This window comes from Eleutherodactylus coqui, chromosome 2 (assembly GCF_035609145.1).
Source record: "Eleutherodactylus coqui strain aEleCoq1 chromosome 2, aEleCoq1.hap1, whole genome shotgun sequence".
Classification (NCBI taxonomy): domain Eukaryota; kingdom Metazoa; phylum Chordata; class Amphibia; order Anura; family Eleutherodactylidae; genus Eleutherodactylus; species Eleutherodactylus coqui.
Genome location: NC_089838.1, coordinates 127,327,007 through 127,471,185, shown reverse-complemented (window position 1 = coordinate 127,471,185; position 144,179 = coordinate 127,327,007). Strand labels below are relative to the sequence as shown.

Below are 144,179 nucleotides of genomic sequence, written 5' to 3'. Positions count from 1 at the left end.
CCATGTGTGCCAGGGTACCTGTACGCAACACATGGCTGTCCTCACTAGGAAGATCACTTTCAGGATCCTCCTTCTCCTCCTCCTCCTCTGGCCATACACGCTGAAAGGATGACAGGCAAGCTGTATCTGTACCCTCAGTAGTGGGCCGAGCTGTCTCTTCCCCCTCCTCCTCATGCTCCTCCCCCTCCTCCTCCTCCTCCTCCTCCTTTGGCCATACACGCTGAAAGGATGACAGGCAAGCAGCATCTGTCCCCTCAGCAGTGGGCCAAGCTGTCTCTTCCCCCTCCTCCTCATGCTCCTCCCCCTCCTCCTCAACGCGCTGAGATATAGACATGAGGTTGCTCTGACTATCCAGCGACATACTGTCTTCCCCCGCCTCCATTTCTGATTACAAAGCGTCTGCCTTTATGCTTTGCAGGGAACTTCTCAAGAGGCATAGCAGAGGAATGGTGACGCTAATGATTGCAGCATCCCCGCTCAGCATCTGGGTAGACTCCTCAAAGTTTCCAAGGACCTGGCAGATGGCTGCCAACCAGGCCCACTCTTCTGTAAATAATTGAGGAGGCTGACTCCCACTACGCCGCCCATGTTGGAGTTGGTATTCCGCAATAGCTCTACGCTGCTCATAGAGCCTGGCCAACATGTGGAGCGTAGAGTTCCACTGTGTGGGCACGTCGCACAGCGGTCGGTGCACTGGCAGATTAAACCGATGTTGCAGTGTCCGCAGGGTGGCAGCATGCGTGTGGGACTTGCGGAAATGTGCGCAGAGCTGGCGCACCTTTCCGAGCAGGTATGAGAAGTGTGGGTAGCTTTTCAGAAAGCGCTGAACCACCAAATTAAAGACATGGGCCAGGCATGGCACGTGCGTGAGGCTGCCGAGCTGCAGAGCCGCCACCAGGTTACGGCCGTTGTCACACACGACCATGCCCGGTTGGAGGCTTAGCGGCGCAAGCCAGCGGTCGGTCTGCTCTGTCAGACCCTGCAGCAGTTCGTGGGCCGTGTGCCTCTTCTCTCCTAAGCTGAGTAGCTTCAGCACAGCCTGCTGACGCTTGCCCACCGCTGTGCTGCCACGCCGCGTGACACCGACTGCTGGTGACGTGCTGCTGCTGACGCATCTTGATTGCGAGACAGAGGTTGCGTAGGAGGAGGAGGAGGGTGGTTTAGTGGAGGAAGCATACACCGCCGCAGATACCACCACCGAGCTGGGGCACGCAATTCGGGGGGTGGGTAGGACGTGAGCGGTCCCAGGCTCTGACTCTGTCCCAGCCTCCACTAAATTCACCCAATGTGCCGTCAGGGAGATATAGTGGCCCTGCCCGCCTGTGCTTGTCCACGTGTCTGTTGTTAAGTGGACATTGGCAGTAACCGCGTTGGTGAGGGCGCGTACAATGTTGCGGGAGACGTGGTCGTGTAGGCCTGGGACGGCACATCGGGAAAAGTAGTGGCGACTGGGAACCGAGTAGTGCTGGGCCGCCGCCGCCATCATGCTTTTGAAAGCCTCCGTTTCCACAAGCCTATACGGCAGCATCTCCAGGCTGATCAATTTGGCAATGTGCACATTTAACGCTTGAGCGTGCGGGTGCGTGGCGGCGTACTTGAGCTTGCGCTCAAACAGTGGCGCTAGCGACGTCTGGACGCTGCGCTGAGAGACATTGCTGGATGGGGCCGAGGACAGCGGAGGTGAGGGTGTGGGTGCAGGCCAGGAGACGGTAGTGCCTGTGTCCTCAGAGGGGGGTTGGATCTCAGTGGCAGGTTGGGGCACAGGGGGAGAGGCATTGGTGCAAACCGGAGGCGGTGAGCGGGCATCGTCCCACCTTGTGGGGTGCTTGGCCATCATATGCCTGCGCATGCTGGTGGTGGTGCCTCCCCAGCTGATCTTGACGCGACAAAGGTTGCACACCACTGTTCGTCGGTCGTCAGGCGTCTCTGTGAAAAACTGCCACACCGTTGAGCACCTTGGCCTCTGCAGGGTGGCATGGCGCGAGGGGGCGCTTTGGGAAACAGTTGGTGGATTATTCGGTCTGGCCCTGCCTCTACCCCTGGCCACCGCACTGGCTCGGCCTGTGCCCACACCCTGACTTGGGCCTCCGCGTCCTCGCCCGCGTCCACGTCCTATAGGCCTACCCCTACCCCTCAGCATGGTGTATTACCAGTAGTGCAGAAACAGAACGCTGTAATTAAATGTGCCGCTTATTGGCCTGTGATTGGAGGCTGACTTCGTTTACGAAAAGCCAGGAAATAATTTGGCGCAAGCCTGCTGTAACACTTAGCTGGCTGCGTATGATTTTGTAGAACTACTACACCCAGCACACACAGACCCAGAACACTGAGCACAGTGACAGGCAGGCCAAATAAATTTTTTGCCCAATATTTTTTAGAAAAGGCCCACACTGCCTATATTCAATCAATAATATGTCTTCTGTCCCTGCCTCCACACTTCTGTCCCTGGAGTGTGTCACAGAACTGCAGAGTGTTGCACTCTCAACTGCAACACAGCGGTGATTTCAGAGCCCAGACAGAGCCAGGAAATAATTTGGCGCAAGCCTGCTGTAACACTTAGCTGGCTGCGTATGATTTTGTAGAACTACTACACCCAGCACACACAGACCCAGAACACTGAGCACAGTGACAGGCAGGCCAAATAAATTTTTTGCCCAATATTTTTTAGCAAAGGCCCACTGCCTATATTCAATCAATAATATGTCTTCTGTCCCTGCCTCCACACTTCTGTCCCTGGAGTATTACTGCAGGGCGCAATGCTCTGCACGGCCGATATACAAAAAAAAAAAAAAAGTGCAACACTGCAAAAAGCAGCCTCCACACTACTGCACACGGTCAGATGTGGCCCTAAGAAGGACCATTGGGGTTCTTGAAGCCTACAATAACTCCTAACACTCTCCCTATAGCAGCTCCAACACGATACCACTTTCCCTCAGCTATGTCAGAACGCATCTGTGGCGAGCCGCGGGAGGGGCCGATATTTATACTCGGGTGACACCTGATCTCGCCAGCCACTCACTGCAGGGGGGTGGTATAGGGCTTGAACGTCACAGGGGGAAGTTGTAATGCCTTCCCTGTCTTTCAATTGGCCAGAAAAGCGCGCTAACGTCTCAGAGATGAAAGTGAAAGTAACCAGAACACCGCGTGGTAACGAGCATCTCGAACACGCTAATACTCGAACGAGTATCAAGCTCGGACGAGTACGTTCGCTCATCTCTAACTACCTTCTAACATACCATAAAATAATGAAAAAAACTATTTTTTCCTGATCTGATTTTTCCCTAAGTAAGACCACTAAATTAGTTGATACCCACCCCAACTTAAAAAAAAATAAGAAAGCCCTTAAAAGAAATAATAATAATAATCTTTATTTGTATAGCGCCAACTTATTCTGCAGCGCTTGTCTGGTCTAAGAAAAAAAGAAATCAGCTTTCCAGCATGCCAAACAGTGAACTTTTTTTCTGGATATCAAACACCCCTGATCACGAAAGAGTTAATACATATTTAGAAATTAATTACTAGAGAAGGCTTTTTAGAAGTGTGTCTATTATCTGTGACTAGTCATGGAGAATTCTCTAACTGCAAACACTGAATGTGTACTGTAGCTAAGAAAACAAATAACTTGTATTTACAATGAAGGAGAATATAGGGACAAAACTAATATGAATGCACTCAGGAAGGTGATGCAATTATAAGATTACAACTGACACAGCAGATATATGAATGGCATATCACACCTTTGACCCTTAGCTCCCACCAGTTGTTTAATCTCACAATGCAGGTCAGACCAGCAGTTAAAAGACTATAATTCTGAAAAACAGACTTTAATGAATGCTTAGGTACAAGGAACAGGGGTAGAGAAAGCAGAAGCATGACTAAAAGCATGTATGAGTACTTACTTATTTGGCTTTAGCATGCACACTTTGGTTTAGGAATCAGAATCTATAACCCATGTCCTATTGTATGTAACAAATGCATTTGTCTTGCTCTCCCAAGATTGTGAAAACTTCTGATAGGACCCCGGTGTACATAGCACAGATTTCCACATGCAAGTCACTGTGTACTCTACCTATGAGGGCAAGCTGTACATTTTGGAACTTAAGCGCATGGAAATGTATATATCTATATATATAAAGCTGAAAGCCCTCACTGACTCACTCACTTACTCACTCACTCACTCACTGACTGACTGACTCGCCAAAAGTTCTCCAACTTCCCGATGTCGTAGAAACATGAAATTTGGCGGAAGCATAGATTATCTCCAAAATAGGAAAATAAATTGGGTCCCAACTCGATTATTCAATTCTAGCGCAAAAGAATTGGCGTCGAAATTTAACGTACATAATCTAAATCACTCACTTCCCAATGTCATAGAAACGTGAAATTTGGCACGAGCATTGATTATGTCATAAATAGGAAAAGTTAATAGGTCCCAACTCGATTATTCAATTCTATGCGCCAAAGAATTAGCGTCCAAATTTTACGTGCGGAATGTAATTTTCTCACTTTCCGGTGTCATAGAAATGGGAAATTTGGCACGAGCATTGGTTATGTCATAAGTAGGAAAAGCTAATGGGTCCCAACTCGATTATTCAATTCTATGCGCAAAAGAATTAGCGTCCAAATTTTACGTACAGAATCTAATTTTCTCACTTTCTGGTGTCATAGAAACATGAAATTTGGCACGAGCATTGATTATGTCATAAATAGGAAAAGTTAATAGGTCCCAACTCGATTATTCAATTCTAGCGCAAAAGAATTGGCGTCAAAATTTTACGTGCGGAATGTAATTTTCTCACATTGCGGTGTCATAGAAACGGGAAATTTGGCACGAGCATTGATTATGTCATAAATAGGAAAAGCTAATGGGTCCCAACTCGATTATTCAATTCTATGCGCAAAAGAATTAGCGTCCTAATTTTACGTGCGGAATGTAATTTTCTCACTTGCCGGTGTTATAGAAACGGGAAATTTGGCATGAGCATTGATTATGTCATAAATAGGAAAAGCGAATGGGTCCCAACTCGATTATTCAATTCTAGCGCAAAAGCATTGGCGTCGAAATTTTACGTGCGGAATGTAATTTTCTCACTTTCCGGTGTCATAGAAACGGGAAATTTGGCACGAGCATTGATTATGTCATAAATAGGAAAAGTTAATAGGTCCCAATTCCATTATTCAATTCTAGCGCAAAAGAATTGGCGTCGTAATTTTCCGTGCGGAATGTAATTTTTTCACTTTCCGGTGTCATGGAAACAGGAAATTTGGCACGAGCATTGATTATGTCATAAGTAGTAAAAGCTAATGGGTCCCAACTCGATTATTCAATTATATGCGCAAAAGAATTAGCGTCCAAATTTTACGTACGGAATCCAAATCTCTCACTTCCCAATGTCATAGAAACATGAAATTTGGCACAAGCATTGATTGTGTCATAAATATGAAAAGTTAATAGGTCCCAACTCGATTATTCAATTCTAAGCGCAAAAGAATTAGTGTCCAAATTTTATGTACGTAATCTAATTCTCTCACTTCCTGATTTCATTTTATATGAAGGAAACGTCGCATGGTTACCTCCACGTGGTGTTTCCTGGGTAACGCAGAGAACTATGTAAAATGGTGAACATATGTTTTTCCTCAGTATCTCTAAAGTAACCACGACTTCATAAGATTTTCCGTGTGAACACCAGATAAACACGAGTACCAAATGAACTCGGGCGAAGCCGGGTATATCAGCTAGTATATATATATATATATATATATATATATATATATAAATTTTATTTATTTGTTTCTGATTCGGTGCTTTTTAGCTACCTCTAAGCACTCAGTACTGGACGAAAAGTATAACAGAAGTAAATTTTGGATAATGAAGGTAAATTGGGAACACTGCTGATATTTTAAAGCTTTCCTTTCCATTTTAAATGAGGACAAAAAAAAAATCTACTTGTTGGTTTTACCCTGGAGATATAAATGGAATTGGATTTATTTCATCTAGCAAAACCTGCTTCTTTTTGCCACTTTCAGGGTGGACACCCACTGGCGTTTTTTTTTTTTCTATCTTGCGCTGCAAAAGCAAGTGAAAACACTCGCCTCGCAGCGCAAGGAAAACACTGGGAAACAGCTGGAACATCACCAGTGTTTTCAGTGGGGCCAGCGGCAGCAGCACTGGCCCCATTGAAAACATAGGGGTAATACCACGGACTTCTGCCACAGCTGTCACAGCAGTGACAGCTGTGGCAGGAGTTTCCTTCATCCCCGCAGGGACCACGGGGATGAAAGAATCCTCTGCCACCGCTGTCACAGCTGTGACAGCTATGGCAGAAGTGCAGCATGCTATCCCGTTGAAAGCAGTGGTTTCTGACAAGCCCTGCAGTATGATTTTCGGGGAAGGGCTTGAAATATAAGCCCTTTCCTGAAAAGCATCAATAAGTGGTAAAAAAGTAAAAATAAAAATTACTTACCTCTCCGCCGCTCAGACGCGTCCTCTGGCTGGCTCCCAGTCACTGCTGTCCAGCACTTTCAGCAAGGGGGGATTTAAAAATCCCCGCCTCCTGAAAGGGCTGTGCTGATTGGCTGAGCGCTCAGCCAATAGCAGCTAGTGCTTAGCTATTGGCTGAGCGTTCAGCCAATGACAGATAGTGCTTAGCTATTCATTCATAAATAGCACTATCTTAGCTATTCAGCACAACTCTTTCAGGAGGCGGGAATTTTTAAATCCCCGCCTGCTGAAAGTGCTGGACAGCAGTGTCGGGGAGCTAGCCGGAGGATGCGTCTGAGCGGCGGAGAGGTGAGTAATTCTTTTTAACAAATTTTTACCACTTATTGATGCTTTTAGGGGAAGGGCTTATATTTCAAGCCCTTCCCTGAAAATCATACTGCGGGGCTTGTCAGAAACCACTGCTTTCAATGGGATCGGCAGCAGTGCCGATCCCATTGAAAGCAATGGGATAGCATGCTGCACTTCTGCCACAGCTGTCACAGCTGTGACAGCTGTGGCAGAGGATTTTTTCATCCCTGCGGTCCCCGCTGATGGAATGGAGTTCTCCAGCCAGCCAATCACCATCTGTCTGCTGCATATAAATACCAGGCCCTCTTGCTGGAGGGTGCTGGTCATTTAGTCATTCTTCAACCTTATAGCGTGACAGTGGCAAATGAAGGTATAGATATATCAGGGGACAATACAGAGATCTCTTCCATCAGCTATTTATACTCAGGACTGCAACTGTAACAAGGGGGTATCCTCTACGTCTAGAGGAAAAAAGGTTAACACACCGACATAGAAGGGGGATTCTCTACTGTAAGAGCAGTGAGACTATGAAAGTCTCTGCTGAGAATGTGGTGATGGCAAATTCGATAAAAGAGTTTAAGAGTAACCTGGACACCTTTCTTGAGCGCTACAATATTCCATGTTATAGTCACTAATTACTTGAGAAGGGTTGTTGATCCAGGGATGGTTCCAATTACCAGATTTAGAGTCAGGAAGGAATTGTTTTCCCTTAAAGGAAGAAAATTGGCTTTTACATCATTGGGGTTTTTTGCTTTCCTCTGGATAAATATTGTGGGTGAGGGTAGTAATAGGCTAAACTAGATGGACATATGTCTTTTTTAAGCCAAATATACTATGTTACTATGGTGACTCACCAATGCAAAGCAATAAAAGGAAACAAAAATAGGCATAAATTATAGCATTTCAATTTAGTTCACCTATTCTTTAAATAAACGTATGAAGTGTCATAGAGATATGTCTACAGAACAAAGACAAATAGACAGTTCTTCATAACCTAACCCTGATGAGAATAAGAATAGTAGTGTGGAAAAAAAACAGTCAGTCTCTGAAGATCCCCCTAATAAGGATGTGCTCACCTGTTGGTGTTGTGCTGAGAGCATAACACCTGTGGAAGTAGGGGAATGTATCGAGCAGCTGCGGACAGGTTTTCTTGATCCAAAGGCTGTATAATAAGTAACTGGTAAATTTTCAATAAAAAAGCGCATACACGACTACATTGCCTAGTAAGAATTCCACAGATGGCTCTAAGTAATGGAGAAAAAACAGATCTATTGGTGGGGACATCAACAGGTTTCAAAACTGTACTAGTTATTTTTTTCTTCAGAACAAAACAGAAAGTTTGGTTTTCTCCAGAAGAAAAACTGTGCGGTTTTGAAGTGTTGAAGTCCTCACCAATAAATCTGTGTTCTCCATTACTTAGAGCCATATGTGGAATTCTTACCAGGCAGTGCAGTCATGTATGAACTTCACTCTCTGGAGAAATCATCTGCCCCTAAGAGGCATATTTGAAATTTATAGCTGTACTGGTCCAGTGCTAAGAGCCCCACCAGAGCTATATCTCTGAAATTCCCGGCCTTGTTTTACTCAGATGGTCATGTGATCGCAATTCTGACTAGCTCAGATTTACCTGTGGTTATGCTTTCTGAAACTAATTTCTCAGTCTGTGTAATGCTGTTACATGGATCATACCACAGAAACTATTCAAAGGGGAACACAGACACTCCTGTTATGAGTACAGATGATTATTACACAGCTCCTGACACACAGTTATAATAGAGGAGATGACAGCTCATCCGCCTGACTGTATACTTATGGTCTGAAGCTTTTTAGAAGAATATAGAAGGCAATAATAATTAAACTGGTACCCCAGCAGGCACATTGGTATTAACTGTAGTCAATACTGTGCCGATTCATCACAGGATAGGTTTCATAGTTAAAGCAAAAGATCTCACTCTCAAGACAGTAGCTGATAAGCATCAGACAGGTGGCTGCACTCCATGGAAATGGCTGAAATTGACATAGAAGACCTCCAGAGTGTGAAAGACATTCATGTGAAGGGGGCAGAAATGGAAAAATGCCCTTTAAGAAGTGTCAAGTGAGTACATGTTGCTAAAATTAGTATCTCTATCATTATTTTTCACAAAAGGATATACAATGTTTGAGCTATTGACACTGGAATACTACAGCTACTGGGTTCATTCATTGATATAAAGACGGTTATACAGTACATTTCCTGGAAAATGCTAAATTTATACCATCTACAATTACAAGAATTAAAATAGATATCACACCTGTGTAAGAAAAAAAAGCTAATGAAACATAAGCATCTTTAGTCTAAGTGCAATTACAAGCTGTCAGGCTCTTGCAAATGCCAAAATAGAACTGTGTGATAATTGCGCACTAACAGGCTCTGAGGAACGATGAATACATTTGCTGTAGTTGAACTAAAGATTTTTTTGTAACTTTCATATCAAGTTAACGTGACATACTAGTTAGTGTGTATGTGACATACAGCACATGGCCAGCGAGATTGTGCCAAAAATGTATGCTCTACAATGAGCTTCCTGTCATACAATGAAATACTTGTTTCTTTGAATCTTGCCAATGATACATTTGATCTGTCAATAAATATAAAACAGCTGTCATTGAGAGATTATTATTTCCTATAGGAAAAACGTGCAGATTATTCACCATTGGATCAGAGAAATGGTTAGAGCAAATTGCTGATGCACTGTGTTACATGAGGGTCTTAAAGAGGCACAGAACACGTTTAATATAGTCTTGCCTTTTCCATGTTCACATTGCTTATGACTCCTTACAGAGGCGTAACATGAAGCTCCTGGGCCCCAATGCAAAACCTTGAACGAGGCCCCCAACTATAATGCTTTATTCATAGTACTGGGCTCCCTATATGGAGAAGAGAGGACTTATGGGCCCCCTAAGGCTACTGGGCCCGGGTGCAACCGCATCCCCTGCATCCACTATAGTTACGCCCCTGACTCCTTATATATAGACCCTGGTTTGGAGTATAACCACATTCCTGACTAGTGCTAATTTAGCACTCAACAAGAAGCACAATAAGAACACTTGGTAACAATACCACATTTGTTGATTGTCAACAGCTCCAAAAGCTTTTTAACTTGAAGCCACCTTTTCCTATGCAGTGGTTATTTGAGCTCCGAGCAGCTTTTCCCATGACTCCTTACAAATATAAAGCCATTAATCTTTGAAGTCCTTGCCATTCTTGTTGTAGCTCATGGATACTGTAATGCAGTATGTATTTGATTTGTGTTAACTCTTTCGTATTCAGAAGAATGACTGTATATGTCTTTATCTATAGAAACACAATACATTAGGGTCTATAACCGTAAAAGTGAAGCACTTCTTTGAAGATAATGAAATAAATGACTAATGTTTCCTGAGACGAATGTTGCATAATACAATATGGCTGTGAAGGAATATCTATATGACAGTCATTCTATATAGTAACAAAACAGGAGTGTTTACAAACCCAAATAAAAGGGAAATAAAGGCACTCTACATACAAAGGCTAAAGCAAATGTGGATGTCCCAATCCATGGGTTTGCACATATCATTATGCGTTATCATGTAGTTAGATCTGAATGTGAGCAGGTGACACTGTATGCAATGAGTAACTCTTAAAGTGAAAGTGATACCTTTAGTGCCTCTTTGAATAAGATATTGGGAAATTGCATTTTGTGTATTTTTATAAACCAAGTAGCTCTTTTCACAACCATAATATTGATACACAGGGTGGACAAAAATATGGAAACCCCTGACCAGAGGAACCTTGTTGCTCAGGCAGATATTCACTTCTCCCCAGGAGCATCTGTGTCATATTATCTCCATTTAAAATTGGTCTCTACATGTCTTATTGATATAGTTATTATTTACTGGTAGTATTTTGAAATATGCTTTATAATCCCATGTAACGTAAGGCTGCATTTTGTACGGTATTTCCATATTTTTGTCCACCCCCTGAAGTTCTATCATCAGAAAATAGGTATAATATATTACATTCTACATTAAGAGAATACAAGAACAATCACTGGCACCTGTATTCACTTGTCTGAAGTAATAGAGTAATAGTGCCCCCAGAAATGCACCTATAGTAATACCTACACCGTTAATGGTGCCAATAGTTAGAGTGACTGCATTAGTAGCCTCAGCAGCAATGGTGACCTTGTTGGTGGCCCCAGTAGTAATAATGACCCCCCCCCCCATAGTGGACTCCATAGTAATAATGACCCTGTTAGTGGCCCCAGTAGTAATAGCACCTCTAGAATCATAGAATGGTGAAGTTGGAAGGGATCTCCAGGGTTATCGGGTCCAACACCTTGCTCAATGCAATATCCACTAAATATTCCTAGACATATGTTTCTCCAGTCTTTGTTTGAAGACCTCCATTGAAGGAGAACTAACCACCTCCCATGGCAACGTGTTCCATTCATTGACCACCATCACTGTGAGAAAGTTTTTACTAATAACTAATCTGTATCTTGTCCCTTTCAGTTTCATCCCATTGCTTCTAGTCTTTCCTTGTGTAAAGAGAATAGGGTTAGTCCCGACTATGACAGCCCTTCAGATATTTGTAGGCAGCTATCAAGTCTCCTCTCATCCTTCTTTTTTGCAAGCTTAAAGGGGTTCTGTCATAAAAGAAACTCTATACTTAACTATTCTTCCCCAGGCAGCCTTCTTACCAGATCTTCATCTCACCGATCTTCTCCTGGCTCCTGCAGTCCCCGGGTCACCTCACCTCCAGGAGGCCAGATCCTCTTCTTCCTGTAATGAAACGTACATTACTGGCATTCGGCTTGCTGCAGGGCAATGTGTGTTATGTCACTAGTGACGTTGCGTTCACTGCCTAGCACGGAATGCTGAATCCTCGGCAGCCTGCTTTACTGTGAATGAGCATGCGTGATGTCTTGCCGCTAGTATTTCATATACCATAGCATGCATGCTAAAGCAGGCTGCCAAGGATTAGGCAACCACTGCCCTGTAGGAAGTGAACTGCAGCTAACAGACACTGCAAAACAGGAAGAAGAGGAACCGGCTGGCTGGAGGTGACTTGACCCGGGGACTAAAGGAGCCAGGAGAAGATAGGTGAGTAGACGATGTGGTAAGATGACTGCCTGGGGAGAAATAGGTAAGTTTTGACATTTTTTTTTCTAATGACAAAACCCAGATCCTTTAACTGTTCCTCATAGGACATGGTTTGTAGACCGCTCACCATCCTGGTAACTCTTCTCTCAACTTGCTCCAGTTTGTCTATGTATTTTTTAAATTGCGGTACCCAGAAGTGGACATAGTATTCCAGATGAGGTCTGACTAAGGATGAGTAGAGGGGAATAATTACCTCACATGATCTATGCTTCTCTTAATACATTCCAGAATTCTGTATGTCTTTTTTGCTGCTACCACACAGGTTGACTCATGGTCAGTTTGTAATATATTAGTATACCCAAGTCATTTTCACATGTGCTGCTAATCAGCTTAGTTCCTCTGATTCTGTATGTGTTTTTTCATTTTTCTTACTCAGATGTAGCACCTTGCATTTCTCCTTGTTAAATACCATTCTGTTAGTCGCCACCCACCATTCAAGCTTGTGTAGATCTTTTTGAATCCTCTTTTTCTCTTCTCTAGTGTTAGCTATCCCTTCTAGCTTTGTGTGGCCTGCAAATTTGATCAGTTTACCCTTAATTCCCTCCTCCAGATCATTTATAAAAATGCTGGACACTGGACCCAGGACAGAGTCTTGTGGTACCCAACTTGAGAAATTCTTCTGATTGGATGTTCCCATATTTGGCTTTTTTCAATAAGAATAGTATGGGATACTTTGTCAAATAATTTACTAAAGTCAAGATATACTATATCTACCACATTTTCCGATCAACCCAGTTGGTGATTCTGTCATAGAAAGAAATTAGATTTGTCTGGCATGCCTTGTGTGTTACAAACCCATGCTGGCTCTAGTTAATTACTCCATTCTTATTCAAGTACTTGCATGTATGCTGTTTAATAATTTGTTCAAAGATCTTTCCAGGTGTAAAAGTCAGGCTCACAGGCCTGTAATTTCCTGGATCCACCTACTGGTTCCTGGTTCCCTCATTATATCTCTGCTTATAAATAGCCTTCATTCTTTTATTCCTTCAATAGCACAGGGAAGATAGTTCATGTTGCATTATCTTTCTGAGAGAAAACAGATACAAAATAAGAATTTGCAAGTTCAGCCTTCTCAGTATCATTTTTAATCAATTCCCCGTTTTCATCCTGTAAACATCCTATAGCATTGTTTGACTTTTCTTTTGCTTTTGATATATCAACAGAATCCTTTTTATTGCTTTTGGCCTCTCTTGCAAGCCTCAATTCATTATTAACTTTTATGACACTTGCCCTGCAGTTTCTGCAGACAGCATTATGTTCTTTTTTAGATATTCCCCCTTTGTCCATTTGATAAACATATTTTTCTTTCTTTTTAGAAGGCCATATAAGTTCTGTGTTCATCCATCCTTCTTTTAGAGATTGTTAACGATTGTACTTTGAAAATTCTCATTTTTCAGTATTTCCCAAGATCTTTGGACATTTCTGTTTTTAAGAACATACAGCTGTTGGATTTTTCCTACTTTCTGAGTCTTCTCAGTTCTTGCTCCCCTTGTTATCCAAAATTCAAGGATAGCATGATCGCTACCTCATAAGCTTCCAGCTACCCGTAGTTCCTTAACTATTTCCTTCCTGTTCATAAGAATTATGTTCAATTTAGAAGATCCACTTATTTTCTCTTCTACTTTTTGGAAGATAAGGTTGTCAGCAAGAGCGGATAAGAATTCGTTGTATCATATTGTATCATACTTTTTAAAGAACTTGGTCATCTGATGTAGTGTGAAACCACTGTGTTGGCCTTTCGGGCAGGTGCAAGACACCCGACAAGAGCGACAGCTGACCCAGAGGACAGATGCTCACTTCTCAGTGCATGGCTTGGTACGAGACAGAAACTAGGACTGAGCTAGCCCTGGGCTGGTGAGGAATAGGAAGTCCCTGCCTAATGTAAGCAGAGCAATCATCCGGACGAGGATGGCTCCGAGCAGGAGCCTGGGTGCTGAATAACCCTGTCAAAGCCCCACAATAGGAACAGGTCATACCAAGCAGGAACTGGAACTGAGGATGTGAGCAGGTACAGACCGGAGAAATGTTGCCATAAAGGAAACTGCAGGAGCAGCAGCCATGAGCTGTCATAGGAAAACAACAACCCGGAAGCACAGGATACCAGAACTGGAGAAGCTATATAGTGGAGTGATTGACAATCAGCCTCCAGCTGGGTGGAGGAGTCAGGAAGTATTAACTCTGGAGATGCTGGAGCAAAATAAATGCAAGCTCAGATAACAGACAGGGCAGAGCAGCAGACCTGTCTGCTATACCTAACATATAGAAAGAATTCATCCATATCTTCTGCCTGTCCAGGCAGCCTATACTGAATGGCTACAATCCTGTCATTTGTTTTGTTCTCTTCTTGTATTCTTACTCAAACTGTTTCTACAGAACTACCATTCTCTGAAGCCTGAATCTCTGAGGAGATGTATGCTTTCCTAACATACAGGGCAATACCTTCTCCTCTTTTATTAGGTCTGTTTCATGTAAAAAGGTTGTATCCTTCAAGCCTTTTATACCAATCATGTGTATCATCCCACCAAGTTTTCGTGATGCCTATGACATCATATTTCACTTCCTGTGTTAGAAGCTCAAATTCTCCTTGTTTGTTTCACATGCTTTGTGCATTTTTGTAGAAACATTTTTGTTTGTGATCAGTGTCTCTTGCTCTTGTCAATAGGGAGTCACCCATAACTACCACTCTCCTTTCCTTCTTCACAACAACACTTCTTTTTCTCAAGAGGATTCTGAGTGCTTACTAGACTTTTCTTTGTGGGCAGAGTTATTTCTTGATGTACCTCTTCATTGTTCTTATGCATAAGAGCCTGGAATTGATTCCTGAAAAGTATGGGTGCTGACAGATTCCTGATGCTCATGCTTCTTTGGATCCCATGCTTCCATTCCTCTGCTTCTGCAGGTACTCTGCAAATTTCTTTTCCTTCAACATTTTGAAGACCTAAGGGCCATTTACATGTACGATTATTTCACAAAATTCATTCAAATGAACAAATTAATAATCATTGCGTTTAAATGTACAGCCATCATGCACTATTTGTTTGAAGTTCGCTGGTTGCTTACTTTCAACTAGCATAAAAATCATTGCTGGATCTCTGGCTTCTCACTGAGTGTAAACGTTCCCCACTCAGGGTTTCACATAGAATTTGAAGCACTGAGCTAGATGCCAGCCAAAACCCAGCAGTGATCTGCTTGTCTACATGTGCACTAACAACCTAGAGGTGACGTCAACACTCGTGCAGTCATTTAGCCGAATGTAATTCTGTCTAAATGGGACATTACTTTTGCTTTGTTAAGGAAATCCTCCTCTTCCTTAATTAGTTTCAATGTAGCTATTGTCTTGTGAAGACTCTGCACCTTTTCCTCTAATAGAGACACAAGCTTGCATTTCTGGCAGGTGAAGTTTGGCTTTTCTTCTGGTAGGTCTGTAGGCCTCACCACATGACTACTCTCCCTTTTCATGTTGTCAGTTGATGTCGACTTCAAAAACTTCTAAAATTCAAGATTTTTAGTGATGATATATAAGCTATAATATGCTACTAAGTGTAAAACTTTGCAAACCATCAGGTGTGTGGTCTGGCTATGTCTTCTAAACCCAGCAATTATCGCACTCATAGCAACTCATCCCAGAATGCATTGTAGTGATTGTAGTGGTTTAAGGCACTGGGTTAGAGCTTCAGGTGTAATAGCCACAGGTCTGCAGAGTAGTCAAGGAAGAGCCTGGAGTAAGCAATGGGAGGTCTCAGTTTGCAGTACAGATGGATGAGGCAGGTAGTGTAGTCAGAAGGGAAACCAGAAGTCATCAACGGGAGGTCTTGGTTTGCAATACAGATGAATGGGGCAGGTAGCATAGTCAGGAGGGAAGCCAGAAGTCAGTATCAGGAGGTCTTATAGAAATGGTGGAGGAACAAGCAAATATAGTTTGATGAAACAGTGCTGTGGAGCAGAATAATCCCACACTGAGGGAGTGGCAGAGGCAGGCTTTTATAGGAAGTGCAATCAAGACAAAGGTGAGGTCATGACCAGGAGACAGGAACTAGGTAACTTGGATGAAGAAACATGGCTGAGAATTATACAGAAAAACTCCACAGGCTGGATAGCTGAGTAGTGAGAGCTGCTGACGGGGGAACAGGAGATCCCAGGTTCAACCCCTGACAGTGATCTTTCTGTTTGTTATATTTGTGTGGTTTTTATCTGGTCAATCAATTTTTTTCTATACTTTTTAAAAAGTGTGGTAATCTCTCTTTTATGGTTTTACATAATAAAATATGTTATTTATCCTGCACAGTAAACACTGGAAAAAAAGACCAGAATGCCAGAATTGTGGGATTTTTTATGTCCTCCACGCCTAAAATTATGGAATAAAAAATGATCAAAAAGTTGTATGCACGCCACAAAAAACATCAATAAAACTACAGCTTACCCCAGAAAAACATAAGCCCGCACAAAGCTCCATCCATGGAAATAAAAAAAAGTGTGTCTTTGTTATGGAAGCTGGCAGCAATGGAAAAAGGCATCACTGTTTTTTTAACTATTCCTGGACGACGATTTCTTAATGATTTAACTGTGTTGTAACATATTGGGGTGTATCCACAATCTATTGATGTTAAAGGTATAAATAAGGTTCAGGAGGGAAGTGTTTTATTAGGAAGCTGAAGACAAGAACAAGGGGGCACAATCTGAGATTAGTTGGGGTAAAACTCAGAAGCGACGTAGGGAAATATTTTTTCACTGCAAGAGTAGTAAATGCTTGGAACAATCTTCCAACAGACAAGGCTGGAAAAAACAATAAATTAATTCAGGCTGCCTGGGATAAGCATAGATCTATCCTATGAGAGAGAAATAAAAAGTAACTAATATAAGGGCAAACTAGATGGACTTCATGGACTTTTTCTGCCATCAATTTTCTATTTCTATCATAGAGCTGAAAGAGAATTACTATTATTTTATCATTTTCTACATATCTTTGCATTTTCATCAGGAACATATTTACCCATTGCGCATTTCCTGTTGCTTAGTAACCTGTAAGCCTTATATCTAGGTACTGATTAAATGACTATGTAGACAGGTCTATGAAACTCTTGTAATCCATCTCTCCATTTATTCATATTACACTGTGCTAATAGTACTGCAAAAGCAGACTTGTCACTGGAGGGCTCAGGTAAACTAGGTTTCTTGGAATATAATATTACCAAATGCAATTTGCTGTAGCTAATGTGATATCCATCTGGAAAAGCTTAAGAGAATGATGCACTCCTCAAAATAAATTCATAACTAATGAATGGTGTGGGCCAACTTCCTGTGAGTGTACTGTATGCTGTGAACAGTGATCAAAATACTAAACTGCTTATCCCGTTTTATGAAGAAGAACCTACATACGTGGGAGAGAGGCTTAAAAGGTTAAAGGGCCTTCTACAATTTTACAAGCGCAGTCCAGTGGAATGATGGGTGATCTTCCTGTTAACGTTCATAAAATTATATGAGCTGTTGATTAAGTATAATGATAGATGGATAGATAGATGGATAGATAGATGGATAGATAGATAGATAGATAGATAGATAGATAGATAGATAGATAGATAGATAGATAGATAGATAGATAAAGAGAGAGGGCCCAGGTTGATTCGATCACCTTTTTTTATTAGGCTGCAGAACTTGTTCCTGACGCTTTTCCCCCAGAGAGACTGCATTATTAGAAAGTCAGGTCATGAGAAATTTGCCCAAGGGTTCTGGAAAAGCCATGGTGAGGGAAACAAACTATAGGTCCTTCTGTCCTGAGTGGCTAAATAGGGGAACAAAAAACATATTTTATCTAGTCATATTCTATAAAAAGTACAAAGGTGTTAAATCCCTAAAGGCTATATTTAGGAGACTAGTGTGTCTTCTCTATATCATCTCTTAAATATTAGTTTCTTTTTCTTGTATTTCTCAAATTAAGTCCTGAAAAATCATCACTCTACACATCAGCAGCAGAGGTATCACTTAACTAACGGAGACAGGACTAGAACTTTTCCCCTCCCCCCCCCCCCCCCCCATAAACAGATAAGCTGAATGCACATCTTCATTTAAATAAGAATATGCTTTGACTTCATGAACACCCATTCATCATAACAACGTCATGATACAAATGATCTTTGAGCGATTATCTGCTCGTGTAAATGGGCCTTTAGTGTGCTTAACAGAGATTGTAACTGACAAGTTGTGTGTCAAACCCATAACTGCCAAAGCTTAGGCCATTATTATAACTGCCAAGCTTTGTGCCTTATAAAGGAACTGTCACTGGATGAAGTCAGAGCAGCTGGCTAAATGCTTTGCAGCCACAGCCTTGCTGCCTCAAATTTTTTTTTTCATACTTGCCATTTTTCATCTGGATGGTCTCTTCTTAGGTCCAGCTCCCAGCACTCTCAATGTCTTAACTGCTCACTCCTAATGGTTCACATCAGACAGTCAAGTTTGATGTCATCTATTAAGAGTAAGCGGCGGACACTGCCCATGTGTCACATTGAGAGCATTGGGAGCTGGACCTAATAAGAGAACGTTCGGACAAAGGAAAGGGACTATTAAAAATAAAAAATGGTGATAGAGTTAGTAGGACCTTTATCCAGTGACAGGTCCTCTTTAGCAGAACTGTAAAACCATCAAGGTTATACATATTATGACTGTAACTGCTAAGCTTTATGCCTCCTGTGCAGCAAAGGTGCTGCTGATGTTTACCTCTGTTCTGTTCTATTCTCGAGTAGTGCCTCACAAGTGTGTCAAAGGCCACACAAAAGAGTTGATCTGTCATGTTGAATTTTTTCGTACATTTTCGGGTGTTATTGACAAATCATTCAAACCTGGTAGGGATACATCGGTTATTTATCATTTTAAATTGTGCTGTTTTTGTCCAAAACGACATGCTTCTGGCCATAAATACAGGCTTCATAGGCCAACCATAGATAATAAGTCATTTATAAAAGGCCTTTTAATTTCACTTATCTGTGGCCAATTTTAGATTATATGCCACACTAGTGAAAAGTTTCATTCCCCAACTCTATTATTGATATATTTGTTCATTTTAGCCAAGAATGCATAGTATTTCTTTAGGACAGGTTATGGTACAGAAACATATTCGGCACCACATATACATAGAAATACAAATCATGAAACAGAGTAAAATCAAAACTGTCATAGCATTGTTTCATCTAGCATGTGACATTGGGAGATAGTCTGTCTTCATGCACATTACATTGCCAATGGATCAGCATACACATATTTAACATGCATAGTCAGCTAAATTCCCAAAGAAAAGCTCCCTAAAAGATTATCAATTTCCTTACTACCACACTACAGTAATGCCAAAGTTAATTGAAGACACTGAAAAAATCTTCAGATATTATGATGTCTCAGCAAAAACAGAAGATCAGGTAACGATTATAGCATTTTCTTTAAAAACTGGACACTAAAAAATAGATAGGTGAAGTATTCTTGCGTTCGAACTTTCTGTTAGTGAAAACTTTTCAGAATGGAATTGGTAAAAAAAAGCAAGAACTTTGACTAGAGACAGACATACCTCCCACTCAAGCATAAATTAGGAAAATTGAAGTGCTTATACATATTGATTAAAGCTAATAGAACGCACTAATTTTGGCGGGATTGGCAGACCATCAAATAGGAATATCTCACATCTCTCCACACAGCAGATGCTATGGGTAAAAATGATCTGCATTTTTTCTCCCCCCACAGTGAAAACACATGTGCAATTCACTAAGCAGACCGAGCTTGTGTATAGGGAAGTCGGAAAGAATGGCCGTCTAGTGAACAACCTGGTGAAGGTGTATGGAAACTTCTAAATTAATGTTTTTAGATAAATATTATTATGAGACGCCACAGTGTTTAGGGCAAAATAACTATACTTATAAAAGTTAATAGTCAAAGAGAAATACAATAACCATCAAGAAGGTTGGTGGATTAGATATGACCTCATAAATCAGGAAGATACCATTAAAAACACTGAAGAGCCAAGCCAGAAAGAAAAAATGTTCATCTAGTTACCTAATTCGAAAAATAATAATAATTAGAGATGAGCTAACGTACTCGTCCGAGCTTGATACTCGTTCGAGTATTAGCGTGTTCGAGATGCTCGTTACTCGAGGCGAGCACCACGCGATGTTCGAGTTACTTTCACTTTCATCTCTGAGACATTAGCGCGCTTTTCTGGCCAATAGAAAGACAGGGAAGGCATTACAACTTCCCCCTGCGACGTTCAAGCCCTATACCACCCCCCTGCAGTGAGTGGCTGGCGAGATCAGGTGTCACCCGAGTATTTAAATCGGCCCCTCTCGCGGCTCGCCACAGATGCATTCTGACATAGTTCAGGGAAAGTGCTGTCTTGCTGGAGTTGCTATAGGGAGAGTGTTAGGAGTTATTTTAGGCTTCAAGAACACCAACGGTCCTTCTTAGGGCCACATCTGACCTTGTGCAATACTGTTGAGGCTGCTTTTAGCAGTGTTGCACATTTTTTTTTTGTATATCGGCCGTGCAGAGCATTGCGTCCAGAGCATTGTGTGCTGCAGTAATTTTACATAGTCCAGGGCCACTAGTGGTGGTGAGGCAGGGACAGTGAAAGACATATCCAGTCTATATAGGCAGTGGGCTTTTCCAAAAAAATTTGGGAAAAAAAATCTATTTGGGCTGCCTGTGACCGTCCTGACTGTATTACGTCTCTGCTGGGGGTAGTTGTCCTAATTCATACGCAGCCAGCTAAGTGTTACAGCAGGCTTGCGCAAAATTCTTTCCTGGCTCTGCTGTGTGTTCCGTAAGCGAAGTCAGCCTCCAACCACAGGCCAATAAGCGGCACATTTAATTACAGCATTCTGTTTCTGCACTACTGGTAATACAGCATGCTGATGGGTAGGGGTAGGCCTAGAGGACGTGGACGCGGGCGAGGACGCGTAGGCCCAAATCAGGGTGTGGGCATAGGCCGAGCTCCTGATCCAGGTGTATCACAGCCGACTGCTGCGGGATTAGGAGAGAGGCACGTTTCCGGCGTCCCAAGATTAATCTCACAATTAATGGGTCCACGCGGTAGACCTTTATTAGAAAATGAGCAGTGTGAGCAGGTCCTGTCGTGGATGGCAGAAAGTGCATCCAGCAATCTATCGACCACCCAGAGTTCTGCGCCGTCCACTGCTGCAACTCTGAATCCTCTGGCTGCTGCTCCTCCTTCCTCCCAGCCTCCTCACTCCATTACAATGACACATTCTGAGGAGCAGGCAGACACCCAGGAACTGTTCTCGGGCCCCTGCCTAGAATGGGCAGCAACGGTTCCTATCCCACCAGAGGAGTTTGTCGTGATCGATGCCCAACCTTTGGAAAGTTCCCGGGGTCCGGGGCATGAGGCTGGGTACTTCCGGCAATTGTCTCAAGAGCTTTCAGTGGGTGAGGAGGACGACGACGATGAGACACAGTTGTCTATCACTCAGGTAGTAGTAATTGCAGTAAGTAATTGCGCACAGAGGATTCGGAGGAAGAGCAGCAGGACGATGAGGTGACTGACCCCACCTGGTTTGCTAAGCCTACTGAGGACAGGTCTTCAGAGGGGGAGGCAAGTGCAGCAGCAGGGCAGGTTGGAAGAGGCAGTGCGGTGGCCAGGGGTAGAGGCAGGGCCAGACCGAATAATCCACCAACTGTTTCCCGAAGCGCCCCCTCGCGCCATGCCACCCTGCAGAGGCCGAGGTGCTCAAAGGTCTGGCAGTTTTTCACTGAGAGTGCAGACGACCGACGAACAGTGGTGTGCAACCTTTGTCGCGCCAAGATCAGCCGGGGAGCCACCACCACCAGCCTCACCACCACCAGCATGCGCAGGCATATGATGGCCAAGCACCCCACACGGTGGGACGAAGGCCATTCACCGCCTCCGGTTTGCACCACTGCCTCTCCCCCTGTGCCCCAACCTGCCACTGAGATCCAACCCCCCTCTCAGGACACAGACACGACCGTCTCCCGGCCTGCACCCACACCCTCACCTCCGCTGTCCTCGGCCCCATCCACCAATGTCTCTCAGCGCACCGTCCAGCCGTCGCTAGCGCAAGTGTTTGAGCGCAAGAGCAAGTACGCTGCCACACACCCGCACGCTCAAGCGTTAAACGTGCACATAGCCAAATTGATCAGCCTGGAGATGCTGCCGTATAGGCTTGTGGAAACGGAGGCTTTCAAAAACATGATGGCGGTGGCGGCCCCGCGCTATTTGGTTCCCAGTTGCCACTACTTTTCCCGATGTGCCGTCCCAGCCCTGCATGACCACGTCTCCCGCAACATTGTACGCGCCCTCACCAACGCGGTTACTGCCAAGGTCCACTTAACAACGGACACGTGGACAAGCACAGGCGGGCAGGGCCACTATATCTCCCTGACGGCACATTGGGTGAATTTAGTGGAGGCTGGGACCGAGTCAGAGCCTGGGACCGCTCACGTCCTACCCACCCCCAGAATTGCGGGCCCCAACTCGGTGCTGGTATCTGCGGCGGTGTATGCTTCCTCCACTAAATCACCCTCCTCCTCCTCCTCCTCCTCCTACGCAACCTCTGTCTCGCAATCAAGATGTGTCAGCAGCAGCACGTCGCCAGCAGTCGGTGTCGCGCGGTGTGGCAGCACAGCCGTGCTGAAACTACTCAGCTTAGGAGAGAAGAGGCACACGGCCCAGGAACTGCTGCAGGGTCTGACAGAGCAGACCGACCGCTGGCTTTCGCCGCTGAGCCTCCAACCGGGCATGGTCGTGTGTGACAACGGCCGTAACCTGGTGGCGGCTCTGCAGCTCAGCAGCCTCAGGCACGTGCCATGCCTGGCCCACGTCTTTAATTTGGTGGTTCAGCGCTTTCTGAAAAGCTACCCACGCTTGTCAGATCTGCTTGGAAAGGTGCACTGGCTCAGCGCACATTTCCGCAAGTCCAACACGGACGCTGCCACCCTGCGCACCCTGCAACATCGGTTTAATCTGCCAGTGCACCGACTGCTGTGCGACGTGCCCACACGGTGGAACTCTACGCTCCATATGTTGGCCAGGCTCTATGAGCAGCGTAGAGCTATAGTGGAATACCAACTCCAACATGGGCGGCGTAGTGGGAGTCAGCCTCCTCAATTCTTTACAGAAGAGTGGGCCTGGTTGGCAGATATCTGCCAGGTCCTTGGAAACTTTGAGGAGTCTACCCAGATGGTGAGCGGCGATGCTGCAATCATTAGCATCACCATTCCTCTGCTATGCCTCTTGAGAAGTTCCCTGCGAAGCATAAAGGCAGACGCTTTGCGCTCGGAAACGGAGGCGGGGTAAGACAGTATGTCGCTGGATAGTCAGAGCACCCTCCTGTCTATATCTCAGCGCGTTGAGGAGGAGGAGGTGGAGGAGCATGAGGAGGAGGGGGAAGAGACAGCTTGGCCCACTGCTGAGGGTACCCATGCTGCTTGCCTGTCATCCTTTCAGCGTGTATGGCCTGAGGAGGAGAAGGAGGATCCTGAAAGTGATCTTCCTAGTGAGGACAGCCATGTGTTGCGTACAGGTACCCTGGCACACATGGCTGACTTCATGTTAGGATGCCTTTCTCGTGACCTTCGCGTTACACGCATTCTGGCCATTACGGATTACTGGGTGTACACACTGCTTGACCCACGGTTATAAGGAGAACCTTTCCACTCTCATACCCGAAGAGGAAAGGGGTTCGAGAGTGATGCTATACCACAGGACCCTGGCGGACAAACTGATGGTAAAATTCCCATCCGGCAGCGCTAGTGGCAGAAGACGTAGTTCCGAGGGCCAGGTAGCAGGGGAGGCGCGGAGATCAGGCAGCATGTACAGCACAGGCAGGGGAACACTGTCCAAGGCCTTTGACAGCTTTATGGCTCCCCAGCAAGACTGCGTCACCGCTCGCCAGTCAAGGCTGAGTCGGCAGGAGCACTGTAAAAGGATGGTGAGGGAGTACGTAGCCGATCGCACGGTCGTCCTCCGTGACGCCTCTGCCCCCTACAACTACTGGGTGTCGAAGCTGGACACGTGGCCTGAACTCGCGCTGTATGCCCTGGAGGTGCTTGCTTGTCCTGCGGCTAGCGTCTTGTCAGAGAGGGTGTTTAGTGCGGCTGGGGGAATCATCACGGATAAGCGTACCCGCCTGTCAACCGACAGTGCCGACAGGCTTACAATCATAAAGATGAACAAAGCCTGGATTTCCCCAGACTTCTCTTCTCCACCAGCGGACAGCAGCGGTACCTAAACAATACGTAGGCTGCACCCGCGGATGGAAGCATCATTCTCTATCACCATAAAAAACGTGGACCTTTTAGCTTCATCAATCTGTGTATAATATTCATCCTCCTCCTCCTGCTCCTCCTCCTGAAACCTGACGTAATCACGCCGAACGGGCAATTTTTCTGAGGCCCACAAGGCTCAGTCATATAACTTTTGTAAATAATGTTTATACGTTTCAATTCTCAATTCAACAAAGCATTGAAACTTGCACCTGAACCAATTTTTATTTTAACTGGGCCGCCTACAGGCCTAGTTACAAATTAAGCCACATTAACCAAAGCGATTAATGGGTTTCACCTGCCCTCTTGGTTGGGCATGGGCAATTTTTCTGAAGTACATTAGTACTGTTGGTACACCAATTGTTTTGGGCCCTCGCCTACATTGTAATCCTAGTAATTTTTAGCCCACCTGCATTAAAGCTGACGTTACCTCAGCTGTGCTGGGCACTGCAATGGGATATATTTATGTACCGCCGGTGGGTCCAGGGAGCCACCCATGCTGTCGGTCCACACGGAGTTGTAACTGCATGTGTCCACTTCTAAAGAACCCCAGTCTGACTGGGGCATGCAGTGTGGACCGAAGACCACCTGCATTAAACCTGACGTTACCTCAGCTGTGATGGGCAATGCAATGGGATATATTTATGTACCGCCGGTGGCTTCCTGGGACCCACCCATGCTGTCGGTCCACACGGAGTTGTAACTGCATGTGTCCACTTCTAAAGAACCCCAGTCTGACTGGGGAATGCAGTGTGGGCCGACGACCACCTGCATTTAATCGGACGTTACCTCAGCTGTGCTGGGCAATGCAATGGGATATATTTATGTACAGCCGGTGGCTTCCTGGGACCCACCCATGCTGTCGGTCCACACGGAATTGTAACTGCATGTGTCCACTTCTAAAGAACCCCAGTCTGACTGGGGCATGCAGTGTGGGCCGAAGCCCACCTGCATTAAACCTGAAATTACCTCAGCTGCGATGGGCAATGCAATGGGATATATTTATGTACAGCCGGTGGGTTTCAGGGAGCCACCCATGCTGTGGGTGCACACGGAATTCCCATTGCGGAGTTGTACCTGCCTGTGACTATTTAAAAAAAAACCCGGTCTGACTGGGGCATGCAGACACCTTGACAGAATGAATAGTGTGTGGCACATCGGTTCCCCATTGCTATGCCCACGTGTGCAGCTCCTGATGGAGGTGGCACAGGATTGGATTTCTCATTGTTTCTGTACAGCATTATGGGCTATCGCCCTGCCCCTTTTAAAGAGGGTCGCTGCCTAGCCATGCCAACCCTCTGCAGTGTGTGCCTGCGGTTCCTCCTCATGGCAGACGCGCTTATAAATAGACATGAGGGTGGTGTGGCATGAGGGCAGCTGAAGGCTGCGCAGGGACACTTTGGTGTGCGCTGTGGACACTGGGTCATGCGGGGGGGGGGGGGTTGGGCAGCATGTAACCCAGGAGAAGTGGCAGCGGAGTGTCATGCAGGCAGTGATTGTGCTTTGTTGTAGGTAGTGTGGTGCTTAGTTAAGGTATGCATTGCTAATGAGGGTTTTTCAGAAGTAAAAATTGTTGGGAGGGGGGGGCCCACTCTTGCCGCTATTGTGGCTTAATAGTGGGACCTGGGAACTTGAGATGCAGCCCAACATGTAGCCCCTCGCCTGCCCTATCCGTTGCTGTGTCGTTCCCATCACTTTCTTGAATTGCCCAGATTTTCACAAATGGAAACCTTAGCGAGCATCGGCGATATACAAAAATGCTCGAGTCGCCCATTGACTTCAATGGGGTTCGTTACTCGAAACGAACCCTCGAGCATCGCGAAAATTTCGTCTCGAGTAACGAGCACCCGAGCATTTTGGTGCTCGCTCATCTCTAATAATAATCCATGATTGATAATTTAATCACATTTAAGGACTAGAGATGAGCGAGTATACTCGCTAAGGCACATTACTCGAGCGAGTAGTGCCTTAGCCGAGTATCTCCCCACTCGTCTCTAAAGATTCAAGGACAGGCGGGGGAGTGCGGGGAGGAACGGAGGGGAGATCTCTCTCTCCCTCTCTCCCCCCCCGCTCTCCCCCGCTCCCCGCCGCAACTCACCTGTCACCCGCGCCGGCCCTTGAATCTTTAGAGACGAGCGGGGAGATACTCGGCTAAGGCACTACTCGCTCGAGTAATGTGCCTTAGCGAGTATATTCGATCATCTCTATTAAGGACTCATACAAATGGGCCTATTGAAGCTCCGTCCAATCTATATGTAGCACTATAGAGGTAGAAATATTTTCATAATACGCTGTCGCATGAGAGCACCATATAGCAGCACCAGAAGTGCTTACAGATTCATAATACATTACCATAGGGACTCTGTGTTCTGCAATACCACATTTGTGCACACACCATACATGGTATAGGTAGAACCTAAAAACAATAATATTCATCTATGGTGTATGCAGAAGAACACTAAACTACTATGTTTCTCTAACCGGTTGGCTACAAAAAAGAACTGACAAAGAAAGCCCAATCCTGAGATTACAGACAGCGGTGTCTGTGTTTATTTCCCTGACACCTCTAGGAGACATATATTTCCTAGAATGTAAACCTGCAGACTTCTCGAAGATTAAGCGAGCATACAAAAGTAAATGACACCCATAACTTCCCCTGTGTAATTTATGCAAAAGGAACTAGATATATGTAGAAGCACTTTCTGAAATATTGATTATTTATGCTAGGAATTAACCTGCTTCCATAAATTAGCTGGACTGAAAATGGTTACTTGGCATTTAGATAATGAATCTGTAAATATAGCTAAGAACTTTATGGTAAAAGGCATTAAAGAAGATACGATAAAATACTGCACAATATACGTTTTGTGCATTTTGATAAGAAATGCTTAGACCACCCTGAAGTCTTCCCATGTCAGAAACTATTTCTTTTCCTTACTTTAAAGGGGTATTGTTATAAGAGACATGTATGGCTGCAGCTTGCTGTTGCTCTAAGAAAGTGAATTTATCACTTTAACATCATAGATTGGAACCTAAAAAAAGCAGGACACTAAGAAGCGCTGCCGAAGGATTGAGGAGTCACAAGGATATGACGCAAGGTACTGTTTATTAAGGCAACAAGAGCCCTTTTACATGGCAAGATAAATCCAAACGAGCATGCAACCAGCGGTGACGTAGTGATCATATATAGTTCACTTGGCATGCATTTACACTTAATAATTGGGTAGTTTTGATCATTTATTGGATCATAACCTCGGCTTTTCACAACCCTTCTGCCTCTGCTTTCTGTTCAGCAAATTGTTGCATCGCCTGTTTACACCAAAGATTTGCAGCAGACAAACAGTGATTTTTGAGTCCGCATGAAAAATCCAATCAGCGATAATCTAATGATTTATCACTGATCGTTCGCTTAACGCACGCATCCACACTCAATAATTATTGTGCAAATCACTTGATCTAATGATTATTATTAACACAATAATCGTGCCGTGTAAAAGGGCCCTAACTTATCTTTGCTTCTCCTGGATAAATATGGCACTATATACAGCTGCTCATTTTACTTATCTCATTGAAAGAACATGCTTCTTCAAGCTGAATGGGCAAATAATGGGGGAATTGGAAAAGGCAGCTGTAATCTGATAAGTATTGAGCCTTACCCAGAAAAATTGAGCTAGGAAACTGAAATTGCCACACTATTCTACATATTCCCCCAGGATGCACCTGCGACATCTCTCTTGCAGCTTTTTAAGTCCCTGCAAATAGGCTTCTTCCACCTCCTGGGCAAACCACTGATTTGCAGCATTAGTAGCCTCCAAAACACTCCCAAACCATTGTCCCTTTAGGTGTTTTTTGAGGATTGGGGAGCAGATGGTAGTCAGACGGAGCGAGGTCGGGCGAATAGGACGGATGGGGCATCAGTTGAAAGCCTAGGGTCATTTTTGCAATACTGGCACCTGCAGTATGTGACGGGACATTGCCATGCAACAGGAAGACACTTTTAGGGAGCTTTCCTCGATGTTTTTGCTTAATATTTTGCCTCAGCTTTGTCAATAACGAAGAATAATATGTTGCATTGATGGTTGAACCCTTTGGAAGGTAGACCATGAGCAGAACTCCCTTGTTATCCCAATAAATGGTTGCAATTTGCTTCTGTGCTGACCTTTGCACATAGAACTTCTTTGGCCTGGGGGAACCACTGTGCTTCCATTCCTTAGACTGTTCCTTTGTCTCTGGATCATAACAGTAGATCCATGTCTCATCACCAGTTACCAATTTGTCCAGGAAATCTGAATCATTTCTTGCAAAGTGCCTCAAAACAGCCACTGATGTCTCCACATGTCTCCTTTTCTGTTCAGTTGTCAAACGTTTTGGGATCCACTTGGCTGTAAGTTTTCTCATTCCCAAGTCATTGTGGATAATGGCACCAACTCTCTCACGTGATATCCCAGGATATGTAGCAGTACTTTTGGCTGATATTTGGCAGTCCTCCATGATCACGTCATGGATGGCTTTCACATTTCCAGGCAAGGAGATGGAGACAGGCCTTCCACTGAGTTTCTCACTTTCAACACCAAAATGGTCAGTTTTAAAATTTACAACCCAACGTGTAACTGTTGCCTATGAAGGGCCACCGTCACCCAAAGTTTGTGACTTTTCATCATGGATCTGCTTTGCACCTTTCCCTTGGAGAAACAGGAACTTGATTACGGTCCTATGCTCTTCCACACTGAACGTCTTTGGAGATACTGCCATGTTCACTTTGCACCGCGAAAAAAAAGATAAGTTAAAACCATAGGTAGTTGATTTTTGCATCAATGAATATAGACAAATAGACAAGTACACCCTGCAATTGACAGCTTCCTAGCTCATTTTTTCTGGGTAAGGCTCAATACCTATCAGCGACTCCCCGTAAGTAAACCTATGTTCACATCTGTGATCAAGGCCACATCAGGAAAATGCAGTATAAAGAACTATTCTTCCTGTTAAAATTATATACACCATGACAGAATCCAAAGTCAATGGAGATCCTTAAAGTGGTATTGTGGCAATTCAAAGTGAAACTTATATGCTTCATAAGGTGATAACATGTCATTTTGCAATATAATGTTATAACTTTCTTTTTAAAAGCAGCAGAGATATTGCTTTACCTGTGGTCTCCCCTTGCTTTAGTTATCCATTGGTACCCAATGGTTATGACCTGTATGCTCAGCTGTTTTACTGGTCAGGCATGCTTAGTGCCTTCAAATTCAGTAATTTGTACAGTTGTGAAAGCACACTGGTCAGTAACTGGCAATGAGGCATTGTGGTAGATGTTGTTTTTGCACTCAGCTATCTCAAGTGATCCCACTGAAGTAAATGTAGTCGAGGTGCACATACTTGACCTATGCTGCCAGAGTCTCAGCGGTCAGACCCCCACCAATCAGCAAATTAGCTCCAATCCTGTAGATAGGGGATATCTTGCTTTGATGGCAATACGCCTATAAAAATTATTTAAACATGCCGATCAGTGATCAATAATTGCAAGGCATTTCATTAAAAAGGTTCCACATTATTTTCAAACTTTTTGTGATCCAAAAAATATCTATTGTATCCTTTAACATGAATATTGTTACACCAATGGACATCATTAGAACTGCCCGCAGTAGACAAATGCTGCACACAATGCTACTTAAACTTTTGCAACTTTTACTCTCCCAGAGAATCACATTAGGATCTCTTATGCATTAACTGGGATGAAATCTCATCAAGTAATGGAGACAAATTATGTTATTTTGTGTATTAGTATAATAGATTTAAATTATTCCAACTTCCTGAATTAGATGAAATTCATTCATAATGTAAGTAATTTCCTTTATGGACAGGAACAACAATTAGTTGGTAAAAGTAGCATACATAGTCTGTTACAAAACACATTCACAAACTTAAAGCCAAAATTAACTAATTACACTTACCACTTCTGCAAAAAAAACATCTGGTTTACATATTTTTTAGTAAGGATGCTACTATGTGAGTCACAATGTTCCCCAGGCACTGCATATGAAAATATACATGCACGCTCTGTGGGAACATTTCTTTTTCTCAGGATACCTTTCAGGAACATCCCTCTAAAATGCTATTTGAATAGCTAATTTAGTGATGAATATGTGACTGAGAGTAATTGTCATCGTAGGATGGATGCAAAGCTTAATTGTGAGTCCCCATAATAACCAATAGAAAAACAGTTATGGCAAATTATTAGTAAATAATGGTCTTTATAGCTATAGATTCATTGTTAGTAATTAAACATAATTGTATTATGATGGGACACAATTGTAACGTAAAAGCTAATAGCACTTTAATCATTCCAGGAAAGCAAATATACAATTTTATATATATATATATATATATATATATATATATATATATATATATATATATATATATATATATATATATATATATATATATATATATGTATATATATATATATATATATATATATATATATATATATATATATATATATATATATATATATATATATATATATATAAAATCAACCACTTGTAAGCTCTTCTGAGCATGGTATGTTATTTTCTGTTTCAGCTTATACATCTGCTATATACATCTCATGCTACTCTAAGTTGATAACGGAACATATTAGATTTAACCTTAAGATCAGTAGGGGTCAGACCACTTCAATCCCCAATGATCCACAAAACGGGACTCCAGTATATCATGAAGTGAGGACAACAGTGGTCACCACCAATCCATTCATTTCAGTTGGACTCCCAGAAATAACAGGTGCTTGAACTATGGCTGTCCCATTGAAATGGATAGAACAGCGGTGTACATAAGTGATTACTGCTGCCCTCACTTAAGGATGTGTTGGAGCCCTGTTCTCAAGATTGATGGGGTCCCAGCATTCTGATCTTCTTTGAATCAAGAATAACTTTTAAGCATGGTGCAGCCCCTTCAATAATAATTATCATTGTCTATTGTGTTGAGAATGTTGAATACAATACAATACAATCACTGGATATGTTTGGTGAAGCAATATGTCTTGAATAATTGCCAGAATTGGCATTCTTTTGAATGGCATCCACCTAAAAATATAACTTACAGTATATTAAATGAAAAAAAAAATTTGCTTTCGTATAATTACACATTTTACATTTATAAATTAATAACCAGTTTTTATTTATTTTATTTAACCCCTTGAGTGGCACGCCCGGAAAAGTTCCGTGACGAGCTCCACTGCTCATAGCAACATAGCCCGGAAGATTTCCGGGCTATGTATCACTGTGGGAGCTGCAGAGCACAATGCCACAAGCTGTGACAGTGTGCTCTGCCTGCACAGACCCACACAGAGCAGTGCAAGGGCTTTGAAAAACCAGCAGAAGATATTGCCGACATGTCGGCAATGTCCTGCTTTGTTTACAGGTTGCCATAGAGACCATCGGCTTGTCAGAAGCAAGCCGATGGTCTCTGTGGCAGGGAGAGCTGGTTGTTAGCTGTCAGGGGACAGCTAGGTACCTGCTCTTACAGCAGAGATCAGAGAAAACCTCCGATCTCTGCTGTGTTAACCCTTTACATGCTGCAGTCTATGTGACTGCAGCATGTAAAGGGCTGTCACTGCAGCATGTAAAGGGCTGTCACCATCGGACCCCTGGAATGTGATCAGGGGTCCTGATGGGTCCCTGTGGAAGTCCCCTAAAGGGACAAAAAAAAAAAAAAAAATTTAAAAAAATTTAAAAAAAAAAAAGTAAAAAAATTATTAAAAAAATAAAAAAAACACTTGTCTCCCTTTACTTTGTAAAAAATCAAAAATACAATCACACATGTGGTATCCATGTGCGTCGTAATGACCCAGAGAAGGAAGTTAATACATTATTTAACCCCTTAATGACATGGCCCCTTTTTTCTTTTTTCCCCATTTCTTTTTTTCCTCCCCCCTGTTTAAAAAATCACAACTTGTCCCGCAAAAAACAAGCCCTCATATGGCCATGTCAATGGAAAAATGAAAAAGTTATGGCTCTTGAGACGCAACTGCAAAACTAGTTGAAATTCAATGATTAGACCATTTTAAAAAACCTGCCCTGGTGGGCACGACAGGGTGGTAGGAAACCTGCCACTCAAGGGGTTAATAATGATATCTGACTGCTGTTCGGATAATCTCATACTATTTGGATAGTCTTGTACTGTTTGCATAGTCTCATACTATTTGGATAGTCTCGTACTGTTCGGATAGTCTCATACTATTTGCATAGTCTTGTACTGTTCGGATAGTCTTGTACTGTTCGGATAGTCTCATACTATTTGGATAGTCTCGTACTGTTCGGATAGTCTCATACTATTTGGATAGTCTTGTACTGTTCGGATAGTCTCATACTATTTGGATAGTCTCATACTATTCGGATAGTCTCATACTATTTGCATAGTCTTGTACTGTTTGGATAGTCTCATACTATTTGCATAGTCTTGTACTGTTCGGATAGTCTTGTACTGTTCGGATAGTCTCATACTATTTGGATAGTCTCGTACTGTTCGAATAGTCTTGTACTATTTGGTTAGTCTTGTACTGTTCGGATAGTCTCATACTATTTGCATAGTCTTGTACTGTTCGGATAGTCTTGTACTATTTGGATAGTCTTGTACTGTTCGGATAGTCTCATACTATTTGCATAGTCTTGTACTGTTCGGATAGTCTCATACTATTTGCATAGTCTTGTACTGTTCGGATAGTCTCATACTATTTGCATAGTCTTGTACTGCTCGGATAGCCTCATACTATTTGCATAGTCTTGTACTGTTCGGATAGTCTTGTACTATTTGCATAGTCTTGTACTGCTCGGATAGTCTCATACTATTTGGATAGTCTTGTACTGTTTGGATAGTCTTGTACTATTTGGATAGTCTCGTACTGTTCGGATAGTCTCATACTATTTGCATAGTCTTGTACTGTTCGGATAGTCTCATACTATTTGCATAGTCTTGTACTGCTCGGATAGTCTCATACTATTTGGATAGTCTTGTACTGTTTGGATAGTCTTGTACTATTTGGATAGTCTCGTACTGTTCGGATAGTCTCATACTATTTGCATAGTCTTGTACTGTTCGGATAGTCTCATAGTATTTGGATAGTCTTGTACTGTTCTGATAGTATCATACTATTTGGATAGTCTCGTATTATTTGGATAGTCTTGTACTGTTCAGATAGTATTGCCTTTTCTTATAACTATTTTTATTTAAATTTCTTTTGCCAATTTTGTAAATCTGATATCACCTGGAAGTCTAAAACAGACTATGGTCACACTTGGCTGATATAACAATTTCTGTGACTGATGACTGATCTAACATGTGTGAATATGCCTTGATAGGGTATCAGCTTCCTTTATAGAATTACAGATTCTTTGCTAGTAGTGCTAGAAAGAAGTTTGAAGATTTCTGTGGTGAATTATCAAATTACAATAAATGCAGTAAAACATTTTCAGATAAACACATAAAGCTTTTGGAACTTTGAGACATTAAAGTCCTAGATTACAAAAATATGTCAGATTCTTTTTGGAAACAGCGTCGGTATTAGTGTATCTTGATGCCACCACAAGTAGAGGTGGCGTCAAGATACAAGGAGTTTGACAGGGGGTTGACGCCCCCCCGTTACGGATTTGCTGTCCAGCATTGTAACCTTACAGGTCCAGTAGCCACCGCTGGGCGCCATGGAGGAAGGTGACAGGTGACGCTCGGGACTTATGAGCGATGGTGGTCAGCGGACGAGACTGTGGAGGAAGAGGAGAACAGTCGCCATGCAGCGCTGCTGCGCCAGGGAGCGTTGAACGGCAGCCGGCGAGGACAGTCACAGGGGCCTTGCAAAGGGGAGGGCAGAGTCTGTGCAGCGCTGCTGCTGGGAGGCCAGTCCCGCTGCGGGGACAGTCACAGCGGGAACAGGGACAGGGAGAAGCCGTCAGGGACACTGCCGCTGGGGAGACTGCCGCCAGTGCCGTGCTGCTACCGGTAGGCCTGTAGACGCAGACACCGCAGGGAACACTCACAGTAATAAGCCACTGCCATTGCTGCACTGCCCACTGTCAGTGCAGCGCTGCTGCTGGTAGGCCGCAAGCGCCGGCGGCTACAGTGCCGGCAGGAAGAGTCACAGGAACAAGCCGATGACGGGGGTCACTGCCAGAGCTGCAGCACTGCTGCAGGGCGCTGCCGCCGACAATCACAGCAAGCCCAGCAGCACACGCGGTATACTCACTTCAGGAGACCACTGTGCATTGCTCAGTTCCAGGACCTGCTGTGAGGGTGAGTAATAAGAGCCTATCAGGGATAGGGGGCGTCAACCTCCTGTCAAGCACCTAGTATCTTGACACCACCTACACTTCTGGTGGCGTCAAGATACACTAATACCACTAGCGTCATTCTTTTCCACAGGCTATGTCTAGTACTACAGCTCATCAGAAAAAAAACGTAGCTTAAAAGGTCATAAATCATTTAAAGTGAAAATAAATGCCAAAGGCATCAACCCCACAGCCAAGTTCCGTGAAACATAACTTTTATTAGATAGGAATTTATATTTATTTGCTAAAGGTTAAAAATTAGAGATGAGCGAACGTGTTCTTAACGAACACTTACGCACCCGGACACCGGCTTTTCCGAGGACTTCCGTGTTCGCGCGTAAGTATTCGGGGGGCGCCGGGGGGCGGGGAGAGGCGCGGCGGCGCGGGCGGCAGCAGCGGGGAACAGGGGGGAGCCCTCTCTCTCTCCCTCTCCCCCCCACTCCCCGCCGCAACCCCCCGCGCTGCCACGGCGACCCCCGAACTTTTTTCGCCCGAACACGGAATTCCTCGCGAAGTTCGGTGTCCGGGCGAAAAGGGGCGGAGCCGAACACGTTCGCTCATCTCTATTAAAAATCCAAATTGCACGCTGCCTGAAACAATGAAACACTCATTAGGTAAATCACCATTATGAGAGTATAGATTTGCCCTTTCTCCCAGGGACATGAGTGGAAGACTCAAACTCCCTCCTCAGTGTAGAAAACTGCTTGAAGTATATGATCACAGTCAGGGGCAAAGGACCACATATAAGAAAAAGTGGGAAATTCATCAGGAGATACACCCAAGTGTAGGTGAAAAAAATGTCCTAAGCTCCCTATGAACCAAGTGGAAGACTCAAACTCCCTCCTTAGTACTAAGGGGAATCATTAAACAAGCATTCATGGTGGAGGGTAAATTGCAGCCAAACAAACTGTGCAAAAAACGCTGCTGTTAGCCTCCCAACTTGTTTGCTGGCTCCCTGGTGTCCTCAGGGAATATCAAGGCTAATACTGTGCCGGCTGGCTTGTCAGCACATTTATCACACAAAAAGGCAGGACCCCAGTATATTCAACCACCAATACCAACCCTATGCTACAATCCCCAGTCAATCATTGGATCGAACCCCCTACCCAGTCATACATCTTGATACCCAATCAAATGAAAGGAAGGCGGGACCCAGTTTACATCAAAGCTAGGAACTCCCAGTAAATTAAAGCCAATAGAGGAGCATGCTCAGTAACAAAAAGGATACACTTAGTATCCAGAAATGTCTGGTTGATATTTTGCAAGTAAACTAAAGCCATTAGACAAGCAAAAGGAGACAGTGTGGCACAGGGTTGCTATTGGTGGTTGAATATACTGGGATCGTGTCTTTTTGTGTGCTAAATGTACCGGCACAGTATTAGCCTTGATATCCCCTGGGGATTGCAGGGAGCACGCTTGTCTATCGATTTTAGTTTACTTGCAAAGTATCAGCTAGACATCACTGGAGACTGTGTGTGTCCTTTTTGTTACTGAGCATGCTTGTCTATTGGCTTTCGTTTATTTGTAAAGTATCAGCTAGACATCTCTGGAGACTATGTGTCTCCTTTTTGATACTAAGTATGGTCGTCCATCGGCTTTAGTTTATTTGCAAAGTATCAGCTTGACATCTTTGGAGACTATTTCCTTGTGTTACCGAGCATGCTCGTCTATCGGCTTTAGTTTATTTGCAAAGTATCAGCTTGACATCTTTGGAGACTATTTCCTTTTGTTACCGAGCATGCTCGTCTATCGGCTTTAGTTTACTTGCAAAGTATCAGCTAGACATTTCTGCAGACCAAGTATCTCCTTTTTTTTACTGAGCATGCTCGTCTATCGGCTTTTGTTTTTCTTGCATACTATTAGCTAGACATCTCTAGAGAGTAAAAAGCCATTTACGATCATCGCTCAAAATTCATTCAAACAAATTCAATTGATCGATAATTGTCCCATGTAAATGCAAAAACATTGTTTACTATTCATTCACTTCTCATTATCACTGACTTTCAATCAGCAGAAAAATCATCGCTGGATTGCTGTTTCTCGCGGCATAGAGAGGGGTGAAAAGGAAGGGGTTAGGCTGCCTGTCCACGGGCGATGATCCGCTTCTGATAAATCGCCCGTGGATAACGCTATGAAAAGCTTTCTATAGGCTAATTATGGAAGGTGCAGCCTTCTCCACTCACGGGATTCAAATCGCGGCATGCTGCGATTTGTCACAATTGTCTGCAGTGAGCCTATCTATTAGATAGGCTTATTGCAGAGACCTGTCAGTGCTCCCCCCTCCTCCCCCGCAACAGAATATCGTTAATGATATTCTGTCCCGGCCGTTGACAGGCAGCCTTAAAGTGCTGCTGTCAGTGGGGAAGGGGTGGAAAGGAAGGGGTTAAGGTGCTGCTGCCAGTGGGGGAAGGGGTGGTGTAAAATGCTGCAGCTATCTGAGCTACATTGTCCTGTTTAGTGCAACTGGAAGGATAGTACGGGCTGTACTATGGTATTTATATTGCATTGAGGCAATAGTTTAATGGGTTATTCCCATCTGGGGTTTTCATAGATAAGATTAGAAAGCATTGCTATAGTTACCAGCCATCTGCCCAGAGCCTATGAAAACAGGCAAATGCTTCACCCCTGGTTAGTTTGAGGTGAATAGGAGATACAGAAACAGCGATGCAAAGTGTGCTACACTGTTTCCGTAACTCAGGGAGTTGGGGCTGAAGAGCTTGGCTGTTTCCAGCAGGTGTTCGGAAACAGAGAGCTGGGTTTTCCCATCTTGGCATGAAATAGTGCAGATTTTGGTGTAGATCTGCTTTAGATTTTTTCTACTGCAGAAAATCTGCTGTAAATCCGCCACAGTGTTTTGTGCTCACCCCCCTCCTGCCCCCAATGCTAAAATTTGCCAGCCAGCTACACTCAGCTGGTACAGCTGCAACTCGCCTCTGATGCCTGATGTGACATCCCAATACTGTTTTACCTAGTTTTACTTACTATGATGGGGGGGAGGGTGGGTTCCAAAAAAAATTTGTCTAGGGTGCCATTTAACCTAAGGTTGCCCCTGATCACTAGCAAAATACAATAAGTAACATCAAAGTAATAATACTTTTGTCAACCCCTTTACACAAGAATTAAAGGGGTTGTCCCGAGGCAGCAAGTGGGTCTGTACACTTCTGCATGGCCATAATAATGCACTTTGTAATGTACATTGTGCATTAATTATGAGCCATGCAGAAGTTATAAAAAGTTTTATACTTACCTGTTCCGTTGCTGGCGTCCTCGTCTCCATGGTGCCGACTAATTTTCGCCCTCCGATGGCCAAATTAGCCGCGCTTGCGCAGTCCGGGTCTTCTGCAGTCTTCTATGGGGCTCCGTGTAGCTCCGTGTAGCTCCGCCCCGTCACGTGCCGATTCCAGCCAATCAGGAGGCTGGAATCGGCAATGGACCGCACAGAAGAGCTGCGGTCCACGGAGGAAGAGGCCATCTTCAGCGGTGAGTAGAGAAGTCACCGGAGCGCGGGGATTCAGGTAAGCGCTCCGGTGAGCTTTCTTTACCTCCCTGCATCGGGGTTGTCTCGCGCCGAACGGGGGGGGGGGTTGAAAAAAAAAAAATCCCGTTTCGGCGCGGGACAACCCCTTTAAACATAGTCATGTGTATGTTAGCTATATGCAAATAACTGCACTTTAACAACTACCTGTCAGTAATGATTATAAGTGTGAGACATCAGGCTGTAAATTCGTTAACCTTTTATTTCACAATAGTATCATGCATATGGTCACATTTGTGTTCTCAGCTCCATGGCCAGGAAGACATGTTTGGACACTGGAAATAAAGTTTATTCCAAGGCAAGCAGAAAGGGTCAGAGAGAGGATGACTAGTTTCCACTCCAACCTTTCTCATTTTTTAATGTTGACCTACAAACTTGAGCCAAAAGAAAAGCCAACAAGTTCCACTTAAAAAAAATAAATGAATATGATACATAACTAGTCATTTTCATTAGTCATGGAATTTTGTTACAATTTCTCACAATTTGTAGGTTCTTTGCTTGTTTTTAGTGAATTGAAGCATTCTTGTTTAGATCCGAAGACTAAAAACGTGTCCTCCTCATGTGGACTGTCAGAGATTTTTGAGAAATCTGAAAGTTTATGATGCGGTGAGAATATTTTTACAGCTTCACTTAAAGTCCCATAGTTTTATTCCTGAACATCAAAAAATGGACATAGTCATGCGATAATAGCAACTCATCTTCACTGACTACTGTAGGAAGGAAAATATATCCAACCTCATTGCTGATACTTCTCAATGAGTCTGCATACATGACGTAGGTTAGAGGTTTTTGCGAATCCAACTCAAAACAGTGGGATCCAACCATAAAGTATATAACAAAGCCGAAATACAAAAGTTATTTCTAGGATCAGCACTAAGCCGTGTGCACGGGCCGACAGCCACCCATAATTGCTTGCTTGAGTAATTATTCAGGCGACTATCTGTCCCTGTAAAGGTACCTTTAGCCTCCCACGGATCCTGATATGGCTTGTATGTCACTGCAACCTCTAAATCCTCTCTGTTACTCCACTTTATCCATGAACAGCAATGTGTGTGAGAAGATGAAGTCTGTCTCTAATTTGGCATGTAACATACTAAGAGTACTACCCACAGGCCGGGGCTGGGCTTAAAAAGAGGAAGGACATGAGCCCCAGGGCCAGACCCTCAGTAGATGTTTAAGGTCACTTGGCTAGTTGGTGATTTACTACTTGATAACTGTGAATTGGATAATTAGTAGCATAATGTTGGCTGGTGGTTGCAAAAGGTGAACTATCATCAGGCCTCGAGAGGAAGCGGTTCACCTAGATCTCCAGGCAAGCACTGCTGTTTATTTGTATTTAGTTGAAAACTATGTCAGAGTGAGGAGCATTTGTCTCCTGGCCTGGCTACGTACTCTGGTAAACCATATGTTGCTTTAGGAATATCACCCATAAGAGGTGGGGAACATATTGAAGCCAACAGACAGTGCTTTATATCACGTATGCCGGCCATGGTTGGAAGGTAGAAGGAAGAGGACCCAGGTGCCCATCCTGGAAACAAGGCTAGGTGAATTTCAGTTTTATTGGTGCAAATAAAGCACTATGGCAAAGGTAAAGTCCCCTGGTGCAAGCACCGATTCATGACTGACTCCCAGGGTGACGTCACATCCTGACATTTTCTTGGCAGACTAGTTTGCCATTGCCTTCCCCAGTCATCTTTCCCCCCCCCCCCCCCCCCCAGCAAGCTGGGTACTCATTTTACCGACTTCAGAAGGATGGAAGGCTGAGTCAACCTTGAGCTGGCTACCTGAACCACGCGAGGATTGAACCTGCAACCTTCTGGTCGTAAGTGAGAGCACTATGAGTAGGGGGAAATCTTAGACTGCTTCTTCTTTTCCTCTGGTACATGCATGACTAAGAAGGAATGCATATGTTACTAACACTGTAGTATGGAGGCAAAAAAAGGACTGCTGCTGTCTACCATTTCTCAAATGAAGAGATGACTAGAATCTCATCCATACTAGTATCTGAAAACTCAATTTTTCAACAAAAATGGGAATAGGACTCAGCAGAAGGATAGAGTAAAACAAGTCTTCCTTGATCTCTCATCTGGAATCTGTTTCTACTTTTGGTGAAAAAAAATGAAAGGGCAAACAGAGGACTCAGAAGTTAGTTTGATTGAGAAGCAAATTATATATTTTTTTCTCCCAATACATGCTAAAGGCTCCCGCACAAAATCAGACAGGAGTTTTTTGGGCCCACCACAGGAAGTGATTCTGAGGGTTTCTAAGGGCTCTTACCAAATGTACCCATGCAACTTTTGATACTAACTTCGGCAGTGACAAATTCTGCTGCATCCTGGTGGAATAATTCTGCCTGGGTGACAACACCCTTAGGTGCTTCTCCCCTGACTCTGGCTATGATTTGGGCAATATTTATTGCCTGCAGTTTATTTCACTGTGTAACGTGATTTTTTTATTGGCCCTAAAATCATGTTGTTGATAGCAATCTAGGTGGCCCTCTGCAAGGAAGGCTCTGTGACTTCTAGAAGCCTTGTAGTATGATGCCATGATGTTGAGCATAGTCAGGGGTCACCCTAGCCTTTCCACTATCTGAGGCGAATAGTGAAATGGCACCCCCTCCCAAGAAAAAGCATTACTTCACTGATAACAAAAAAGACAGTGTAAGTGTGTGTGTGATATATACATCTGCACACACAAACATACAAAGTATTAAGAACAGAGGATGGCTAGGCCTATAATGGAGGGAGCACTCACTGGATTTCAGGGCACAGCTGAATAAAATTCAGACTCCATTGCCCACTTGTGCAGAAAAAAAATTGACACTCTAAAAATAACCCCCGTTCCCCTCCAACTAAATTTTTGGCATTCCCTAAATCTTGCATAAAAGTAATACTGTAAACTGTGTGGTATGTCTGAAGGCAGGGATAAATATGGAGGCCTGGTTGGGATGGGCACATGGGACAATAAAACCAGGTATCCCTCCTCCTACCTTGCTTGCTGCTAACCTGGCACTTTTTGGGGGTATTTCCTGACCTCAGTGACAGGGATGGGGTGCAAAAAGTGGCGCTCTATGAGGCTTCATAAGCTGGCAGAGGTTCAGCAGTCTCACACAGAAGGCATTCAACAAGCTGCTCCTGGAACTGCAGGAAGGCGAGCGTTCCCAGGGCTTCTTGTAAATTATGTATTACAGGTAGCGATCTGAATAACGCCGGGCTTACACGGCCGGATGTGGAATCTGCTTGCGGAGGCCCGCAGCGTATCCTAGCTGTGAGCCCAGCCGTGGCCATGTACTGCACATAACTGCGTGCTCACACAGGCGGTCATACGCTGTACACATTTTTTGTTTATATTTCCCATGCCGCTGCTTAGTGATGACACGGGGTCCCGCAGCCCATACCCAATGTAGTTGCGTATGGGCTGCAGGTATATCAGTGGCCATGAAGCACAATGGGCTCTATGTTGCATATATCCATGGTAAAATAGAACATGCTGCAATCTGTTGTCTGCCAGTGGATTACGTAATTCTGACCCGCTAATGTGAGCGGAATTGTGTAATCCAGTGCATTTGATTGAGCTGTGTATTACCACGGATCAAACGCATGCGGAATCCGCAATTTCTATTCGGTTTTTATCACATGACTAAGGAACACTCAACCAGGCCTCCGGTCACTGCTCCAGGCTCTCGTCATCCTTGCAAGGTGATTTTAAATTTTTCGGCCCTCTCAGGCTTCTGCGCACTCACAGAAGCCAGGGAAGGTCCGTGGAGGAGGATTGCATCGGGGTTCAAATGTGGAGGCCTCCAGTAAGAAGTTTCATCTTCCCTCACTGATCGCATCGGTAAGGGGAGATTAAAAATCAACTTTTTTTAAACTTTTACGTGATCGCCATTATCCATTGGATAATGGCGATCACGTGACCAGGAACAACATACTGTGGCCACACGTGACATCTCCAGGCTCTCAGCTACCTTTAGTAGCCAGGAGCAGAGAGATTTTAAATTTCCCAGGCAATCTTCGACTTTGGCGCATGCCTTCGCCATCCGCGGACCTTGGTCACTGCTCCAGGTTTTCACCTACCTTTAGTAGCCAAGAGCAAGGAGATATTAAATTTCCCGGGTACTGCCCAGCTTCTGTTTTTGCGTACGCCGTTCTGCCAACTGGCGCATGAGCAGAAGCTGTGAAAAGGTCCGCGGATAAACATCCCATCGGGGATATTGTTGGTGGCCTTAGGTAAGTAATTTCACCTCCCCTCACAGATCGGATCTGTGACGGGAGGTGAAATTGTAACTTTTTTTTACTCTTAGGGCTTTTACCCACTAGCATTTTTTTAACCCTGCGATATCGCTGCATTTTTTTTTTACTGCAAATGTCAATGAAACTTTCTAATCTTAAAATCGCATCGCACAAAAATCGCAGGAGCACAAACTTGCGATTTTTGTGCGATGCGATTTTACCATTAGAAAGTCCCATTGACATTTGCAGTAAAAAAAACATTAGTGGGTAAAAGACCTGGCGATCAAGTGACCAGGAACCACGTACTGCAGCCCCCCGTGAAATGTCCAGGCTCTCGGCTACATTTAGTAGCCGGGAGCAAGAAGATTTTAAATTACCCTGGCAATTTGCGGCTTTTGCACATGCGTCCACCATTTTGCCGACGGGCACATACGCAGAAGCTGGGGACTTATGCAGAAGCTGGGGTAAAGTCCGCAGATAAATCTGAGGGCCTTAGGCATGTAATTTCATCTCCCCTCACAGATATGATCCTTGAGGGAAGATGAAAAAAACTTTTTAAACTTTTTTGTAAAACTTTTTTTACACTTTTTTTTGAACTTTACGTGATCACTATTATCCATTGGATAACAGCAATCATGTGACCGGGGCCGCATACCGTGGTCGCTGGTGACATATCCCTGCTCACGGCTACTCATTTTGGTCAGCGGGCGCAGGTGCAGACAGGACGCCAGAAAGGCAGATGGTGGCAGTGGAGTGCTTCAGGCTGCAGGTAAGCGATCCAATCGCTATGGGGAGCTGAAACAGTCAACCTTCGTGCTCCCCCATTTATTTTCATTCGGTCGCCAATATCTGTTAGATATCAGCGATCGGATGACTGGAGAGTGAAAAACGCAGCCCTTAGTGTGTGCTCCAGACTCTCACCTATCTTCGTGTGGGAATGTTCAGATGTTTTTTGCGCATCTAAAATTCCTTTATCTGAACGTTCCGATAGAAAACCATTGGTTCTAATAGCCGCAGGATTTTTTACGCATGGGATTTTTGCATGTGTAGGTCCCAGTGTGAAAGAGGCCTTAGGCCTTAGTCAGACGGGCGTTTTTTCGCGCGATTTGCGCATGCGCATGCGATTCGCGCATATATAGAACCAATGGTTCGTTATGGTATCGGTCACATGTCCGCTTTTTATGCGGATATGCGATAAATTATAGGACACGACGATTCGCAGATCGCGCCTATCTGCGTTCGGCGTTTTATGTGCGCACCAAAATCATTTTTTTCGCCGGTCAGTCTAAGTTTCATGCGCATTTTGAAGCGCACGGCGATTTTTCTCCGGTCAGACGGGCGTTTTGCTGCGATGATTAACGCGGCTAGGTGCAGATTTTTCCCGTGATTTTTCGCCGCCGGTCACGCGATTTGCGCATGCGCATGCGACATGCGATGCGCAAATCGCGCGAAAAAACGCCCGCCTGACTAAGGCCTAAGTGTACACTTCCTGCTAACGACTATGTTGTTAAAAAAAGATGTTTTGGCAGCAAAAGGCAGTTGTATTGAGTATTTGTACTTTTGAGGAGTTCCTAGCAATATGCTGTCACTTTATAAGATCAAAATACCATTCGACAGTGATATTGAAAGGGGCAATATTATACTTTTCTCTCATTTTTATGCATCCCAGTATTTGGTTTGCTTTAGCACTTGCTACTTAGCTTTGACTACTGCTTAGCTTGAGGTTAACCACCTGGTGGTTTTATACCAACTATATATCAATACTTTTATTGCCCAGGTTTCTGTAGCTGTAATGCACAGGCAGACTACTGGGCCGAACTATTACAATAATATTTATGGCAATATCATTTTGTAGGTCAGATTAACAATAGAAATTATATTATCTAGTCTTCAGCAAAAAAATAATTACTGTAGTCTATAAATAATATTATTAAATAAAAACATATCCTGTAATATAGATTTTAATATTTATTCTCTATTGTTGAAGTACGTTCTGTTCTCCTATATCTGTTCCATTTCCATTTAGGGGCTCGTTTACATCAGTGTTAGGGAGTTCCCTTTTCCTTCTCTGTTTGGGGAGCAGGAAAACGGCATCCCCTGGCCGAATGGTTCCGTCTTATGACGGAATTGAATGCAGCCCTATTGACTATAATGGGGTCCATTCAATTTTGGCCAGCAGTCCGGCACTTTTCCAGAATCTACATGATGAAATAGCAGAGCCTGCTGTACTATTTCATCCTCTTTTCTAATGGAAATCAGCAATGGAAGTTCCGAACACAGCCTGCGATGCTGATATGAATGAACACTAATACAGCTGCCATTAATGCCCCCTGCACACGGGCGGAAATTCCGCAATGGGATTTCAAGCAGAATTTTCACCCATGCCCACTGCCATAGGATTGCATTAGATAATGCAATTCTATGCAACCAGCCACAATTTGACTTCGTGAAAACTCGCGCAGTAAACAAATTGCAGCATTTCTGTGCGAGCATCGCACAGGCCCGCACCGTAACGTCACTAGTGACACGCCGGCTCTGCACTGCGCATGTGTCGGCTGGACAGTAGCCGGCACATAGCAGAGCGGAGCGAGACGCCAGGAGCAGGTAAGCCGCCGGAATTCTCGCAGGAGGCCTAGGGCTCCAATTGGGACAAGACTCCTTACTATGTACTGATAAAAGAATAGAGGTAGTATCACTAGGTAGCAGGGAAGCTTTATCTTGCAGAAGTCTGGAAAACGCCATCTCCCCACACTTGATCAGTAAAAAAATTGATAAATGAGTAGCTTTATCACAATCCTTAGCAGTAGTACTAGCGGCAGTACTGTTAAGCTCCGTTCACATTTAATTTCTGTTTTCATGTGATGTCATAGAGCACAAACACAAAATAAAGGCGCACCATATCTGTCAAATGACGGACGCCAGTGGCAGCCTGCAGAGCCCATTGACTATAATGGGTTACATTATAAGCGTTGCGGAATATGTTGGTGCTATGTATATAAAGATTATTATTATTACATTGGGTTTCCATCATTGTGTCTATCATTTTACCAAAAAAGAAATGTGAGCAGAGCCTAAGTAATAAAGTTTATTTTTCAGAATGTCCTGTTATTTTGCTGCTACTATTACATTACAGCAGTCTAAGGCGCTTTCAGAAGAGCGTATTTTTACTCCATATTTGATCCGTGTTTTGCGGATTGTAATACAAAGCCAATGTAAATCTATGTATCTATTCACACAGCCATATTTTCACAGCCCTATTTTAAAAATGTAGCATGATCTACTTTTGTCCGTTTTTTGCATTCATTGGTATTTTTTTCTTTTGAGCAAATATGATTCCATATTTACCCTGTAGAAAATAAAACCGATAACAGCAAATACAGAGGCAAATATAGCCCAGCAGTGATGAAATTCCTATGACATGTGGGTGCAATGTTTATCTTTAACACATATTATGGATTCGTATTATAGACGAATAATAATAATAACAACAACATAAGCATAAACACAAATTTATTATTATATGCATTAGGCCGGTCTAACACGAGTGGATTTTGATTGCTAATTCTGTGGTTGCCATCCGCACCAGGGGCGTAACTATAGGGGATGCGGTTGCACCCGGACCCAGGAGCCTTAGGGGGCCCATAAGGCCTCTCTTCTCCATATAGGGAGCCCAGTACTATGAATAAAGCATTATAGTTGGGGGCCCTGTTACAGGTTTTGCATTGGGGCCCGGGAGCATCAAGTTACGCCTCTGATCTGCACGTATGATATGTGGTAATACGTGGTCTATCAAATGCATTGTCTTTCACTGTTTCGCTCACATCTGTGAGTAGGAATTGCAAATTCTGCAAGCAGAAGAAAAATGGCATGTTCTTTTTTATTGTGGATTCATTCTTGTATGGGCTCCATTGATCTCTATGGATATGTTCGATCTGCAGTTAAGGCATAATTTACATTGCAAATGGACGCGGATTTGTACGCACTTTGCTAGACCAACAGAAAACAAATGATATAACGAAAGCAGACAATGAAGCACAGAGTCTGGAGAGCAACACACCTATCCAGACTGCTGTCTGCAACCTCCGCTTATTCTTCTGGGCTCTTCCTCCACAAAAATAAGGCTGGAGTCACACGGGACGGAAATACCACGGAAATCTTGCGGAATGATCGCACCGAAAAAACGCGAAATTTCCACGGGATAAGCGCAGCTTTAAAATCCGCGGCCTTCAGCCGCAGGTTTTGGAGTGGTTTCGCCATCGGCATTCCGCTGTCGCTTTCTTTCCCCATAGAGATGAGAGAGGCCGCTGCGGAAACGAGAAAAGAATTGACATGCTGCAGAATTGAATTCCGCGCTGCATGTCGCTTTTCGTGCAGCTTGGCCACAGTGTGTTCACAAGATTTATGCAAAACCTTATCCACTTTGCTGGCTAATTCCAGGATTAGGAGCCATGGGTGGAATTGCTGTGCGGACTTTCTGCACGGAAATTCCGCAGCAATTCCGCCCCGTGTGAACCCAGCCTATGGTTTATACTACTTTTAAAAAAAAAGGATTATAAAACCAGCCAAGCCAAGAGAGTAGTTTTCCGTTCTGAAGGCTCTCAGAGCATCTCTCACCATGGTCGCCTGAGCGATAGAAGGATGTTTCCAGGGGCTGGGCTGCTTTCTGATGTCATTCTCTGCTTGCGTTCGTTCTTTCGCGTGGATGATATGCTGCTATACATTGTACATCCGTGTGGAAAACCGCACAGATACACGACTATATGCAATTCGCTTCCGCGGTCAAATGCAGGTCTACCGCTGCGGATATCCTCTTGCGCAGTGCGACCTCTTCATGTATGCCTGGCCTTAGACTCTCTATAGATTGCACCTCAGCCTACCATTAGCATATAAGTTCAGGAAGCATATATCTGAGGGAGGCTTGTGACGAATGTAATACAGTAGCATCCATCACCTGTGGGGACCTAGTGTAAAAAAGTGTAAATCACGTGATATACATATTTTTACAGTGGTCCTCTAAACAGGTTGTAGTCAAAAAGACTGATCCAGCACTATATCTCAATACTTGTGTCATATATAGAAATAACAATAGCATACTTGAATAGGAAGGCCTGGATGAGCTACACAATGGTATGGCTAGTGGGCCCCGGAATATGGATTTGAACTTAGTGTTGTGGCCCCTGTAAGAGACAGAGAGTAAAATCGAATTGCAAAGTTGAAGAGTAGCATGTAAGAAGCAGAAATCCATATTCTGCGTCTCTAAGTCCTGTGGGACCGCTGCTATGACTGAAGTAAGGGAAGTGTACTCGAACTGGCCTACTTCTACTATGATAGGGAAAGATTATCCAGGAAGTCATCCACAGTCGTCTGCAGAAGATTCAGGCACCAATCCACGTTGAGAGTCCCTAGAGTGAACACAGGTCCAACGACAGCTCGATGCATGCATCATAGCAGGAGGCCACTTTGAGTACACTTTCCTAACTTCAGTCATTGTAGCGGTCCCATGGGACTGAAGAGAGGTGCAGAAAGCAGCTTCCTGCTTCTCACATGCTACTCTTCAACTTTGCACACAACACAAAACTGAAACCCATGTTCCAGGGCCCCCAGGGGCCTGTGCATTATACGATCATGTAGTACATCCATTCCTTCCTATTCAAGTACATATTATTTCTATACAGGACAACAGTATTGAGATATAGTGCTGGATCAGTCTTTTGTATACAGGAGAACACTAAGTGTAACTCGTGTTCCTTTATGTAACACCAACATATTCCATAGCACTGTACACAGATTGTGAGACACACTCAATTACATTGAATGTTCCTTGTTTGTTTTTGCACATAGTGACAGGTCATTGCATGCCTTTGAAATATCCTAAAATGCACTCCTCTACAATAATCAACACTGCTTATATAGTATGTGCGCTGCAAATTATTTCCATGCGGATCAATAGGCTGCACTTGTCCTATGTTCTACAGATCAATTATCTCTATGCCTAGGGTTGTAATGTGTTAACAAGTCCCAATGAGCAGGCAGCAGGCGTGGCCAGCAGGCTGTATGAGCAGGAGGGGGAAGGCTGCTATATAACTAGTGATTGGGATCAGAGTGCACAATCCCACAAAGTGACTATGAGAGAGGATTACTGCAAAGTGATTCAGTGCTTATCATCACTACTGTACAGGGAAAGCCAATGCAGGGATTAGCTCAAATATGCTGGGGCTCCACAACAGCTAAACGGATCTTATACAAGCTACCTGAACTGGAGAGCTCCATCCTTTCCTTATGAAGAAGACAAAAGTAAGTAGCTGCCAATTGACATATAGCAGCAGCGCAGACATACTGACAATAAATGTGACTTACTGTACATAGCCAGGTGGTAATGTAACACTAGTGTGAACATAGCCTTAATAGGAAAAGACCTGCTATAGCCTGGATGTCCAGGGTTAAAGGGCTTCTGCGTGTCAGGGCAGTAGAGCCTCCTGGAGGAGCAGCTGGATCTGTCCAAGAAGCACCTGGAGTTAGGTGTCCAGCCATAGAGCACTGCTTGCTCTGGATCACTGGCATCTGGATATCTCAACATGCAAATGTTTCCTTGTCTTCAAGGAAGAACTGTCCCGTTGCTATTTGCATTCGGTTGTGCTCCTGCGATGTATCAGGCTAGGCTGAGAATTCTTCTTGCACTTTTAGAATGTCAGTGCAAAGTCAGTAGTAACATGTGGTCTGCAAATATTTACTATGTATATTGATTGACCCCCTAGTCACTGGATATGTACTGTGAACAAACCGCAATGTAACAATATGTTGTGTGACATGACAAGCTCAGCTCTGCAGCACCTGACATAGTGAGCACCGTAACATCTGTATGTCTTGATCTTTAGCTGGATGAAGGTGTCATGAAATTGCATTTGCCTTTTGGCTCTAACTGGAGATATTCATTATTATGTAACAAATTTTTAGGAATGTTTTAAGATTGTGAGATTGTAAATAAATAAGAACTTCCAGAGTGTTTGTGTAAACTTGTGATCTATAGTAAAGATATGAATGCACAGCAGGCTTTAAAGGCAAATCCATATTTATTGGTCATCATAGGCAAGAATATAGTAGTTGTGGATCTGCATTTTAGCCATTGAGTGACATTAAGCTAGTAATGGCACGTTTTATTCAGCGTTTTGTGCTATGATGGGTGTTTATTAAGTGTGAAGTGGCCATAAATCTAAAAGCACAGAAGTTTGATTTAGTTTATACCCCAGTGTAACAACCTTCAGATTGCACATTGAGATTATATTAATACTGTAGTAAATCATTATGTTTATAGTAAAACTAAGTTCTTGCACCATTAAAACTTTACTTCAGCAATATAAAATGTCAAGTAGGGTAGAATTGTATCTGACAGTTACTTTATATGCAGGAGTGCTGCTTCCACTTACATGGTGCACAAGGCTGTCACTGGCACTGATTTAGTGCAGTGCCTGATGTTTACTGTAATATCTTTCAATAGGAAGCTGACAGCCCTGTCTGATGTCTGTGTGTACTCTGAAGAAAACTGCCAGCAAGGCCATCCTTGTAAACCAGTCTAGGGTACAGGTATTCTACTGAATAAACACTGGCATGCCAGTCTTTTATAGGTCCACAGCGTGTTTGAGCACCATTTACGTTTCCTGGCTGATAGCATTGCTGAACAGGAAATCTTATCTGAATTCTATGAGTTCCAAATTCAAGAATGACTCGCATACACCCAGGATTTATAGACCTGGTTAGTAATAAGTTACAAGATTTTATAATACTCGAACAAGCATTAGCACAGAATGACTTTGAAGTAGAATAAGATTAAAGGTTGCATCTACGTATGAAACTTTGCAACTTTGCTAGGGCTACCATCAAAGCAGGAATGTGGAGAGGTGAGAGGTGCAATTTACCTCCGGTCTATAATGACCCAAAATATCTTCTGTCCCACATCTGGTGGGTGACCTTGTGTTCACAAGGAGTTAAACTCCTTTGGTTGCACCCAAAGAAGTTATCAGTTATGAAGGTCATAGGTTCTTTTCATCTCCTCACTGGAAAACTGCCCTTTATAAAACTTCATAATGGAATGGAGATGGGTACTAAAATGGTGCATCAACTAAGCATATTTAAAGAATTATTAAGCTTAGAATGGCCTAAGGAACTAATAATACCAGAACAGTGTATCAAATAATCTTATGTAATGGACTAGAATAGTGTAACACCTAAGCTGGTGGTTCTAGAATTGTATATTAGCTACAGTAAGTTTTTGTGAGAAGTTACTAGTACAGTGTTATGTCACTGTATGCCCCATTATTGTGATGTGAGTATCATAGATGATATATTGACGACTTTGGATTTATCCTGCGAATGAAAAGCAGTTTAAGTAACATTTCCTGATAATAATCGTCATATTGGAGAGATGGTCAAGCTCTCGACTTCTGCAGAAAACCGTGCAAAGCACTTGGGTGTGGTATTATACAGGGAAATGATTCTCAATGACACTTTACATACAGTACCTAATTACAAAACAGCAAAAGTTATTGTCTATACCAATTATCTTCTAGGATGTGTTCAATAAACATGCCCATCCCATAGCTTTTCCACTTACGTGCTGTTTTAGATAGATCGTGGAATAACACCAGCAAAGGCAAAACACACGTCAGCTTGTGGCATATAAATCTTGTTTTTACTCGCTAAAGAACTTGTAAATCGGCTCTGTTCAATAATGTAATAAGCACATGTAGTGTCTCACATAGTCAACTTAACATTGCTCAGGTTGTGATCAATTGTCACATTTAGGTACTATTCTATTCTAGATAATTTATTCCCACAGTGAACACCTCTTTTCCCAGAGAACCAGGGATATTTTCCATCAACATGGTTTTTGGCTTGCAACCATCTAGCACATTTGACCTTTGCTATGAGCTTACATTAGGTATGTAAAATATTAGTCGCACTGTCATCCTTTGACACAGGTATCTACTACGTCCAGCTCAGTATTGTGCAAAATCTTCAAACTTGTAGGACAGCCCAGAGACATCATTCTTCCGCAGAGGTTTACAATTATGTCCTGCAGCCTGTGACTACTGTTCTAAGTGAGCACTGTCGTAGACTATCCACTGATATAAAGCATCATTCCCAGTAGATTGCAACATGATTCACTGAAGTCAGCTAAGGAAAGCATGGATCTCTGCTGTCTTGTCAAACGATAGAGGGGGCTCTTTCAATAGGAAATATCTTAAGCAGGAATAGAGGTTATACTGGTTGAGCAAAATACAGTGCAGGAAAAACTCAGTGAAATACCTCTTGTTTAGTTGGAATGTGATAATCTGGCAGACATTACTTTAGATGTGTGGGTGGGCAGTGCTTTAGTACATGACAGAAGAGCCTGTTTATGTGCCTTAGGGTGGTCCTCCAGATTAGATGTGCATCCACTAAACCAAACCTGATGATCATCTAAGGTGTATGGTGCCTCCCAACACTCTTCCTATAGGAGATGTTGGCTGAGATAATTACCAGGTAGTTGGATTCAACTGCACAATCCTTTTGTTCTCGGGGGTCTATACCACTTTTAAAGACGTCTGGCAGTGACTTTTTCTCATCTTACATTCAGACCACATGCATGTTTGAGTGTGTATGTCTATAACTGTGTCGGGCAAAATAGCTGTCAGTAGACTAAGCATTCGGCAGACCGCTATCTAATGTATATGGCCACTCTTATTGCAATCTCCTAATGAGCATCACCTATATATATATATTAGGCTGTGTGCACATCAGCATGTTGCTTTCTGGCCTTCTGTTCCGTTATAGGAATAATAATAAACTTTATTTGTATAGCGCCAACATATTCCGCAGCGCTTACATAGACAAGGGGGATACAGAAAGACAAAAAATACAAAAATTACAGAACCACAGTTACATAGTAATCAGTCGATGGAAACAATAGGGGTGAGGGTCCTGCTCCAACGAGCTTACATACTACAAGTAATGGGGTGATACAGAAGGTAAAGGGCTGAAAATGTGCATGGTATGGCGAGGTGGAGAGTGAGGGATTCTATACACATAGACAATGGTCAGACATTTGGCCATGTGACGGCAGAATCGGTATGACTGCAGGAGCGGTTTATGATGGCTACCAGGGATTGCAGTCAGTAGGTCAGGGAGCATGTTATCAGGCGGAGTACAGAGTGGTTTGTTTAGGGAATACGGTATGCCTAGGAACAGAAAAATGGAAACCCAGATCTGTCTCATGACAGAACCGATGGATGCCAAACTGATCTATTGACTATGGGGCCCATCCAGCTTCCTTCATGCCCTCCACATTTTCCGGGATGAAATAGTGCGTCACGCTGTTCTATTTCATCTGGGATTTTTGAATTGTTCTACACCAGAGACTCCGTACATAGTTCTGCTGCAGATGTGAACAGAGCTTTAAATCAAAGTCAATAATTGAATTAATGTTCAGCCTGTCTCCCTTCACCCCTTTCTTCTTATGCATTTGCTAATATATTTTATTGCAATGTTGCAGTCACCATCATGCATCTGTGGACAATTATCCCATATTATAATAGACTAGGTTTCTGGCTAAACTGCTTTATGTTTTCAAAATTGAGGTAGACGGGAAACGTTGCTATCTGTGCTGAGAGCGTTCTACAATATGCTGTGGTTATTTATGAAGTATTGGCCAAGCTAAGTGTTCCACATTGCATGTTTGCTACTAGAACAAAGGGGCGAGGAGCTTTTCTTGGCCTAATGTTGTTTACAAAACCTTCCATGTTTTGTAAATTCAGCACTTCCTAATGATTGTGACATCATCCTGGTACACATATGTAATATACAATTTACTCATAGTTTTTTGTTTGTTTTTTTTTAGATATAGGTGTCATTATACTAGGCATATCTTTCAAGCAAACATTATATAATTGAAGCCTTTTATCTGCTGACCTATTAATGGCTGCCCCAGGGCTTGATTCATCAAGGCTTTTATTGTGTTGATACTCCCATATCTGTCTGGAGCTACTTTTGAGCTCCTAGTTCATCTGCATAAGGTTCTTAACAAATGTCTAAATACAAGATAATTAACAGTGAATGTTTATTGAATGGCACATACTTTTAGGAAGGTAGGGATTTTTGCTGTCAATGGTTCTAGATCGCCTTCTAAAGAAATACCTAAAAAACCTGATTTTCAATGGTCATTTGACCTGTTTTTTGAACTAGTACTGGGTTGTTAAACCTGCCAGATTCCCACCCTCGATTTTTCCCTTGTTGCTGTTATCCACATGTATTACTTTCTCATACATGAGATTAGAGTCCTTGAGGTCATATAAATGATGATCTTTATTTTTTTTTCTTTCATTTTTATAATAACATTGTATACAAAAGAAGGAATGTAGATCATTAAGGTGAAATGTAAAACTCACTTGTAAATATAAATCCTTTAACCCACATTTATTGTTCAAGCGGCATTGTTTAAGGGACATGAATGATGAGGATATATTAATGGGGCTCAACCCAACCAAGTGGTATCAAATATCTTTACCCGATGGAAAAAATATAGCTTTCCATGTACTACTTCTAGGCAATTTTAGGGAAAGTATCCAGAGACTTGTTACAGAAAATTACTCTTTTTAGCTATAATGGGCCACACTGCGATACACAGGAGACAATACATTTTAATGTGTAGGTTAACGCAGAGGTGTAACTTGACACTCCTGGGCCCCAATGCAAAACCTGTAACAGGGCCCCCAACTATAATGCTTTATTTATAGTACTGGGCTCCCTATATGGAGGAGAGAGGCCTTATGGGCCCCCTAGGGCTCCTGGGCCGGGGTGCAACCGCATCCCCTATAGTTACACCAGTGGGTTAACGTGTGAATATGAGTTGCTTCAGGTACTAGAGGCTGATCATTTCTATGATTGTCAAAATATTTTATGAAGTGTAGCTTCTAAGTGAAGTCCACACTTTTCAGAATGCTAGGTGAGCTCTCTCCCATTCAGCGGGTAAATGAAGTGCTTGTTGGGCATGCGCAGTCAATGCTCTATTCATTTCAATGGGGTTGACGGAAATACCCGAGCAGGTGCCGCTCTGGTATTTCCAGAGTCTCCTTGAAAGTGAATGGAATGCTAGTGAGGGTGCATGACCAGTGCTTCATTCAGTCTCCTCCTCCCTGAGGTGGGTGCAGTAACGCTGTAGTGAGAATAGGGGGCACGGAAACAGCAGGGATCTCAGCAGTGAGATCCACACCAATCAGCAAGTTATCCCTGATCCTGTGCATACGGGATAACTCGTAATTGTAGTACAGAAGGGCCTTAGGTCCTTACAAGACAACTTCCTCTTCTCTGTGGTTATTGTTAGAGACGGTAGCAAATTGGAGTGATTCTATTAAAATATGCAGCTGTAGCCGCCAACTCACACTCAGTTCTTTCTTCCTGCAAATGCCAGTCCCTGGTGTCTACATTGGCTATAGATGCAGCCTGAAAGCTTAGCCATGCTCTTAAAGGACCAGAACACAATATTCAAAAGTGCCCCCTTGCCAATCCCAGTGTTTCCTTGCTATATTAGGGATCTTCCCACTATGAGGTCCTTTAGGTCTACTCAAGGCTCTAGAAAATTATCTTCTGTCCACTGGTTTCTTGACATTGGTTTGTTATCCTGACCATGTTCCTGTCTGTGCTCCTATCAAGCATAAACACAAGATTAGCAGCACACAACGAACAGCAACTGCTGTTCTCCTGACCTCAGCTTGTTCTACTGACCATGATTGTTTGCCCTAACCCCTGGCCCGATTATCCATATTGGACCTCTTCTCCTTGACCTCATATCTGACTTTGTTTCTCATTCTGAAGTGTACCACTTGCCTGGTCCTGTACTGTCTAACTATGCTCCTGTACACATCCTCAGGTACCATGCCTAAGCCTTAAGTAGCATCAGCCTCCACAGCACTTGGATCACTTCCCACGTAATGGCCTAAGGACTGTGAAGCGATGCCCACATCCTGAATGGTGGGGTTAAAGGCTGAAAACCAGGATACCTCAAGTGTGCCTCAGAATTTTGCCCAAAACCAAACCAGTCTGTGGCTCAGTAGATCCATGTTCCCTGATCCTTACAAATTCTCCTTGTGGAATGAATTAAGTAGAGAATTTTTGAAGACTTGTTCATTGGTAGTGTAGGTCTGACACGTAGAAGCCTTACCACTAGTCAGCATGTAAGGCATGTAGAAGACCAGATTTGTTAATAATCTCCTTATAAACGCACACGGTTTATCCCCTATGCATACTTCTAAGCAGCCATTTTGGAGATATAACCATCACTCTCTAAAGGGGTTTTCCAGCACTACACCATTGATAAGCTGTCCTTTAGGATAGTAACATATAGTAGCATAGTATGTAAGGCTGAAAAAAGACATATGACCATCCAGTTCAGCCTGATACCCCACAATGTTGATCTAGAAGAAGGCAAAAGAACCCCAATGAGGTAGAAAACATTTTTTTCCTTTAAGAGGATCACCAATAGTTGATTGGCAGGGGTCCATAGCTCAGGATCCCCACTGATTAGTTAATTGTAGAGATGAGCGAGCACCGAAATGCTCGGGTCCTTGTTATTCGAGTCGAGCTTTTCATAAAATTTGAGAGCTCTATTCGAGTAACGAACCCCATTGACTTCAATGGGAGACTCGAGTATTTTTGTATGAGACCCGCTGGTTGCCGAGCTTTTTTTTTGTTTTTTTCCTGTTCTCTCTCTCTCCGCCAAGCCAGCCACAAACTACCGTTGATGTGCGCAGCATCGCAGCGGGGAGGGGTCAAATCTGACATGTCAGCGGCGGGGAGGGGCCAAAACTGGTGCGGGGTCGAACACTGCGTGATGCTCGCTCGAGCACCATTGAGCATGCTAATACTGGAACGAGCATAAAGCTCGGAAGAGTACGTTCGCTCAACTCTGGTTAATTGAAGTGACAGTTGTACTTGGGTGAACACCACTGTCGTTACCAGGCAAAGTGTTGTACATTGTATAGTGGCTGTGCCTGGTATTGCAGCTTAGTCCCATTCACTTGACTGATTGTAAGTGATGTACAGGCCTGAGAAGAGGCTGCAGTGCTCACTATAGCACCACAACCTCTTCAATCAGCTGATTGTCAGGGAACTCAAACAGTGGACCATACCAATCAACAGTTGATCCTGAAGATGGGTCGATAATAGTGAAGCACCAGAAAACCAGTTTAAATTCTACATATTGATTTGCTTGGCTATTAATGGCTGAGGTATGAGTCACATTATCATTCACTACTAGTTCATTGACCTGCTTTATTCTCCGCCCACCTTTTGTAGAAACAGGCTCACTCTTTATTCAGGTCACTGATATTTTTTAATTAGCAAGCCTTCCTATTGTTGCCACTCAGATTAGAAGGTGTTCCTGTTTACATAGTACCAGCACACTTCAACAAGTCAAACAAAAAAATGGAATTAACAAACAGTTCTATAACAGTCGTCTGCTTTAAAATGCTAGTTGTAATGTTCCCATTAATTTCCTTAAAGTTAATAGGAAGATAGCTGCATTGTTCCCATTAACTTTCCCTTCTACATTCAGATATATGGCAAAGAGATGCTCCACAAAGCTGCAAGTGGGGTGGAAAATGCATTAAGTACTTTATTGAGTATTTACAATCTGGTTAATACTTCATGTGAATAAAAGCTTTTGCTCCCTGACCATAGAATTGTCACCGAATGTTGGTGCTTACTTAATAATATACTAGTAATATCAGATTGGTTTGTATTAGGAATGAGCGAGTATACTCGCTAAGACACATTACTCGAGCGAGTAGTGCCTTAGCCGAGTATCTCCCCGCTCGTCTCTAAAGATTCGGCTGCCGGCGCGGGTGACAGGTGAGTTGTGGCGGTGAGCAGGGGGGAGTGGGGGGGGGGAGAGAGGGAGAGAGAGATCTCCCCTCCGTTCCTCCCCGCTCTCCCCTGCAGCTCCCCGCCCCCCACCGGCCCCCCAAATCTTTAGAGAAGAGCGGGGAGATACTCGGCTAAGGCACTACTTGCCCGAGTAATGTGCCTTAGCGAGTATACTCGCTCATCTCTAGTCTGTATAGGTCAATCATTTTGTCACTGAATAAAAGTAGAGAGTAAATAGTTTAGGTAGAAAGTAAACAGAGTTTATATGGTAGAAGAGGCTAAAGCTTTTCAGTATTGATATACTGTTTGTAAAAGCCGGAGCCGGGAGAACTACTGTAAGAATAGAGAAAAGCACTTGTGGCACACATAGGAAGATGTTAAAGCAATTTTTTCTTCTGCCAGCCCCTTTTTTCACATGTGCGGAATCCGCCATGATGGCGAAAACAAAAATGTATTTCTATTGCTCCATGTCATTGTTTTTTTTTTAACATGACTGTCCGACATGTTCCCGTAGCCCTGTTCTGGCTATAGCAAATATTTGCAATCAGGATGAACATGAGACCCACACCACCTAATGGCATTGGTCAAGACTGACAAGTCTGAATATAAACCAACAATTGGCTTTCACTAGAAAAGGCTGGTGGTTCTGGGCAAGCACACTGGAATATGCAATTCTCCCACCTAAATGTAAAAGTCAGTCATAAAACTACCTTCTGGCCTAATATTGAGTTTGACTGGATCAGCTCTAAGGTCTACCATGGTAGTAGACTGTCCTCTTTTATTTGACCACCACTGTTTGTCAAATGGACGTATGTGTCTTACCTTCCTGTGTAAAATCCTCTATGTTCCATACATGTTTATTTTGGACAAATCTTCAGCCTTGGCATCCTGAGAATACATTCAAGCTTCTTTCTTTTTTTTTTTTTTTACTTCAATTGTGCATTTATTTATATTTTAAAGTATGTTTTTATGTTAGGACCTACAAGCTTCTAACTATGTTATAACTTGGAAAAAGCTTTTTTGGAATTGTAGACTATATGCCTGAAAGGGAGTTGAGTCTCTTGCTTGTCTGGCATGTTGTACCAGTTTGATTGCTACTGAATGGTTGTGTAGTATTAGTTTGTTTTATGACTGATGGACTGCTGAGCTCTCACTGTCGTGCAGTGTACACAGCTGGGAAGCATGTTTTGCCATGCCCAAGTTGAAAGTTAAGATCGTATCAATTCTTACATTAGAGCCAAGGATAAGGGTAAGCAATTGCATTCTTTTGTAAGCTGAATTGGCAGCAGCACTGCTCGCACTCCCACACACAGATTTCAACTGGTATAAAGCAAATGCTTCTCCCTAGAGTCATTCTCTACTTTGTAGTTGAAAAGGAAGCATCTGAAATCCATAGAGACGAATTTGACAGATATTACTCTACTTTTTCTGATAATCTAAACCAAGCTGAATAAATTATAGAACGGCTGCATTCTTTAGCTAAGCACAATTTTATTACTGTATAAATGGCAATTCTAAAGTAATTTTAATATCTACAGCAGAATATAGTAATTCATTCACTTACTGTTGATGCTTGATTGGCACTTTTTTCTGCTATTCTTGTAAAGGAATGTTAAGCCTTAAATTACCAATTGTATGAGACAGTGATGGTTTATATAAGAACCCTTATAATATGCACAGTTCCTCATATACAACCCACTGGGAAAGAAGTTGAGGCTACTGAATGCAGGTTCCAGGGTCCTTCTGAAGCCAATGGGTGGATAGGGCTGCAAGCGAAGAGCCCTGTTCCTCAGCTATTTTAACCCTTTATTGGCATCCTGTTATGTCCTTATTATGAAAGGTTGACTCACCAGAGACAGTCTCTCCAGCATTCCGCTGTTCTTGCTGGATGAAACTGTGGGTAGACATTTTTTTTAATTCTGCAGGAAAAACATTTTATTACATTAGGTCCATTCAATCCATAAGTGATCATGTTGGAGACACACAGTTCTGCAGAACAAAGGCCATTTTTAACAAAGGCTTTCCATTTTTGACTAATCGAGGACAAGAAAAGCCAAGCCTGTCACTATTCAATGAGGTTCTCGTATGTCCAAATAAGGCATATGAAAATGGGACTCTGATTAGGGGTTTCCCAGCTTCTATCCTCAAAAGTTACAAGCATGTGCTACAGCATTCATACACACTTTATATCATTGCTGAAGAATGTGTTTGTTACTGTATTTTGTTGCAGCCATGGCTTACTTTGCACCTTCACACTTAATATATTTGTTGGACGTGCAAACTTTAGTTTTTTTGTATACTTTCATCCTTAAAAGTTGCATGAAGCACAGGACTCTTTGTCAAATGTACTAAAACATTAGTAGGGAAAGTAGGAAATAGCCAAAAAAGGGTCATGTCAGCCATCTTTACAACCGAAGATGGGTAGAGAAGTGAACATACAATATGCTGGACCCTTCTATGGAGGATTGTTAGAGGGTGGTGGTGTTAGGTTGTCTCATTTTGATTTTTGTTCTAAACCTGTCTTTCCTCTAGGTATGTTCCCATTATAAGTTGTCTATAAAAACAGATCTTCGGAACTACAATTATACTCAAAAATGTTATCATTGAGATAGACAAAAGAGAATAATTGTTTTCAATTGTTCAATTCCAATCTAGTGACCTACTGGGTACATTGTTACAATTACAGAATAGCATTATGTTGTAACAATCATTGTATTGTACTTCTGAACAGACAGTGGCTATAGATATATAGTTGTCATTTATTAACCCCTTAATGGTGAATACACCTGTTTATTGATCTCATTAATGGGCTTTAAACCCACAATGCATCTCTTTAAGTTGGTCGCTTGACTGCGTACTGACAACCAGGATCCTGCTCTAACTGCCAGTTGAGGAGAAACCTCAGATCCTGACAGTTTAACCCCTTAGATGCCACAATCAATAGCATCTGCATCATGTAAGCAGATGACAGGAGTAAGTTGCTCCATCTGTCACTCATCTACATCTCGCAATGTGATAGCAAGATACTAATGGGTTCGCAAGACAGCCATAAGCCTGACAAAGGCTTCTGTGTTTGTCTTGTAACTCACCACCGCTCTGACAGAGTCTAAGGCCTCGGTCAGATGACCGTTTTTTTGCCGCGATTTGCGGATCGCATGTCGGATGCGCATTCGCAAATCGCATGACCGGGGCTGACGATTCACCGAAAAATCTGCAGCTAGCAGCGTTTTCGGCGAAACGGGCCCGATCAAAGGAGTGCTGTCCAACCCACTGAAATTCAATGGAGCCGGCAATACAGCCGGCTCTATTGAAAGCAATGGGCTGCTGGCGAGCGCGGGGTGAATTTTCGGGAAGGGCTTAAAAATATAAGCCCTTCCCTGAAAATCATCCTATAATGTGTAAAAATAAAAAAAATATATATACTCACCTTGTCCCTGCAGCCGGAGTTCAGCAGTGGCCGGCCGGCAGTTCTCCTGAACTGCTCTGTGTAGTATTCAGCTGGCGGGGATTTAAAATCCCTGCCTGCTGAATGGGCTGCCTCTGATTGGTCACAGCCCTCACCAATCAGAGGCAGCTCTCACTCACCCATTCATGAATGGGTGAGTGAGTGCTGCCTTTAATTGGCTGAGTGCAGGGACCAATCAGGGGCAGCTCTCAGCTGTCATTCAATAGCTGAGAGCTGCCCCTGATTGGTCCTTGCGCTGAGCCAATCAGAGGCAGCACTCACTCACCCATTTATGAATGGGTGAGTGAGAGCTGCCTCTGATTGGTGAGGGCTGTGACCAATCAGAGGCAGCCCATTCAGCAGGCGGGGATTTTAAATCCACGCCTGCTGAATACTACACAGAGCAGTTCAGGAGAACTGCCGGCTGCGGCTGAACTCCGGCAGAAGGGCCAAGTGAGTATATATATATTTTTTATTTTTACACATTTTAGGATGATTTTCAGGGAAGGGCTTATACTTTTAAGCGCTTCCCGAAAATTCATCCCGCGCTTGACAGCAGCCCATTACTTTCAATGGAGCCGGCTGTATTGCCGGCTCCATTGAATTCAATGGGCGAACATCGTTCTCTGCCACAGCTGTTACAGCTGTGGCAGAGGAGAATGATCTTTGTAGTATATGTTCTCAATGGGGTCGGCGCTGCTGCCGCCGGCCCCATTGAGCGCATATATAGAACACAAGGAATCGCAGAACGCAGATAGGCACGATCTGCGATCTGCGATTCCTCGTGTCCTATAATTTATCGGACATCCGCATAAAAAGCGGCCATGTGACCGATCCCATTGCGAAGCAATGGTTCTATATATGCGCAGATCGCATGCGCAAATCGCACGAAAAAACGCCCGTCTGACTGAGGCCTAATAGATTGCTGTCATTGGCATAGTAGAATGCATTACTTAAGTAATGCAGAGTACTATCTTAACAATCCAATGATCTCATCTTAAAGTCCCCATCAGGGACTAAAAAAATTCCATAAAAAGGCCAATAAAGTCTAATTTAAAGAAATAAAAATACACTTTTCCTCACAAAACCATTTTTAAATGGATAGAATACCAAAAGATTTTGAAAAATCAACACATAATAGGTATTACCTGGTTCGTCATGGCCCACAGACAATGAAAATATTTTATTTATTGTGCATGGTGAATGTCGTAAAAATATAAAAAAATAATGCCAGAATTTCTATTTTTGTTTGTTCCCCTCTCAAAAAACACAATAGAAAGCAATCCAAATGTCATATGTATCTCAAAATGGTACCAATAAAAACTGCAACTCTTCCGCAAAAAATTAAAAAAATAATGCTATGGATCTTAGAATGCAGCAATGCAGATTTAATTATTCTTTAAGACCAAGTTTTTATTGTGCAAAAGTAATAATAAGCTTTTATATACAATTTGTATTGTAATTGTGCTGATCCAGATATGAAAGTAAGCGTATTATATTTACGGAAAGGTGAACGCCGTAAAAACAAAATCCCAGAACAATAGCAGAATTTCTGAAAAAGTTTTACATATCCCTCTCCCCACCCCTACCCAAATAAATAATAAGTCATACAGCACATTACTTGTACGCCAGAGTAGTGCCATTAAAAATACGACTTGTCTAAACAAAAAAAAAAAAAGGCCCTCATGCGGCAATGCCAATGAGTAATGGCTTTAGCAATGTCACAATGAAAATCGCTTGATCCTTAAGGCAAAAAGTAGGCTCATCAATAAGGGGTTACATTTAAGTAAGGCTAGCTTTTCAGATTTTGCATTAATATACAGTTTTGGTCACAGTCAACAGATTCTCCAACACAAGATTTGCCTGATTCAATAACTTTTGACACCTATTTGCATATTTTTAGACTGTTAAATATAGTCAAAAGAGTTGTCTGATGAAAGTAAAAAAAATAGCCTCAAAGCCTGGGTTGCTTTAAAATAACACATTAACTTATTCTCAACTTACCAGTGCTCTGGTTCCCCACAACTCCAGTCCCCTCTGACCTCCTCCTGCTCCCAGATAGCATGGTCATGTGCTGTCTAAGCGCCTGACTATCATGGCAAGCCACCAGCATCCGTGTTCAGACCTTTGAAACCAGTGATTAAGGTGAGGTGCTTATACGGCACGTAACCACGCGACCCTGCAGTAGGAGGGGACCAAGGTGCCCAGGACAATGGTAAGATGAATATAACTTACTTTATTTCAATGCTCCTCATGCTTTTATTTGCTCAACCCCTTTAACTTGTCTTTATTACATTCATGGTAAAAATCTAGCCATTAAGTAATATAGCATTTTTAATATTTCGTAAGACCTTTCTTAATACAATTCGGTGGTAGGAAGAATCAATAATATATGATGAGCTGTAAATTGTAATAGTTAATGTAACATACTTATGAACTTTATATTGAGACTTCAACATAAACAGAACCATGACATTCTGTAGAGAATTTTATTGAATGAGTTCAGTTTTCCATAGCCTTCAAAAACTGTTCTTAGAACATTTCCCCCATCAGCTTATGTTCAGCCCTAAAGTGACATCAAACACTACCATTAGATTTACTGATGAAATAAAAGTATCAATTAGTAACATGATTTAAGTGAAAATGGCATTCTTCTAACCTTTACTATGGAATGTAGCCTAATGTTTGTACCATTTGTGCTTTAAATCAAACTTTTGATGTGTTAAACCCATTCTAAATGAAGTCAGACAAACATGTAAGCGCTTATCTTATTGTTTTATGATGGTGGGTTTCAATGACACCATAAAACAACTTTTTGGCCTTGGAGTCCTATTTGATGGTAGGTTTAGGTCTGTTGCAATTAGTAAGAAGACGGCCTTCTATTTATATGCGCTTAATGCACACCACAAAAGGGAAGCAAGATCTGTGAATGCAATTGTAGAATGTTTTATTGTAGTAAATTGAGTGCTAAGCCTCCCTAAGGAATTAACCTTAAAAATTGGAAATAAGTATGGGTTTGTGGTAACCTTAATAAGTACACTGGGAAATGTACACCCACTAGAGCAACTCTGACATTAATGGCGGTAATGACTTGTTCCAGCTGACTTCAATTAAATAGGCAGCTCTGTCTTGGCTCATTTCATGTTACAAATCTCATATCTTTCTTCATCATTAGCTGTCCTGGGAATAAGTGTGATGATTGAAGTAACTCCACTTAAAGCATTGTACGGTCTCTTAAGTTGCACCTGTAAGAAATGTAATAAAATGTGTAACTTAAGAACAATGAAAGTTTAAAGAAAAGGGGGGAAAAGCTGTGTTGTCATAAGACAAAGAAAACTCATTACATGGAATGTGCACCTCCAGCAGTAACTGGGAATTTTAGGTTGGGGTAGCAAGACAAAGAAGTGCACAATGACTAAAGGAGTTGACTTGTTTAGCTTTGAACCCAATGTTACCTACAGTAGATATTATTGTGCTGGGAGTATTGTTCTACATAGGATAACACATTTATGATATTAGGTTTTTGAACATGAAAAGTTTGTACCTTTTTAACATTTTGTTTGCTATTCTACTTCTTGACTGAAGGGATTTGAGCATAAGAAATGTTTATGTATTTAGATATCCTGAGTAGTCAGGGACGAGCCAAATACTTAAAAGAACCATCATCCTGTGACTTAAAAAGTGAAGTTCTATATTTTGTACTGACGGCAAGCACATGGAATTCATCATTTTCTGCTGAAGTGTTCCTAGGAAAAGCTCCCAACCAGACATTGAATATTCAATTTCATTGCAAATCGACACATACGGAGCCGCAACAATCCACTTTTATATGGGTTGTGGAAATAACACGTCTTTTGAAGCAGTGATTCTTTCTTAGAATTTCGCCATGCAATGTTTTTCTTCTCATCAAGTCATGAATAAGTAGCACTCCGCATCCAACAATCACTGTATTATGTAAATCTATTATAAAGTATAACTTTTTTTTGTTTCAATGAATTTTACTGGGTTTTTCATTTTCAAAACCAGATACAGTAGACTGAGTGCTGCTAATCAATCATGTACATAAAACATGTACACGTTAATCCCTTCTAGCACTTTAACTGGCATAAATAGGAATCATACAATGGTTGAGCAAGGTAATAAAATGTACATTTTAACATTAAACTTTAAAACCTAGAAAGAGGAAGTCGTAAGTAGGTAATTAGCAGGTAATCAAAAAAGTTGAAACAGTCAAAGCTCCAAGTAGTTATCAATTGAATAGAGTTAGCACAGGGACATCAGAAATGTACAGTTATCTCAATATGCAGTGGCTACTAGATGTCCAAGCTGATAATATATGGTTACATTTAGAAAAGGTAAAGGCATTGCATTCTAGCATTGTCTCATAACTGTAAGTTTGATTTTATCAGAGTTATCATTTCTCCTATATTGGGGATGTCTACACTTTTTCAGTGTCTCAATATAACAAGATTCGATAAAACTAGGATTTTTCATCCCAATACTCATGGAATTACATGTGACCCAATATTCATCAGGGCTAAGGATGGAAGTTTTGGGATCATATGTCCATTCAAGGAGGATAAGACTTTAAACACACAGTCCCAGTACTGCTGAAGAATAGTGCCGCTCCACAATATATGAAGCATTGTACACCTGCTACCGCAATTCTCCCAACAGTCCGCCATAGAATTGGGGTACATTTGGGCTAAATGAACTCTTGTGTAATAACATCAGAAGGTTATTTTCATTATTGTCTCCACATATGGACTACATTTGAGACCTTTATGTGCAAGAAATTGCCTCCACTCCTTATTGCTAAATTCTTGTGCTTACTCCCTCTCCCTTTCTTCTTAATGGATACGTTTTCTGGAAATTTCCATGGTCATCAGGGTAAGACAAGGAGACAGGCAAATTCCATAAGGGATTACAAATAGAGATCAGACTAAGACAGAAGATACTAAACAATTCTCAATATGTAGCCAATGTTTCTGTGGCTCAGTCCGCCACCATGGGGCTAATTGGGAAATCTGTGTAGCCAGCTAATGGTCATATATATCTGGGAGGCGCAGACCTCCCACCTATCCTTTGTGAGCATAGCACTAGCTAGGTGAGATTTATGATCCACCCCAACAAACCGAGATGGTGTTCTGTTCATAGCTGCTGCAGGAACATCTTGGTAACTCAATTAGAAGAATACAAAATAAATAATAATAATCTTTATTTCGCAGCACTTATATATAGTAGTTTTGGCACCAAAAACATTTTAAAAGTAGAAATTCTCTTTAATCACAATATCTCAAATTTGGATAGTTTTTGAGATTCATCATGCATGCCTTTTTTGCATGGGTTGAACATTTATATTGATACAGGTTCTCATAAATAAAGCAGTTATTGCTATGCCCAAATATTTTATAGTCTTATATTGCAAATCAAAGGAATGTTTGTTTAGTAAATAATGTAATTGATGATTAGAAATATTCAAAGGCAAAAATGTGGGATTTTGTGTATTTATTTTAGAATAGGAAATCTTTCCAAACTCTTTGATAATCTCCAACGCACTGTCCAAAGAGAATATTGGATCCGTTGACGTCAAATTAATATCATCTGCATATTACAAACTTAAATGGGTACAATCCCAATATGTATGCCTTTGAATAAAGTGTTTTCTCTCAGGGCCTGTGCTAATAGTTCTAGTGATAGTATGAATATCAATGAGGATTGAAGGAAAAACCCACTCTAGTACCATTTGTGACATTGAATTTGTCTAACAGAGGTCCACTGGTAAATCGGGCTGAAGGGTTCCAATATAATGTTGAGATAGGAAAAGCTCATTTAGCCCTCAAGCTAAGGCCACAGTTTATGTGGTCAAACACCTTTTTAGCATCTAAAGATAGAAGAACTGCAGGGATTTTCCTTGATTTAAACCTATCGACCTCTCACAAATCATACTTGGTCTTCCTTGATCAGTATTGGCAAAATGTGTGTCAGTCTAGAGACCAATATTTTTGCATAGATTTTAACATCCGTACTTTCTTAAGACATGAGTCAGAAATATTGAGGAACAATGGGGTTCTTCCCAAAGTTTGGGAAGGGTAACTACAAGAGCCTGTAGGTTCTCCCTAGGGAAAGAACCTTCCATAACTGCAAGGCTTTACACATGTGAGGATAAAATGTCTTATATATTTATAATATGCTTTTGTAAGTCCATCTGGTCCTGGTGATTTTGTAGCTGTAAGCAATTAATGTGGTTCAACACTTCCGCTAATGGAATGGTGGAGTCATTGACTTCTCTAGTGAGAGAAAACTGCCAAATGCGCTTCATTTATGTATCCATTTGATGATGGGGGAAGGAGATTGTCTTTCTTCTGTATATGCGGCTCTCCACTGAGTGGATACATGTGGATTGGAGAGGACCTTGCCCGGAATCATTACGTTTTTCTTTTACATCTCCCGTTCCCAAGGCGCTGTCCTTGCTATCTGTTCTTACTTCCCTATTAAGCTTCAGAGAGCATAGGAAGCTGTATGTTGTGTAAAAACTATTGAACATGATGCAATATGTTAGGTAACACAAAGGGATCCTCTTTCAAATTATATAGAGCTGAGTAATAGTCCCTAAAACTTTGCTTTGTCTATGGAATTCATTTAATTTTCTTACATTGTGTGGACCTAATAGATATGGGATTCTAGACTTGAAGTGTTGGGCTTTAAAAGGGTTGTCCCGCGCCGAAACATTTTTTTTTTTTTCAACCCCCCCCCCCCGTTCGGCGCGAGACAACCCCGATGCAGGGGTTAAAAAAGAACACCGGACAGCGCTTACCTGAATCCCCGCGCTCCAGTGACTTCTTACTTACCCGGTGAAGATGGCCGCCGGCATCTTCTCCCTCCGTGGACCGCAGGGCTTCTGTGCGGTCCATTGCCGATTCCAGCCTCCTGATTGGCTGGAATCGGCACGTGACGGGGCGGAGCTACACGGAGCTACACGGAGCCCCATTGACAAAAGCAGAAGACCCGGACTGCGCAAGCGCGTCTAATTTGGCCATTAGACGGCGAAAATTAGACGGCAACCATGGAGACGAGGACGCCAGCAACAGAACAGGTAAGTGAATAACTTCTGATAACTTCTGTATGGCTCATAATTAATGCACAATGTACATTACAAAGTGCATTAATATGGCCATACAGAAGTGTAGAGACCCACTTGCTGCCGCGGGACAACCCCTTTAAGGCAAGAAGCTAATGATTTCCCGGATTTATCTTTTTGTGAATAGTATTGGGCTTTAGTTATATTCAGTTTTTTTTTTCATAATTCTCAAGTAATTATATTACAGAGTTTTTGACTGCATTGAAAAAGGTCTTCTGCCAGCTGTGCCATTTTGTGTTAGCTTACTTTGTGCCTCAAGGGCCTTCATTTTATCCAATTGTTCATCTAAAAGTCTAGTTCTTTCTTTTTTTCACAAAGTGTTCTAATCTAATAAAGAAGCTTCTCATATACGCTTTATGGGTGTTCCAAAGAACATGGGGATTAACTTCAGGGGATGTGTTGAGAGTAAAGCATTCATTTAGATCTTTTTCTAGGCTATTTCTATGTCCTGGCTGGGATAGCAAGAAATTGTTACTTCGCCAGAGATATGTAGGTGCTTGATTATATTGTTCTGCAAGAGACAGAGAGATCACGGCTTGATCAAACCAGGTAACTGTCTTGATCATCAATTCCTGAAAAAGCAAGAAATTTCACAAGTATAAACATATCAGTGCATGAGTGGCTATTGCGAACGTTTGAATAAAAGGAATACTGTTTTCGGAACTAGGCATCACTCGCCATACATCAAAGAGTTCTTCCTTCCACTATATATCACCTAGAGATTGTCTATGTAAATTGGAAGTTGTGTCTATGCTGGCATCTGAGACTGCCTTAAAATCTACACAGATTTAGAAGATTGCCTTGTTTGCATTTAGAGATAATGCGTAAAATTTTATGAGTAAAGCTCCTCCACTTTTTGTTTGGGGCATAAATAGAAGCTAAAGCGTAGGCTGTGGTGTTTATAGAACAGACTATTATAACCTATCTACCTTGTGTATTTATAGGCTCTTAAATAAGCTTAAATGCTGTGGAATTCTTCCTTTTCGCCATTAAAACTCCTCTGGACTTGGAGGCATAATGGGACTAAAATATTGTAAAATAGTTTGGGTGTTTTACTCGGAAAGCATCTTTGGAAACTGTATCTCCTGTGCACAGAAAATATCCAGGCATAACGTTTTAACATTTTTGGGGGGCTTTAACATTTTTAACGATACCACCCTAATCCCCATAATTAACAATACATACATAAAGCATATTTATGTAGCGTTTCATGCAATGAAGAGTTGTGGAGAATTGCCATCCTGGAGACGTCTGTGTTGTGCCTAGTAGAATGGCGAATATACCTGGTGTATGACCAGAAAAAAAAAGAACTAGAAAAAAAAATGAGATAAAAACAACAGCAGCAGCCAGTCTTTCACATAACTAAAAGTAAAGGAAGAAACATTGCAGCTCTCCCAGAGCTTAGTAATGTTAGTGGAGGTAAAAGTTTTTAGGTGTATCCAAATGGTTAGTGTTAACTGGTGGCGCAGGTTTGATAGTCAACGGGGGATTTGTTTACAAGATTTCAACACATGTCATTCTCCTATGAGATGTTGGGTAGTTTGATTAGAGTTTTTAGAAGGTATGGAAAAAGGTTCTAATGATGTAAGAGGTTGATCTGATTGTTCAATGATTTGATGACAAAATTGGTGTTGTTGGTAACAAGCAGGCATACGGAGAATCCCCGGTTGTATGGGACTTTGTTCTCCCTAAGCATTGTGGTAACAGGGAGTAGTTGTCTCCTCTGTGCTAAAGTTGCTGCTAAGAATGTATAGAGAGATAATGATTAGTATTGTGCTAGGAGTGAACCAGCTTTCCTAGTAGCCTCCAGTAATTTCTCTTTCACATGGTAGAAAAGAACATGGGCAAGAACATCTCTTGGAATGTGGTCAGGCAAATGCTTGGAGTGAGAAAGTCTGTGCCGCCTAGCAATTATGAAATCCTACAGCAATGCTTTCATAAACGTCTGCAAATATTGCATCAATTCAGAGGCAGATACAATCTCTGACTTGATCTAGCATCCAATTATATATATATAATGGGCATCAGTTAGGTTGTTATGTGAAGTTGCGAATTAAGCCATTTGAATCTCCATGTGATTAATAATATTCTCTGCCTTAGTAATCGCTGAACTCATGGGTTGGATGAGTTGAGTTTTGCCGGACTTCCCTTTGAAACGTTGGGTGCAGTAGCTATTGTAACTTCGTAGCATAGGTGAGAAACTTCACTATTAGAGATGAGCGAACGTACTTGTCCGAGTTTGATACTCGTTCGAGTATTAGCGTGTTCGAGATGCTCGTTACTCGTGACGAGTACCACGCGATGTTCGAGTTACTTTCACTTTCATCTCTGAGACGTTAGCGCGCTTTTCTGGCCAATTGAAAGACAGGGAAGGCATTACAACTTCCCCCTGCGACGTTCAAGCCCTATACCACCCCCCTGAAGTGAGTGGCTGGCGAGATCAGGTGTCACCCGAGTATATAAATCGGCCCCTCCCGCGGCTCGCCACAGATGCATTCTGACAGAGATCAGGGACAGTGCTACTGGTGCCGGAGCTGCTATAGAGAGAGCGTTAGGAGTTATTTTAGGCTTCAAGAACCCCAACGGTCCTTCTTAGGGCCACATCTAACCGTGTGCAGTAGTGTGGAGGCTGCTTTTTGCAGTGTTGCACATTTTTTTTTTTGTATATTGGCCGTGCAGAGCATTGCGTCCTGCAGTAATTTTACATTGTCCAGGGCCAGTAGTGGTGAGGCAGGGACAGAAGACATATTTAGTGTATATAGGCAGTGGGCCTTTCCAAAAACATTTGGGAAAAAAAATCTATTTGGGCTGCCTGTGACCATCCTCAGTGTACAGGGTCTCTGCTGGGGGTAGTTGTCCTAATTCATACGCAGCCAGCTAAGTGTTACAGCAGGCGTGCGCAAAATTCTTTCCTGGCTCTGCTGTGCGTTCCGTAAGCGAAGTCAGTCTCCAACCACAGGCCAATAAGCGGCACATTTAATTACAGCGTTCTGTTTCTGCACTACTGGTAATACAGCATGCTGAGGGGTAGGGGTAGGCCTAGAGGATGTGGACGCGGGCGAGAACGCAGAGGCCCAAGTCAGGGTGTGGGCACAGGCCGAGCCAGTGCGGTGGCCAGGGGTAGAGGCAGGGCCAGACCGAATAATCCACCAACTGTTTCCCAAAGCGCCCCCTTGCGCCATGCCACCCTGCAGAGGCCAAGGTGCTCTAAGGTGTGGCAGTTTTTCACAGAGACACCTTACGATCGACGAACAGTGGTGTGCAACCTTTGTCGCGCCAAGATCAGCCGGGGAGCCACCACCACCAGCATGCGCAGGCATATGATGGCCAAGCACCCCACAAGGTGGGACGAAGGCCGTTCACCGCCTCCGGTTTGCACCACTGCCTCTCGCCCTGTGCCCCTACCTGCCACTGAGATCCAACCCCCCTCTGAGGACACAGGCACGAGTGCCTACTGGCCTGCACCCACACCCTCACCTCCACTGTCCTCGACCCCATCCAGCAATGTCTCTCAGCGCAGCGTCCAGACGTTGCTAGCGCAACTGTTTGAGCGCAAGTACGCCGCCACGCACCCGCACGCTCAAGCATTAAACGTGCACATAGCCAAATTGATCAGCCTGGAGATGCTGCCGTATAGGCTTGTGGAAACGGAGGCTTTCAAAAGCATGATGGCGGCGGCGGTGGCCCCGCGCTACTCGGTTCCCAGTCACCACTACTTTTCCCGATGTGCCGTCCCAGCCCTGCACGACCACGTCTCCCGCAACATTGTACGCGCCCTCACCAACGCGGTTACTGCCAAGGTCCACTTAACAACGGACACGTGGACAAGCACAGGCGGGCAGGGCCACTATATCTCCCTGACGGCACATTGAGTAAATTTAGTGGAGGCTGTGACAGAGTCAGAGCCTAGGACCGCTCACGTCCTACCCACCCCCAGAATTGCGGGCCCCAGCTCGGTGGTGGTATCTGCGGCGGTGTATGCTTCCTCCACTAAACCACCCTCCTCCTCCTCCTCCTCCTCCAACGCAACCTCTGTCTCGCAATCAAGATGTGTCAGCAGCAGCAGCACATCGCCAGCAGTGGGTGTCGCGCGGCGTGGCAGCACAGCGGTGGGCAAGCGTCAGCAGGCCGTGCTGAAACTACTCAGCTTAGGATAGAAGAGGCACACGGCCCACAAACTGCTGCAGGGTCTGACAGAGCAGACCGACCACTGGCTTGCGCCACTGAGCCTCCAACCGGGCATGGTCGTGTGTGACAACGGCCGTAACCTGGTGGCGGCTCTGCAGCTCGGCAGCCTCACGCACATGCCATGCCTGGCCCATGTCTTTAATTTGGTGGTTCAGCGCTTTCTGAAAAGCTACCCACACTTGTCATACCTGCTCGGAAAGGTGCGCCAGCTCTGCGCACATTTCCGCAAATCCCACACGCACGTTGCCACCCTGCGGACCCTGCAACATCGGTTTAATCTGCCAGTGCACCGACTGCTGTGCGATGTGCCCACACAGTGGAACTCTACGCTCCACATGTTGGCCAGACTCTATGAGCAGCGTAGAGCTATAGTGGAATACCAACTCCAACATGGGCGGCGTAGTGGGAGTCAGCCTCCTCAATTCTTTACAGAAGAGTGGGCCTGGTTGGCAGCCATCTGCTAGGTCCTTGGAAACTTTGAGGAGTCTACCCAGATGGTGAGCGGGGATGCTGCAATCATTAGCATCACCATTCCTCTGCTATGCCTCTTGAGAAGTTCCCTGCAAAGCATAAAGGCAGACGCTTTGTGCTTGGAAACGGAGGCGGGGGAAGACAGTATGTCGCTGGATAGTCAGAGCACCCTCATGTCTATATCTCAGCGTGTTGAGGAGGAGGGGGAGGAGCATGAGGAGGAGGGGGAAGAGACAGCTTGGCCCACTGCTGAGGGTACCCATGCTGCTTGCCTGTCATCCTTTCAGCATGTATGGCCGAAGGAGGAGGAGGAGGATCCTGAAAGTGATCTTCCTAGTGAGGACAGCCATGTGTTGCGTACAGGTACCCTGGCACACATGGCTGACTTCATGTTAGGATGCCTTTCTCGAGACCCTCGCGTTACACACATTCTGGCCACTACGGATTACTGGGTGTACACACTGCTCGACCCACGGTATAAGGAGAAGCTTTCCACTCTCATACCCGAAGAGGAAAGGGGTTCGAGAGTGTTGCTATACCACAGGACCCTGGCGGACAAACTGATGGTAACATTCCCATCCGACAGTGCTAGTGGCAGAAGGTGCAGTTCCGAGGGCCAGGTAGCAGGGGAGGCGCGGAGATCAGGCAGCATGTACAGCGCAGGCAGGGGAACATTCTCCAAGGCCTTTGCCAGCTTTATGGCTCCCCAGCAAGACTGTGTCACCGCTCCCCAGTCAAGGCTGAGTTGGCGGGAGCACTGTAAAAGGATGGTGAGGGAGTACGTAGCCAATCGCACGACCGTCCTTGGTGACGCCTCTGCCCCCTACAACTACTGGGTGTCGAAGCTGGACACGTGGCCTGAACTCGCGCTGTATGCCCTGGAGGTGCTTGCTTGTCCTGCGGCTAGCGTCTTGTCAGAGAGGGTGTTTATTGCGGCTGGGGGAATCATCACAGATAAGCGTACCCGCCTGTCAACCGACAGTGCCGACAGGCTTACACTCATCAAGATGAACAAAGCCTGGATTTTCCCAGACTTCTCTTCTCCACCAGCGGACAGCAGCGATACCTAAGCAATACGTAGGCTGCACCCGCTGATGGAAGCATCGTTCTCTATCACCATCAAAAACGGGGACCTTTTTGCTTCATCAATCTGTGTATTCTATTCATCCTCTTCCTCCTGCTCCTCCTCCTGAAACCTCACGTAATCACGCCGAACGGGCAATTTTTCTTAGGCCCACAAGGCTCAGTCATATAATTTTTGTAAACAATTTTTATACGTTTCAATGCTCATTAAAGCGTTGAAACTTTCACCTGAACCAATTTTTATTTTAACTGGGCTGCCTTCAGGCCTAGTTAGCAATTAAGCCACATTAACCAAAGCGATTAATGGGTTTCACCTGCCCTCTTGGTTGGGCATGGGCAATTTTTCTGAGGTACATTAGTACTGTTGGTACACCAATTTTTGGGGGCCCTCGCCTACAGTGTAATCCAATTAATTTTTTGCCCACCTGCATTAAAGCTGACGTTACATCCGCTGTGATGGGCAATGCAATGGGATATATTTATGTACCGCCGGTGGCTTCCTGGCACCCACCCATGCTGTGGGTCCACAAGGAGTTGTAACTGCATGTGTCCACTTCTAAAGAACCCCAGTCTGACTGGGGCATGCAGTGTGGGCCGAAGCCCACCTGCATTTAATCGGACGTTACCTCAGCTGTGATGGGCACTGCAATGGGATACATTTATGTACAGCCGGCGGGTTCCAGGGAGCCACCCATGCTGTGGGTGCACACGGAATTCCCATTGCGGAGTTGTACCTGCCTGTGACTATTCATAAAAAACCGCAGTCTGACTGGGGCATACAGACACCTTGACAGAATGAATAGTGTGTGGCACATAGGTTCTTTCTTGAATTGCCCAGATTTTCACAAATGAAAACCTTATCGAGCATCGGCGATATACAAAAATCCTTGGGTCGCCCATTGACTTCAATGGGGTTCGTTACTCGAAACGAACCCTCGAGCATCGCGATAATTTCGTCTCGAGTAACGAGCACCTGAGCATTTTGGTGCTCGCTCATCTCTATTCACTATCTAAAGGGAAAGCATTGCTCCTTCACTGCTGCTCTATGGGTTTTGATGCTGGAGAGCTTCCCTGCAAGCGTCTGGCCGCACCATCTTGGTCTCACTCCGGAGATCGGTAAAAGCAGAAATTGATCCATTTTTCTGGCTTGGTGAATGCTCACTTTCCCCTCTGTGGCATCTAACATATGTAGATGATAGGTAAAGCCCATAAAAGTATGTGGTACACCACTGTGGACTTGCTATTAGACCCTGGTGATACAGGAGCTCTACACTCAAACAGCCATTCAGCTCCGCAGTCTAGCCACGCCTTCTACTATAAAGCATTCCTGACCCAGCTAGGTACAGTTTTTATAAAAATACACATTGTTACGCCTGTCTGCTCTTAGTTATCGGGGAGATACTCGGCTAAGGCACTACTCGCTCGAGTAATGTGCCTTAGCGAGTATATTCGCTCATCTCTAGTTGTAAGTATAGGTTGTTCTAGCCAGAGCTGGTGCTAATATATAGGTAATGTTTAGAAACCTTCTAAATAAGAATGTTGTGATGTCAATCCATGACTTTTCATTTCCATTTAGCAAAATTATTATTGTGATGTTTCATTCATTATTACCCATGCAAGACTACTTTACGTTTTCTACCATGGCTTATGGTTGGCTTTCAATGTGAAGGATATCAGCAGTACATGGTCCAGTTTTGTAGATAGTGCTTGTTGACCTATTATTATGTGTAGTATGGTAGGTTGTAACTTCATAAATAAATTAGATAATCTGGAATTAAAGGAATGTTTGTTGCAGTAGAACAACTTCCTTTTATACAACAGTAAGTTTTTATCATGAGTTGAGCTTTATTCTTCCATGGCTTTAAAATATTAGAACTTTTGTCTGTATTCTTATTTTATGAGAAGGAATATTTAGTAAAACATAAAAACCTGTGGACTGCATTTCTTATTTTCATTATTTGTGTATCATATAATTTCGAAAGATTCTTTTAAAGTATGTAAATGAGAAAGCCAAACAGCTGTCAGACACTTTGTTCAGCTCTGTGTATCAAATGGCAATGTTCTTCAAACCATCCACATTGTTTTCATTGAACCTATCCAGATATGTGGGCTGTGTTGAAATAATACTGCAAATGCAAACTACAATTTGCATGGCATTTGCTTCACAAAAACAAAGCTAACATAATGTTTACAGCACATTTTTATTATGTTTTGGAGAATTTTAGGCAAATGTTTGAAAAATTAAAAAAATTGACACCACGGGCAAAATGCTAATCCTTATTTAAAAATAATTTATAACCCTTGTACTCAAACCGCATTGCACTAACATACAAATCGTGGATTTGCAAATGCAATATCAGTCCAAGTTTCTCGAACTGATATTCCAATTGCCCATTTATTAGGCTGGCCATGAAAGGATAACTTTCATCTCAATCATTGTTTAGCTGATGGCTAACAGATCTGATTCCCATATCGCCATCCATGTTCATCCATGTGTATGTTTTTTATAGGTTATGAGTAGAGATGAGCGAGCGTACTCGTTTAGGCAAAATACCAGAGCGAGTATTGCCATTTTCAAGTACATGCCCGCTTGTGCCAAAAGATTTGGTGGCCGGAAGGCGGCGGGGGAGAGAGGGGAGGAACGGGGGGGGGGGGGGGGGGAATCTCTCTCTCCCCCCCCCCCCCCCCCCTCTTCCCGCTCTCCCATGCTCACTCCTGCAACTCACCGCTCACCCCCGCCGGCCCCAAATCTTTACTCACGAGTGGGTATGTACTCGAAAATGGCAATACTCGCTCGAGTATTTTGCCTTAACGAGTACGCTCGCTCATCTCTAGTTATGAGTCATATGACATGTCAGCCCCATTCACTTCAATAGAGTTGATGTGCAAAACCAGACACAAACCATGGCCAGTGACAGGGTGTAGTGCTATTTCTGAAAGAAAACAAGTCAATGTCTTGTTTTGTTTTGTTTGTTTTTTTTAATCTTGGACAGCCGCTTTAAGGCTCTTTTACATGCAATGATTATCGCTCAAAATTTGTTCAAACAGCCGAAAAGGAGTGATAATTGTTACATGTAAACGCGGGTATCATGCACTTTTCGTTTGAACAGTTGATTTTAGTTAAACTTAAAATCCATTGTGCAGCCGCTGAAAGACTAGCCAGCAGCCACTAGGAGAACAATGGAATGTTTTGGCAGCTGTTTGCACAGCTGGGCCTGTGTTTAAACACATGCTGGACTCACCAAACAGCTATCGGAGGTCCTTTTACATGCAAATGAAGTTGATAAACTTTTAATGGCCATTAACACTTTATGCAAATGCATTGCTAAATCTTTCAATCTTCTGAAAGATTATCTTTGCGTGTAAAAGGGTCTTTACTAGTAGATGGGACAAACTAAAGGATCAGAATGAAAGATTCCAATTGAATTTGATGCTATCTGACCTCTTGTATTGTGGTGGAATTGACCATTGTCAATGCAAACACATTCTTCTTGATAAACTGAAATTTATAGTAGTAGCATGTACTGTATGGCCTACGAAGAAATCCAGGTGCTAGTAGTTAACAAGCTTTAATCATGTTGAAGGAAGCCGCTGCCAAATGTCAGAAGTTCGAATCAAAATTTGCAGCTTTCGCTAAAGGGTTGTTAGGTGTGCTAATTAACTGAATATTCTAGGTTTCCACTTTATCCTTAAAGCAGAAATGTATTAAAAAGCCACTTTTTATTTACTTGCCTTCTACCCCATACACATTCTTGCTTATTTTATAAAGCACTGTTTAAATATGGACAACATACAAATTCAGTATCGTATTTCAGTGCTTATTTCGGTATATGATTAAGAGTGGAAGGAAAACAGAGTATCCAGATAATATCCACTTAAACTTAGGGAGAAGATATAAACTCTATTGATGTTGCCCTGGGTAGATTTAAGCCCATGGTCCTATGAAGTACTTGTTTGCTTATCAGTGATTTTACTAGTTTACAGTGAATATCGAAGATAGAAAGTATTTTTATAAAAGGCGTTATTCACATTCATTGGGAGCTGTGCTTGAGTACCAAACCAGATCACTGCAGTACAGACAGTGTTATCTGCTTCTAGTGCTATCCATACTGAGATACTGGCCTGGGGATAAGCTGATTGGTGGGAATCCTAAACGGCAGCACCCCCCATCCCTGCTATCCCGAGGATAGATCATCAATAGTAAAAGTCCCGGTTGTTAAAAAATCTTAATAAAATCTGATTTACAAAAAAAAAAAAGTCCCGGTGAACGCCTATAAAAACGAAATGGGCTTGGAGAATAAATTGCTGTTAACCCTTAGTAATCCAATTTTGGGTTCAGGGTTTCCTAGGGGGCTTTCTCTTTCTGCTATTTTATAATGGTGCCATCTGCTGACTAGAGACAGTACTGCGGTATGGGACATGCTGGAGAGGCCCCTGACTACAGAGCGGCCAGTAATCTACAGTAAGAATACCCTGCTGGACGTCTTCCGACATCAGAGCTGTACAGCCTTCAATCAGAATGTCGTCAGACAGTGGATTGGAAAAAGTTAATCGAGAAATCAGTTACCCTTGCAATCTAAGGATACCCTGTCTCTTTGGGTAAAATTCTTTAGTAAATAACTGTGTGTTTCATTTTACTTATGTGATAACCAAGGCCACCTGAAAATCAAATTGAAAAACCATTAAAGTAACAGGCCTAAAGCTGTACCACTGGGAGATACTGATGACCTCATTTCCAGTTCTCATTACAGTCGGGTGCCCTGTTATGTAAGACCTGTGTGGATTCAAATAACCTCACCGCTATATCTAGATCTAGTCTGACTTGCATTTTGGTAAATATGTGCAATATTTATATGTGTGAACATTGATGTCACTGGTGATTGGCAAAACTTTGGACATCTCTATGATATGTTAAAAGTGCAGTTAGTCTTTAAGGGAAATACTTTTAGCTGTGGTCTTGTCACAGCTTTACTAAAGATAGAGGACTTTTTCTGGTAATTTCTCCAATTTTGTTGCATGGTAATAATTTATTGAAAAAGTGTTTCAAAACCAGTAATTAAAATTCTTCATAACTTTTTATAGCTGGAAATTTAGGCTGCTTTCACATCTGCGCTGGAACCTCCATTCTAGCACACAATACAGAAAGAAAAAGTCCTATGTAAAATTCTGGATAGCTGAGTGGAAACCAAATGGACCCCATTATAGTCAATGAGGTCCGTTCGGTTCCGTCATAAGATGAATCCGTTCGGCCAGGGGATTGATTCCCTCTTCCTGCTCCCATAACAGAGCAGGAAAACGGAACCCCTGACACAGATGTGAAAGCAGTTGTACTTTAGACTTATAAATTATCTCAAGCAATAAAAAACATACCTGTAAGGATAAGTAATCTAATATGTTCTCAGTAAAAGCAAGTGCCTTTTGTTAACAAGATGACAACAGTCACATCTGTGCTGAGCAAGTGAGCAGATGCACTCATATTACTGAGGATCCTGTTCCAACCAGAGGCAAAGTATTTCCGACAGGCCTTACTAGCTTCATTCTGCTGCAAGCCACATTCATTCATACATAGTAGGACATTCCTCCCAAAGATAAGACACTCACTCATTTCTCATCTGGCTAATTGATGAAAATTGTGGCTTAAACATCATTTTTTGTGGTTCTCTCCAAAAAGTATAGCAAATGAATCATAGAGCTTTGGCTGAAGGTCATTTAGTAGAGGGTAAGAAAGTAGGTCTACGATTAAAGATCTGTTAACCAGTGGAAGTCTCTGAATTCTTTTTTAATTTGAACTCTATTCGTAGATGCATGAATAATATTAATCAAGTATGGAGCATGTTGAGAGTTGTAATAAAATATAATGGTCGTCTGGGCTCATATCATTGCAGTTATGGATTTAAAAATACTTCTAAGCAAGTATTGCGCATGCGGTGTAAAAAAAAATTTACACAATTGGGGAGAACATAATTCTGTAGACTTTAGAAGCCATTACAACCTGTTGAATAGTCTCAAAGTAAGAACTTTCAAAGTCATTAGCAGAAAACCATGCCAAAGCTAATGTCTAGACCCAGTGCATACCTACCTCCCAAGGGTGCAACATTAACTGGAATATTCCACCATGGAGACTCACACCAAAATGCACATTTTGATACAGATTTGTAGTGGAATTAGCCATTTGCAAATCCACGTTAGACATGCAGATTTTTCCACGTGGCAAAATATTTTGCTGCATGTTGCAGAATATTCAGCCACGTGTGAAGGCACCCTTAGGCCTCATGTCCACGGGAAAAAGAACAATTAAAATCCGCAGCGGATCACCCGCACGCGGATCGGCAACCCATAGGGATGCATTGACCACCCGCGAGTAGATAAATACCCGCGGATGGTCAATAAAAGTGAATAAAAAAAATTCTGGAGCATGAAAAAAAATGGACATGCTCCATTTAGGTGCGGGTCTCCCACGGGGACGGCTCCCGCAGGCTTCTATTGAAGGCTATGGAAGCCGTCTGGATCCGCAGGAGACCCGTACCAGAATTAAAACTCACCTGCTCCGGGCGATGCAGATCTTCCTTCGCGGCAGGATCTTCTTTCTTCGGCCCGGTGGATGTACCCGAAGAAAGAAAATCCGGCCGCGAAGAAGGGAAGACCTGCACGGTCCGCAGCAGGTGAGTGTATTCTTATTTTAATGCCTCATGTCCGCGGGGCAGGAGGGACCCGCTGCGGATTCTCCATGGAGAACCCGTAGCGGGCCTGATTTTCCCCGTGGACATGAGGCCTTAGAGTCCTCTAATATTGATATCTCTATATAGGTAATGATAATATTTTGAGAATACATATATATATTTTTGGAAGAGTAATATATTGTACTAATCAAAGTATATGCAGAGGAAAAACCTCAGGCATTGCCCAAGCATTCTTTTATTTTAAGGGCGAGAGCTTAATGTTTTTAATACGTGACACCCATTGTGTTCTACCGCGTGAACTGACAGTGATTTCTGTGTTTTCTTTCAGACTTGGATTATCACATGTATTTATCTTCAACTATTTTTTGTATGCTTTGGAAGCCCGTGCACAAATCCTCTGACTGATGCAGTGAATGACATTGAAAAACTGGTAAGGCCTTGTTCTGGAAGATTTACTTAAGAAATTATATGGGCATTGTACTTCATGAAGAATTGGTGTTCTAGCTTTTATTAAAAAAAACATGGGCCTGCAACAACTTAGAGGATTATATTACAACAAAGGGGTCATCTGTGGGCCGCTCAACAGATTCCATATTTTAACTGTAAGTTAGAAAATGAAAACCATGATGTGATTGGTTGCAATAGACGACACCGCTGCTGTCTGTGCTAGTTTTTCTACATGTGGCCTAGGCTATACTGTACCTTGGTATGATACAACTGTTGTCTTAAAGCTTTCCTCTAAACTATAAAACTTAGAATACATCGAGTAGCTGAAATCTACTGTGACAATCAGATGATCAATGTGGGTGCGGCTTCCATGACATGTAGATATCTGCTTATGAATGGCTTGTCTGCTCGAACTCAATAGTCTGGATTAGGGGACCTCTTTCTGTGGTGCTCATATCTCCAATAGGACTGATGGGAGAACACCTTTAACTATTTCTATGGGTCACACTAGGATTTAGGACACTGTCTTATAACCATGACTTCCTCTTGGTTTTCTCATGTTATGGCATCTCCTTACTAGGACCTTTTTTCTCTTAAATTTGTTATCCTTTATTACAAAATTACCACCATTTGTACTTTATGCTAAATGCACATGAATGGAATTTCAGAAACTGGATAAAAGGACATGATGGTATATTCAAAGGGCCTGCAGGCTACATTGGCTTGGACAAACAAAAACATCAAAGGCCATACAAATCTCTTGCCATCTCATTTCAAACTACACAAACAGTAAATAACATTGCATAAAAACAATTCTGTACCTACTCACATATTGTATGTCTAAATCAGAAACTAAAAGCCGCATTTGGAATATTTCTTTGATAACTTATAGATACAGATTTTTTGAAGACTTTGTTCTTTTAAGTGATAATTTGCTAAAGTGTACTCTTCATACATTTCACACAAGTACATTTCAGTCCATAAAACCTCAAGAATTATGCATTTTTTAAAGTTGACACTTTCTATTACCGTAGCTTCCATGCTGTCTGTCTCTTCAAGATGCCATATTGTCTGCTCAGTCCATCACCTGTCACCTATATGTTTAAAGCAACACTTGTGTTAATTACATTCCAAGACTGAGTTCATATCTGAATTATGAATTCTGTTTTCCTGTTCCTTCATAGGAGCAGAAAACAGAATCCAAGCTGTGACAGATCCATCATATGACTGACAACAACTGTGCCCAACGGATCCATTGACTGTTAATGGGTTGCATCAAGTTTTATCATGGTGTTCGTCATTTTACCAGAAAATTAGTTCTGTATGCCTAAAGGGGCTGTACCAGAATTTACTTTTATCACCTGATTGGTGGAGGTCTCACTACTGAGACCCCCATCAATTTCAAGAACTATGGTCCCATGACCCCCCCTCTTCTCATCCCTGCGAGTGCACTGCACTTGCCCAAAGTGATTACATTGAATGGAGAGGCAGGTGCACATCTGCGGTGTTAATTCATTCATTTCAATTAGGCTGTCGGAAATAGCCAAGTACAAGTGCTTGACTATCTCCGGCAATCCCATTGAAAATGAATGGGGCAGCATTGCTCACACATTACCGCCTCTCTATTCAGTCTCCCCCTCACTGTAGGGAGTGCTGCGATCCCGTAGGGACCCCTGTTCTTGAGATCAGTGTGGGTCTCTGAAGTGAGACCTCCAAAAAGACTTATCACCTACCCTATGGATAGCTGACAAAAGTTAATTCCGTTGCAACCCCTTTTATGTCCTAATGATATGTCAGATAGGACTTTTTTTACAACAAGAATAGCATAGGGAAACCTGACTGAACAGAACCCAGCAGCAATGTGCACAGAGCCTAAAACTTGCAAAATATACACCACTAGATATTACTCCCAAGTATTCACCATAAGTGTGTTTTTAAGGTTGTTTTAATGTTTTTCAACAGTTCCATAGAAATGAATGGAGTTAAAGCACAAATGTTTTGTTGCAACCACTTTCATGCAAGAGGAACGCGGGACCCCATTCTTGTGATCGGTGGGGGTCATGTGGCTGGTGAATAGATTTAAAGCATGGTACAACAGCATTAAGTAACATAAACCAGAGGGCATTGGGAGGAGATGAGTGAAGTATGGAACAAAAGCAATTGTTTTTAACGTTTGTCAGAAGTCTAGAGAAAGTTTGTAGGAACTTGATGAAGACATGCTCCATAATTGTCAGACATAAATCATGAGATAAGAATATATGGAAAATGTAAGTCAATTCTGAGATATATGTAATCATGTATATACCTATTATACATTGTGTCCTGCAAAATGCATTGTGTACAGCAAGCAGATGACGTATGGCAAACTACTGAATGCCGGATGCAGTGTTTTTGTTTTTTTCATTTCCTGGCTTGTTTTCATATTATTTGATTAAAACTGATATCTTAGTAACACCGTTTTCCATATCTTGGGACTTACCAAGAATAATTTCCATGTGTTTGTACTTCATGTAATTTGATATTCTTGCACTCCACATAGTCCTTAAAGGGAAATTTATGGACTAAACTATCCTTGACTTATTTTATGGCTGTTTGCACTTACCTTGACTAAAACGAAATTGTTACAACACAAATCTGGTCTCTTTTTTTTTCACTTTTTGTGATAAAAACAGATGTGTGGATCAAACATCACTCCTGATTTCCTTCATCACAGGTGTTGCTGTTTTTACTTTTTGATCCATTTTATTGTTACATAAAATGGTTGCATGTTCCCGCTCATTGGTACTGTTTTTTATGAGTACTCATGTGCAGTATGTGCTCAGATTTTCTTTGTTGACCTGGACCTTTGGCAGAGCAACAGTCAATGGTTTGTTTCTTATGTTAGAAATGTTTCTAATACTCCGTGGCGTGCTTGCAATTTGTCAGGTCTTAAATCCCGTTCCTTTCCATTTTTAAAATTGATCTAGGTCCCACGAATAATGTATTGGACACATGTCCATCTGAATATTCGACGTAGAAGACTTGCTTTGCAACGGTAGCAGACAGTTGTTGGGAACAGTTGGTGTTTCTAGATTTGCATGACTAATTCTGCAACATTTTAATGTTCCGTATCCTGTATGAACCTACTTACAAATCTAGTGTGTATATATAGTGTGGCTTGGTTTACATTAACCATAGACACCACATAATGGACAAACATTGTTCTCCTTTATCCTGCCTCTCACGACAGGTATTACTAAGGCTTAATAAGTCTTAGCTTGCGTACGATGGTGCCGACATCAAGATCTCAGTAGCAATATATCTAGCTTAGTGTGAAGGAATTTGTTTAAACACATCAAACCTTTCGGTTCTTCAGACATGTAGAAACTTATGACATCGGCCTGTAGTTTGCTAGCAGTTGTTAGGTACAGTTGTCTTCTTAAAGATAAAAATAAATAAAACGTGAAATGTCTTCATGGTTCTATCACCGTTTGGTGGAACAAATGTGTGAATAGCAGGGGTTGTCCTTTGAAAGGTCTGAGGTTACTGATCAATGCTTGGAAAGACCTAGGAAACTTTTTTAGCTCAATATAGGCATGGATACATAGAAATACTTTGCTTATTTGAAGCAGGTGAATCCTGTTGTGTAGAAAACCTATTGCTTTAATGGTATTGCTTTCCAGTTCTAATTGAGCATGTCACCATAAATGTGAAGTTTGCGAGTTGAAGACCTCATGCTAACCTTTTATGGTTCGCTTCATTTCATCCTGTGTCTTCTCAGTTACATCCATCAAAAGACATTCAATTTAGCAAAGAGGAGGCAAATCTAGAAGCAATTCCAAATATTATAAAGTCAATGCACAAATATTGTGCCAGTTGTCTGGCTTTTGCAGTTTTAAAGATTGGTCAATAAAACTTTATGGATCTTTTACAACATATGTTGGGAAAGAGCAAGATTTATCCTCTATGCACAGTCACCTGCAGACCCAGTAAAAGAAGCCTATATAAAAAATATAAAAGTATTCACATTCATGCTAGACTTTAGTATCATTATCAGCTGACTAGGAGATTCTCTGCGAGAGTACTCTCATGGTCACATAAGGGACAACACTGATATTAAGAAAGACTAACAGTGATTCTCTACTGCAGTGCCACAGCACCCTGGTGTCCCGTAAGAGGCACCGAAGAAAGGGAGGGAGAGAGATTTTCTATTTTTAATTTATGTTTTAACAGGGGTACCGCAAAATAATAATTTTATTTTGCGAAGTTGTACTGTAAACTGAAAAGGGTTGGGAAACACTGCACTGTAATGTGAATGGGAAGGGTCTCCTTTTGTTTTCTGTTCTTTTTAAGCATAGTTCAGTTGCAGCATTAAGCAATGTTAAAGTCAAACTGGTTTCTGGTTAACGGCAAACATATTGTCACTAAAGGTTAACACTGATTTCTAGTAAATTAACGTGGGACATTTATGGAAATATTTGTTTAGGATCTTAAGTGGCTACCTTCACTCTGTATAGATGACAGTAGGACTGTGAGCATTGTATACGGCCTTATTAAAAACAAAGCTACAAAACGTTACTTGGCCATCAAAATCATTTGCCTTGTTTGTCGAATAAATAGGGTTTGGGATGGTTTATTTGCATCCACTTTACAAGCTTTGCCAGCATCTTTTGAAAAAAAAATCTTTGCAAACAGCAATTTATAATGAAAGTATTGGAGCCAAAACCCTAATCCTGAAATTTGGCTCCCTTCTACAACTGTCACGAATGGATTGTGTTGAATAACCGTTGCTCAAACAGCTTTGTTATATGGTTGACATTAAATGCTAAAACCAACCTGGTTTAATCCATTACAAATTCTTATCAGTATATTCCTGCAGGTTTGTCTGTAAGGCCTTAGTCAGATGGGCGTTTTTTTCGCGAGATTTGCGCATGCAATTCGCGCATATATGGAACCAATGGTTCGCTATGGTATCGGTCACATGTCCGCTTTTTATGCGGATAGGCGATAAATTATAGGACACGACGATTCGCAGATCGCGCCTGTCTGCGTTCGGCGTTTTATGTGCGCACCAAAATCATTTACTGCAGCTAGCTGCGTTTTTTCGCTGGCGAGCACACCGCACTGTACTACCGTCATCTGGCGAGTGCATAGTCTTGTAGGATGTGAGAACTTGAATGAAATGGCAAAGGCTGACAAGGTGGTCGTAATATGGAGGCTTAGTTTCATGCGCACGGCGATTTTACTCCGGTCAGACGGGCGTTTTGATGCGACAATAAACGCGGCTAGGTGCTGATTTTTCCCGCGATTTTTCACCCCCGGTCACACGATTTGCGCATGCGCATCCGTCATGCGATCCGCAAATCGCGCGAAAAAACGCCCGTCTGACTAAGGCCTAAAGCGCATTTACACGGAGCGATGATCGCTCAAAAAACGCTAAAAAGTGATTGTTTGAGCAATCAGTCTAAATGCGCGGCCATCGTGCACGTTTCGTGCACTGCTAGCTGATCGTTCAATTCAGTCCAACCTAAAAATCGTCATTCGGCCTTATCAGGAGTTCTCCACGGGGAGTGAAGAATCCCATCGGAGAACAAAGGAACTGAAAGCAAATAAGAGCCCTCCGGCTGTTAACTGCATTCAGCTAAAGGCTTCATTTGCACACTAAATAGCTATTAAGTAGCTGAGTAGCTACTTAATAGTTTATGCAAAATGATCGCTCAAAACTGTCACTCAAACTGTTGTTTGAGTGATCATTGCTCCGTTTTAATGGTCCTTTAGGCAGAGAACACTGCAAGGTTATTTTTATTAAAGGTGTTTTTTATAGGCAACTTACTTCCCATTATTGAGTGCCGATTTTTCTATTCTTTTTTTCTCTCTCTCATTGACGCGTCATTGACGCGCACTGCGTCACGGCGGGGAGGGGCAAAAACAGACACGTCACAGCGGGGAGGAGCCAAAAACTGGGGCGAGGTCGAACACGGCTTAATGCTCGTTCGAGTAACTAGCACCATCGAGTGTGCTAATACTCAAATGAGCATCAAGCTCAGCAGAGTATGTTCGCTCAACTCTAGTTGCTAGTATAAGTGACAAATGGTTGCTCATACCGGTACATTCATTTCCCCAACTAGGAGTGGCTCCAAAACAGAGATTAGGTGCAAATCTTATTATATTCCTTTTTAACTTATGTTCCACCCCTGATTTTGTCTTCTAAATACTGATACAAAATACTAACCAAAATGTTTCAAGGTGAATATGCCATAAGAATGATGTAAACTGGTGCAATAAATTATTTGACTAATGGAAAAGATTTCTGTTATGTAAATCAATCACAGGGGCAGAATTGTCTAATAATCAATCAGAAAGCCCTTCACAGTTTAGACAAAGTGTAACTAAAATCAATAAACTTTATTAGATATATTTAAAACCAAATAACACAAATAGGGCACTACACACAAAGCCTCTATATTTCAAGAGGTTTACAAGTCTCTATCACGAAAGAGACTATCACCACGGGTTTCTATATATCAAGAGACCCTGATATGGGTACACTCCTGGTAAGTGGTGAGAAGAAAAAACGCAGGAACTAATAGATCAAAAATTCCTTTTTTAATTACTTTTCCCCAACTTTGTGTCCTTCTTCTACACGTGTTCGTATTTAAGAATATTTTATTGGGGTGGATTAATTCTCATCATCACCCCAAGATTTCTTTTGATACGTGTTTATAGCAAGATGCAAAGTGGGAAAGTATTTATTTCTCCTTTATTTTAGGATTATGGAATTATTTAGGTGATAGTATGGTAGAGGCAGTTAGTATATGGTGTTATACTGTCTCCAAATGTCTCAATACCATCACCTTATATACTTTCGTAGTGTAAAGAAAAAGGTACAGACAGTAACCTTCTTTTGAACAAGATTACTCTTAGAGCAAACACTTCATATTTTCTCATATACTTCAGATGTCAACTAGTAGTACTATATATAATCTCAGTCTAGGTCTCAAGTCTCTCAACGCGTTTCACCGTTCATAGAACGGATCATCAGGAGATCTTATTAGTTAGTACCATCTGTATGTAGTCGTATCTGTTCCAGTGTTTTTAAGAACAGTAACATAAATCAATATCTGTTCCAGCGTTTTTAAGAACAGTAACATAAATCATGTATCTCACTTCTATAGCCCTTCTATTTAGAGGAGCAGAAAGACAGTGGCTGATGTCGTCAATGTATTATTTGATTATTTAGGCAAGTAAGCACCGACCACGTAAGTAGTATTCGTTTATCTGAGCATCCTCAGTGAGCTAGAAAAGCAATTATTCAGTGCACTGTAATAACAGTTCATATATTGTGCACATGAATTTCTTTAAGCTTTCTTTTTTATATATGTAGCTCACAGGTTGCTCTACTACCTAGTAGAAAGATTTTCATATGTTCTACTGGTATTAAGCGTATTATCTCTTTTTATTTTTTGCATCTAGCTGGCAAGGGTAACAAGACCCTATGATAGATGCGATTGCTGTACCATACGGGGAGTATGACCTATATCTCATTGGCATCTCCTTAGTAACTCAATCGCATCCATATTCATTGTGAAACTGCAAAGTGTATGCAGAAATCACAGTATGCTAGAAAGCAAGCAATATCAGAGACTAGCATAAGTAGGTTATCATTCTAAATAAAGGTGCAATTTTCCTTGCTATAGGTTATTTAGTCTTTTCTGCTATGCTATAGGAGTGTCCATATGTATAGGATCAGAGCGGTAGCGCCTCTGGCCTTGGTGGTAGGTCAGGGCTATCATAGCTTATAATGGTAAATACTGCTGACAATGATTGTTCATTGTTAAATTTCATCTTACGAATTATAATTTTGGTTGAAATGATCAAAACTGACAAACTTTAGACTGATATGTAGGCTTTGTTAACATCTGATCTGTATGTTCCTTCTTAATATAATAATGGGTATGACTTTGCCATTAGGCTGCATTCACACAAACGTATATCGGCTCGGTTTTCACGCCGAGCCGATCTACGTCGTCCTCATCTGCAGGGGGTATGGAAGAGCCAGGAGCAGGAACTGAGCTCCCGCCCCCCTCTCTGCCTCCTCTCCGCCCCTCTGCACTATTTGCAATGAGGAGAGGTGGGGAGGGGGTGGGGCTAATTTGCGTCACTTAGCCCTGCCCACGCCCCCCCTCCTTTCATTGCAAATAGTGCAGAGGGGTGGAGAGGAGGCAGAGAGGGGGCGGGAGCTCAGTTCCTGCTCCTGGCTCTTCCATCCTCCCCTCCTTGCAGATGAGGACGACGTATATCGGCTCTGCATGAAAACCGAGCCGATATACGTTCGTGTGAATGCAGCCCCCAGCAGGAATTAAAACATTAGCCATGTTTCACACAACTTTGATTTCACTTGGCAAGCACCAAGAAAAATGCCAATATTGAATATAAGAATTTTGAATTATTTTACTGTGTGTCGAAATATGAGGTACTTGGTGCATATTTGGATTGGAATGTGTGTACCCATCTGTCCTAGCAACTAAACTAGCATGTCCATGGCTGTCACATGGTCCAATGATTGGTCCAACAAACGTTCCTCTGAAAGTTTTTGCCCGAGTATTGGACCATCTAAAAGTCCCTTTACCTTTCTCTGGGCCATCAGTGAAAATATTAGTGCAGTCGTATGTGACCATATGAATACATATTTATTATTGGAACTACAGGACAGAAATAATCTAACTTGGGAGGTTATAAGAATATATCACCAAGATATAGATTTACATTTATGTTATTGATCATGATTATGCTTTTCTACAAAGTCAAGCCATTCCATATTTTTTCAGCCCACAATTTAAGTGGCTAAAAAATGAAATTTGCTAGGCTTTACTTAACCCTTGTAGTTTGACCTGCCTGTTTTTGACTTTAGGGCTAATTCAGCTGTGCATGCTTAAAATATTTCCAATTGCAAAGTGCTCTACAACATGCTGGTCTTTGATCTGATGTGATAGTGATAAGATGAAAGACAACATGTGAACTTTATGTGCATGTCCTGTGGATATTCGTTGTTGAAAACAAGTAATGCTTGATGAGTGACAGATTTTTTTTTGTAATCAGATTGTGATCATGTATGAGGATGATCACTGCATCTAATGACCTTTTTAATTATCAATTTATTGAATTTAACCTGAAATGTTGAAATGCTATTTCATGAGCATTAGTGGCCAGTGCTAACGATTGTATCTTGCCAATAATTGCTGAGCTGCACCTCAACTTGCAACTTCAACCTGACAAATATTCATACGTTGTGGGAATTGGCAGCCGCCACTAGCACTCATGTGCTAGCATCGGTAACGTGTGTCTTCAAATGGGTCTTGATGTGTCAATCACTGCAGATGATCTTTATGATTCGATGAATGGCTATGAGAGATTTAGGTTTCAAAATGTGTTTTTTTTTTTCTTTTTCTATAGAGTATCTAATAAAATCAGGGGTATGGCATAAAAAATGTCACCCTGTTGGAATCCAAAATCCCACTGTAATATAGGAGTCTTTTTCTATATCTATCTATCTATAAACTTGGTACATATATAACTCATCCCATGGGGACAAATTTGATGGGGGTAACACAGCCCCACTACACCTGGTGTGTTTGCTCCCACCAGCACTGAGCCTTCATCTACCACACAGCCTCACACCAACACGGTTCTATCATGACCTCATGCAGCTCGGAACCACTACTACCAGAGTGCAGCTGCCATTTTAAATCAGTTGTCGCCGGAGCAATTTCAACCAAACCTGGTACATATATAACTCATCCCATTGGGACAAATTTGGTGGGGATAAGAAAGTCCCACTACCCCTGAGGGGGAAGGGGGAGGGAATGTGTGTGTAGGATGTGTGCATGTTTGTATGTGAAAAATGAAATACACGGGCAATGCTGGGTAATCACCTCAACTCATGAACACCTAGTGCAATTTTAGCCAAACTTGGCGCATATATAACGCATCCCATGGGGACAAATGTGGAAGGGATAACACAGCCTACTATCCCTGGTGGATGGAGGGGTGTAGAATGTATGTATGTGTGTATGTGTGTATGTGCTGCCATAACTCATGAACACCTGGAGCAATTTCAACCAAACTCGGTACATATATAACACATCCCATGGGGACAAATTTGTGGGGCATGAGACAGCCCCACTACACAACGTGGGGGGAATGCCGGAATTGCACTTGAGCAGATGGTTTTTATTTGACAGTCTTAGATTACACAGACTACCTCCTCATCATCATACACTAATCTGTTACACAGACAACCTCCTCCTCTTCAAATACTAATATATTACACAGACCTCCTGCTCCTCAGATAATAATATCTTACACAGACTACCTCCTCCTCTGCTCCAACTACCACACAGCTTCCCACCAGCACTAAGCCACTATGTACCACACAGAAATGAGCCCAGCACCCACTCTTATGAAAGCTGTTCAAAAGAAAATCTGTGTTTCCCAGAGCAACCAATGACAGCGCAGCCTTCATTTTACCTCAGTAGTATAACAAGTGAAAACTGAGCTGTGATTGGTTGCTATTGGCAGCAAAAATTACCGGGGACGTCGATGATTTTTTGATTTTTAATTATGCCAGTATTACACAGACCTCCTGCTCCTCAGATAATAATATCTTACACAGACAACCTCCTCCTCCTCGAATACTAAGACTACACAGACGACTTCCTCCTCATCATACAATAATCTATTACACAGATGAACTCCTCCTCCTCAAATAGTAATATATTATACAGACCTTCTGCTTCTTTAGATAATATCTTACACAGACGACCTCCTCCTCATATACCAATATATTACACAGACGACCTCTTCCTCCTCATATACTAATATATTACACAGATTACCTCTTCCTCCTCATTTACTAATATATTAAATTAACACACAAACACATATATATATATATATATATATATACGCACACACACACATTTAAATTCTTTTCGTGTCTAAAAATAAAATACATGGACAACGCCTGGTAATCAGCTAGTCTAATATAAAAAATCCTACATGCTTTTTCTTGCACCACACTTTGACCCCTTTGCATGACCTTTGGTGGATGATTTTGGTGTCCTTAGATTTGTTACATCCTCACTCATAAAATTTGAGTTTGATACATTGAGTGACCGGTCAGGCCAGGTCAAAGTTCCTATATTAAGCCTAGCGGCGCAGTTGTGCTTCAGCCAACAGTGCCGCTAGGGAGAGCCAAGTGTTGCTGACATTCATATTAAGTGCTTACCAATCTGACTGTTGCCATGTCCCCAAAATGTGGAAGACCAAGACGTGGATGGCGAACAGTTCAAGCCAAATCCTCGGCTCAACAGTTCTTAAGACATTTACAACCATTTTTCCGAACATTTTATGTTCGTGTAGTGAACATCAGGTCAGTCTAGTTATCATAAAAAACCTTGTGGTGATGGTGCTTTTTCTGTGCAACTGTATGATCTTGTGTAGTAAGCAGAGGATAAGCAAGATTTAATGATTTGAGTCTTGTTACTTCCGTAATATCTGATTTACGGGGCATTAGCTCACCATAAACATTAGATCCGGCTGGCATTAGTTTTATGAGGTGCATTAATGCTCTAAGGTGTCCTAATTTTAAAAAAAAACTACTTACCCTCGAAGTTTGCACGTATTATCATTTCTCAACATAATCTTCCTCTTGATGTACACATTTTTCACAACGTTGACCCCATGATTGCATGGTCACTGCGAATGCTCCCTTTAGGGGTCTGTTTTGCTAACTGCAGCTGCTATGTACTGGATGATGTTGCCGTCTGTCTGGGGGTGCCTTCACACTTGCGAAACAATCGTGTGATGCGAGTGGAGTGTGATGAGTGGAAACGCAGAATTATGAAACCAATGATTTTCAATGTTTTCATTCTCATTGTTATGTTTTTCACTCATGCGATGTGTTGTGAAAAAAATAAATCGCAGCATGTCCTAGCTTTTTGCTTTTTTTTTTGTTTGTTTTCTTTAAATCTCCCATATTTCCCCATGGAGCCTCCTTTTAATGGCAATGCATGAACTTGTGATTTTTGTGCAATGCATTTTTAATAGAGATGAGCGAGCATACTCGTTAAGGACAAATACTCGAGCGACTATTGTCCTTTTCGAGTACCTGCCCATTGTGAGAAAAGATTCGGGTTCCGGCGGGGCTAAGCGGTGTGTTGCGGGAGTGAGTAGGAGGGTGCGGGGGGGAGAGAGAGGGGGAGAGAGAGATCCCTCCCCCCCCCCCCCCGTTTCACCCCCGCCAGCACCCGAATGTTTTAAAAACGACAATACTCGCTCGAGTATTAGCCCTTAGCGTGTGTGCTCGCTCATCTCTACTTTTTAACATTAGAAACTCCTATTGACTTTTGCGGGATAAAATTGCACGAGAAAATCGCAGATGGCAGCGATGCGAGATTATTCTCAGGAAAAAGCATTCCTGATACATGAAATTCGCAGGAACAAAGACACAATTTTTGCAATCACCAGTGTGCAGGAACCCACACTCATCCCTGAAGAATGCCTACGTCTACGAAAATGTGCCCCATGTTTCTATCTGTTCCTTTTCCCAAGAAAAAAATTTAGTAGGTATTAAAACTTTAATGGACTTCATATATGTATATGTGCAGCACTAGAACAGATTTAGTGCTCCGCTATTTAAAGGAAGCCTGTCGCCAGATTCATGCTGCCTGAGCAATGGGCAGCATGAACCCGGGACGGATATTTACAGCACGCCTATGTAAGCCTACTTTGAAGATGCTGTTGGAACCATGCTGAGTTATAGCGGTAGCGCCATGCTGGACTCTCCCCACCCAAATTGCCTAGAGTGACAGCTCTCTCCCTGTTTGTGTATAGGGAGAGCTGTCATTCTAGATTATGTGGGTGGGCAGAAGCAGACATGGTGCCCCCTATGATTGTGTTTGGCCAACATCTTCAAAGTATCTTTATTATGAAATGACCAAGCATTTCAGAATGAGGCATATATGGGCGCACCGTACATACATATACAAAATTGCCTATGGTTCAGGCTGCATGAACCTGGTGACAAGTTCCTTTTAAAGGGGTGCACTTAAATGTGGTACTAGGACATATGGTTGTCATAAAGAGCAGTTTCCCGCTTTAATTCCCCGTGTATGAATCAGAGCATAGTGTCACGCTGTATCATAGTGTCACCATGCATCTGAATGGCTGTCATGTAGTAATAAATTTCCCCTAATGTGGCTGCTGCAAGGAAAATGTCTGACTAATTGCAAATTCCTCACATTAGTCAAGCAAAATCAGCTGTTTGCTAGGCTTTCATCCCCTAAACTGCACTGTGGCTCCAAACTGAAATGGGTTAACCCCTTTAAAACGAGTGGTCCATGAGAAAATGGCATACAGTTTAAATGAAGTTTCTATGTTAACCATAATTTAAAGATTTTTTTTTCATTCCCCATGTTATTATGTAGATTTCAAAGGAACTCCTAAAATCTTGCACCTGTTTTCACATTGACTAGTGCTCTAGTAGGCTGACACTTCCTGTTCTGTAGAGAAACTAATCAGTAGTTATCTCAGTATCATTACAGCCAGGAATACAATGGAAAGTAACATCTATGTTTAGATAACACAGGATCACACCATTCACAATAGGTGATGGTCACTTCTCACCTCTCAGCATGTAGTTGTTTCTAGTTTCAATTAGTAAAAAAAAAATAAAGGGTGACCCATTCCCTTTAAGTGCTACTATACTATTCCTAAAAAAACGCTACTGTGTTTGTTGTCATACATTAAGCAATTCCTTCTGATTCATTTATTTTCTTGACAAATCCAAACCATAAAAGAACTGAATAATAATCCTTTTGTGATTGAACTTGCCATCTTTTTTTATTTATTTTTTTTATAGCTAACCATTTTACTTTTACGAGATTGCAAAGCATTGTCTAACGTGCAGTTTGTTTTAATCAGGGCATTATGGAAAATCTGAGTAACCACATGACTGCAAAAATATCTTTGACATACATCAGCATGTACAGTATCACATTGACAAGACTTCCAAAAAAACATTGGGAATTTTATATCTAATGATTTAAAGGACTTGTACTAGAATTTGAAGTTATCCTCTATCCTGTAGGGTAGGAGATAACTTGCAGGTTGGTGAGGGTCTCGCCACTGAGATTTCCCACTGATCTGAGGAATGGGAGTCCCATGCCCCCCCTCCCCCCCCCCCCCCATCCTCCTCACTGAGGAACCAGCGCTCCATTTACTTTCAATGGGTCTGCCCTGATACCCAAGCAATATTTCCGACAGCCCTGTAGAAATGCATGGAGCTCTGACCGCGCATGCTTGGACAGTACTCCCATAATACTGACAACACTGCAAGGTCAGAAGTGACCCCCTACAATAATAAGAGAATGGGACATGGGAATCCCATTCTTGAGATCGGCAAGGGTCTCAGCAGTAAAACCCCCATTGATCAGCAAGTTATGCCCTATTCTGTGGATAGGAGGTAATGTCAAAATCTAGTACAATCCCTTTAGAAATGTCAAACTATTGTAAATGTAGCTTTTATATGCATGTATAAAATGTAACACATTTTTCTCATTTTCAGGTTGGAAATCTCCCAAGCGATTACATTATGCACCTGAAACGTGTCCCAGAAGAGGATCACCTGGTAAGAATGTCCGTCTATTATTATTATTGAGCAAAGTGAATTAAATATAATTGTATGGTTTAGGTGCAAGTTGGGTATGTTTAACTTGGAGCTCCTGTTTTAGCCTTTCTAAGGCTGATCATACATACTAGACAGCTATTGGCTATTATTCCTGTTCTTCCCCCTCCATACACATACATGCTTGTGCTCTGAGTCTGCAAAGGGGAGTATCTCCCTGAGATTAAAAGGATTGGGCAAGTTGAAGTCCAACAGCCAAATCCTCATCTCCCTATCATCTGTCAAAAGAGTCGGGAAGCCCATATACACGTTAGATGATTAACCAGTCAACCTGAAATTGGCATGTTTGGGCAATATACAAGCATTGGGGGAGTAGAGTATGTGGGGAATTTATGACATAGAGCGCATGGGGTGAAGTTCATGGACCCAACCTGAATTTGTTTGAAGTGATATATTTGTATCAAGGTTTCCAAATACTTAAAAATGTGTGTCTTGTACCATTTTCCCAGTTTACAATTTCTTCAAAGCGGCACAGTTGTGAAACCCTTTCTGCCCACTGGGACAGAGAAGGTGCCTCAGATTTGCGCCCCATAAACGGGATTAGGAGTATGGCAGTTTTTGCAGCTCTGTATTAGGTTAGTTTCACACCACATTTATAGCATCTTATTGAAAGGTATTATATTGTATCCTGTTGCCATTGACTTCTTTTGTATAAAAGCAGGATAAATCTAGATCCAGGGAAAAAAAAAAAAGGACCGCTGTATTTTGTGCCCTGCTGCATCCTGTTGTCATGGGAAATTACTGCAATAAAAAGAGAATTTTTCATCAAAATGCAAAAACGTAGCATGTGGCTATGATCCGTCTATGATGATATTTTGGCTTAAAGGGAATGTCTAATCACACAATAACCTATAAATCAAGTTGTTGTTTTTTTTTTTTTTTGCTAAACATATTTTTAAGAGCTTTTATTAATCTGTTTTAAATTTTTGATATCCCAATCTAGATTTTAAAAAGTCTCTAAATTCTGCAGTTTTCACACTGACCACTAATAATAATTATTATAATCTATCACTTGCTGTTCTGTAGAGCAGATTTTTCAGCAGTCATCTCACTAATATCACAGCCAGGATTACAATGACAGGTAACCTATATATAGATATCACAGGATGCGCCATTCACTCCTCTTCCTTCCACAATGACCTCTGCTTATTTCACATAGCATGTCTACAACAGTCTCCCATACAAATCAATGGATCCTGTCCATTGTGTGTATGGTCGTTAAGTTCTACACTAGAGCATCAAAGAAATGGTGTTATCTGCAGTTCATGCAAGATGGCCACCCCCAAAATCATATACGGAAAGTAGAAAAGTAGAAAGTTTCACTTCTTGGATTTAATTAATAAAGAATATACAGTCAGTACATTCCTTTTAATAGGTCGTATAGGCAGGCGTTGATTTCTTGAGACAAACCCTTTAAGAGTAAAGCCAAACCTGTGTTTGTACTTTCAGCTTTGGTTATTAAAAACTTTATCAACAACTTTGTTAGGCCACCTGCACACAGCAGAGCCGGATTCCGCATGCGAAATCTGGCCCTAGGAGCAGCGGCGTCCGCACGTATCGTCTTACTTTCATTTTCATCGGTACTGCGGATGGCTCACCATCGGACATCTGCTTTTCCTGCCCATTGAACAGCTTTAATGAAAGCTGTCTGCGTAGAATCCGCGCAAAAATGAAGCATGCTGCGATTTAAAAAAAAATTTTTTTTTCCTCCTCTTGCGGAAACCGATTGCGGTTTCCGCAAGTGTGCAGGAAGACTCAATTTCTCATAGCATGCTATGGGTGGTATTTGTTGCGGATCCGGTGTGAAGGAGATCTTCAACAGAGTTTTATAAACTTTACAACTCTTTTTCAAAAAAAAAAAAAACATGTCAGATTGAAAGGGCTTCAGTGTATGAAGTTCCAATTTGTGATCAGTAATTGTGTGCATTTTAAAATGCCTACTCTTCTGTTAGCAAGTACAGTCATACCTTCACTTTCGCTGCCTTCTTCTTTCAACGGTTTCCAGTTTCGCCGATTCTTCAGCCCGGAATCTTGCCTCTTCTTATGTCGCTTGCTTCTCATTTCTCCGGCGGCCGACGGCCCATGTGAACTCACTGCTGATGACAGTCATTCATGGATTTCTCCAATCACAACCATTCATGGATGAATGGCTGTGATTGGAGCATCTAGAGCTGGCTATGATTGGCTGAGCGGGCTGTCACTCAGCCGACTCAGCCAATCAGAGCAATCTCTTGCTGGAAGCAGCGGATTTCGATTCCCCGTCACTAGCAAGATGCTCTGCTGGCTTGACAAGCCTGCATGGAGCTCCGGACAGCACCCCCCGGAACACCGATAGCACTTGCTAAGTAAGTATATTAATTTTTTTTCTCTCAGGCAATGTAGAAAAACTGCCTGCCATCATGGCCAGTTATCCTCTATCCATAACTTTCTGATCGGTGGAAGTGTGACCGCTGGGTCCCTCACCGATGTACAGATGGCTTCACATTGCTTCCCTAAACTTTGCCAGCAGTTGCTGCTCTATTCACTTCAATGGGAACTGCTGGAGATTGTCAAGCACTTAAACTCTATCTCCAGCAGTAACCATTAAAGTGAATGGAGCAGTGGTGTATGTGTGCAGTCAAAACTTTGGGGAAGCTATTGCTTGATCACTGTGGGGTCCCAGCAGTTGGGCCCCCACTGATCAGCAAGTTATAAGCAAGTTATAAGCTATCCTGTGAATGGGGGATTACTGGCTGAGGTGGGAATACCACTTTAACGCTGGTAGACCCTGCCAACATTGTATGGGGGCCCCTTGAATTTCACAACATCTGCCTATGGGGACAGAGAGGATGTTGGATTTCATTATGTCTTTTCTTCTGCTGCTGTAAGAGAAGCAGCTGCCGGAGGTATATGGCTACAACTTATTTCCCTGTCCAAGTTGTGCCATGTTTTCGGTAGCTCTGAATCTGCTGCCCATTCGTTTCAATGGGCAACGCAGGGCCGTTGAAATGAATGGGAGCGTTGTACCTTGTTTAGTGCTGCTTTTTCAGCGCAGCGCTGAACCCTGTATAAAAATGTGGTTTGGTGTGTTTTTTGGAATGTCTAGAACGAAATAATTAGATTTACATTGATTCCTATGGAAATAATTGCCTCGAGTTTAATTGGTTTCAAGTTTAGCTGATTGCTTTCGGACGGATTACCAATGAAACTAGAGGTTTGACTGTAGTTGTTATAAAAATTTGATCAAATAGCGTAAGATTTTATTGGGGCCATACTCTTTTTAATATGTTTGTCTATAATGTCAAATTAAGAAAGTAGTGAACAAGCCCCTGGTGTTATTTGTACAAGTGTGTTCCAATATATGCCATTGTAGCAGCTAGCAAGTTAAAATGAAATGCGTATGTCTTTAAAATTTGCTCTTTAAATGTTGTGATTGCAAGGATAGAAAATAATTTTTCATTCTGCCAACTCTGCATGTTGCATACCTCACATACCAGCCCGGCAGTATAGTCTACCAGTTGTACATGTTGTGGTGATGAGAACTGAAAATCCTAGCATTTTCTTTTAGCAATAATCTCCTAAACATGGCATTACGTCTTAAAAATTAGAATCAGCCCATACTGAGGCCTCCCTCACACCTAAACACGGCAAAGCACTGCAATTTTAATCTCAGCGCTTTGCCGCGTTTTACTTTCGTTTTTGCCCAAAAATAGAACAGACTCCGCTCGAAAATCATGGCACAGAAAAGCGCTGCGATCAAGAGGCTGTCTGAGAGGCGCTATTGAAAAGAACAGGAGCCTCTGACAGAGTTTAGCGCTACGCTGAAAGCACAGCGCTAAACGCTGAAAGAAATGTCTGTGGGAGGGAGGCCTAAAGCCAGGGAAGTTAGAAATGTTTTACAATTAAACAATTCAAGCATGAAATAAAGGAAGCTGTTGCACAATAAAAGCACAATTTATATTATAAATATACAGTTCAGTGATTGCAACCAGCAGTGTAAACAATGGATGGTTTCTTTCTGGTTGCCATGGATATGTCTAGAAACATGTATATCTATATTAAAAGATTTATTTAAGTATATTAAACTTCATGAGGGTAATACAATATGTATAGAGTACAGAAAGGGAAAAATATAGATAGATATGAGATGGAGAGATAGATATGAGATAGATAGGGAGGGAGATAGATAGATAGGGAGGGAGATAGATAGATAGATGGGAGATAGATAGATAGATAGATAGATAGATAGATAGATAGATAGATAGATAGATAGATAGATAGATAGATAGATAGATAGATAGATAGATAGATGTGTACATGACCCTGCAAACTGAACAACGTGTAAAAAAAGTTATACAATCCTTCAATGTTCATAGATCACTTCTATTGGCATATGAAATATACATTAAAATACACCTTTTCTCCCAATAATAATTTGTATACTAATTAATCTTCATTGACACTAGTATTTCTGTTCACTCTTACATTTTAAATCCCTATGTTGGTAAATCTCCACCACTTTTAACAATCTACATTATCAGGGAACCTTTCTTACAAAAAATCATCACCGGGCTTCTGGAAATTGGCAAGTATTCAGTTTTCTGCAGTGCTAACACATGGGTAGTGCCACATGTGAAAGTTTATCCCTTTTCAATGCATAGAGAATAACTTTCAGATCGGTGAAGTTCTAACTACTGGTAACCCTACCAATTCCAATAATGGAGCTCCGGTGCAAACTAAACTGAGGATAGTAGTGGTATGCTGTCCACACATGCGCACCACTTCATTAATTCTGAAGACCATTGGGAGATGGCCAAGTACTTGGACTTGGTTATCTCCTACTGTCCCATCAAATGAATGGAACAGCAGTGTGCATGTGCTACTACTGCTTCCCTCACTTCTGATGCACTGGGACCTGGATTTTTAGGTATGGCGGGGGTCCCAGCATGCAGGTCCCCATTTATCTAAAAGTTATTCCCTATCCAGCGGATAGCAAATAACTTTAAAACTTAGCAAAACCGCTTTAAGCATTACACACTTTCCACTAAACTTATCCTTATAATGCACACAAGTGCTAAGGCCTTCAGAGGGGAATTTTTGAATTCTGAATGTAGTGTTTTCTCTAAAGGCCTATTTACACGCAAAGATAATTTATCAAACGATTGAAAGATTTAGCGATAATTTTGCATAAAGTGTTAATGGCCACTGATGACCATTAATACTTTATCATCTTCATTTGCATGTAAATGGGGCTCCACAAGCTGTTTGCAGAGCTCAATGTGTGATTAATCATTTACATGTAACGATTATCGCTCAAATTCGGTTGTTTGAACGCATTTTAAGCAATAATCGTTGTGTGTAAATGGAACTTTACTCAGAATTCCCTAAAGTATTTGAAAATGGGTTTGCTAAACTAAATAAAATATTTTGTACAGTACCTCAATGGATCCTGTTTGTTGAAGACCTAAACTGATAACTTTCTACTTTTACATTAATTTGCAGTATTTGTCAGTACACTTTTTTTTATACATGCGCACGCACATATATATGTGTGTGTGTAAAGCAAGACAATGGAAATGTGACTAGTCTGGCTTCCAAGTATTACTTATCTGAACATGACTGGTTATAAATAAGAATCTTACACTCCAACATAAATCATTGCTGTTATCATTAGATAAGGCCAATCAGTCAATGTAACTGTCTTATTGTATGTTTAGACGTGTTCTTTCTATCTGTATTTTTACGTAAAAGGTCATTTTCATGACTATGCTATGGTTATGAACTCCGAATGATATTTTTTTTATTACAACTTTAGTTCTAGACCTTTTCTAAAACGCTCTCTTAAAACTCGTCATGCAAGTGGCTGTTTTAAGTACACGGTCTGATTGTTTTACTAATTGCATGCTTTAAGGCACCTCCTGCATATTGTGCAATGAACTGTCATAAATGAATGTAAAAAATGACTAACATTTAGCTGGTGTTTCAGACAAAATCAGGTTAAGCATCTACACTAATGATCTGACATTTGCTCTTTGTACCAATAATTCTTGCTGTTTCCTACTAAATACACCATATGCAATTCTGTGAACTTCTGCCCGTTGTCAAAGTCACACTTTTCATGCTAACATCTTAATAGTTTCTGAGAACTATCTGACTTATTTTCGTTATCTGTATACATACTTTCTGTTAACTCCCATTTATATATATATATATATATATATATATATATATATATATATATATATATATATATATCTGTCGTTAATAACAGCACATGGCAAAAACAAGAGAAGATGCCTAGAAATTAGCAAGATTTTCTGTGTAAAATTATTATCATTTCATTAATTGTTTTGGTAGTAGTAAATTCGGTCTTCACATTCTAACTACATGCAGATGGACCCAAGCTTTGTAGCATTAAAATAACAATAGCTAGCTTGTCACAGAAAGTTATCATAGTCAAGCTCAACTTGGCTATATCTGTATACCCTTGATTATATAAAATATGTGATCCATTCCCAGACATTTTCCAGTTGAAAAAAGAAATCTACCCTCTTATTCATTAAAATAAACTATTTATAATGCAATTTTCCAAAGATTTCTATAATTTCCAAGTTAATATACACTAAATGGTGACATTATTAGAAACTCCCATCTAGTAGCATGTTAGGGGCTTTAAAAACAACAGCAGTTCCTTATGAGATACAGGGGCGTAACTATAGAGGATGCAGAGGATGCGGTTGCACCCGGGCCCAGGAGCCTTAGGGGGCCCATAAGGCCTCTCTTCTCCATATTGGGAGCCCAGTACTATGAATAAAGCATTATAGTTGGGGGCCCTGTTACAGATTTTGCACTGGGGCCCAGAAGCTTCAAGTTACGCCCCTGATGAGATAGATTCCACTAGGTGTAAAAATCATTCTGCAGGCATATTGGATAGCTTCTTATAGTTGCCGCAAAGTAGATGGAGGGTACTGACAGGAATAGTTCATCAATTCATGGTGCTTGCAACAAACTATGACCCTCAGCATGAGACAACAGAAACCTGGATTCATCTGACCAAGTAGTGTTTTTCCATTCCTGTGATCCAATTTTTGTGCTCTTTTGCCCACCGCAGTCTGGACTTTCAGTTTCTCTTATATAGCATTGGCGCTTGAATTAATGGTTTTGCATTCAGCTACCTTAGCTGGAGCAGCATTGCTGTATTAGGCTGAAATTTGCTTGTCTTTGTCAAAGCAATTCTTGACATCCTCCTCTGACCCCTTCCGTCGCCAAGTTATATACACATGATCCCCTTTCAATAGATGTTTTTCACACCATTCTTGGTATACTCTTAACAACATTGCATGAGAAAACCCCACAAAGTTGTCAGCTTTTGAAATACGGAGTCTCAATTATAGCACCAATGACCATGCCCTACTTGAAGTTGCTCAGATTGCTTGACATTCCCATTTCAATGTGGATTCACTTGACGCGAATCCACGGAAACTTTAATTTTATGCTGCACTCTGGGGTGACTTGCCTAAATTCCATACACGGAAGCTCCAATCGTGAAAGGGCAGGTGGTTCTAGTAAAGTGGCCATACAGTGTAATTTAAATGTATATGCATATTATTTACTAAAGTAGCAGTGAAAATGGTGTCATATTTTTTGTATTTACCCTGATGTAACCGCCTAACTTGAAGAACTAGTTGATCGGCTTTTTTAATAGGGCAATTAAAATGGAATCCAGAAGTATTCCTGTTCTCTTTGACCTACAGTTCTTGAAATTCCAAAGCTTTCTGATATGGGCACTTTTTGCTGTTCACTGAGGTCGAATAACAAAGGCTTGTAGACAATTACTGTAGGTCTAGTAGACATTGAGTCTGGATTTACTATAGCTTTCCATAGGGAAAATATGCTTATGTTATGCAGTTATGACTTATCCGTTGTGATGTTATAATGCTTATTTTTACTATTTTAATTAATTGTACTTCAGTGTATTCCTGGCAGTAGCCTTTTTTTGTTTGATTTTACTTTTGTCTAAAAGAATGATCTTACATGAGCATGGTCAGGTTATAGTACTGGTAGGCGACCTGTGACATTCCAGCTATTGTTAGTTTGCATATTGCAACATGCCCTACCAGTCTGCAATTCCCTTATTTCATTTTAGTTTTATCCCAAGCGTACCTGCACAACAATTTTAAAATTATTGACCAGGTCCTCAAACTAGTTCTGTTGTTCCTCTTTTTGGTTTGCTTTCTTTATTTGGAAAATGTTGCTTTTACATGGTGGCCTCTTGCACTATTAAGTGATCGTGTTTAATTTTTTGATTTGTAGCAATATGTTATAAATTTAAAAAAATTGTAACAATATGTTACAAATGTATTCCAAGACTTTACACAAACGTCATCCCTTTTCCTATACAAGTAGTAAAAGAGATCAGGATCCTAATCCGAACTGGAAAGTTGCTTCTTCTGTTAACAATTATATTAATTGATTTGCTAGTTAAATTTGTTTTCAGGAAGGTAGAGCTTGGGAAATTCCCACAAGTGTTTTCTGAATTCCTGAATATCTTCCAAATGATGCAACTGCATGTACAACGTAGGTGTCACTACAGAAGAAGTCAACGCAAGAAGTTGTCAAATACATGTTTACTCAGAAATACCTTTTAGATAAAGTAAGCATTTAATTAAAAGAAACATTTATAATTAAAAACCTAGAAAATTGTTACAGTACTTTGCAGACCTAAAAGTAAGGGCTCTCACACACTTGTGTTTTTTGGTAACGCGATTGTCAATGGGACTTTCTAATGTTAAGAACGCAACGCAACACAATGCAACTTGCGTTTTTGATGCATTGCGTTGTGTTGCGTTTTTAACATTAGAAAGTCCCATTGACAATCGCGTTAATAAAAAATGCAAACGCAAGTGTGTGGGAGCCCTAAGACTGAGCTATTCTGTTATCTTAACCCCTGAAGGACCAAGCGCGGTAAATATATGGTGCTTGGTTCTGAGCTTTAATCCCGGCCAATAGTAAAAATACGGCGTGGGAGTAAAGCTCCTGCTTCTGCAATCAAGCAGGAGCAAGTCGGGTTGTCAGCTGTTAGTCATAGCTGAGAACCCGAATGTAAAAGGGAGAAGTGGTTTTTAACCCCTTCTGCCTTCTCCTTTCCCTAGTACACAGCACTCAATGAGCACTATGTCCTGAGAAGTGAAAGTGGGAGTGTTTCTTCCACTACACAAGAGGATGGTCACGTGAACACTAGGACCCCCTGACACAGCAGAGCTGCAGGGTCCTAGCAGACCCTGATCTGCTCTGCCAGTGACTATTGTCACTACATGTGGATGTTTTCCCCTGTAACCGGGGCTCCTATGGATGCCTCAACTACAGTGGAAAGGTGTGTAATAAAGAAAAGAAAAAAAAAAAACATGTGAATGTCCCCCAGAGGTCTTATATGATGTCATAGGGGACATAGATAATAAAAAAAATAATTACATCAATAAGTAAAACAAAATTACAGAATAAAATAAAAATATATACATAAAGAAAATAACCCAAAGCTGACTCCAACCAAAATAGTCGCCATATGCGCTCTATAATCTAAAACCATACATATTATATATCGAAATGTCTGGAACAAAATGAGAAACCCGCTCCTATACTTTATTTTAGCGCAAATATAATAATGATAAAAAATTAGCTATAAATGTTCAAAAAAATCATTTTTTTAACTGTTTACCCCCATTAAAACTAAAAACAAAAACAGAAAAAAAAAGTCAGTGAAAAAGATATGTAAGAAAATAGCCCTGTATGTCATTGAAAAAAATGCAGCAAAAATAATTTTGATAGCTGAAGGTAAAAAATAGGGCAGTTAAACCACCACATGGGTAAAATCCCTAAAAACTGTCTTGTACTTAAGGTACAAAACAGCCTGGTCCACAAGGGGTTAAATGAAAAGCTTGCCTGAGATATTCTCAATGTCTTGCCTGAGGTGTCCTCAGTAGAATCTTACAGGGAATGTGACATCAGAAAATGACCTATTGCATACATTTTTATGTTAAACAATTTAAGAATTTTTGGTGATTTTTTTTTTTTCCCTTCTTTTTTTTAACCATGACACGATGTATATTATAAACATTCTAAAATTCTACAGTTTTCAAACTGACCACTAAAGGCCCATTTAAACGGGACGAATGTCAGGCAAACAATGTCCGGCACTCTTCCTCGCATATACTCGCTCCTGTTGCATGGGAGCTATTATTGCTGGCTTGTTCACAGTGTGGCCAGCAGAGGGGTTAGGAGGCTGCAGGAGATTTCACTCCTTGCTCTTCCCCACCCCACTCCATTGACTTAACATAGCAGCCGTTCAGTACTGACCGGCTGCTATTTACACTGAACGATCATTGTTCAGCTCATCCTCCATCGTTTATGTTGCACAGGAGTGAAATCTCCTACAGCTGCCCTGCTGTGAGGCAGCAATATTAGCTCCTGTGAAGCAGCACAAGAGTGAGTATGTGCGGAGACAGGTATTGGGCATCGTTTGCCCGATACTCGTGGCGTCTAAAAGCACCTTAAGACTAAAAACCCATTTACACTTGAAGACAATCTTTTAAACAATTGAAAGAATGACCATTCTAGCAACCGTTTGCATAAACTGCTAATGGACACTAATGTGCATTAGCAGTTTATTACCTTCATTTGCGTGGGCCTCCAGAAGCTGTTTGCAAATCCTAGCATGTGGTCTGGACTTTGCACTCAGCTGCATTGTTCGCACACAAGCTGCCATAGGCTGTCAGCTGAATACAATATAAACGGCTGCTCCTGTGGAGAACACAACGTGCGGTCCCTGCTATCTCTCTCCAGCTGAACAATGGATTTTAAGCTCACCTAAAATCATAATTCAGCCGGAGAGTGAAAGATGGAAGCGTTTATATGCAACAATTATAGCTCAAAATTCATCGTTTGAATGAATTTTGAGCGATAATCATTGTACGTAAACTGGGCTTAAAGAACATCACTAAAAGCTGCTGTAAACCATATCTCTACAACAAAGACAAGATGGCACCCTCCATAGTCATGCGTGATACATTCCCTTTAATTATGAAACTATTGCGTTAACTTGTAATAAAATATACTGTAGCTTCTATGAAGCAACCTTATAATGATTCCAGTATATTCTGTTTTATGAACCAACTCTAGTCAACAGTTTATGACAATAATATGACAGAATTCAAACAGTTGCACCACTCTAAAGTCTACATCAATGACCATAGTTCTCAGTTCCCTAATATTCACAAGTAATTTGTGCTTAAGCATGCTAATATTACTTTTATTAAAGTTTGATTGTGATCAGAGCATTAGTGGAACAAGATAGGCAGGTATTTGGGATGCAATTAATGTAATCATTGGTGCCTCAACCTAAAGCCCCATTTACACGCAATGATTATCGCTCAAAATTTGTTCAAATGATAGTTTTCAAGCAATAATCATTGCATGTAAACCCTTCCATCTTTCACTCTTCAACTGAACGATGATTTTTTTAGATGAGCATAAAATCCATTGTTCAGCCGGAAAGAGATAGCAGGGACTGCACGCTGTGTACTCCATGGGAGCAGCTGATTACATTGTATTCAGCTGACAGCCCATAGCAGCCCATGTGAAGACAATGCAGCTGAGTACAAAGTCCAGACCACATGCTGCAATTTGTAAACAGCTGCTTGAGGCTCATTTACATGCAAAGGAAACTAATAAAGTGCTAATGGGCATTAGTGCCCATTAGTACTTTATGCAAAACAATTGCTAGAACTGTCAATCTTTCAATAGCTTGAAAGATTATGTTTGCATGTAAATGAGCCAAAAGATTTCTTAGGATACTTTGACTTTCCAAAATGCACTGATTAAGAAAATGCAAAGAGTAGTTCACACTGTACAGTTAATTAATGCTAAGCTCCTAAGAAAGTGTTGTTAGAGATGCTATAGTATGAACCAACATACATTCATACAACTTTTTATGACTCGGTTGCACAACTTATAATTGGCTCATCATGCTGCATATTTTGCACTCATTTCTACATTTGCTCACTTGGATGGATGATCTTGTATTTTTTACAATTTGGCATGTTAAGAACCTTATTCTTTACATAAAACGTTACTTTAACTTCTAAAACTGCGCTATTTTTCTAACAAAGTCATCCACTTTCTGGACAAAATTATTTTCTAATTGAAACAACGAACATCTATACTGGATAAAACTAGGACAGACGGCAATGAAGTGAAATGTAATTTGGCATTTCTGATATAATGATATTCTATTTCTACGTGTATATTTATTCAAATTCTTTGTGTTACAGGCAAAACACTGCTGGTTATACGTGATGGTGTATGAATTGTCAGATCGCCTTGAAAATCTTGTAAATAAATTCTCTATTACATCACAAAATTATCAGATATTAGGAAACTTGTCCCTAATATTTCGAGAGATCAGGAACTGTGTCAAAATCCAGGAGCAAGTGGTAATTATTTTTTGTTCATGTTTCGTTGAACATAAAGCCAGCGTTGCTTAATGATTTGTTTCTTAATTAATGCGCTTAATGTTATAAATTAATTGCTGTCATAATATTGCTAGTATTAATATTTGAATCATTAGTATAAACAGCAGTAGTAGCTTATTGCTTTAATGAACTAATTAGTTTCTGGTCGACAACCAGTAAGGGAATTGAGATTTGACTGTTTTCTGTTGTATTCACGTCAATCAATATAATAAATATATTCAGCTTTCTGTTGACAATGTAGCTCAAGGTAGAAGTGGTGATATTATTTTTTGTCTTACTGCATAGAAGGGTATTTAGTAGAGATGAGCGAGCGTACTCGCTAAGGCAAATTACTCGAGCAAGTATTGCCATTTGCGAGTACATGCCCGCTCGTGCCAAACGATTTGGGGGCCGGCGGGGGTGAGCGATGAGTTGCGGGAGTTAGCACGGGTGAGCGGGGGGAGAGAGATCTCCCTCCCATTCCTCGCCGCTCTCTCGCGCCCCCCGAATCTTTTGGGACGAGTGGGCATGTACTCGAAAATGGCAATACTCGCTCGAGTAATTTGCCTTAGCGAGTACGCCCGCTCATCTCTAGTATTTAGCCATCTACTAATGGAAAAACACAGTACAACACCCTACGACAGACAAAGTAAAATTAAAGTGTTGTCTTGTATGGCAACCTCTCGGGACCTGTTGGGTTCCTTAATGTCATACATTCGGGTATGGCATCGTCACATATAAGAAACCAGCATCACACAAGCTTGCAATTGAATTCTGCTTATGAATGAAGGGTATCAATGTAATTCCTCTGCCCTGTTTGTAACAATGGCTGACATGGCACTATGCTGCATTTCTTTTGTCCCCTCAAACCAAAAGAATACAGTAAGGACAAGTTCAACATTAAATTACCAGAAATGAATCTAAAACCCAACAGTAATAGTTCTTTAAAAATATAAAAGAAGCTGAAAGCTCCCCCACAGAGTAGAGAATGTAGCTGCAGGCCAAGACATAATTGCTGGAATAAGCAGCACATTCTTCCATGCGTATGCAGATAGGTGAAAGAACTTAACCCAGTAGCAAAAACATGGCCCCTTGTGACTTCATATGCATTCTGTGAATATGGTACTAAAATATTTAAAATTCATTTTGTAAATAAAATATGCTAAAACTCTATGGGGTGGAGATGATTAATACATTGTCAGAAAGACTTTCAGGTTAGCAGATCACAAAAGTTATGGATATTGTTAATTTAAAAACATTTTATTCTTCTTTTTGTAGGATTTTGTAGAAGGATATTTAGATCATATTTCAGAAGAAGAATTTGTACCCAGAGAATTTTTTAATTCTGTGACCAGCACATTTGGTGTTTTCAAGGATATAAATAATACAAAGTTTAATACTACATGTATGCTATCTACAAGTGATCCCGGTGAGTACTTCTAATTAATGGTAATTTTTGCTCTATAGCTTTAATTTAGATTATTCAAGCAAATACTGATATGTGTTTTTCTATTTTAGTTTATGTCACAAGCCGAAACACACATTATGCATCAAGCCATTTACGAAATGGCACCACAATTGGTAAGTACATTAAGTATCTTAATGTCCAAGGTAGAGAACTGTCTGAGCCCATTTACTAGTATTTATTTTTCTCTCTGTATGAACCCCTCATGCCCCAGGATATACAATTGTGTCATGGGGGTGTGGAATTTGTCTAGAGTAGGCCAATCTTGCTCGATATATGGTGGGTGCTAGGTGTCTTTTTGGCAGCTGACCCCTGCCTGCAAGAGCAATGGTCAGTATGAATGCTTTGAATTCTGCTGTCAATTCTGGTGGCAACATTTAAATGTCCTGATCTGTATCTGAAGGTCCTGAATGGCCCCACCTTGTGATGAGATTGTGAGCAGACATTCGGGTTGCCATGGCAGTCTGGGGCGTTTTGAAGGCTCTGTAGGCCTGCCATAGCTGATTGCCTATCAAGCCAAGCCTGTGGAATAACTTTATAAACTACCTATGAAAACATGGTATAATGTATTACTGTGGTATTGCATTTTACTCTGAGGCCTCATTCAGATGAGCATGTTTTTTTGCAAGCCCATGTACGCGAAAAAAATGTGCTCCTCGCTTTAGCGGAAAACGCATGAACGGGCAAAGTTTGTGCATGAAACTTTGCCCGTTCACAGGAGCAGCTGCTCCACGATGGTCCCCTCATCACTGAACACTGTGACAGCACTGTCACAGTGTTCAGTGACAAGGGGACTCCCCGTGGGGACAAAAGAATTCCCTGCCACAGCTGTCACTGCTGTGGCAGAGGACCATGATGCTATGCTATTGCTTTCAATGGGGCCGGATGAAGGCAATCCCTGCTGGGATTTTCAGGGAAGGGCTTGAAATATAAGGCAGCGCTGCTAGGTGATGTATAATGTTTATTTTATGCTTGTCCCCATAGTTGTTTTTGGGGTACATTGTGGGGGGGGGGAGGGCTGGAATACCTAGAGCAGCTATCAAAATTGGGATTATTTACCCTTGAAAAAAGACAGTTAAGGGGCTGTCAAATAACTGTGTATAAATACATTAGGGGACAATACAAGGATCTCTCCCATGATCTGTTTTTACCCAGGACTGCGACGGTAACAAGAGTGCATCCTCTAAGTTTAGAAGAAAGCAGGTTTCATTACCAACACAGAGGGGGGTTCTTTACTGTAAGAGCAGTGAGACTGTGGAACTCTCTGCCTGAGGATGTGGTGATGGCAAAATCCATAGAGGAGTTTAAGAGGGGACTAGATGTCTTTCTAGAGCACTACAATATTACAGGATATAGACATTAGGTGACCAGCAGGGTTGTTGATCTGAAATGTTGATCCCGGGATTACTCTGACTACCATTATAGAGTCAGGAAGGAATTTTTTTTCCTGTATAGGAGCTAATTGGCTTGCTGGTTTTTTATTTTGCCCTCCTCTGGACCAACAAGGGGAAGGTTAAAACAGGCTGAACTAGGTGGACATTATCTTCATTCAGCCTAACATATTATGTTACTAAATTGTATTATTTTTTTAGAGTGGGGAGTAAAAACAAAAAATGGGGGTGAGAGCCCCACTAATTAGACTTTTATCACCTATCCTATGGCTGGGTGATAAAGGTCTATCTTGGTACAACCCCTATAATAATTAGTCTATATAGGAAAAATGACATTGCCTTATATTCTAAACCTGTACGGAATGTTAGTTTTTGAAGGGAGATTTAGAAGATAATGTTTAAAATGTTCTCTGAGACTATATAAGATTTATTGAAAAGCCTATAGATGTTCATTGCACAATAGCTTGCAGTGCAAACATTATACATTCTGTCATTCAGCTGAGAGCTGCCCCTGATTGGTCCCTGCGCTGAGCCAATCAGAGGCAGCACTCACTCACCCATTCATGAATTCATGAATGGGTGTGAGTGAGAGCTGCCTCTGATTGGTGAGGCTGTGACCAATCAGAGGCAGCTCATTCAGCAGGCGGGGATTTTAAATCCCCGACTGCTGAATACTACTCAGAGCATTTCAGGAGAACTGCCGGCCGGCCGCGGCTGAACTCCGTCTGCCGGGACAAGGTGAGTATTTTTTTTTTTTTTACTATTTACACATTTCTGGATGAATTTCAGGGAAGGGCTTATATTTTTAAGCCCTTCCCGAAAATTCATCGTGCGATCGCCGGCATCCCATTGCTTTCAATGGAGCCGGCTGTATTGCCGGCTCCATTGAATTCAATGGGCAAACATCATTCTTCTCTGCCACAGCTGTTACAGCTGTGGCAGAGAAGAATGATTTGTCTAGTATATGTTCTCAATGGGGTCGGCGCTGCTGCCGCCGGCCCCATTGAGCGCATATAGAGAAGAGAACAGGAATCGCAGATCGCAGATAGGTGCGATCTGCGATTTCTGTTCTATAATTTATCGGACAAGCGCATAAAAAGCGCTCATGTGTCCGATACCATTGCAAAGCAATGGTTTTATAAAATCGCACATCGCATGCGCAGATCGCACGTAAAATCGCCCGTGTGACCGATGCCTTAGGATAGAAACACATAGTGCGGCTGCCCACACCCAGCCAAACCATGGCCATTCAAATTACTGGCAAAATTGTGCAGCCATTGACCACCATAGGTGGACAGAATTTTCCACATGTAGCCAGTCGCACCATGTTCTTCCATCCTTAACATATTTATAAATACTGTATCAGAACTAACTTCAGTATGTACAGAGCACCAGAACCCTGCTCATAACATAAATATAGCACCAGAACTAAGCTCATAACATAAATACACCACTGTATATCTATAAGATAACCTTTAGAAGGGTGCAGGCCAATTGATAAAAGACCGATAAACTGGAGCAAATTCAGAGAAGAGCTACCAGTATGGTCAGTGGTCTGCAAAACATGTCCTATAAGGAACGGTAAAAGTATTTTGAAATCTTTAGCTTTCACAAAAGAAGGCTGAGAGGAGACTTAATAGCTGTCTACAAATATCTGAAGGGCTGTCACACTGCAGAGGGAGCAGCCCTATTCTCATCTGCACAAGGAAAGACTAGAAGCAATGGGATGAAACTGAAAGGGAGGAGACACAAATTAGATATTAGAAAAAACTTTCTGACCAGTGAGGGTGATCAATGAGTGGAACAGGTTGCCACAGGAGGTGGTGAGTTCTCCTTCAATGGAAGTCTTGAAACAGAGACTGGACAGACATCTGACTGGGATGATTGGGCAGGGGGTAGGACCCAATTAATTCTGGAGATACTTTCCAACTCTACGATTCTATGATTCTAGATACAATAACACATCTTTAGTATACCTCTGAATAATAGTTACCATATAATGTACTCCAATAGTGGCCCTACACAATGATAATGATTACAATTACAGTGCCGTTACCTTCAGTGATCACAGGTGACATAATCTTTTTGGAGTTTTCTATATTCTTTTTTTCTTCTCTCTGGGCCCAGACTTGCACTGAGAATTCTTCCAGCCATGACTCACCTCTGAACACTCTCTCCACATTCTTCTGCTGCAAATCTTAATTAACTATTCATTGCCCCCCATAGTAATAATGTGCTTGCTGCAGTCCCACTTACTAATAGTGTTCCCCCTGTGGCCCCACTTAATAGAAACCTGTTTGTGCCCCCATTAGTAATAGTACCCCCTGTGTGCCCTAATTAGTAATAAAACCTTCTGCATGGCCCCACTTAGTAGTAGGACTCACTTAGTAATAGGACCCCCTCAGTGCCCCCACTTAGTAATAGGACCCTCTGTACCCCATTGCATGTTTAGGGTCACCTGGCCCAGCTGATAAAACCCCAGCCTGGGGTTAAATTCATTAAAGGGGTTGTCCCGCGAAACAAAGTGGGGGTATACACTTCTGTATGGCCATATTAATGCACTTTGTAATATACATCGTGCATTAAATATGAGCCATACAGAAGTTATTCACTTACCTGTTCCATTGCTAGCGTCCTCGTCTCCATGGTGCCGTCTAATTTTCAGCGCCTAATCGCCCGATTAGACGCGCTTGCGAAGTCCGGTCTTCTTCCTTTCTGAATGGGGCCGCTCGTGCCGGAGAGCGGCTCCTCGTAGCTCCGCCCCGTCACGTGTGCTGATTCCAGCCAATCAGGAGGCTGGAATCGGCAATGGACCGCACGGTGCACCGCATGGTGCACCGTGGGTGAAGATCCCGGCGGCCATCTTACTTAGGTAAGTAAGAAGTCGCCAGAGCGCGGGGATTCGGGTAAGTACTGGCCGTTTTTTTTTTTAATTCCTGCATCGGGTTTGTCTCGCGCCGAACGGGGGGGCTATTGAAAAAAAACAAAACCCGTTTTGGCGCGGGACAACCCCTTTAATGCACACACACAGGCAGCCTTCTGGTCTGAGTTTGTGATGCTACACACAATATTGCACAGCATAGTGTGCGTGTGCGTATTATTTTGACCCCTACCTTCGACCAGAATTTTAGGAGTGTGGCTGGACAACCCTGGATCAGAATATGGCACCTGGGGGCGCTCCGCTTCACTTTGGTGGGGTGCTATGCCCTTTGCATTCACACAGGTTGCACACAGAAAAGCCTGGCCAAGCCTATAAAGGACTCCTTGAAGAGTACAGCTGCAGTTTGGTGCAGCCTGCATTTCTGCCAATGTACTGAAGAACATCACAATGTGTATCACTAGAATACATTATGCCTCAGTGTAAACTAGTGACTGCAACCTCTTTTCATTAGAGGTGGCAATTTTCTAAAAATATCCTCTTGTCATCCTATTAATTGAAATGTTTTCACACAAAAGAACATCAATGCTATTTAAGGTGAATGAATTTGCCTTTCAGTCATATTTATGAACCTGTCTAATCCATTCAATATGTTCAAGCAATAAACATCAAAGACAAATTAGAGTAAGAAATATTCTAGCGCAGTAAAGGTGTGACATTGCCATGAGCATTAGTGGATACTGTATAACATTTACCGTATGTGTTAATGTACAATGCTAATAAGTGATATTTGTATATATACAGTACGTTGTAATGTGCTCTAGGCAAATGCCTTATTCTGAACCTTCAGACATCAGCAATCAGAAACCTAACGAAGCACAGGAAACTCGGCGTTTGGCAAACAAATAAGTTTAGTTAATTGACATTTCTGTAAAGTTTAAAAAAATATACTATCCAGAACCCTTGGTGCAAAGAGTGTGTATATTTTTGTATGCTCTTTGACACAAGTAAGGATTCTTTACTTTTCATGCACGCAACTCAACAGTTAACATACTGTAAACCTTGTAATATTCTGTGTATTCGTTTGGTCCCCAAAGAAGGATCTCATACACTGCATGGAAGGCTGTGCTTATTTACATATCTATGCATAGCTTGAAGCTTCCAAGCACTTGACATGTGATTTCAAAGGGATAGTATGTAGCATCTATAAACAGTAAAAAATTGATGCATGCACTTTAATTATAGGTACTTTTACACAGGTCGATTATTGCCTGAATAGTCGCTTGACACAACAATTGATTTTTTTTAAAATTTTATTTATTTATTTTTTTGGCAATAATTTTCCCATGCAAACACAGCCACAGACAGAACACTGAGTGAGAAATCACTCAGTAGCGACTAGTTGCTCTGTTTCACTTAGACCAACCAACTAGCGAGCGACTTCCCTTCAGTATACACAGGAGTCATTCAATCTATGAACGACTACCTGTTTCCAGTGAATGGAGGTGGGCACCCAGAAGCATTCTACAACACATTCTGCCTCCATTCATTCACTGAACGACTATCACTCCTATTTGAAAGGACAGTAGCGATCATTGTTGGGACGGCTGTTGGCCGCTTATGCACCTGTCTCATGTAAAAAGGTACTCTTAGGCCTTATTCACACGACCGTGTAAAAGCAGCTATTGTGTTTTTCAAAAATCGTGACCATCTGAAGAATTTCCAATGCATTCATTCAGATGAGCAATTTTGATGCGTGTAAAAAAAACATGACGGGAAAAATACGACATGGGTGATTGATTTTACACAGAGCGTGAAAAGATAGGTCTTTCCCTATCTTTTCCCAAGATATGCTGGAAGCTTCCATAGACCTCTATGAGAGCTGAAAGAAAAAGGAGAGGGAGTTTAGCTGCATCCAACGCTGGGAAAAGAATACAGCTGCCTCTATACCTTAGCATTAATAGTCATTCCGAGGATTTTTGCTGACCAGGGGAATTCCACGCTGCAGCGTATATTTTTGCCGATACGCTGCAGCCGTCCGTGTGAATGGATGAGAGAACACTAATTAAAATCAGGACTTCATTTCGGCTATTCTTTGACACAATTTTTGCCTGTGATCCAGTGAGCGTAAAAACGCATACGGTCGTGTGAAAGAGGTCTTAGTCTGAGACTGAAATGTGGCTAAGCAGCAATATGACACACAGCCGATGGACAGGGGCAGTGATGCTTCTGGATTATAAAGAACAAGTAGACTTTTTTTTATAATCTTAGACAACCCCTTTATTTTGCGTAATTGGATAGTTTTATCCAGTGTGATTTGATTATTGTTCATTTACCAGCATATATTGGACTACGGCATTAACAAGCTGCTGTCTAGACAGTATAAATCAAATCAGTGGAGTTATCCACAGCTTGCAGTTGCATTATACAGTAGCTGTGGTTTACCCTGGTGCGGTTTAGACAACCTAATCATAGGTTTTTCTGTTCGGCATTATTCTTTATATCGTTGATGACCCTAGACTGGTACAATGTATAAGGCAGTTGGATAGCACAGTAGATATTTTATCACATTGACAAACGGCATGAGTGGGAGCACTTCACATTATGAATCATTGGAAAAACCACATTCATGAAAGCACATATAGAATATAATACAGGTTGTTTTTATCATGATTACGTCTGCTGTGAATAGACGAGATATAGGCGGTTGCAAGTGGTAGCTTGTGTTTTGCTGACAAGCTCATAGAATAATGGTATGTTGTTTTTTTTGAATTGCTCTTGTTTGTAAACTATTAGATGGATACAATTCCCTAACATACAACATTAGAGGTGTGAAGTTAAAAACAAGAACTGTTGTATATAGAACTTGGGCAAAAAAATATCCACTGCACTTAATCATACCAGCACAACTTTCACAAAGTACCTGCTTGACAAAACCTGTTTAAATGTGTCTCCTAAACCCCTTGAATTTATTGATATTTATATTCCATGTACTAATGTTATACAGTTCAATAAGCAGTGTTCTGCATCAGATTAAACTTCTCTAAATATTTGCATTGTTGCATATTCCTCCTCTATACACTTTGCCTTCCACATTCTAAATACAGACACATTTGAAGTACTTCAAATACTTCCAAGTTTGTATTTTTACCTTTGGTTCCTTTTATTACTTTACATCACGCTTCTGGCAATCTTTAATATCTATTAATCTTATTTATAAAATATTTACACTGAATTCTAGTTGGCAAGGATGGAATGTAGTGTCATGATTTAGCTACCACTTTACTGCTATGTTTGGTATTTCACTTGGACCTGGCGCTCCCACTGCTACATAGTGGAATGCATACTCTATAAATACATTTATTTCTTTCTCATAGTTTATTTCTGATCTTCAGTTCAGGATGGAGACTGTTACAAAGAGCCGACCTGTACATTGAGGCTATTGATGGGCTTTTCATGATCCCTTGTCGGTCCTATCTATTCTCTTGCCAAGCATATATATCTCATATATATCCCACACATTTCTTTACCTTAGAAGCTGCATAGAACGCAGGCAACTCAGGCTGCCATGCTGTAACATACATGTTTTGTGATGGGTGGCTCCTTGGGCAAAACCATGCAGTTAGTTTGTGAAAATCTTGATGTTCTTAATATTGATCATTGATGTTCTTAATATTGACCACTTTTATTCTAAAACCGTGGATCAATTGACTAGAAGTCAATAAATGTGCTTTACTGTGTTCTCCGATTACCATAATTTCTGATTGCGCATTTCACCATGAAGGTTTGCCTGGTTGCTCTTTGAACTAAATTGATAAAATCGTATGCCGTGACCTGACATTGTTGCACTCACATGGGGGGTATGATTCAGAGGTCATCATCCAAGGAACACTCAAAAAACAAACAAATTCAATAAGTATGTTGTGAGTCACAGACATCTCACATGGCATGCAGTGTAAAAATGGATTCTGGCGCCACATGACTTGCATATAACTCACACACAGAAAACAATAAAAAATACCACATTTTTCATTAAATTAGAAATAATCTTTTCGTTTTCAAAGCTTTTATTCTATTTTTCATAATAAGTGGCCCCAGAGGAATTACTTTTTTATATATAGTGTGGCAGTCAATGTGTTAAAGGATTATTCCCAGGCTCAAAAGTCAGAAGAGTGGAGGGGTCTCACTAATAGGACCCTGTGATCACGAGGCTAGGGGCCCTGTATCCCCTTGTCCTCCTTACTGAACTCTCGCAATGAGGATGAGTTGAATGGAGCAGTGGCCAAGTACGTGTGTTGTCGCTATATTAACTTTAATGGACTGCTGGAGTTTTAGCCGAATACAAGTGCTCAACTACAGTTCCACAGAGTTGAACGGAGTTTCAACACACATGTTCGACTACTCCAGCTCCTCTTCACTGTGTTGGATGCAGTGAGTGGGAGAGAGGGACACGGGAACCCATTCTCAAAAATCACTGGTGGTCCCAATTGATTTGATCACTTATTGTGTGGCTAGACAATGAAAGTCAGTTCTGGGAATACCCCTTTAAAAATATAATAATGCTTCCTACTGTCTACATAATTGCATGTAAAGAATTGTTATTAACAACCATAATTACTGCCAGATTATAATCCACAGGAGCAATTGGCAGGCCATTCAATAGAGCTCATTTTTCTAGTGAAGAGCATGTACAGTAACTCTTAAGAAACAAGCAGTTAGATAACAAAGGGCACACATACTTTTCAAGCACAGGGATCCTATGTTGTCTGTGTTTGTGTGAGCAATGTCCTCACTCTTCTTTTCTATTGTTTCTATACAGTAAATGAACCGTATTGTTCTCTGTGCAGCGTGATTGTTTAGGAAACATCTGTATTAAGTATCAGTGATATGTTTCAGTGTAAATCCGGCATCCTCATTAAGGTTCATCTGTAGTTTGATTTCATTTAAACTGTCTGTACTGCTCTCTTTACCATGCTTTATTAGTTCAGGATGTAATTAGATATCTTGATCTCTCCTCCAGCTATTCTGACATGTTCATCTCTGACATTGGGTTGTTACAAAACAGATAATAGCTGTAGACAAAAACTGCACTAGGGCTTATAAGATGTGTTAAAGGAAGGAATCTAATTTTCAAAATAATGAGTATACTAAAGCCATGACCATTTAGGGAGGCTTTCTTCATTGAGGATTAGATTGCCTGGTAGGAATGTTTAATCTTAGAATATCTGTAACCTAATAGTCCTTCATAAGTCCCAATGAATGGCCATATTTAATTTCCAGTTTATATGCACAGCACTGGCTTTTAGAAGTTTAATGTGCAATTATAAACCTATGATGATTGCTTCAGAGCAATAGCTCCCCCTAAAATATCTCCGTTAGTAATACATTTTATATACATATAAAAGGCAACCCCTTTTCTAAATGTAGATCCTCTTCCTATCACCTGATTGCTACAGGTTTTGTAGCTGAAACTCCTGCCAATCAACTGCAGTGATCCAAAAGGTTGGGCAGCTATGAAAAAAATGGTCAAGATGAGTCCTCCAGAGCTGTGGTTGCTTGTTAAAGCAGGGGACCCTTGAGTAAGGGTAGAGTGTTAAAAAAAAAACATCTAATGGGATGATGTGGCCTTCTCATTCAGTAGCAGTACTTACTCATACATCCTTACTAGAGATGAGCGAGCATAATCGCTAAGGACAATTACTCAATCGAGCATTGTCCTTAGTGAGTATCTCCCCGCTCGGGAGAAAAGGTTCGGCTGCCAGCGCGGGTGACAGGTGAGTTACGGCAGTCAGCGGGGGAAGAGAGGAAGAGAGAGATCTCCCCTCCGTTCCTCCCCGCAGCTCCCCGCCCGCCGGCAGCCGAATCTTTGCTCCCGAGCGGGCAGGTACTCGCTAAGGGCAATGCTCGCTCGAGCAATTGCCTTTAGCGAGTATACTCGCTCATCTCTAATCCTTACCATTTGACATGTAAAATTAAAAACTATGACTACTACCAATATTAACCCCTTGAGTGGCACGCCCGGAAATTTTCCGGGACGAGCTCCACTGCTCATAGCGACATAGCCCGGAAGATTTCCGGGCTATGTATCACTATGGGAGCTGCAGGGCACAATGCCACAAGCTGTGACAGTGTGCTCTGCCTGCACAGACCCACAGAGAACAAAGCAAGGGCTTTGAAAAACCAGCAGAAGATATTGCCGATATGCCGGCAATCTCCTGCCTTGTTTACAGGTTGCCATAGAGACCATGGGCTTGTCAGAAGCAAGCCGATGGTCTCTGTGGCAGGGAGAGCTTGGTGCTTGGCTGTCAGCAGACAGCTAGGTACCAGCTCTTACAGCAGAGATCAGAGAAAACCTCCGATCTCTGCTGTGTTAACCCTTTACATGCTGCAGTCTATGTGACTGCAGCATGTAAAGGGCTGTCACTGCAGCATGTAAAGGGCTGTCACCATCGGACCCCCGGAATGTGATCAGGGGGTCCTGATGGGTCCCTGTGGAAGTCCCCTAAAGGGAAAAAAAAAATTAAAAATTAAAAAAAAAGTAAAAAAATTATAAAAACACTTGTCTCCCTTTATTTTGTAAAAAATCAAAAATACAATCACACATGTGGTATCCATGCATCATAATGACCCAGAGAAGGAAGTTAATACATTATTTAACCCCTTAATGACATGGCCCCTTTTTTTCTTTCTTCCCCATTTCTTTTTTTCCTCCCCCCTATTTAAAAAATCACAACTTGTCCCGCAAAAAACAAGCCCTTATATGGCCATGTCAATGGAAAAATGAAAAAGTTATGGCTCTTGAGACGCAACTGCAAAATTAGTTGAAATTCAATGATTAGACCATTTTAAAAAACCTGCCCTGGTGGGCACGACAGGGTGGTAGGAAACCCGCCACTCAAGGGGTTAAAAGAGCACATACAACATCCAGTCTTCAAACAGAATAGTTCTTCGTCATAGCTATGAGGAGGAACTATTCTCTTTGAAATGCATAAGCAGGTATGGACTGAGGTCTACCTGTGTACATTCAAAGGAGTTGAAAAAGTCTAGTTGAAGGGGAATTGCCACTGAGACTCCTGCCAATCCTGAGAACGGGGGTCTACCTTTACCCCTTTTATTACCACTGTGGGCTTACTGTACCCATCCAAGTCTTTTGTGGTAAGATTAGTACCAATGAATTTGGGGAATTTTACTTGGCATGTGCAGATTCCTTCTACGTCTTTTGGACTTTACTACCATTTGAACTAGAGGTTATACAGGAAATACTACTTATTGTAATACAGAACTGGTTTATTCTAAAAGCACTGCATACATATGAGGTTATTTTTCTTTCTGCACATCCTCATCATTGTTACTGATATATCACAGATTTTCTATTTAAGTGGAGAATCCCATTAGGTGATGCCCCGTTAGTAGGGTTTACAATGGGTTTAAATATATTTAATATTAAGTTAACAATATTTAATAGTGAGATTTTTCCCTGGAAATATGTCTGAGTTTATTAGCTGTAATATCCCCAGCCTTAGAAGGCTGGAATCTATTTATTTTTTCAGTAAACAAAAAGATTGTTAAGTTACACAAGTTTTAAGATTTGTTCCATTTTTCATGTTTTATTATGACATGTTCTGGCTGATATGCAGAGAGGAGACGGGACAGATACATAAAGAAGTATTTTCAATGCAATCATTTAATACTGTTAGATAAAATCTAGATCCATCATTACTATAAAACCCATATTCCGTATATTGTGGGGGTTGCTGAGTTAATGTGTTTTATCTCCAAATGTGATTGCTAGGATAAATAAATTTCATGCCTCTAGTTCAAAATATGCAAATGCCAAGTATAATATTTTGTACAATAAATGTTTATACGGACCTTTTTTACTAAAAGGGGTTGTTTAGTTGTAAACTATTGATGACCTATCCACCAGATAACACTGTCCAAAAGTATATTTTGTTCTGTGCACAAGTCTATAGCTTGGTAAAGAGTCCAGATTGGAGTTGAAACGTTGCTTATTTTTTATGCCAATGAAGGAATAAAGTTACATCCAGCTGGATGTTTTTCTTGCACCATACAATGCTGGCTGGTCTCCATTTCTATCCTCCATATACGTCATCAATAGTATATCGGCGGGGGTCCATTGCCCAGACACCCTGATGATCAGCTGTTTGCAAGGCCTTCATGCTTGTGCGCTAAGCTGATTTCTGCAGGAAGCAGACAGCTCTCGTTGCTGAAGTGGCATAGCTTAATGTTGCAGACAAAATTTCCATTCATTTCAATTGAAACTTGGCCTTCAATACCAAGCCTGGCCTCTACAGTAAGAATGAAATTGTCTGCTTCCTGCAGAATTCATTGCAGTACATGAGTGTACTGGCCCATCATACAGATGAACGTCAGGAGGCCCGGTCAATGGACCCCCACCAACCTACTACAGATGACTTATTCGAAGGATACACCATCAGTGGTTTACAAACAACCCCTTTCAAGTAATACAAATAAAAGGCAACCTGGATTCTTGCAATATCCTTTACTGTTCGAACTGTGTATAAGTTTGTGCCTTACATTAAACACTTTTCAGTATAATTGTTGTTGTTTTAGGTCTATCTTTTTTTAAATATGTGAATTTTATGTGTTTAGTTACAGGTCCAGGGGAAAAGAAACTGTTATTACAATGGCCAAGCATAGCATCAATAGCATTAACATGTACAGTTGTTGGATTTTTCTTTGGTGTTTTATGTTGGAAGGTAAGTCGTAGTCTGTGATAGCTATTTTCTCTAGATGGAAGGTAGTAATCCTAGTTAAGTTTTTAGCTATTAGGCTCTCTTCTTACACTTCTATTGGAAGTGTTTTTTGATCCTACAGACACATTTAAAGGGGACCTGTCACCAGCAAAATGCTATCTATTCTACCAACATCATGTTATAGAGTAGGGTGAGATGAGCAGATTGATATATAGTTTTGCGGGTAAAGATTCAGTATAACTTCTCATCTATTGATTGAAATTAATGATTAATATCCTTGTTCTTTTTCTGATAAGCGGTCCACCTGGAACCCTATCCATGATTGACAGCCTTCCCCATATTGTTGTATGTACAGAGATAATGGTTCATCGCTAATTAAGACCATCCACTGGACGTCTTAGCTCAAAAAGAGCAGGGACCTCAATTAATAAGTTAGAATTTATGCTGAATCTTTTTCCACAAAGCTATTCCTGCTTCATAATATGATGTTAACAGATCAGAAAGCATGTTCAACATGACCCGTTTCCCTTGAGAAAGCCATTATTTTTTTACTGGTTTTTGGTGGCTTTGTTTTATTTTATGGAGAAACATATGCACAAACTCCAGAAAAATGCCTCCCAAAACTACTGTGATTGCAAAAAAAATACTGACCCAAAAAATGTGTACTGTACTACAGGCTTGTCTCATTCCCACTTCAGTGGGACAGGTCTGTAGTACTCAGAACTGCCTCTATCAATAATATGGCAGTTTGAGCACTGGAAGAATCGTCTTCAGCTGTAAATATTGAAGAGGCTACAGTGCTTGCATGAGGTCCTTGGCCCCTTCAAGCAGCTGATCGGCAGGGGTCCTAAGCAACAGACCTCCACCAATCAAATATTTATAGCCTATACTGAAGATAGACCATCAGCTTTTAAAGGCTGGATAACCCCTGTAAACCAGTAAATGAGTCCAACGTAATAATAATAGTCAGAGTCTAGAAGGTAGAACCTTAATCTCATTGTCATGCATAAACCGTTTTATGAAAATTTAAAACACTTTAAATAGTAGATCGTATTTGAAAAATGCCCTACATTTTGAGTTTTTTTTAAAAATCTTTATTTTAATTTAACCCATAAATGTATCTCTTATTTATTAAGGTAAAGCACAAAAGAGGACACGCACAAACCGAAATCCCTGAGTTCAACATTGATCAAAGAGAGGCTAGTGAAAAGTATGTTTGGAGTTTTTTTGTCTTTTTTCTGAACTTATTAGACTTTATATATTCTTCTGTCTTTAAATGAACTGGAATATGAGACACATCACTTTGTGGAATGTAGTTAATTGTTGTTTTTTTGTTTTTAATTAAACACTGATATGCAGGAGAAGCTTTTAGGTAAAGCTTAAAGCTGTCATTGGCACATAATTCATTCTCATTCTAGTTTGCTCTGCATGCTTCTTACATGATGTTTGCATATAGATGCATCCTCTCACCATGCAGGTAGCTGACTACCAAATGCATCTATATGCACTCCTCACTCAGTAAGTAACGGCCATTTTCTGTGATTGTTTTTAATTTTTTTATTTCCCCTTCTGTGATGCATTTGCATGATGTTTAGCAATGTCCAGGTGACTGAAAGTGAAAGGTGGGATTGTTGATGCACCCTAAGGCCTTAGTCAGACGGGCGTTTTTTCGCGCGATCTGCGGATCGCATGACGGATGCGCATCCGCAAATCGCGTGACCGGGGCCAAAAAAATCACCCGAAAAATCTGCTCCTAGCCGCATTTCATTAGAAACGGGCTGGAGCTGTCCAGCGCATTGAATTCAATGGAGCCGGCAATACAGCCGCCTCCATTGAAAGCAATGGGCTGCCGGCGAGCGCAGGATGAATTGTCGGGAAGGGTTTAAATATATAAGCCCTTCCCTGCAATTCATCTAGAAATGTGTTAAAATAAAAAATATATATATACTCACCTTGTCCCGGCAGACGGAGTTCAGAGCAGCCGGCCTGCAGTGGGTGTGAAGGGGGTGTGAGTCAGACCTGCCCCCTGATTGGCTCAGCACTGAGCCAATCAGGGGAAAGTCTGACTCACACCCCCTTCACACCCCCTGCAGGCCGGCTGCTCTGAACTCCGTCTGCCGGGACAAGGTGAGTATATATAAATTTTTTATTTTAACACATTTCTGGATGAATTGCAGGGAAGGACTTATATATTTAAGCCCTTCCCGACAATTCATCCTGCGCTCGCCGGCAGCCCATTGCTTTCAATGGAGGCGGCTGTATTGCCGGCTCCATTGAATTCAATGGGCAAACATCGTTCTTCTCTGCCACAGCTGTTACAGCTGTGGCAGAGAAGAATGATTTGTCTTCTATATGTTCTCAATGGGGTCGGCGCTGCTGCGACCGGCCCCATTGAGCGCATATAGAGAAGAGAACAGGAATTGCAGATCGCAGATAGGTGCGATCTGCGATTTTTGTTCTATAATTTATCGGACGAGCGCATAAAAAGCGCTCATGTGTCCGATACCATTGCAAAGCAATGGTTTTAAAAAATCGCCAAACGCATGCGCATGCGCAAATCGCGTGAAAAAACGCCCGTCTGACTAAGGCCTAATGCTGTATTTAGCGTTTAGGCCCTCAGGAGGAAGTACACAATACACAATATTAAAGAAACCTCCCTGGCCCAATGTGTATTGTATTGTAGACTACACTCTAAAAGAGCCACATGAAGCTATGTCTGTGGCTGCAGATGCATTGCCTTTAAGGTGGTATATGTTATTTTTGGGACATATGAATTAGTTTATTCTCTACTATTGCATAGCCGTATTATATAAGCATTGATGTGAGATTAATTAGTAGCATATCTAATATATTTTCTGATATCTCTTTTTAGCATTCTACAGCAGACAGCAAGAGAAGTCTCTGTAATATAAATGTTTCAGCAAAATCTGGTAAGAAATTACTTTTGTAAATGTGCAAAACAATTTTCAATTAGTACAGATACTGTGAGATTGTTTTGTGACAAGGTCTCAACAAAAATTCTGAAACCTCGCACACAGTATTGAGTATATTATAATATGAGACCGAAAATCACTGCAATATAGCCTTATTGTATTTTACCTAGTGTTAGACCAACTGCAATTCAGATGTGTTCTCTTACTACAGTATATGGTCATTGTACTACTGTACTACCTGTGTCTAGCAGGCAGTTTTATTGAAAACTTATTCACATAGTTGAAACTCTCATGTGGGTTTTGTGCGATGCGTGATGCAGAAAACTTGGACATATATGCAGTCCATTCTTTTGAATTGACTTATTCACGCAAGCTATTTTTTTTTTCAATGCGCAGAAGAAAAATCACAGCACGTTCTATCTTTGGGCGTTCCCACCTCGCCCATTGATTGCAAACTGACCTTTAAAGACATGGCATGGCAGTCGTAGCCATGCGACGTGCATGCGAGTGCGATGTGATGTTTCCAATTGAAGGCAATGGGAAACCCTTGCGATCCTCTGACACGTTTGAGGATTGGTATTTTACAGAAGGGATGCAAACTTTTTTGGAATTATAAATGCTTCACATCAATGTGAAAAACATGCATGGGCAAAGGCCATATCTGGTCAAATGTCTTGGCCCGATGCTTCGTTTGACCATGTGAATGTAGCCTAAACCTTGCATTGTGCCCCAACTGAAGTTTAAAGAGACTGTCTCCTACTTTTAGTCCTATCAGCTAAGCTGATGGGCTGAAAGTAGGTAACCCGCTGTGTCTTGGGATGTAAGTGTTATACTACCTCCCCTGTAGTTTTCCCAGTGTCAGCGCTTAAAGCCGCCACTCAATGCATTGAGCAGTGTGCTAAGTAGTCATCCAGTTCTAATTATATAATGGGCGGACTACGTAGCAGCGCGAAGTCTCTTGCCCAGAATTTTGCAAAACAGGTCTACTTCCACAAACAGGGCCACCATTGTCCATAGGCTCTGTCTGGTATTGCAGCTCTTCTACATTCACTTAGTACAGTTGAAAACAGGCATATGTCTTACTATCTAACTTTGTAGACACAGCCCATGTACAAGAGTGGCAATGTTTGTAGAATAAAGCATAGATTTTTTTCAAGTGGTAGGCAACCTCAATTAAGCTGCCTCCACATCAATTATTTTCTAGCGAGCAAAGGTTTTTTGCCAATAAATTTGTAAATGTACAAAGTTTTTTCCTCTGTGAGGTTCACCTCCTAAAATTGACAACTATTGAGAGAGTATTCATCTGTGCCTCCTTTTCATCTACAGGTGTCAGCACTCTGTTTTATATCTGGAACAGTCAAGAGAAGACTCTTCGTCTTGTGATGCAACAAACTGTTATTTGGACTCTTCTGAGATTAATTGAATGAATGCCAACTGAATCGACACCACTTACAAGACTTTGTGCCTCACTGGATTGTTTACCATGCCCACTTGCCCTGTCTGTCTGCTTGAGACAATAGCTATGATTTCTGGAGAACAGATAATAGAAGACAGATGGAGAACCAGAGCTATGCCAAACAGTTCTATGGTAGAGACATTATCCTGCCAAGACGAAAAACAGAATTTAGGATTACTGGATAACTTTTAGTCTGTTTTGCCTTTTTTTCATTGTTATTGGAGCAGAAAAGACAGCAGTTTCAAGAAAGTATGTGACACTCCTTATGATCCTGACTCCTGGAATATTGTCACAATGTGTCAACATAGTCCTCTTACAGCACCAAGAAAAAGGAAGAATTTTTTCCTAGCAGCATATATATATATATTTAGGGCAAAGTTCTCCTAGCACAGGAATCAGGATACACATATATACTTTTTAAAATTCACATAATAAATATATTTTTTTATATTGAACACACATTTCTGTACATAAAGTATTATAATATGTGCCACTTACATTGAGTTAGTAACTCTGTTGGCTGAATGGGCCTTTTTAGATATAAATTAATGCAAAATAATTATAAATAATATAACCAAATAGGAATTACATAATCTATTTAAATCCATTTCACTGGGACTTATTGTGGCATAGCTCTGATTGCGGTCATACAAAGGGTTGATGACAGTATTTGTGCCACAAAGAATGTTTCTCCAGAGTACTATGGGAAGTTAGTGGAAGTGCTGGTGACAGTGTAAAAAATACATTCAGTTATGCATTGAATGGCATAACAAAGTGGTTTGTATTTATATACAATTTAAATTATTTATTACAACCATTTACTATAGTAGAAATTATGATCTTAAATACTTTATTAGAAATCTGATGTCATAACATTAATAATTAATTTGACAACATATGCCAGTAGTAACTTTTGCTTCTCGTGCTTCATTGGAAACTGTTATAATATTTTGCTCACTTTTTTCAATTAGACCCATAACTATGGCATGAAATGAAGGTCATTTTTTTTCTGTTCTTTTCATGGTAAAGATGTGGTATTCATAGAAAGCGTCAAAATTGTTTGAGGATAAGCATTTCAGTCTTCATTGTTCAATTCTATAGTTATCTCCCAAAATTCGACCATATATTATTTAAAAGGGTTGTCTGGTTACTCGGCAACAAACTGAGCTGTACTTGCCCCTTCACCACTGGGATGTAGCTCTGCAGCCCCACTTTGGTCCCAACATTTGTTGTGCCAGCTGACGTTACTGAAAGTCAACTGACCACTGCAGCCAATCAGAGGCTGCCGTGCAACGTTCCTGGACTCCTGGCATCATGGCACTCAGTGATGTCAGGAGAATCAGTGGCAATGCTGCAGCCTTTAATTGGCTGCAGAAGTCACCTGACTAATGGTAACAACAGCTACAACAAAAAACACTGGAATCAGAGCAGGGTGGTACAGGGGTAAGTACAGCTTAGTTTGTTTGACTACAGTCAGCCCTGTTGAAGGGATGTTCCGTTGTGACCAGACACCGGAAAACAAGCACTATTCAAGGCAGGACACTAGGTGGATGACTACTTAAGAAGTTATAGAAATAGTAATTAAAAAAAAAGTTGATAGCTCATCCAGTTGCCATTTCCTCTCACAATTTGCTCTAATAAACTGAACTTGGCATTATCCGGACATTACCAATTAATATATATAAATAAACCACATCAGCCAAATAAACATTTCCTTTCTTGATTCATATTTGAAAATTAGGTAAACTTTTTCCTGTGCATGCCAAAATAAGACCTTTTGTGGACTATAGTACCGGAACTTGTGTTATGTCGTTTATATATTCGAGCAAGAAAAATATACATTTAACTGATACTTTTAGTTTATTTTTAGATTTTCAATTTAGTATCAGGTCCAATGGCCAAGCAAGCCTAAATGTCTTCATTAAAGGGACTAAATCACCAACATTTTTTATTCATTAAAGCAAGATAGAGAACATTTTCCATTTTTCTAATCTATTTTCCTTTTCTGGTTGAGGAATTTTTCATTCTATTGCTTGCACTATGGGGATGGCCATCTTACCTGAGATGCAGTTATCAGCATTTTGAGGATTTAGAGATATGCTTTCCAGCAGATTCATAGCCGTTCACACAATGGACAGGACATGACCCATTGACTTGTATGGGAAACTATTTTAGACATGCCTGTGACCTGTTCAGGATTCATTTTGCACAGATCACTATTGTAAATGGTGGATCCTGTGTAATCTGCATATAGGTGTCACATTTCGGTGTAATCCTGCCTGTGATGTTAGTGAGATGACTGCTGCAAAGCTTCTTCTACAGATCCAGAAGTATCTGCCTATTATTAGACTCTGTGGCCATTGTGAAAAATGCAGGATTTTATGATTTGTTTGTTTAATATAGATTGTGACCGAAAATTTAAAAAAAAACACCAAAAATTCTTTAAAAATCTTTTGTAACACAAAAATGGGATTTATATAATGTCATTTTCTGAAGATTTTGAGTTTTCAGTAATGTATATGTTGATATCAAGTCAGAGTTATAAGTGATATCTGCGATGAGACGTGGCTTGGCAACATAAGGAAATACCATAAGTAAGGGGGAACATTTATAAAAACGAATCCATATAAGTACAATGCTAATACCTATAAGACCGAATTACATTCTAGCTATGATTTTAATTGTGATAAAATGGGTGTAACACAAATAATTTTCAGCTTTGCTAAATATTTCTTAGGTCAGTGTCTTACAGATTTTATACAGCCGTACTACAGTCACAATTTAGCATCTGTATGCTGTCCTTAACACCCGGCCTCCCCACAGTTCTACTGAGCCAAACTTGGATTATCCAGGGATTCTATTTATCTATGAACAACGCAGCAATAGTTCTGGAATTTTGGGGCCCACTTATTAAAGCTGTGATACAGACAGTAAAATATGTGATATTGGCCTTTATCATGTAGAATTTGGTTTAAGCTCACATCTTTTTGCCCTCTAAATGTAATCTAAAGTAACATAAAGTAGCAGTTTGTATTTACTTCAACACCAAAGAAAAGCACGATGCATTTTTGTATATTTGTTCTATGCTGTGTTCTGTATCTTTTAGGAGAGATGTCCAATGTGTGCCAACATTAACAAATAAGCAGATATTTGTAGAGGATCGTGCAAATGTAATCTTTGAGAGCAATGTTTTTTAAACCTGTATTTACTTAGAATCATGTATCAAGAAAGTTCATGTTTTTTATTTACAAAAAAAATTACATTCATGCACATGTGGCTGAGCTTTATTCAATAGATGAAAAATGACTCTTGATTTACAGTACAGTGACTTTTCAATGAACTCTTTTTATACTGCAGAGTGGTAAATATAAGGTGTTGAAACAGCCTTTACTTATCCAGAAATATTGCAAAACATGACTATCAAAGAATATGCCCAGTAGGTCACGTAACCAGTAATGGGTTGTGTCCGCCTTTCATAAAAGGCTTGTGTCAGATTAAAAATCATGGCTGCAGTTTTTTTTTCTTTTTAACAGTGCCATGCCTTTCCTCAGGTTGTACGCGGTATTGCAGCTCATCCCCATTCACTTCAATAAAGCTAAGCTTCAATAGCACACACAGCCCAAAGACAGGTTTGATTAAAGAGGTTGTCTGGTTATTGGAGAACATCCCTTTAATAGGGCTATATATAGTAAAATAATAAACAGAGTTGTACTTGCCTTTCGCCACCACTGGGATCCAGCACTGCAGTTTTGCTGTTGTTCCGCCATTTACGTGACAGCGACCATCACCGGAAGTCAGGTAACTACTGCAGCTTCACAGTTCATTCTCCTGGCCTTAGTATTCCCATCCTATGTGCCATGATGCCAGGAGTTTGGTAACATGACACTGCAGCCTCTGATTGGCTGCTGGCTTCGCCTGACTTCTGGTGACAGTTGCTGTGACAACAAATGCCAGTACCACAGTGGGACTGCTGTGCTGGATCCCAGCAGTGGCAGAGAGGGAAGTACAGATCTGTTTCTTATTTTACTAGAGACAGCCCTATTAACCCTTTCCAATCCAATTTTGGATTCAGGGTTTCCTGAAAGGCTCTCTCTTTTTACTGTTCTACAACGGTGCCATCTGCTGGCTAAAGCCAGTGTGTGTGCATGAGTGAGGCTCCGATAGTGGAGTGGCTGACAATAGATAGTAAGAGTACCCTGTCGGACGTCTTCTGACATTGGAGCTGTACAAGCTCCAGTCCGAATATAGGAAGACATCAGACAGTGGATTGGAAAGAGTTAAAGGGAAGCTGTCTGGTAACTGGTTAGGTTTCTGAAAGAAAATAGCCACGTTTTTATGGTCCTATACAATATTGCTCCATTTCAATGAAATGTACAGGACCGAAAAAAAGTACATTTTGATCTATTTTGTGGGTATAATGTCTATATTCAATTATTTTGGCAGGGATCTGTCCAATTATTAGCTTAGGCTAAAGGAATGCACTGTGTTTATTTGTTTGTTTTTCTCATTTCTAAATCCTAACTTTAAACCAAATTTATCATTTCATATGGGCTTGCAATGAAAATGATATCAAAATAATACTTCATTGGATTTAAAGACACTTCAGGTGCATAAATAATCATTTTAAAAAACAATACAAATCACCACTAAATATGATTTTGAGTACTATTTAAATATAAGGGCTTAGTCACACCAAGAAGACTGCCGCACTGCAGGTACGGACGACTCTCCGCAGCGCCGGAAGAAAGAACACATGACCGGCAATAGAGCCGGTCATGTGTTCTTTCTCCGCACCTACAGTGCGGCCGTCTTATCCTGCAGGAAGACAGATGCATCGGCGCCCGGATGCACTCGTGTGACTAAGCCCTAATAATTGCAAAAGAAGCTATAAATAAAAGAATTTCCTAATCGCTACATTTATTTTTAAAGTTTTTCAACCATCACAAATGCAAGGTATTTGCTTAAAAAATATATATAAAGGAAACTCAAGTTTTAGAACTTTTAATACGCATTCAATTTGATAAATACAAAGGTGCAATTGGTAAAATCACTTTGAGAAATGTAACATTGTGATTTTTTTAAAATTGTTTGCTTTGAAATAATCGATATGTTCATTTCATCCTTACTGCCATTTTTATTTATATTTTATTTGTATTGGTACATTTTGTTTCCATTATGAAGACTTTATTAAAGACGAAGTTATGTATTTTATTAGATCTGAATCCTTGCCGGTTGTCTACTGGCTGCAGGTGATTATCTATAATTACAATGTTGCCATTTTTCTTTTTACTGGTGGTATGATGGTTATATATCCAAAACATTACCATTATTACTTATGGTAACATAAATGAATGTCTTGTGGCACTTGAAATAATGAGGATGTTTACAGCAACAGTGCAGGTATGAACAGTAGAACCATTGGATGTTATGGTTTGGATAATTATATTCTGACTGCAAGCCAAAAGAAAAAAAATAATGTCAATCTTTTATATATTGTGATATGTATATATTTGTTATTAAAATTTATGTATGTTCTGATTTATTTTTTACTGGTTTGAATTTGGTATTGCTTTGTATACATATACTTTATTGTTATAAATAAAGAATTCTATGCACTGCCATAAACGGGTGTATTATCTCATCATAATAATGCCTAATGCTCCACATGGTGTGTATGCAGATGCAGTATTGTTATAAATGCAATAAATAGCATGTTTTTTTGAAACTAAATGCAAAGTTAGGGTCTTGCTACTATGCATATCTACTTAGAGAACATTATTGCAAACTCCGTTACACTGAAACTCTACAGTATAGAAATTAACTGTACCAATTCTGTTTCCATGAATAATATAACAAGTTTTAGGCTTCATATGTTTGTTCTGCATTATTTATGGACCATCTCTAAGACATCCATCAATGTCAGCTACGTCTACAGCGTGGTCTAAAGGTATGGAGCACCTGAATAAATGGAAAATGGTGGTTAGGAATGCCATCCTATATGTAGCATGTTGCTAAGGGGGATGAGGCAATTTTGCGAGAGTTGGTGTCCAACACGATGGCCATTTTGAAAACCTCTGTCTTGGAACAAAGTCAATATATTCAAATGGGAAGAATAAAGAATTATTCTGATAGAGAATTTGATGATGAATTCAAATCTATGCTTAAAGGTGGTTAACTTTATTCCTCCTGGAGTTATTATTAATTTTCTCTTTGTTACAGACACAGATATAGCTGCAAGATTAACAAGTGAGGAGAAGACCGAGATTGTGTTGATCTCCAGCGATTGCAGTAGCCAAGTAATTGCAGCAGATTTCAACAGTTGGCACCATAAGAGACCTCCCATCCACCGTGGGACAGTTGACAAATTGCTTGCCAAATTTTGACAAACAGGTTCTGTGTTGGACCTACCAAAAACTGGACATAATAACTGCCACAGATAAAGCAACAACTATGATTGTGCCGGAATCCTTCTGCAAGAACCTATGTCATAGCACCCTATATCTATCACTGGATACTAGCTTCAAACGAATGGCACCCATGCAAGATCCAGTTGCTGTATCATCTCAATGAGGATGATTCCTTTCACATATATAATTTGCGGAATGGGTTTCTTGGTAATTGCAACAGGAAACACATTTCACAGAGACAGTACTGTTCAGTGATGCAGCCAACTTCTACATGAACAGAAAGGTGAACAAACAAAACTTTTGCTACTGGTCCAACACAAACCCCTACTGGAAAGATCCCTCCAAGATGGTTGGTACAACAGAAAGTCATGGGTATAAAGTTAGTGGGCCAATTCTTCATCAATTGTAACCTTACTGCTGCTAAGTATCTGCAATTGTTATATGATGAGGTGTGTTCCTGTCACTGCAACAAAGATGGCACCTTTCCAGTGTTCCTCAGCAGGATGGTGAACTCCTCCACATTATGGAACAGATGTTCGCAAGTTTTTGGATCAGCAGTTTCTAGGGAAGTGAATTTGGCATTGTAGATTAGAAGAGTGGTCCCCATGTTCGCTGGATCTCACCCCCTTGGACTTCTACCTGTAAGGTGATATGAGGTCCAGGGTTTACACAATGAAAGTCCAAAGTGTAGAACACATGCAACAGCGGATCCTGAATGCCTGTGCAAGCATTTTTACTGAGGTGTTGCTTTCAGGGCATCGTGAGTGGAAGAAGAGGATAGCCTTGATGATTCAAAACTACGGGAGCACATCGAGCATATCCTATAGCGGATCATCATTGATTTCCATGTTAGGGAAAAATTGTTTATTCCTGCCAAAATTATTAAGGTACATCACATTTAAGCACAGATTTGATTTCTCATCAGATACATATGTCACATGCACTCCTTCCCATTTAAATATATCGACTTGGTTCAAATATTGGGGCTTTAAAAATGGCCACCATGTTGGACACCGCCCCTCTCAGATTTGCCCCCCTCCATACCTTTGGACCACTCTTTAAAGTGGAACACTGTTCACAATTAAATTGGTCTAGGAGACGTAATAGAAAATGAAAAAATAAGCCACAGCAAGGTTTTTTTAATGAATCCAAAGACCGAAACATTTCCTGACCTGTTAAGTCAGACAGTTGTACTTTTTGCCTTTTTTTTCCACAAACAATGGCTCAAATTTTTTTTGTCATAATCTATTCTCCCAGAAAAAGCCACTGCTGCAACCTGCGATCTATTTCCTTATGACTTTGAATGTTAGCACAGAATTGGGAAGACTAGTGCCATACAATTAGGTCACAAAGCTGAGCAGCTTAGGTGCCAAAAAAACTGTGCTGCCTATGTACATTTTTTTGCAATATTCTAACAAAAAAGCAGGAATTTGTTTTCTTATTGACTAACATGAGCAAAAACCCTGATTTTAAACAATATACTTACTTCAGCAATTCATAAATGAACTGTTTCATCTATATCTAAAAGGTAGCGGTCCAACCTATGAGATCTTCACCTATCATGAGAACTGGGTCCAGTGATCTCTGTTTGACAACTCGCACTAACTGCTTTGCATTAGTTTCTACAATCTTTATGGGGTTAAAATGCAAATAATCCGCCAACAAACAAAAAAAACTTTCACTGGGGGAATGCAAATAAGTTATGTGGAAATATAACAGAGATAGGAGCTTGGTGTGCAAATAATAATAAAAAACACAGAGAAAATTAAAAAACATTAAAAATAGTACATTAATTGGAAAATTCCAGATGGTGACCACATTTAAAAATGCAACAGGTCATCCATTGAATTTAACATGTTTCTAAATGTGAGTTTATGGGCCACTGAAGGGCTACATGAGTTCTGTCTGTCATACATATAAATTAAGCAAGCTTGTATCAGTGATTATTTATGCAAGTGCAGCAGTGATGCCAACTGGAGATAAATGCACGGCTTTTTAAAATACCATTTAGATTTCGTTCCGATTGTTGTGTTAACGGTAGTTTTATAATAGGTGGATGTTGGTTCATATTAACATATAATAATGAGATTGTAGTTTAAATGGCTATGTTAGACATATACACTCCAAATTATTGGTATAGGTATAGGCATATTATGTGCAAGATGTTTGCGGGTATGACACACAGTAATTCACAGACAATCAACTACATTGACTTTCCAGGTTTTGCTCACACTTGCATATATGCATTGCATACTACGCGAGTGCAAAAAAGAACAGCATGATCTCTATGAATGGATTTGTAATGAAGTGCATATGCAATTACATTGCATATGGGTGAGGTTTTCAACACACATTGCTAGGAGAGCTGATAAGAAATGATAAGAAGAAAGCATAAATGACATGAATGATCTAACGACAAACTTGAATCTTGTAGATTAGCCTTCTTGTTTGATTATTATGGGATAACTACGTCCCCAGCCTGTATCCACCAGCGCTGCACGATAACTGGGTCCCCATTCCATGTTGGCTTTTACTGCTGTGCATTGTGAGCTGGTGATATCATCCCCAACAAAAGACACATGAGTATGCTGCAGCTAATGTAGAGCTACCTTCAGACAGTGAATAGCAGCAGTGTTTTTGTGTGACCTCCTGTTGTGTTGTTTACAATAGCCTCTTAGAAGTTTAGTTTTGGGTTCTATGGGAGAGACACCAGCGGTGGAGAAGCTAACACAGAAAGTAGACTGTTTCCCCACTCCCCCGAAAAAAAAAACCTATGCAGCATCTCTGCTCCTACACACTCTTTTAGATGTTTATAGAGAAATAACTTGTTTTTATGGCGGTTTAAAGAAGACCGTACACACTGAGTGAGCAGAAAAAGGGTAACGGTTTATAATGTGGCCAAATTATGGAAATAAAATTATTTTTAAAACGGTATATTAAATGGCATTACATTTTAAGAATAACATATTAGTTATTCCATTAGGCCGTATTATATAAGCTCGCAACCTATGCCAAGGGTCCTCATTAAAAACGGAACTCCGGCTGCCGGGAGCAGGTGAGTATGTATATATTTTTTATTTTAACACTTTTCTGGATGAATTGCAGGGAAGGGCTTATATATTTAAGCCCTTCCCGACAATTCATCCCACACTCGCCCGCAGCGCATTGCTTTCAATGGAGTCGGCTGTATTGCCGGCTCCATTGAATGCAATGCGCTGGAGAGCTCCAGCCCGTTTCTAATGAAATGCGGCTAGGAGCAGATTTTCGGGCGATTTTCGGGCATCGGTCACGCGATTTGCGGATGCGCATCCGTCATGCGATCCGCAAATCGCGCGAAAAAACGCCCGTCTGACTAAGGCCTCAAAGTAATTTTTATTGGTAAATTATTAAAATAAGGGCAACTTGACTAAAAACAGATATGATGTTAAGAGTGTAAACTGCAGTTACATACACAATAGGAGACACACTTAGTACCCAGCTATAATGGTTACCCAGAGACAGAAAGAGTGCTCTAAATGCACTAGAGGATGGGACACACAGTCCACTATACACTAAGACTCAGTATTCATATTCAAGGTATGATTATAAGTTCTATAGGTTCAATATATGTGCATCACAGATAATAAATGTGCTAGAGGATGGGGGAAAAAAGTCCTAAATGTGCTAGAAAATGAGACACAAGGTCCACTGTGTCCAAAGATTCATATTCATGTTCAAGGTGCAATTATAGGTTCTATGTTCAATGTGTTTCCTCAGGATGACCCTGATTCATCAGGAACCCAATAAATCTAGATGGAAATAATCCAGCCTAAATAAAAATGCACCTGCAGTAGACAGAACCCAGCCAGTGCAGAGGTGTACAATTGGGCTAAAGGGTATATCCACTAACAAGTGTAGATATAAGTCCAGGTAAAAGCCCCATTAAAAGGGAAATACAGGGCTAATCCAAGGGGGCCAGATACCCCTCCCTCAACTACTAACACAGTCAGAAATAATTATAATAGATAAACTAATGCCGCAGTGGGGATAAAACCACTAATAGACTTAGCAGACGGAGAAGTTACGGTTTTAGTCATGTAGCCCTAACTTTAATAATTTAACCATAAAACTTACTTTTTTAGAAGTCGTTACTTTCTGTGATGGACTATTTCTATTGTATTTTAGACTTTTCTGCCCCAGTGACTTTTGTATAGTAGTGATGTCAGCGTACAGGTATAAAAATCAAAAAGGTCAAAGAATGTATGTGGAACAAGGAAGAAAAACAAAACATAAATAAATCAACACATAAGACAAATAAATACATAGTTTCAAATTGTATTAGTCCATCAACTCTCAATTTCCAAGAGACAAAAACAAAACAGCCTGATATGTCATCAATAATACATATTTGTAATTGATCATTTTTCATTCTAAAGCAGAGCTAGCTGATAAAAAATAACATCACTTTATACTATATTGACTATATAATTAAAGTCAAGTTCATAACCTAAAAGCAAATATAAAAATCCATGACGAATAAAATAACTTTAAAAACTTGTGTGCAGACTCAAAAGATAATATATCCAATATACATATCATAACATTTATTATTCAACAACAACAAAAAAAATACGACTGCGGTGGAGCAGGCAAAATTTTATGCAATATTGGTACATACATATATATAAAGCAGCAAATGTTAAGAGTGTTCTCCCCAAAGTATAGGTGGCAGGAGGAGTAATGAATAAAAAACATCCAATAAAAGGACACTCAAAGTTCTTTTCACATAAATAAAAACTGTAATGAGGGCGGAATTAATACTTCAGTGCAGGTTGTGCATACCACTATGTAAGTCATAGTGCTCATTGTGTGAAGGGCTTGGGGGACTGAAAAAAGGTACTTGCCATCCGGAGCATCAGTAATGCTGGGACATGTGTCTTTCAACTGAAAAGTCCTCCAGTCCTGCCCCTGCCACGGAGGACACAGCTGGCCAGTGAAAATCGTGGAGGCGCAGTGGCTATGGGCAGTTAAAGCCAATGCTAATAGTGCTTATTAGGGAAAAGAACACAGTGCTGTATGTTAAGAGGGAATGCCAAGACATCTATGTAAGCGGTCTTACTGTTTACCATTAGATTAGTGTTTCACAACTCCAGTCCCCAGGGACCCCCAATAGGTCATGTTTTCAATATCTCCTATAGTAAGAACACAGTGACAATGCCCTAGGCACCAACAATAATTACACCACTTGTGCAATTCTGAGGAAATCCTGAAAACATGACCTGTTGGGGCTCCATGAGGACTGGAGTTGGGAAATACTGCATGGTCAGAGTAATGCCAGAGATCGGTAACCACTTGTAGGTATGGTAGATCATGGGGAGAGAGGAGCTAGACTATCATTAGGAGCACAATAATCATGCACTGGTGCATTGGAAGGCCCAGGCTTTTATAGTTTGCTCAATCATGAGGAGCGAGGCCAGGACAGGGAACCAGACCAGGAGTACAGAAACATGGCTAAGTCAAGCAGGGGAGCTGTCCAGACAGCTGCATAGCTCATGAGAGAGAGCTGCCACCTGCAGTGCAGGAGGTCCTGTGTTCCAGCCCTGACAGGGGCTTCCCCCTGAAGCTTATTATCACCAAAAACTGAACCATGTTTTCTGCACAGTCGCCAGAGGATGCCCTACAACTTTGCAGAGAATGGAATCTCATTCTCAAAGATTCAACAGGGCCAAAAAAAACTCCCCATCTATCCGTAAGAGTAGTCTAGGGGAGCCTATGGCAAAGACCAAACTAATTAACTTCCACTCCATTCTTTATTACATGTAGAACCGATGTCTTCTCATCTAGAGTATGTGAAGCCTCCTTTCTTTTGCCACTACTGGGTTAACTGCCCTTTAATATTGTCATGTTTAGAACTAACTTTTCTGAAACTTGAAAATCTATTTCCCAACCCAGACTATGTTAATGATTGTACCATTGACCTTAGTGTTTAATTTGTTTTTTGTTCCTAACCTGTGTTGCAGAGCTTACCATTTGGTTTAATACTACTGCATTATTTTCTATGGTTGACTAGTCCAAGAAGTTTTGGTATGCATATTTCAACCTGATGTACTTTGGCTGGAGGGAGGCTGGAGGATTCCTTGAGGTGACCTTAGGTCCGTGGATGGAGGTCCTCCAGGTTTTCTCCCAGTCTAATCAGATCTTGATAAGCACTCATAATGCTATTTAATATAACCTCCATTAATGTTTAAATCCGCCCCTTTAAAAGATAAATGCTATGGAAAGAAGCCCAATCGACAGACGCTGACATTTTATGTGTTCAAGAAACAAATTTAAATAAGGAAGATGCTTTCAGATTAAACAACAGATGATTTCCCCACATCTTTCCAGCTCCATCAACACACAAAAATGGGGGAGGGTCTATAGCTGCTAAGGATACAGCGGCATTTTCTCTTGCAATAGTAATTGTTGATGAGAGTGGATGATATGTTATTCTGGTTTGCTCCATTAACAATGCAGGCTTCACTAAAACTTTACTGTATGCGTCTAACTCTAGACAGCACAAATATCGCAAAAAAAAAACTCTTTTAATTATAAATAGAGATGAGCGAACGTGTCCGTTACGGACACATCCGCACCCGGACACCCGCTTTGCCGAACACTGCAGTGTTCGCGCGTAAGTGTCCGGGTGCCGCCGGGGGGCGGGGAGATGCGCGGCGGCGCGGGCGGCAGTAGCGGGGAACAGGGGGGAGCCCTCTCTCTCTCCCTCTCCCCCCCACTCCCCGCCGCACCCCCCCGCGCTGCCACGGCGGCCCCCGAACTTTTTCGCCCGAACACTGAAGTGTTCGCAAGGTTCGGTGTTCGGGCGAAAAAGGGGCGGGGCCGAACGTGTTCGCTGATCTCTAATTATAAACAAACACAATGTGGGCTCCTTAATTTTAGTAGGCGACTTTAATAAAACTCTCTGTCTCTCTGTGGACTCTTCTGTTACTAATCCTACTAGATATCCTACCTCTATCGTTTCCCTTTTCAATAATAATAATTTATTTAACATATGGTGCATTCAACACCCAAATGAACAAGATTACACCTTTTTCTCACATCCCTATAAGGTATACAGTAGAATTGATTTTATGTTAGCAGATAAAAATCTTCTTAGCAATATCACTTTTACAACTTTAGGTAACCTGTCATGGTTAGATCATGCCCCTATAATGATGTCAGTACAGGAACAGTTTAACCAATCGCCTATTAAAATTTGGCGTCTCAATAACTATAAATTGCAAGACCCAAAATACACCCATCATGCATTACAATTAGCAGACTTCATTGATCTTAATGATAATCGTGAGGTTTCTGATTCCACCTTATGGTGTGTCCACAAGGCCTTTATAAGAAGCCACTTTCTAAAACTATTGTCTTTTGACAAGAAACATGGAAACACTCTATAGCCAGAATTACAAACACAACTATACATAATTCATAGACAGAATAAATTATCTTAGTCTGCAGAAAGAGCTAAAGAGATAGTCACTGTACACCAACAACTTCAGGAACTCCAGATTTATAACCATGACCTAGCCCTAAGAAAATTGAGAATGACCTATTATTGTCATGATAATAAACCAGAAGCCTTACTAGCGAAACAAGCTAAAACACAGTCTTCCAAGCTCCGCATTACCTTTATCCACAACTCCCAAAACAATAAGGTTTCTAACCCTCAGGGTTATAGCCACATTAGCAACAAATTACAAATCATTATATAATTTAGATGATGATACCTCCACTACTGAAACCTCACATGATATAGCTATGTTTTTGAACACCTTAAAGCTACGCACTGTATCTACAGCTGTGTTTGGTATCCTATCTCAACCATTTAATGCAGCTGAGATCTTAGAATCTATTATCTCCTTCAAATCAAACAAGTCTCCAGGTCCTGATGGCCTCACAAACGAGTATTACAAAGCCCATGGATTAATTTTAGCATTTTACCTAACTAAAATATTCAATGAGATAGCAACCAAGGGTTGCTCCCCACCAGAGATGTTGAAATCCATCATTATTACTTTGCCTAAGCCTAATAAGGCCTCAGACTGCCCACCCAATTTTAGGCCCATATCCCTCTTGAATACAGACATAAAACAATAAGCTAAAATATTAGCCAACAGAATCCCAGAAACCATGCCTAACCTAATTAACAAAGACCAGATAGGTTTCATCAAAGGTTGTCAGACAGTGTATAGTACACGCTGTTTTATAGATATTTTTTCTATGATGTCAGCTAGAGATGAGCGAACACCAAAATGTTCGGGTGTTCGTTATTCGTAACGAACTTCCCGTGATGCTCGAGGGTTCGTTTCGAACAACGAACCCCATTGAAGTCAATGGGCGACCAGAACATTTTTGTATTTCGCCGATGCTCGCTAAGGTTTTCATGTGTGAAAATCTGGGCAATTCAGGAAAGTGATGGGAATGACACAGTGACGGATAGGGCAGGCGAGGGGCTACATGTTGGGCTGCATCTCAAGTTCCCAGGTCCCACTATTAAGCCACAATACCGGCAAGAGTGGGCCCCCCCCCTCCCAACAACTTTTACTTCTGAAAAGCCCTCATTAGCATGGCATACCTTTGCTAAGCACCACACTACCTCCAACAAAGCACAATCACTGCCTGCATGACACTCCACTGACACTTCTCCTGGGTTACATGCTGCCCAACCGCCCCCCCTCCCCCCCACAGCGCACACCAAAGTGTCCCTGCGCAGCCTTCAGCTGCCCTCATGCCACACCACGCTCATGTCTATTTAGAATTGCGTCTGCCATGACGAGGGACCGCAGGCACACACTGCAGAGGTTGGCACGGCTAGGCAGCGACCCTCTTTAAAAGTGGCGGAGCGATAGCCCACAATGCTGTACAGAAGCAATGAGAAATAGAATCCTGTGCCACCGCCATCAGGAGCTGCACACGTGGGCATAGCAATGGGGAACCTATGTGCCACACACTATTCATTCTGTCAAGGTGTCTGCATGCCCCAGTCAGACTGGTTATATGCACCTTAACAGTAACCGCGTTGGTGGTAATGTGGTGGTGACTGCGGACCTAGTACCACGGTTGTATTTTGTTGGTTTTCGGAATGTGGCCAGGATTAAGTGGGCCGTGGCGGGGGGATGGTGGGGGGGCTCTCTTGTAGTGTCGGTAAAGGTGAAATTCTTGGACTGCCACCAGACGAACCAATGCAAAGGCATTTGCCAACAATGTTTTCCCTGTTGGAGGAGGAGGGGGATGTTTTTGAGGCACTACGTGTCCTCTCCACGTGTCCGTGGTTATATGCACCTTAACAGTAACCGCGTTGGTGGTAATGTGGTGGTGACTGCGGACCTAGTACCACGGTTGTATTTTGTTGGTTTTCGGAATGTGGCCAGGATTAAGTGGGCCGTGGCGGGGGGATGGTGGGGGGGCTCTCTTGTAGTGTCGGTAAAGGTGAAATTCTTGGACTGCCACCAGACGAACCAATGCAAAGGCATTTGCCAACAATGTTTTCCCTGTTGGAGGAGGAGGGGGATGTTTTTGAGGCACTACGTGTCCTCTCCACGTGTCCGTTCCATGTAAGCAATAGTAGCACTCAAGACAGGCCCCAGTAACAATTCTGAAGCAGCAGTATAGCGGGAGCGCAGTCTTCGTTCCATGTAAGCAATAGTAGCACTCAAGACAGGCCCCAGTAACAATTCTGAAGCAGCAGTATAGCGGGAGCGCAGTCTTCGTTCCATGTAAGCAATAGTAGCACTCAAGACAGGCCCCAGTAACAATTCTGAAGCAGCAGTATAGCGGGAGCGCAGTCTTCGTTCCATGTAAGCAATAGTAGCACTCAAGACAGGCCCCAGTAACAATTCTGAAGCAGCAGTATAGCGGGAGCGCAGTCTTAGTTCCATTTCAGTAGCCTTAGTATAGCCAAGGCACAAGTGACATTTATGTAGCTAAAGTGTAGGCCAACCCCACACACCTTTCTGTACCATGAGTGCAGGCGAAGAACATAGAAATTACTATGATTACACTGTAGGTGAGGGCCCCAAAAAATTGGTGTACCAACAGTACTAATGTACCTCAGTAAAAATTGGCCATGCCCAACCAAGATGGCAGGTGAATCGCTTTGGTTAATGTGGCTTAAGTGGTAACTAGGCCTGGAGGCAGCCCAGTGTAACGAAAAATTGGTTCAAGTTAAAGTTCCAACGCTTTTAAGCTAATTGAAACTTATAAAAATTGTTCTGAAAAATTATTTGAGTGAGCCTTGTGGCCCTAAGAAAAATTGCCCGTTCAGCGTGATTACGTGAGGTTTCAGGAGGAGGAGCAGGAGGAGGAGGAGGAGGAATATTAGACACAGATTGATGAAGCAGAAATGTCCCCGTTTTGGATGGTGAGAGAGAACGTAGCTTCCATCCGCGGGTGCAGCCTACGTATTGCTTACGTATCGCTGCTGTCCGCTGGTGGAGAACAGAAGTCTGGGGAAATCCAGCCTTTGTTCATCTTGATGAGTGTTAGCCTGTCGGCACTGTCGGTTGACAGGCGGCTACGCTTATCTGTGATGATTCCCCCAGCCGCACTAAACACCCTCTCCGACAACACGCTAGCCGCAGGACAAGCAAGCACCTCAAGGGCATACAGGGCTAGTTCAGGCCACGTGTCCAGCTTCGACACCCAGTAGTTGTAGGGGGCAGAGGCGTCACCAAGGATGGTCGTGCGATCCGCTACGTACTCCCTCACCATCCTTTTGCAGTGCTCCCGCCGACTCAGCCGTGACTGGGGAGCGGTGACACAGTCTTGGTGGGGAGCCATAAAGCTGGCCAGGCCCTTAAAGACAGTTGCACTGCCTGGGATGTACATGCTGCTCGATCTACGCACATCCCCTGCAACATGGCCCTCGGAACTGCGCCTTCTGCCACTAGCGCTGTCGGCTGGGAATTTTACCATCAGCTTGTCCGCAAGGGTCCTGTGGTATAGCAACACTCTCGAACCCCTTTCCTCTTCGGGAATCAGAGTGGGCA

The 144,179-nt window shown here is 41.6% G+C and overlaps 1 protein-coding gene across 1 annotated transcript; it reads left to right on the top strand.

The window, feature by feature from the left end:
• Positions 1 to 48,432: 48,432 nt before the first annotated feature.
• Positions 48,433 to 130,024, top strand: KITLG (KIT ligand). Its single transcript, XM_066591497.1, has 10 exons — positions 48,433 to 48,627; positions 80,565 to 80,666; positions 95,289 to 95,351; positions 107,714 to 107,875; positions 109,172 to 109,322; positions 109,412 to 109,474; positions 122,262 to 122,368; positions 123,502 to 123,575; positions 125,238 to 125,295; positions 126,625 to 130,024. The coding sequence occupies exons 1-9, from the start codon at positions 48,613 to 48,615 to the stop codon at positions 125,275 to 125,277; spliced, it is 777 nt and encodes a 258-aa protein (XP_066447594.1). The 5' UTR covers positions 48,433 to 48,612; the 3' UTR covers positions 125,278 to 125,295; positions 126,625 to 130,024.
• Positions 130,025 to 144,179: the final 14,155 nt, after the last annotated feature.

Coding starts and splice junctions, on each gene's coding strand:
- KITLG (XM_066591497.1), top strand. Junction 109,475..122,261: donor ACGAAATGGCACCACAATTG/GTAAGTACATTA, acceptor TTATGTGTTTAG/TTACAGGTCCAGGGGAAAAG. Junction 122,369..123,501: donor TTGGTGTTTTATGTTGGAAG/GTAAGTCGTAGT, acceptor TTATTTATTAAG/GTAAAGCACAAAAGAGGACA.